The 138,437-nt window shown below is 57.4% G+C and overlaps 4 protein-coding genes and 1 pseudogene across 10 annotated transcripts; 1 reads left to right on the plus strand and 4 right to left on the minus strand.

Annotated features, from left to right (window-relative positions):
* Positions 1 to 4,248: 4,248 nt before the first annotated feature.
* Positions 4,249 to 6,966, minus strand: LOC125078418 (uncharacterized; annotated as a pseudogene).
* Positions 6,967 to 25,446: 18,480 nt separating this feature from the next.
* On the plus strand, positions 25,447 to 37,942 carry CCND1 (cyclin D1). Its single transcript, XM_047691066.1, has 5 exons — positions 25,447 to 25,846; positions 27,391 to 27,606; positions 28,143 to 28,302; positions 31,997 to 32,145; positions 34,704 to 37,942. Exons 1-5 carry the CDS (start codon positions 25,649 to 25,651, stop codon positions 34,866 to 34,868), a joined length of 888 nt encoding a protein of 295 aa, XP_047547022.1. The 5' UTR covers positions 25,447 to 25,648; the 3' UTR covers positions 34,869 to 37,942.
* Positions 37,943 to 43,153: 5,211 nt separating this feature from the next.
* Positions 43,154 to 51,046, minus strand: LTO1 (LTO1 maturation factor of ABCE1). 7 transcript variants are annotated; one of them, XR_007120887.1, is made up of 6 exons: positions 50,905 to 51,046; positions 49,495 to 49,600; positions 48,071 to 48,141; positions 45,171 to 45,288; positions 44,744 to 44,865; positions 43,154 to 44,248 (listed from the first exon to the last, which is right to left on the minus strand). XR_007120887.1 is itself a non-coding variant. In XM_047691071.1 (6 exons), exons 1-5 carry the CDS (start codon positions 50,952 to 50,954, stop codon positions 44,797 to 44,799), a joined length of 414 nt encoding a protein of 137 aa, XP_047547027.1. In that variant the 5' UTR covers positions 50,955 to 51,046; the 3' UTR covers positions 43,154 to 44,248; positions 44,757 to 44,796. The 7 variants fall into 7 exon arrangements, 6 of the variants coding, with proteins under 6 accessions (XP_047547027.1, XP_047547026.1, XP_047547024.1 ...); XM_047691071.1 differs by having other exon boundaries at positions 44,757 to 44,865; XM_047691070.1 differs by having other exon boundaries at positions 43,154 to 44,264; positions 44,757 to 44,865.
* A 13,913-nt stretch (positions 51,047 to 64,959) lies between these two features.
* On the minus strand, positions 64,960 to 69,520 carry FGF19 (fibroblast growth factor 19). The gene is made up of 5 exons (XM_047693621.1): positions 69,511 to 69,520; positions 68,996 to 69,062; positions 68,478 to 68,785; positions 68,016 to 68,119; positions 64,960 to 65,274 (listed from the first exon to the last, which is right to left on the minus strand). The coding sequence occupies exons 1-5, from the start codon at positions 69,518 to 69,520 to the stop codon at positions 64,960 to 64,962; spliced, it is 804 nt and encodes a 267-aa protein (XP_047549577.1).
* Positions 69,521 to 114,520: 45,000 nt separating this feature from the next.
* Positions 114,521 to 116,307, minus strand: FGF4 (fibroblast growth factor 4). The gene is made up of 3 exons (XM_047693778.1): positions 115,968 to 116,307; positions 115,307 to 115,410; positions 114,521 to 114,725 (listed from the first exon to the last, which is right to left on the minus strand). Exons 1-3 carry the CDS (start codon positions 116,305 to 116,307, stop codon positions 114,549 to 114,551), a joined length of 621 nt encoding a protein of 206 aa, XP_047549734.1. The 3' UTR covers positions 114,521 to 114,548.
* Between the last annotated feature and the right edge of the window lie 22,130 nt (positions 116,308 to 138,437).

Below are 138,437 nucleotides of genomic sequence, written 5' to 3' on the forward strand. Positions count from 1 at the left end.
TCTGTCGGCAAAGGGACATCTCCCCACTGTCGAGGGTAGTGAGGAGGTCACTTGCACTGAGGTGGAGGGTTCAGGGGAGTCTGGGGGTGCAGCGTTCCCCAGCTCCCTCCCATCCTGCATCTCGGAGGAGCCCGCCCACCCTGCCATGATGACGGCCAAAACACTGTGTACCTGGGTGTTTTGTGTAAGTGAGGATGAGGAACTAGCATTGTCAGACAAAATGCCACCCATATGACAAAGAACACTGAAGAACACTGCCCACTAGACCATGCCCCAGATTTTGTTCTGAGAATCGGGGACCACCAGCCCACACAGGCCCCAGGGACCTAAAGAATGATTCAGGTAGGGTCAGGGAGGTTCAAGGTGGTTTAAGGGAAGGTGCCCATTAAATCAGGGAATTCAAGAGTCTGAAATCACACACGAGCTCATCAGAAGTGTGCTCTGGCCTCCGTGGCTGGGAAGGTGGCTTTCTGCAAGTGGTTGTTTTCTCGAGTGTAAATACAGCTCCTCCTTCTCCCTCTTTCTCCTCCTCCTCGTCTTCTCCCTCCTCCCCCTCCTCCTTCATTCTCTGGGATTTTCCTCTTTGATGGTACAATTTGCATTCTGTAAGAAATGTATTTAGACATCTGGGGCAGGAGGGAAGTTGTGAATCCTCTGCCCATGTCCTAAGAGGGAATGGAACAAGGGGAGCTGGCTGGCTCTCCGCGCTCTGGGAGCCAAACAGCTCTGTTTGGCTCTGTTCTCCCTCCTGACGCCAGTGTCCTCGGCCTTTCCCAGAGGCAGGCTCCTGGTGTTCCCAGGCCACCAGCCTGCTGGGGAGTTCTCACAGAGGGGCTCCGATCACTCACATGACACACCTGTCCCAAGTCCAGACCTTGAGGCTCACACACCACGGGTCACCAGCCTTTGGCCACTTCCATTGGTGAAGAAGTGGGGCTCAGAGAGGTGGCATTGCATGGAGGGGACAGGGCTCAAGTCCAAAGCCAGCTCTTGGGACCCCAGATACCCTGCCTCGTTTCTGCTCCTTGCTAGCCCGGCAAAAATACTGATCACTAGATGACATGGCTGAGGGCACAGGGAACCCCTGTGTGTGCCCCAGCCCATGGGTGGAAATGGGTCTTCGGCCAGGTCGCTCCTAATAACCTGCCGGGGCAGGGGTCTGGAAGACCTCAGAGGGTTTGGGGGACCCAGGGAGGTCTGGGGGTTCAGGGTTTGTGTCCCAGATTCAGTTCCCAGCGGGACATCCCGTGCTCACTCATAGCCGCAAGGCACTTCACACTCAGACTCAAACCTTAACGGTTTGAGTCCCTTAACAGCTCAGGGATGGGGAGCCAGGTTGGGGCGGTGGCAACACCCCCAAAGAGGGGGTCAGTGGCAGTGCAGCCTGGGAAATGAGCGCCTTTACTTCTCATGCTTGCAGAGTGACTGTTTCCGTCTGTCCTGACTCCTCAGGTTTCCCTGACGACGGGCGAGCTGTTCCTGACCCTATCACTTGGGTGTTCCCACCCGCTTCTGCAGACGGGCGGGCGCCGGGACTCTAAGCAGGAGCCCTTTCTCCAGGGTCCACTGTCCAGGACAGGCCTCGGGGCTCTGGCAGAACCGGCGGCGAAGTCCAGGGAGCCCTGCCTAAGAGATCAGGACCCTTGGCAGCGAGGTGGGTTCCCATGGCCTCAGTGGGTCCAGGCAGCCTTCCTGGAGGAGGTGAGGCCCAGCAGGGCTCTGAAGAACAGGCAACATTTGGATGGACAGGTGATGGTGGGGAGGCGCTGAGGACCCCAGTGGGCCTGTCCCATCAGGTGTATCCTGGAGGTGTGACTGTCCACAATTTCTCCCTGAGGGTTTTCAGCATTGCGTTCATTCTAGTGACCATGTCCTCCACACACGACACCCACAAAGAATCATCTGGAATGTTTCTGATTTCAGGGCTCGGGTGTGCACGTCTTACTCCTTGGGAGTGAAGAGACACCAGGGCAGGGGCTCTGAGCCTTTTTAGTAACGTGGGATTTGGGGCAGAATGTACAATGCTGCGGGAATCTCAAAATAACCCTTATAAATGCAAAACATGACACATACAGGAGCTCAGAGGGAGAGGGGCGGGCTGAGGGAAAGGGGAGGTGCTAGGGAGGGGGAGGAGCTGGGGAGGGAGGAAGGAGAATCCCAAGCAGACTCCCCGCTGAGCACAGAGCCCACCACGGGGCTCGATCTCAGGACCCCAAGATCATGACTTGGGCTGAAACCAAGAGTCGGACACTCAACCAGTGGTACCCCCCCAGGTGTCCCCCAAAACATCCGTGATTTCTATTGGCAGAAAGCCCCTCGTTCCGTTTCCACTGTGGTCCGCTGCCCACCTTCAAAATGCGCCAGTGCAGTCGGAGATGGGTGAAAACAGAGACACCACATTTGTCCCCTCCAAGTTCACAGACCCCAGCTGAGGGACCTCTGACCTGAAGGGAGTGTCGCTCTTCAGGAGCTGGGAGATGAGGGCCCTGATGCCGTTCTGTTCGCAGGTGGAGGTGCCAAGTGGCCGTCATCTCGTGCTTTGGGCTCAGGATGAGCCCCTGGGAAGATGCCCCGAGGTGGAAGTTGCCTGCACAGGACAGAGCTCTAGCGTGGCGTGAGATGGCACTACGTGTGGGAACGTCGGGTCCCTGTAATTGATAATGGCTAACAGAGTCAGCTTGACACACACAGGACATCCGCTCCTAGGTAAGGACACAAAAGTGAATGAGACGCTCCCCTTCTTTTGTTTTTGTTTTGTCTTGTTTTGTTTAAGATTTTATTCAAGGAGGGGGAGAAGAAGAGGGAGAAGCAGACGCCCCACTGAGCAGGGAACCCGATGTGGGGCTCGGTCCCAGGACCCTGAGATCATGACCTGAACTGAAGGCAGACGCTTAACCCAGATGCCCCCAAGACGCTCCTCTTCTTTAAAAAAAAAAAAAAAAAAAAAAGATTTTATTTATTCATTTGAGATAGAGTGAGAGTACAGGCAGGGGGCAGAGGGAGAAGGAGAGGCAGGCTCCCCACTGACCCCGGGATCATGACCTGAACTGAAGGCAGACACTTAACAGACTGAGCCACCTATGTGCCCTGAGAGGCTCCCCTTCTTAAGAAGGTTCTCGTTTTACTATTTGCGGAGAGTGGTCCTTCCATGAGGATCCAAAGAGGCAGCCAACCTGGGCTGGGTGCAGGGTCGGAATCCCTGCCCCCCGGCCCCCAGAATCTCCTGTCTTCAGCCTCATCCCTCCCATAAGCCCTACTCCAGAACCCTGGGCGTCACCTCAGCGTCCCTGAAATAAACGCCAGGCTCCCTGACCTGGGACACCACCTTCTCTGCTCTGGCCCAGCCCATCCCAGAGTCACGTCTCAGCCCCAACTTCCTCCGCCCTCCCTGCTCCCCCGACGCTTGCCCCCATGGCTTCCAAATGCACCCAGGAGACAGCGGGTCCGTACCCCAAAACCGGCCGGCCCTCTCCACTGTGCACCCCCCCCCACCTCTGCCTCGTTGTCTATTGTTTTGTGACGGTTTGTAGAGATGCTTGTCCCCCTCGGGCTGGAAGCACCGGGCAGGGAAAAGGAAGGATGCCCCGCCCCGCCCCGCCCCGCACCGGGATGATGTAGAGGAGCTCTCAGGTGAGCACTTGTCCCCGGGTTGTTGGCCTCGGAGGCACAGAGATGGGAGAAGGGCGGGGGGTCTTAAGAGGGCCCCATGAGCAAGGCGACAGGGCAGCCGACACACAGGCCCCTCTGAGGTCTTGGGCCCAGCAGTAGGGGGTCCCGGAGGCTGGACCCGCCGTTCTCAGGCAAGCCCGCCCTCCCTCGAAACCTCCAAAGCTGGGAAAGCCACAAAGTAGGACAAAGAAGCAGCCTGTGCATCTGTCCTCGGCCCCCCATCACGCACACCCTCGATCAGTTAAACAAAACCCTATTTGGATTGGTGACCACGCCCGGACCAGCCACGGGGAAACTGCCAGGTCTGTTGACCAAAACAAGCCCATTTTCGAGTTGGCAGGTGGAATTTGCCCCGTGCAGATAAAAGGTCTGATTCGGGACCATTTGAAAAAGTTGTTTGGATATTTTTATTGAGTTGCCAAAGCAGGACCGGGGGAAAATGATTAAATTAATAAAATTTTTTACTGAATTTAGTTAGAAACAACGGTAGTGCTAATGACTCCCATTGAAGTTTTTAAAAACGGATTTTTGCAAGTTGTTTTTTTTTTCCTTTTTCATTTCCCACCCGCCCCCTTATTTTAAATCTTGCTCCGTAAAAAGCCTTCTAAATTACTGTTAACCACATTATTTTTGGTTCCTGAACCTTAATTTTGCCATAAGCCTGGGGGATGCTCCACTCCCCGATGTACAGATCAGGGGCCGATTTCCCAGAGGGCGGCTCCGCGATTCTAAGACGCCTTGATGCCCCTCTGAAGAAGCTACTGGATAATAATCAAATCCCCCGAGGGGCCCAGGAGGCATTTGTGGAAAACCTAAGGCTACATCTGGCCCTCGTGATTGCTCAGCGGTCCGTCTGCCTCTCTCCCCATCTCCCCGGCCCAGCACAGAGCCCAAAGGGTGAGGAGGAACCCCGGGGGACCACTGAGCCAGGTGAGCCCAGGGGGGTTGCTGTGGACTGAATGTGTCCCCCCCGGAACCCCTGCGTTGAAACCCACCCCTCATGGGTGGTATCTGGAGCCAGATTTGGGGAGATGCTCAGGGTCAGATGAGGTCATGAGGGTGGGCCCCATGGCGGGATGTGCACCCTTGTGAGAGGCAGACCAGAGCTCGCTCGCTCGCTCTCTCCATCATGTGAGTGCGTGGCAAGAAGGTGGCCAGCGGGTAGACTCTGGAACTTGAAGATCTCCCCCAACCTGATGACCAGCAGGCTCATGGAAGCCCAGCCCAGGGCTCTCCGTGGGCCCCGCCCGGCTTTCCCTCCTCTCCCAACTCCAGGCCCTTGGAAATGCCCCGCTGCTCCCTGGCCATCCCTCCTGGGTCATGTGTTCTTCCCAAACCAAATCTGGTCTCACTCTGTACCTGCCGAGGCGAGACAGACATTCAGTGTCAAGCACAATATTCCCCGCAGGGGTCCTTCTTGAAGCCACACGCAAAATGTGACAGTGAAATGCTCATGCCTCAGTGCTTGGTGCGTCTGTACACCCAACAAGCGGGCCGCGAGCGGTTCCCCTAAGCCAGGCACTCCTCCGGAAGGCAGCGGTGCGGAAGTCCGTCCTGAACAAACCCAGCTCCTGCTCGATGGTGCTCACACCCAAGCAAATACCATAAGTGAGTGAATTGCAGAGCAGGTCAAAAGGCAATACACAAGGGCGTCCTCTCGGCTCAGTCAGTGAAGCAGCTGCCTTCGGCTCGGGGCATGATCTTGGAGTCCTGGGATCAAGTCCCACGTCGGGCTCCCTGATCAGCAAGGAGTCTGTTTCCCCCTCTCCCTCTGCCTGCCTCTCCCCCTGCTTGTGCTCTCTCTCTGTGTGTCAAACAAATAAATATAATCTTAAAAAAAAAAAAAGGCAATACATACTAGAAAAAAACAAAGGGCCAGAGGGTGGCTCAGGCTGAGCGGAGGGGATGCACTGAGTGGGCTGGGCAGGGCAGGCTGCACTGAGAGCAACGCATCTGAAGAGTTCAAGCCCGTGAGAGAGCCGGCTGTGCGGACAGATCAGGGAGACAGCCAGTGCAAAGGCCGTGAGGCAAGAGCGTGTCTGATGTGTTGGGGGACCAGCCAGGAGGCCAGCAAGGCCACAGGAAATCATAGCAGGGAAGGACAGAGCCAGTGGGAAAGGTGACATGGGGCAGGACCTGGGGGCATTGGACAGACTTTGGCTTTTCTCTGAGTGACATGGGGACCCATCTGGAGAGGCTGCAGGGGGACTGGAACCAGCCAGAAATGTTCCAGCTCTGTCTCCTTCCAGGCACATGATAGGACAGCACTGTCTCCCCACTTGAAGGCCAGTGGAATGGCAGCATCCCTGCTGAGCAGACACTTTCAAAGGTAGAGCATGCTTCGTCTGGTACGTGCCCCCTCGTGACTCACCTGGCCTGGAACCGTGATGCCTGGGCCCCTGGGACTGCTTTGGGCCAAGCCCCTTGCTGACCCGCTCGATGAGAATGAACAAGAAGCCCATCTTATCTCTGACACTGAGGCTGGTGATTTTGTCCCCACAGCAGGATGCAGCCTGACCCAGGGATGGAGGGACCATGCAGGAGGCCACGATCCAGGCCAGAGACCACGGCAGCTTGGGCATGAAAACAGCAGGGGAGGTGGGAGGAGTCACCAGTGCCTAGATATATTCGGACAGCGGAGCTAAAAGGCCTCACTGATGGACTGGACGTGGGTGTGAGTGGAACACGGGTCAAGGTTGACAGCAAGGTTTTTGCTTGAACTGGAGGGATGGAATCAGGACCCGCCCCTATGGGCAGGCTGCCAGTGGGGCGTGGTGGTGGGGGTGGGGGGTGGTGTCAGGAGCCTGGACACGTTGGAGACATCTCAGAAATGTTAGGTCTGCAACGTGGACTAGGAGACCTGGGCAGATATCCAATGGCTATGCCATCCATGAATGTGGGGGTCCTGGGCCAAGTCCCAGCTGGACAGGTCCACCTCCGGTGGTCAGGTTACACGATTATGGGGTGGGGGAGGGGCTGCTGGTCTTTGGGCCATCTGGGTCACCTGCGAGCCGCCCTCGCTGGTCATTTGAGGGGGAGCTTCACCCTGCCATGCCAGGTGTGGACGACCTGAGTCCCACCCCAAAGCCCTCATCCATCCCCAACACTGGCCTCCAGGTGCCACCCTGTCAGAAGCCTGCCACTTTCCTGGGTGCTGTAGAGGGACAGGATGAGGATTTTCCCCACTCTCAGAGTGCCCCCCCTTTACATAAAGCCCCAGTCTTGCCGACCAGGTCCAGCCACCTACTACAAACCCTGCTTTAGAGCAACTCCAACCCTTCCCTAAAACCAGAGTGAATGAGCCCTGGCCTGGGAGGGACAGAGGAGCCCCCACCTCCTTGCCTCTAGGACTCGAAGCCCTGTGGAAGGAGAGACGGGGAAGGGAAAGGCAGCTCTCAGTCCTAGACTTTTCTAGAACAGCAAGAACGCAGATTATTTCAAAACATCTTAACCTTCCAGCTATGTTTACCACCTGCCCAAATCAGGGAAGATCATATCCTTCCAAGAATGAATAATTCTTCCATTCCATAAACGATTATTAAAAACAAAACAAAAAAAAAACCACACACACGAAAATGGGGCACGCTGTAGGGGCACGCAAGAGTTTCGGATCAAATGAAAACAACAGTGAAAACGTGTTGACTAGCCTTCATCACAACAGAGACTCAGAAATCCCAGCACAAGCAGGAGGACCAGCCAGAGCCCATGCAGCCTGGGCTTTCGTGAACAAGAGAGTGCTGACGCCAGGTCTCGGCTCTGCTGAGCCCAGCGAGGTGGCATAGGCAATCAACAAGAGGGGAGCCCTCGGGAGGGTGGATGGGAACGCCACACCCTCAAAAGTCATTGCTATAAAAAATGCTTATTTTATTTTTGTTTTGTTTTGTAATTGTATCTATTTATTTGTCTGAGAGAGAGAGAGAGAGAGAGAGACAAAACAGAGAGAGAGGGAGAGGGAGAAGCAGGCTCCGTGCAGAGCAGGGATCCTGACACGGGGCTCTATCCCAGGACCCTGGGATCGTGACCTGAGCCGAAGGCAGACGCTTAAACCCACGGAGCCCCTCAGGCGCCCCTATTTTATTTCATTTCTTAAACTGAATCTCACGTACAATAGTATTTGCTTTCCCGTGTACAACATAGTGACTCAACGGTAAAACGCCATACCAGACGTTTCCCACAGTAAGTCGGGTCACCATCTGACACCATACGTTATCGATGATATCAGAACTGTATTCCCTAAGCTCTGCTTTACAGCCCGGTGGCTTATTTGTTTTTTAACGGGAAGTTTATACCTCTCAGTCCCCCAGTCGGAAGGCCGTTCTTTAGCCCATCCCCCACCCCTCAAAATTAATTTTTAAAAACGCCAAACATGAGCAGGAACTCTCAGCACTTAAAAAAAAGAGAAGTGTCACCAGGAAGCAAGCAAGGTTTATCCCGAGACTGAGAGGCAATAAAGCAGGAACATCTATCATATTAGCATAAGAGGCAGTAAAAGGTCATTTCATTCTCTCAGTAGACGTCAAGGGGGCATTTGAAAAAAAAAAAAGTCGCCGTTTCAAAATCCCTGTGACGGGTCTTATTCTGAACATGAGGACAACTGTGAATTTCAAAGCCAAAAGGCAGTATTCCTGAATTAATAATTCATTAGCACTGAAAATCGAAATTGTCCTGCAGTGCGCCCCATCCAGGGACTGATCCCATTTTAATGTAAAGCCAGAAAGGAGGGTTAGAGCTAACAAGAAAAAGAAAGAACATTTAAATATAGGAATAGAAGGCAGAAAAATGTTGGTTTTGTTGGAATCATGAGTACAAACTTAGGAAAGCCATCAGAGGGGTTCGTAAATTAATTCTGGAAGAAGTGGTACATAAAAAAAAAAAAAATGTGTACCAAATTTGTCTCCCTTAAATACGCCACAACCAGAATACGCATGCACCATAAAAGAGATTTCAAGAGTGATTAAAGTCAAACAACTGAGTATCCATTTATTCGGCCATGATAAGACCCTAATAAGAGGAAAACAAGAAAACAAAAAGCAGAATTTTAAGGTGCTCCTGATGGGGAGCAGAAGCATGGGGACGGTGACGAGGGGATCCTTGCAGACAGGTGGGAGCTGATGACTAAAAATCCAGGAACTTCACAAGCTGTTGGTGACGTCATACAGACCCTGAACGCAGCCCCGTGGGGTTATCTACACCACGGAGATCAGCAGAAGCCACGAATCGGGGCTTCTCTTCCCTAAAAGCTGCTTTCTCTGCACACCATCCAACTGAGTGAAGCCCAGAGCTTTTTTTACTGGTAATTTTAGGAATATGATAAATTCGTGGTGAAATTCTAAAACTGCCCTTGAGATCCCGAAATGCCTCTTGAAGCCATCAGAAGAAAGGACCACAGAGGGCACCGGGTGTGTGCACGCACACGCGTGTGATTGCTTAAAGAATTTAAAGTTCAAAAGGTTGGCAAACGTGAATACAGACACAGAGGAAGATCTGGAAAGAGCCACAAAATATTACCAATGGATCTGGGTGGCGAGACTGCCGTTGGGTTTTATTTTTTCCCTCCTGATTTTTTCTTATTTTTATTTTCCATTAGGAACATGGATTACTTACATGTTGGGAAAACACATGTTTTATTTTTTTAGATTTGCTTTAACAAGCTGGAGGAAAACAGAATAGCATTTTCCCATCCGTGCAAAGGAGAGGAATTATGACCAAAAAAAGACGAGGCGGTGGGTGGGGGAAGCGTCTCATTGGAGACAAGATGAAGAGGCTTGAATACGTTAAAAAAAAAAATTAACTTCTTACATAATCATATGGGTGATGAAATGCGAAAAGAGCAAGAGCGTGTGGAAAGTAATTAACATAAATAAAGACGGTTGACTCTCCAGGTCTACGAAGGAATGACCACTAAGACATATGCGAGGTCAGTATCCTGCTTCAACTTAACAAGGGATCAAGGAAGAGGAAAATACAAGGTCTACACCAGAAAATTCAGAAAACAAATAGGTAACTGGGGAAAATGTGAAGCTTTGTCAATAGCCGTTAAAGAAATTAACACCAAACAAGATGGAAGCCTCATTATTTGGGCTGTTGATTCAGCCAAACAGAAACAAAGTGGTGGGACCCTGTGGCAGAGGGTGGGGAGCGGCGGGAAAGCAGTGCCCCTCCACACGCTGGCGGTGCCTGCCATAATCTGCTTCTGTCTGGCAAGTCCTCCAACTGCCCTTTTTGTCCTACGGAGGAGAAGAGACAAGCTATTTATACTCCTTTATATGACTTTCAAAAATATGATCCGAGGTTATAAACTTTTGGAACTCTGCCCCAGGATGTCAGTAGATGTGACATTAAAAAAGTGTTCTGGTCACAAGCAAGCATGGTCCTGTAGTGCAGGACTTCTCAGTGCCTTTACAGGCAATGTGTACTGAGAACCTCTAAGAGCAGGTAGCCCTTAGCCAATGGATTTGGCCTCGGAATCCTTTTGTGATAACTACCGACACCTCACAGTGCACAGCGTGCTGGGAATCACTGAAAATAAGAGAAGCATAAGAGAATAAGAAACCACCTGAGGTTACCCCAGCCTAGGAAGGCTTACCAAATTCAGCTGTATTTAGTAAGAATCCCGAGGCTGAGTCCTCTCGCGCTGGCCAGGCAGCAAAGCAGGCTTTTTCCATTTCTGTGTGAAGTCACTGAACAGAGTTGAACAGGAGGAGAGCAAGCTGTGGCCACGTGCTGGAGTCCTGTTTCCCCCACTGTCATTGCTCAGGATCCCCGTTTTACTGGGAAAACCAGAGATGTTATCAAAAATCACATGCCCCGCCGAAGTCAAACCGGAACGTATACTTAGCACTAGATGTCTGCCTGTCTTTGTTAACCTTTAGGAAGGGGAAGAAGCAGAGTCTGCTTCCCCATTGATGGTGTCAGCTCCGCTCACATACCGACCCCTGATTAGATCTGACTGTGAGTCGGAACCAGAAATTTGCACCAAATAAACTCATTCATGTCTTTTCCGGTCGCCCATGTTGCTGGCCTGTTTGCCTCCTGTTTTCCAGGAAGCGTTCCTGCTTAAAATTTTTGATCTTCTCCCAGCCCAGTGGAGGGGAGCAGGGAATTCACCCCACATTGGTCCCATCGTAAGGCAGGAGGAGCTGAACCGGAGAAACACAAGAATAAAACCAGAGCCTCGGGCGCCTGGGTGGCTCAGTGGGTTAAACCGCTTCCTTCGGCTCAGGTCATGATCTCAGGGTCCTGGGATCGAGTCCCGCATCGGGCTCTCTGCTCAGCGGAGAGCCTGCTTCCCTCTCTCTCTCTCTGCCTGCCTCTCTGTCTACTTGTGATCTCTCTCTGTCAAATAAATAAATAAAATCTTTAAAAAAAAAAAAAAAACAGAGCCTCAGAGACTACACAGGTGCCAACCGATGACAGACGTTCTCGAAGGCAACGGTGGTGAACGCAGGCCCAGGGGACCCTGCAGGGACAGGGAGAGGGTGGGGACCCACAGCGGATACTGATTCCTCTACCACACCACCACCGTCTCCCTCCCCAACCATTTCCTCCCTCCTCTCAAATCCCCCTGCAACATTGCACACACATGTGTGTGTGCACACACACACGTACACACACATACACACACGCACACGCACACACCCACTCTCAGCAGCCTGACCTTGGTGATTTAGGAAGCAAGAGAAACATATTGAAGGGGTCACTAGCCAGAAAGAGCCCATGTGTTCCCAGTGACATTCAAATGACCCGACCATCAGGAAGATCTCTTGGGGTAACCGTCCAAACCGGACTGGCCTGTGGCCACCATGCTCTCTTCGAGCCAAAAACAGGCCTTCTTCACCCTCAGCTCTGCTGATTCCTTCATCCCTTGGCCCAACATACCTATGTAAAGGCCCTACAGCGTGCAGGACCCCAGGGTGGGGTAGGGAGCCTTCCCATCCTACCTAGGACACACATAATCTCTGACACCAACGTCTAGCACAAATAAACGCTGACAGCCGTGTGCATTCACAACGAGGTGATACACAAGACCAGTGGCTTATATTTCCAGATTTTCGAAGCCAGCCAGGAAAGGGCCCAGCCCCGCTGGCCGTGTGCGGACATGGGAGCAGAGCGTCTGATCCGCCGGCTGGGACGGACGGCTGTCTGGGCGGGCTGCGCTCTACGTCTGGTTGCAGGCGGAGGTTTGCAAGTTTATCACATTAATGGTGCCTGAGCCCTCGAATCCAAATTACAGGCCGAAGCCACAAAACTGCCTCCCCATCAGAGGCCTCTTGCTGAACACCCCCACAAACACCAGCTCCCCTTAATCAGGGTCGAGGGGACGGGCCGGCGCACTCGGCTACGGGGAGCGCGCTCATTTTCCCAATTTTGCAAAGTTCCCGGGCAGTCTCCCTGTAATTTTCCTCTCTCTCGTCTTTTGAGGAGGTTTTGTGCATTGAAAGCCCAAGTCTACAGCAACAAACACCCACGCTGAGAGCACTGGCCGGAGGCTGGCTCTGCCTCCTGGGACGTCGGAGTGGGCTCGCTGGTGGCTCCAGAGCCCCGATGTGGGGCCCCTCGGGAGGGGGAGCCTCTGTGCCCTCCTGACTTCCAAGAACTGCCTTTGCAGACCAACTCCCCCCACCCCCATCCCCGCCCCACAGTCCACCTCCGCATCAGTGCTCAGAGCTGGTTTTCCAAACTCCAAACCTCCCGAAAGAGGTCTTCCCTGGGAGGCCAGCCATGTGTGGTCTCTCCTGCCCCGGAGCTCCTGGGAAGGCTGGGATGGCGATGGGAGGTGACAGGGTGGTCACTCTGTAGGACGTAACTCCCACCCAAAGCAACCAGTGGAGTGAGAGGGGCCCACCATGCGAGCTGATGGCGGGAGCGGAACATGGAGCGGCTTTCCAAAGAGTCTGCCTTGCAGTTGCGTCTTGCTTGGAAGGCCCAGGTGCAATGCACTTGGGGGCAGGGGACACCATTGCACAGGGCAGCTGAAGGTCAAGGGCTGAAATAGAGGAGTGGTAGGCGTGGAACGACGGGAGTGGAGAGACTCTAGGGATGAGTGGGAGGTAGGGGAGAAGCTGACCCGCACGCGGTCTGGGAATGCGGCTGGTGATCGTAGCAGGTGGGCTTGGGGACACACTGAGGGCCCCTGAGCACAGAGTGGCATCGTAAGGGAGAGTCCTCAAGCACGTCAGGCAAGGCGGTGGGGAGAGCAGCAGACACGCACAGAGCCCGGTGACTCTAAGAGTCACGGGGGGCTCTACTCTACCCGGCAGTTCTAGAGCAATCCTGGCGTTGAGTGATGTCAGTGTTCCAGCTCGGTTCTCCTCCGGTTTTGTGCTGGCTGTTCTGGGTCTCGGCTCCACACAAATTATAGAATCAGTCCGTCGACACCGGCAAACAGCTTGCAGGGACTTGGACTGTCACTGCCCTGGACGTGCAGACCACGCTGCAGAGAGCCAACATCTGGTCAGTGCGGCGTCTTCCCATGTGTGGACGTGAACCTCTTGTTCATTCATTTAGTTCTCTCGTTCCATGCATCAGAGTTTGGGACTTTTCCCCATGTAGATCTTCCATGTATCTTGTTAGACATACTCCTAAGTGTTTCGCTTTGGGGGGTGCTACTGTAAGGGGGATTATGTTTTTAATTTCAAATTCCACTTGTTCATTGTCGGTACAGAGAAAAGCAACTGACCTTTGTACGTCAAGCTCACACACAGCCTGCAACTCTGCCACGTGCCCCTGCGTTCTAAGGCCACGACCCAGATGTTTCCCACATCTCTTCCACTCACAGCCCCCGGCTGGGACTTGGTCACAGGGCCACACCCAGCCGCAGGGGAGGCCGGGAAGTGTAGTCGTTGGCTGAGTAGTGAGCGCCCCTGAAAAATTCTATGTCTGCGGGAAGGAAATGAGTATCAGAGGACCCGGCATGGGACCTGCCACATGACCTCCTGTCCGTGGACCTCTCCCACGCGATGCTGTCTAGACACCGCCGCTTCTGGTCCGGGGCTGGGGCATGCTCTAGGCCCGGCCCATCAAGGCGTCCTTATTTGTCCTGACAGCAGTAACGGCAGGATCAGGGAACACACGTGTCTCCCAAGCGCTGCATGAATCCTCGGAGAATTTAGAGGGCTCTGTCTTCCACATTAAGGGAAGACTGATGCTCTTTTCCGCACCAGCCCAGCCAGCCGCAGACGGGAGCGCACTTCCCAGTTTAGGCCGCCTCTGGGGGTTCCCGTTGGCACCTCCTCCTGCTGCCCGTATGCCGTCTTAGGAGGAAGAGCCTGGGCTTCTCCGGCTCCTCCATGGTCACCACCTGGTGCTGGAAGGCCTGGCCTTGCATTTCCAAGCCATTTCCAAGCCGTGTTTACCCGGGGGGCCCGGGAAGCTCTACCTAAGACCCCAGCCTTCCAGTCCTCTGTCCACTAGAAGAGAGGTCGTGTGAGAATTGAGGATAACACTTGGGGGCTGGTGCCTGAGGAACCCCAGGAGTCTGGATCAGGTGTTCCAAGAACAACCACGGGGGCCGGGGGACACTAGAAAACAGCCGGGTGTCCCCAGCATCATTTCTGGTCAGGTTCTTTTTTTGGGTTATAAAATAACACTTGTTCATAAGAGAACACAGCATGTAGACTATAAAACTAGAATATAGAAGAAAGGGGAAAGAAATCATTCCTATCACCCCAGAAGTCCCATCTCCGTCCAACCTGTCCTTTGTCCTGCAAACCAGCAATGTCTGTCCTATGGTTGATGACGTCCATACATGTTTGTAGCTCACCTTTTGCCCTTAATCTTCTTCCATCCTCCGAACATACCATAAGCTACTGTTCCCGGCTAGGAAGCATGAGCATTTCAAGGGCGACTCTTAGAGAAATGGACTTGGCATTGATGGGGTGGGTCTCACTGCTGCTTGTGAGCGAGCTCAGACCTGGGGCCCTCCCCATCGAGTTTTGGTGGCAAGCAAAAAAATCAGCATTGGTGGATTTAAGTAGAAAAGGAAAACCAGAGAAAACAGGCAAAGATTAGGGAGGTAGGACAGCCTGAGTAGCACCCACGCCACACCCCACGCCCTGCCCCAGGAGGCCCCTGGACCGCTCCCACCCTGGACTCTGCGGCATAGCTGACATCGCCCAGACCCCACCACCGGACCCTGTGACCTCAGCTGGAAAGCCCTAACCCAGTGGGACAGGACAGAAACAGGCCCACACTTGCACGCTCACCGGACTTAGGACGAAGTTACCACCATCGAGCTAGAGAAAGGATAGTGCTTCTTAGAAGCGGGGCTGGCTTCGGTGGATATTCACATGGGAAAAAAGAAGCCTTGACCCTCACCTCAGAGCAGGCACACCTCAGCTGCAGTGGACTGTGAGCCTGGAAGTGAGGTGAAGCGACGGGCCTGCTCGCCTCTCCCACTGTGCCCAGGGTCCCCACCTGTGCCTGGAAGCCCCACCCAGGTCCACGAGCCTCCGGGATGGCCTCTTACGTCATTAATATCCTTGTGCAGTCCCCGCGCGCGCGCGCACACACACACACACACACACACACACACTAGGATTGGTCTGTGTGAACAACAGCATGCAGTAGAGTGAGAGCATGTCACTTTCATGCAGACAGCACGGAAGGTGGGCTGTCTCCGTCCCCGGGAGCGGCTCAGATCACCTGTGCGGGAGCACCAGGACCTGCGGTGGACTCTCCCACAGGCACGTGAAGGCGCACCCGCCCGAGCTCCCCAGAGCTGGACGGCTTGACCACGCTTCTCCCGGACCCCTGACCGGCGGACACTGCGTGAGAGTCACTTCGCTTGTTTGATGCCGATGGTCGCACCCGTTTGTTCGGCAGCAGTAAATAACTAATACACCCACCCACAGCCCAGGGCGGGTTCTGGGGCGGGGTGGGGGGTGCTCCTGCTCCCCAGCCACCAGCCACTGCCCTGCTACAGGACTCACCGCTGGGGGTCCGGGGGCCATGTCCATGTGTCCTGCTGGAAGGCAGGCTCCTGGGGAGCAGGGATGGTGCCTGTTCTGGGCAGAAGCCCCAGGAATGGGGAAGACAGAGGCACACGGCAGGTTCACTTGAATCCTCTGCTGGCCCGGGGACGGACCACCTTCTCCAGCTGCCCCCCCTTGACGAAAGAGGAGACTCAGGTCCCCGAGTCGGTAAGATATGCTGGAGAGAAGGGAGGAGATTGGTTTCCTATCTCCACTGAGGTGTGGGAACGTCCCTAGCTTTCCTATGTCACGGTACCTGCTCTTCATACCTGCTCTGGGACAGCCCAGAGCCGGGACGGAGAACATACATCAGGGGACCGACAGGGCCAACACACCCCCAACTCCCTAACCACAGCAGGTCTGCGGCCACAGCGCTCTGTCCCAGGGCAAGTCAGCTTCCCTGGGCTTCCTGCAGGGACAGAGAATGGGAAAAAGTCTGGAAGCATGGCCAAGAGGATTTTCTCCTTTTACAGGCTGAGCCCCGGGTTATGTCTGGGGTGCTAAAACTGTGGGTTGAGTCGGCAGGAGTCAGAGCCGAGGCCCCACAGACGCCTGAGCCAGGGTCAGCGGTAGTGACCCCCTCTCTGCTGTCTTCACACAGCATTGACCCTCAGGTGGTGACTTAGGATGGTGTGCTGTTCTATGGAGGCTCTTACATCGGAGCCAAAAATCTCCCCTTACAAATGCCTGTGGTTCCAGACTTGGTGAGCTCCCTGCTGAAGGAGTAGGAGGAAAGTCCCAAGGACAGACAGGGCGAGGCGGGAGGCGGGAAGAGCTGAGAGATCCTCTCAGAAAGCGGCTGGGTCTGTCCCAGGTCTCCTGGGTCCTGGAGAGCTAAAGCCCCTAGGTCTTCCCCCAGGTGAAGGCGCTCAGAATGGGCCTGGCTACACAGGACGTGGGAAAGCATCCGCACAAAACCTTGCTCACGAGTGCCCACAACAGCGTGATTCCCACGGAGGAGGGGGAGGAGGAAAACCTCCCGACTGCCCTTGGGCATGGGGCTTCGTTCCGGAGCGACGGAAGGGTTCTACAGGTAGATCTGGGCGATGGGTGCGCACCTCTGGGAATACGCTGAAAACCACTGGCTTGTTCCCTCGATGGGTAAACGTCACGCTGTGGAAACTCCATCTCAATAAAGCAGGGTTTTATTTTTATTTTTTTTAAAGATTTTATTTATTTATTTGACAGACAGAGATCACAAGTAGGCAGAGAGGCAGGCAGAGAGAGGAGGAAGCAGGCTCCCTGTGGAGCAGAGAGCCTGATGTGGGGCTCAATCCCAGGACCCTGGGATCATGACCTGAGCCGGAAGCAGAGGCTTTAACCCACTGAGCCACCCAGGCGCCCCTAAAGCCGTTTTTTAAAAGTGAACCTTGCAATCCCCAGGCGCTTTATCATTCCCCTCTTGCCCCCACCCACCCCTGACCTCCCTATTTTAGACCCAGAGCCAACAGGCATCCCAGCCCCACCATGGCCACAGGATCCTGCTGGCCTCGACTTCTCCATCTGTAAAACGGGGATAAAGGGACTGTCCCCAGAGCGGCTGTGAAGATGCAGGTGGGGCACTCCGTCAGCAGCTGTCACAGCCCTGCTGTCCCCAGTCCCGGCCGCCCTCCCCAGCTCTGGGTGCAGCCCAGGCAGGAGAGGGGCTGCTTCCCAGGGTGGGCGCCTCTCTTGCCCAGCTCCTGGTCTTCCCTGCCAGCCCTCCGCACCCTCCGGTCTCCTCACCGTTCATATCTTCTTTCCAAACAGCCTATTTCTAGGACCTTGAAACCCTTGTGGGAATTCTCTGGGGGTGGGGAATCTAGGCGGCCTCACCGGCCAGGAACTCAAGGTGGGTGGGTGGGGTGGGTGAGACCCCGGAAGGGGGATTTGTCTTCTGGGGGCCTCCCACCCCCCTATGGGGGACCTCACACTTGCAGTTGTGAGTCTCACCTGGGAAGCCACAAGGTGATCTGAGACTTGCCGCCTTTCGACAACTCCAAAAATGGCAGAGGGGAGAGGATCCTTGCCCCGTGTGGAGCAAGGACAGGAAAACCTCACATATATATTCCCCTTTGGCTGGAAGAATGTCAACCCTGCTTGTACAAGCCTTTGATTTTTAAAGTAAATGGGAAGGTGAGTTGGTTGGGACCTAATGAAGGAGGTGTGCCTCACGCCCACTCGTGGGTCCTCAGGGTGCTGGATTCAGGGCGGGTCTTTGCTCATGACGACGGCACTCTGGATTCCGCTCCCCTGATTTGTTTCATCTCTGCGGAGACCCTGCCAGTCTCTACCGTCATTCCGTGTGTTTTACAGATGAGGGAACAGAGACTCAAAGGCGGGGAGGTCACACACATGGGCCACGGCGGAGCTAGGACTAGGAAGGGCTGTTTCCAGAGCCCACACTCCACACCCATTTGCCTTCGAGCTAGTCAAACCCTGGCAGAGCTCAGACTCTTAGCTATTGAGGGAAGTGTAGACCCTGCCCTGTCTCCCCTCAGGGTTTTCTCCTGGGCTGTTCAAACATCTGGAACATTCTCTCCTCCCTCTTTGCCTGCTCATTCTCTATGCTTCCGCATTCCTGGGTGAAGCCTTTCTCTTCACCCCCATCAGAAAGCTAGAGGCCATCAGACTGCTCAAACTTCCACTGTCGACCTCTGGAGGGGAGTGAGCAAGACAAGGACGAGAGTAGCTTACAGAAGGCACCTGCCAAATTGGCCATGAACTCCCGTGTAAAGCAGCGTTCCATGCGTTATTTCTCAGGTGTCTGTAGGAAGCCCTGGAGCACAGAGACCATAACTCAGTCATGTTTGGGGCCCGTCTCCCTGCCCCTCAACAGCTCATAAGGCCTGATTCAAACCAAACACAAGGATTTACACACCCCATGTTTCCCCCTCTCCCTGGCCCTAGTGGACTGAACAGTGTCCTCCAAAAAGCTGTGTCCACCTCCTAACCACCAGAGCCTGTGAATTTGACCTTATTTGGGAAAAAGAAAGCCCTCGCAGATGTGATCCAGTGAAGGATCTTGAGATGAAATCATCTTGGGTCATCCGTGTGGGCCCCAAACCCAACAGCAAGTGTCCTCATAAGAGACAGAAGAAGAGAGAACACAGAGAGGAGTGGCCACATGAAGACAGAGGCAGAGGCCAGAGAGCTACGTCCACCAGCCCAGGGAACCCCGAAGCCCCTGAAGCTGGAGGAGCAGGGAGGACCCTCTCCTGGTGCCTCCAGAGGGAGCACAGTCGTGCATCTTGATTTTGGACTCTGACCTCCAGACTGTGACGGAACAAGTATCTGTCATTTTAAGCATCCCCCCGTGTGTGGTCCTTTGTCACAGGGGTCTCCTCGGGGCCAAGAAGGGATTGAGGCTCCAGGTGCAGGGTGAGCACTCGGCTGGCCCACCCCGCCTCACTCCTTCTCTCTGGTATTGGTCAATCTTCAGTGGCTGTCGGGGCTGGATGTAATACTGAGTTCTTTACTTAGGACTCAGCTCTGGGTCCTAATCCCGCTGCCTACTCCAAGGGCTTAGGAGCCCTTCCCTGAAACTCTAGCCTCTCCAGGTCTCCCTACCATCTCCCAAGTCATGTGGCTGCCCAGGCGCCCCCATGAGTCGCCCCCCCCCCCCGCCCCATCGGTACCACCTCCACAATGGCAGGTCCTAAAGCCCTCTCTCCCCATGAAGCTAAATGTTTAAGCGGGGCCTCCCCAACCCTCCCTGCCCTCCTCTCACTGCAGCAAGACGCGGAGGCTCCCAGGGTCAGGTTCAAGGCTTCCCGAGAGTTGCACCTCTCTGCTTCCAGCCCTGTCACTGACCCACACCTTTGGCCAGTTTCCCTTGGGATCGCCCCCCCTTCCCCTCGAGAAGAGAATGGCTCCTTCTGTGTGATAGGATGACAGATACAAGTTCTGGTCATCCAGAGACCCGAGCAGCGCTGTAGGGTAGTGGCCCTCTTTGACCCAGCCAAAACCCCCCTACTTTTATATCTGTCCCTCACCCTTGCATTGACACCTGTGCCCTTAATTAACGTCCTTACCTTTTTTTTTTTTTTTTTTTTTTTTTGGTGAGAGTGCACATGCACGTGCGTGTGAGCAGGTGGAGGGGCGGAGGGAGAGGGAGAATCTGAAGCCGACTCCACGCCTGAACATGGAGCCCAAGGTGGGGCTGGATCTTAAGACCCTGAGATCACGACCTGAGCCCAAATCAAGGCTCTGATGCTCAACCAACCAAGCCACCCCAGGCGCCCCAGTGCACTTACTTTATAAAGAAACCTTTTGGCTTGGGTGGTTCAGTGGGTTAAGCCTCTGCCTTCAGCTCAGGTCATGATCTCAGGGTCCTGGGACTGAACCCCGCATCCGGCTCTCTGCTCAGTGGGGAGCCTGCTTCTCCCTCTCTCTCCGCCTGCCTCCCAGCCTACTTGTGCTCTCTCTCTGTCCAATAAATAAATAAAATCTTTAAAAAAAAAAAGAAAGAAATCTTTTTACTCCTTTTCCAGGTTGAGAAGGAAGAAGGGAAACCTAATGTTCAACTTTTTTTTTTAATTTAAAAATACATTGGATGATTTAAATCTCACGCCCACAGACAGCTCAGGAGAAGCCAGCAAATAAAAGCAAGTTTGTAGACTAGAAAGCCATTTTTTAAAAAATTCTCTTTCTGGTAACAAACTGAAAATGTTTAATCAATTCCACACACACACCGCGCCTCTCATGGCCTTCATTCTGCACAAGAACCAATACATGAATGAACACATCCAGCGGACGTGACATACACCAGGGCTTCCTGCTAACCGCTTCGCAAATACTACCTTAATTACTCTGCTCTGCGGCCTTGGGAAGAGGGCAGTCACAACCCATTTCACAGATGAAGACAAAGATCTACCCCAGAACACAGAGTTCCTGGGAGACGCAGGTCCGGAGGTGATACTCCTGACAGTGCCCTTGAACCCTGAAAGAGGCACAGCCTAAGGGCTTAAACAGCGGACATCACGGTTGCCAGCAGTGTGAGCCCAGATAAGGTGCCTCAGTTTCCCCACCCGCCCAGTGTGTTATTGGGGTTTGTTTAGAAGATTAAATGCATGACAGCGACAGGCTTGGGGCTGGGGTGACTTGCAGGAGGAGTGAGAAACGAGGATGGGTCCGTGAGCAGAGGCTCGCTCTCCAAACCCTGCAGTAGCCCAGATTCTGAGCAAATGGGCAGGGGCCTGTGTCGCTGTCTCGCCGCAGGGCTGTGGGGGGGTCCGGTGCTGGACCATGCTTCCGTGTTCTCACAGAGGTCCTCACGCGCTCCGGAGCGGCGAGTGCGCGCCTTCTCCAAGCCTTACGGTAAGCGTGGCGCGCGGAGCAACCACGTGGCGGCGGAACCGAGGCCGGGCGGGAATGTGCGGAATGCGCCGCGCGGCCCCGCGCTGCTCGGGAGCCAAGACCCAGGTTCCCGCGGCGCGCGCCCTTGGCTCCCGTGTCTCCCTAATCGGACCGCACCCCCAGCCCCTGCCGGATTGCCCGGGACTCGTGGGAGTAGGTCGAGTCCCGCGCAAGCAAGCCCCCTGGCGGGGTTTGGGGACCGAGCGCGGCCCATCGGGTTCCTCGGGCTCCGCACGCCCAGAACTCCCCAGAGGGTCCAAACCCGCGGCCGCTGCCACCAATCCAGAAGGCACGAGGCGAGGGGACCTAAAAGCAGGGGTGTAGGGTGTTAGGTATGCCACCCCTCTCCCTGCACCTGGAAAAGAATTTCCTGTCCTTTTTCCCTCTTGGCAAGTGTCTGGAGCCCCAGAACTCGGAGGTTCCCCATAATAAAGACACTCAACGTCCCTCCGGCCACCCCACCCCCCACCCCAAAGGCCAAAGCGAAGGATGGAAAAGCTCTCGCTTTCGGGCATTCCAAGGGCACAAAAAGCAGGCACGAGGACGTGGTCACATCCCGAACACAGCCTCCGGGAAAGCGCGGGGATTGGGAGCCAGTGACCAATCCTCCAGGCGAATGAGGGGGCGTCGAGCCCTAACCCGGGGGAGGGGGGGCGGGGAACATTGCGGGAGCCCAAAGGGTCTTAGTACGGGTCCTTCTTGGGGAAAGTCCGGCTTCAGCGAGCCAGCGGGCTGGGTACCGAGCCCCCCCCCACCCACGCGAGTCTCTGCAGGGGTGCTCCGCGCGCTCGCCGGGGGCGGGGTCTGGTCCTCCTAGGGTAGGCCGCAGCCCAGCTTGGTCCAGGAAGACACGGATGGGACTTGGCCTCCTAGGTCATTACCCCTCCCACCCAACCAATTTCTTTGCTTCGGTTGGGGGTGGTTATCGGCTCAGTCCGGGCGCCCATTCCACGGCACTTGGCTAGAGACGGGCCAGGGGCCTGAGCCAAGAGGCCAGGGAATTCCTAGCGAATTGGGGGATTTCATATTGCTCAGGGCACCAGGCCATGCTTTTTGAGGGACGAAGGTCAAGGAGTTAGATGTTTTCACCCCTAAAAGTGCACCTTCTCCCTAGGGAAACCAGAGGCGTTGTGAGCCGCCGCCCCCCTCGCCCCCGGCATCACCTGTTGGGGTTTGCTATTTAACTCCGGGCACACCTTGCCCACGGCCCTCCGAGCTCGGGGAGGAGGGTCCCGTCCCCGCATCCTGCCAGGCCGACGTCTGGGGCTCGGGTAGGGAGTTGATCTGTGCGTGGCTGAAATTAACTGATCAGGGGCGGAAACAAGTCCGTGGCTTGGGACGGTGGGAGGTGCGGCTCCCCCTGTTCCCAGCGTGTGGCTGTCCCAGGTGGGCGCGGGATCCAGAGCTCGTCCCGACGCTCCCCGCAGCTTTGGAGCGCCAGAAGCCCGCCCCGTGCAGCCCTGGCGGAGATACTCAGCGCGTGCACCCCCAGGAGGCGAGCAGGGTGAGGGAAGAGGAGGGGACCCCAGCGCCCCGGGACCCCGCGGCCCGCATTCGGAAGTTTTCCTGAGCGACTTAATGGCTGTCCTTTCAAGTCGCCGCCAGGTATGCGGCTGCAGGTGACTCCACCTGGGTGCGCCCCCTCTGGTCCCGTGTGGGGTGGGCGGCTGCGGGAGGTCGATGTCTGTAGATCATCTCCACTGGGGCCTGCGCCCCCTCCCCAAAGCCCCCCGAGGGGCGGGCCGCAGCCGCAGTGCGCGCAGGGGTCGGCGCCGCGGCGGGCCGGTTCCTGAATGAACGCGCTCCCTTCCCCCGCCTGAATGAAGGTTCCCACAGCCAGGGACGGTGGCAAACGCGCTTGCCGCGGAATTCGCCCTCTCGGGGCCGGAGATCCGCCCTGGCCGGCCGCGGTCTCCCCTGGGGACGGGTGGGCGGCAAGGAAAGCGGGAAGGTGATTTAAGTCACTTTCGGATTTCCTTTCCAACCAACGCAGCGCCTTCCCGATCGGGTCGCTGGCCCTTTGTCTCCATATAGTCACCGAGAAATAAGCGCGGAGCACTTTAAACGAGCCCAGAACTCGCAGTTCCTGCCTCGTGGTAGGTTTTTAAAAGGCAGTGCAAAATTAAAACTGCTGCAGAAAAGTTTTTAAGAGTTGCTTTTCTCTTTGGAAAAAAAATAAAATAAAATAAAAACGCGTCCTCGGCACTCCTAGAAGCAGCCGCCCTCAAGGGCCCAGGGCCGGCGGCTCCCTCTGCAGCTCCAGGGACGCGTATCTGGGCTCCCCGGGGTGGGGGCTGGGCCGCTGGCGCTCCCCGCCAGGCCCCAAATTCCTGCGCCTCCCCCGCGGGTTCCTGGACGGCTCTTCACGCTCGCCCGCCGGGCTTGCACTTTTGCGCCCGTCCCTGAGCGGGGAAATCAACGAAGTTCCTAGTCGAGATCTGCCCGGTCCGCCTAGTAACAGCGCCGCGCCCCCATTGGCTCATGCTAATTCCAGTTTCCTCTGTCTTTCTCCGGGTTAGGGGGGAGCTCCCTCCCGGACCCGGAGCCCGTTTGGCCGTAGTGGGCGAGCCTCTTTATGACCCGCCGCCCCTCGCCGTCGCCGGCCGCCTCGGGCCCGGCGGGGCCGGGGGCGCCCGCGGGGCTCGGGTCCCTTGCCCCGCGGAGCAGCGGCCGCCGGGCGATAGCGCGCAGTCCCATAAATCATCGGGGCAGCCGCCCGGTCGGGATTTTATGAATGAAAAAGCAGCCGGGCTGCCCTCGTGCGCGGGCTGCTGCTGCCGCGAGGCGCTCGCGTGGGTGCCCAGGGAGGGGGACACGGCGGTGGGCGCTCCCGCTCGGGCCACCCACCGCTTCCGAGGCGTGAGCCGGAGTAATTGCCCTGCTGGACCCGGAATTTCAGTAACCCTAATTCCCGGCGGGGGAGGGGAGCGCGAAGAATCAGCCCTGCGAGGGGGTTGTCTGGTCTCGCTGCGCGCACCCTTGCGAAGGGGAGGGGGCTTTTTCCTGCGTTTTCTTTGAGCCTTTACTGTTAGGGGATACGGCGGTTTGATGACCCTAAACTGTATTCGGAGGGAAATAAATGAATGGTCTTCTTAATTGGGGGCAAGCAATGTAAAAACTCAAAAAAAGTTAAGATTGGGCAAAATATCTTTTTATTAAAAAAAAAAAGAAGAAGGCACCAAAGACACTAAATCTGAACAAAAAATTTTAAAAACCCACTTTTCTGTATTCTTTTATTTGCCTCTTAAGGTAGCGATAACATTGGGTTCCCTCTCTTATAACCACTAATTTATATAGATTTTGCTTAAAACCTGATCAATACACCCATTTCTTTAACTTACAATTGTTCTAATTTTTGCCGGCCCCTGCCTTCCCCCCACAGGCTCACGAATGCAGCCCCGGGCTAATTGTAAAGGTGCAGAGATGTCCACACCCCCCGACAAAACCAATTAGGAAGCTTCCGGTGGTCTTGTCAAAGGCAAGAGAAGCGACTAATATTTCCAGCGATTTAATTTATTTTTTTTTAATTAAAAAATAAGTCAGGACAGAGACCACTACTTTGCAGTCTTCCATTCAAGGAGTTTTCCTAGCTCTTAAATTGCCGGGATGGGGGGTCGAGGGCTGGGGGCGATCGGAGACCCCTGGAAGGTTGTATTGGCCAAGGTAGGAAGGCGACCCGCAGATCCCCCAGGCGAGGAGGACGGGATGAAGGAAAGGCTGGCCACCATCTTGGGCTGCTGCTGGAATTTTCGGGCATTTATTTTATTTATTTTATTTTTTGAGCGAGCACATGCTAGGCTGAAACCCCTTTTGGCTTAGGGATACCCCCTCCGGCATTTGCAACGACCACCCCCACCTCCGGCGCGGGAAAGGAGCCTCCAGCAGGGTCACGGACTCCGCTCCGCGTCCCTGAGTGCTAAGTGGTTCCTGAAATTTACACGTGTTAATGAAAATGAAAGAAGATGTAGACTTGAGGTCCCTTGGCCGCCTCTCCGCCCGTGGGTGCCCTCGTGGCGTTTTCGGAAATGCGCCCATTCTCCCGGCTCGGATATAGGGTGTCTCCGAACCCCAGAGTGCCCCCTCCATGTGGTCTCCCCCGGCTGCGTGTGGCCTGGCCGCCCCCCCACCCCACTTGTCCCCCCTGCAGAGCCACCTCTACCCACCCCCCCCCGAATCCCGGGGGACCCACTCGGGGAGGGCAGACACCCCTGCACCCCTCTTCCCCGGCGGGGAGAAAGGCAGCCTCGGGCGATTTGCATTTCTATGAAAACCAGGCTTCGGGGCAACTCCGCCGCGGGGCAGGCGCGGCGCCTCCGGGATGGCTTTTGGGCTCTGCCCCTCTCCGCTCCCCGGCTCTCGGAGCCCGCGCCCCCTCCCCCTGCGCCCGCCTGCCGCCCCCCCCCCCCCCGCCCGCTCCCATTCTCTGCCGGGCTTTGATCTCTGCTTAACAACAGTAACGTCACACGGACTACAGGGGAGTTTTGTTGGAAGTTGCAAAGTCCTGGAGCCTCCAGAGGGCTGTCGGCGCAGTAGCAGCGAGCAGCAGCGTCCGCGCGCTCCGGCGAGGGGCAGACGAGCTCGAGGGAGCGCGGGGCAGCTGGAGCCAGAGCTGAGCGCGGAGCGACCCGGGACCCACCGCCGTCCCCAGGCCCCCCAGTAGAGCCCCAGCCATGGCACACCAACTCTTATGCTGCGAGGTGGAGACCATCCGCCGGGCGTACCCCGATGCCAACCTCCTCAACGACCGGGTGCTGCGGGCCATGCTTAAGGCGGAGGAGACCTGCGCACCCTCCGTGTCCTACTTCAAATGTGTGCAGAAGGAGATACTGCCGTCCATGCGGAAGATCGTGGCCACCTGGATGCTGGAGGTGCGGGGCTTCGGGCGGCTCTTTAGGACTTTTCCTGCAACTTGTTGCCCAAACCCCATTTCTTTGCCGCTCGTCTCCCTCCCTCCTCTCCCACCCCAACTTTGAAGTTTGCCCGGGGGTTGCTAGGAATCGCGTTTTCAAAATATATAGATATTGTGGGTATTTTTTTGATCGAAAATGCGGTGGGGGGTGGGGTCGTTTGAAATTCCCTATCCTGGCGGGGGTAGTCTGGGAGAGCGGCCGGGGAGGGGACCCTTCGGGGAAAACCAGTTGCCGGGGGCACCCCAATTGACTCGAGGGTGCGGGCCGGCGTCCTGGGCGCCCTTTGTGGCCCCCGCCTGAGCCCGAGCCCCCGCTGCGCCTCCTCTACGGCTACACTGCCGCGGGCCGCCTGCTCCAGGGGGAGGGGGCATAGATTTGATTTTTAAATTAATATCCATGGACACGTATGCAAGGGCCGCTCGTGCCAGTATTATGCGCCATCTTTGTTCTTTTATTGCAAAGCAAAAGTGTTTATTAATAATTGGGGGCAGGGTGGGGGCGGGGAGCGCCCGGCGAGGCGCTGGGGCCGCCGCGAGGGGCCGCGCGGCCGCGGCGAACCGGAGGGAGGGGCGCGGGGACCGAGCGCGGGCAGCTTGGGGGGGACCCCGCTCGGGAAGAGGGGCCCCTTTGTTCAAGCTGCAAGTCCCGGGGCGCCCCGCACGGCCAGCCTGGGCCGGAGAGCACGCCGAGCTACAAGGTCGCGTGGCCCCCAAGACGCTGGGGATTGACCCTGGCCTGCAGGGGTCTCAGCTTGGGGGACCTGTCTGGAGCGAGCCGGCGGCCCGGGGCACACTTTCAGGCCTTCAGCGGGCGCCCGGGGGACCCGCAGATATTTTAAAATAATTTTTGAAAGTGCGGCGTGGTGCCCTTGCGAGAGGGAAAAGGCGCCCGCGCCCAGGGGGAAGGGGGGGCCCCCGAGTTTGAATTCCTGGGGCTCTCCCCGGAGCCTCCAACGAGCTCTCGACCCCCGGCCTAGGTAAAGGGCCGCCCGAGGGTCATTTTCAGGGGTTTTTTATGTACCCAGTTATTTTTTTTATATTTTTAAATATTTTTTGAAAAGATGACGTCTGGGGAAATGCGGCGCGGCGGCCTGGGACGCCACCTTTGTGTCTCGCAGGCGCTCTGAGCGCGGCGCCCAGCCCCGCGGCCCGCCCCGCGGCCCCGCACCCCATTTGGGGCGAGCCCCGGCCCGGCGGGCCCCAGAGCACCCACGCAGGCCGGGGTCTCCGGGGCGGGCCGCCCGCGCGCGGCGCACGCCGCCAGCCGTGCCCACTCCCGCCCCCACCGTGCCAGCCTCTTGGGGACTTTCCCTTTCAGTTTCGGGCTGGGTGGGCACTGGGGACACGCGGGGGAGGGGGTGCGGCAGCGGCGGCTTCAGCCGCCCCCCACGACCGACCCGCTGCGCGCTCGGGACCCGCCGCCCGGGCACGAGCTGGGGTGGGGGGCGCGGGGTCCCCGCGGAGGGGCCCAGCGGCGGCGGTCACCACGCCCGTGCCCCCCAGGTCTGCGAGGAGCAGAAGTGCGAGGAGGAGGTCTTCCCGCTGGCCATGAACTACCTGGACCGCTTCCTGTCGCTGGAGCCCGTGAAAAAGAGCCGCCTGCAGCTGCTGGGGGCCACCTGCATGTTCGTGGCCTCGAAGATGAAGGAGACCATCCCCCTGACGGCCGAGAAGCTGTGCATCTACACTGACAACTCCATCCGGCCTGACGAGCTGCTGGTAACCTGGGAACCCCCCCGCGGCCCACCCACGCCCCTTGAGCCCCAGGACCCCCCCGGGTGGGGGAGGTGCAGAGGGCGGGAGGCCCCCCGCAGGCCGCTGCCGCACCCTACGCCCCGAGGGCTGGGGGCCACACCGGTGGGGCTCCTTGGGCGGAGCGGGAGGGACCCCCCCTGCCCCCATCCCCAGCGCGCCCCACCACACACGGTCGCTCCGACTCCCACCTCTGCTGCGCCCCTTAGCGCTGCCGAAAAGTGGGCGGCGCGCGCCCTCTAGCGACGGCGGCACGGGCAGCCCGCGCGGCTCCCAAGGGCTTGCGTTCCAGGTGTGGCTCTTTTTGGTCCCCGCTTGGGCACAGTTGGCTTTTTCTACGGCACCCTCTCTTTTTGGACCTCTGTTGGGGTGGCGTGCTGTCCTCCACTTCCCGGACCCCCAGCGTGCCCCGTGCCTTCGCTCCTGGGCCGTGCCCCACGGAGTGGGAGAGGGGGGACCCAGCCCCGCCCCTCTTTTTATGCCGGTTCACCCCACTTCCATAGCAAATGGAGCTGCTCCTGGTGAACAAGCTCAAGTGGAACCTGGCCGCGATGACCCCGCATGACTTCATTGAACACTTCCTGTCCAAGATGCCCGTGGCCGAGGAGAACAGACAGATCATTCGCAAGCACGCGCAGACCTTCGTCGCCCTCTGTGCCACAGGTAGGGCAGCTGGGTCCCGCTGCTCCCCCGCCTCCCTGGGGGCCCTCGCCCCTGCCGGAGGAGCTTCTTGCCCTCTGCTCCGTTTCCCCGTCTGAAGAGCTGGTCCCCAGACCCCTCCTGCTCTCGGAGGTGCTCCTCTTCCCTTGGCTGAGTGCTGGGCTAGGTGAGGGGCAGTGGGGGGTCCCTTCCTGAGTCAGGCCGCTGAGGCTGGCCGCAGCCACCAGCAGTGCCTTCGGGATGGGGGTGGGTGGTCCGCCAGGCTGTGGTCACTCCGTCCTGGAAAGGGTTTCCCTTGGCTGCCCAGCCTGCCTCCCCCATCACTAGTCCTTCCCTGTGTCCTCAAGGGGCCCCCTTCTGGCCTCTCCTGGGCTGGGCCACCTGCCAGGGGCGCCTACAGGGGTGGGGAGTCGGCCCACAGTGCCTGCACCAACCACGTCCTACGGGCGGCCCTTGTGCGGGGGCGGCCCGCAAAGGAACTTGGCTGCCTGAGGCCCCGCCAAGGGGTGCCTCCGGCCTGCGCAGCTCAGCTGAGTACTGGGAGGGGCTTCAGAGCAGCCTGGGGCTGGGCTGCGGCAGTTGGCAGCAGGGGCCAGCCGTCCCTCCCCCTGGCGGGGCTCTGGATGGTCCCTGGCGGCCCCTCCCTGACCCGGCCCTGGCCCCAGCCCCTGGGCAGCCATGGATTCAGCACTGGGGCGAACTCCCACGGACACACGCTGGCTTTGCCTCTCATTTCCCCCAGCCCTTACCCTAACACCCTTTCTCTCTCCCTCATTCTCCCTCTTTGTGACCTCTTTCTCTCTCCCTCTGATCACATGAGGTGGGCAACCCTGCCTGGGGACCCAGGCCCCCATCCCAGCCAGCTCTGCAGTGGGCCACCTCTGCCCCCGGTCAGGCCTCTGCTGTCACCAGTGTTTGGGGCTCACCGTGGGCAACCGGAGGGCCACAGGGCATCCAAGGGGGAAGTTGGCATCTATCACTCCCTCTTCACAAGCCGCAGAAGCCCTAGTCTGGCACCTCCTGGCACCCTCTTGATGTCAGGGTGCTATTTCTGGCTCAGGCAAGAGTCAGGAAGACTCTGCTGGCCTCCCATCCTCCGCCTCCTGCTCAAAGCGTGAACCCCCTCCTCCGAGCCCTTCCAAGTGAGAGGAGTGCGGGACACTGTCGTCCGGATGGATCTGAGGAGTGGCAGCTCTGGCCCTGGGGCAGGGCCGGGGAGCCTCCCGCTGGCCATCCCCCCGGCCTCCAGGGGCCAGCCCCGCAAGCAGGCAGGGAGGCGTTCTCTGGCTGGGCCGCCTCGGAAGAGAGAGGCCTCTGGAGACGTCCAGGCAGCCTTTTATGGAGCTGAAAGTGGTTCAGAGAAACGGCAGAGTTTCCTGGAGATAATGTAAGGAAGTTCTTGTACACCCTTCCCTACCCCACCCCCAGGACGGCGGGGGCAGCCTGGAGCTCCCCCTCTCCCAGAACCCTGGGCGAGCGGGGTGTGTAGCCCATGTGCAGGGCTTGGCCGTGCAGGGAGCTGCCCTGGCGCAGAGGCTAAGCGGGCTTCAGTGCGGACCCCCAGCTGGCCCTCGTCGGTGTGTGCGCACGCGGCCAGCCTCTAAGACTGGGCCCAAAAAGCACCCCCGGCCTGTAGGGTGCAGCCTGGGCCCAAAGCCCTGGGCCTCCCCTGAGGGAAAGTGGGGGGAGGACCCAGCTTCTCCTAAGTATTAACTCCGGGGGGGGATCAGGCAGGCCAGGAGGACAGGGTCACCCGCCCACCCATGTCCAGGGACAGATTCTCCCGGTCCATATGTTCGCCTGTGCGGTTCGAACGTAACAGAGATGCAACGTTGTCCTTGGTCACAAGGGGACCTCTCACTTTTGAGTGGCTGCTCCGAAACAGGTTGGCAGAGACGGAGGCCTGAGCAAAAGCCCCAGAAGATATTTTTGTCCTCCACGGAGCAAGGGTCCCGCTTGATGGTGCCGTGAGGGGAGGGGCTCTGTTCTTGCTCTGGAGACCCGCAGACTGGGGCTCCCACACGAGTGCACACGTCCCCCACACCTGGTGAACATGTATATTCATCTGTGTGTCCTGGAGTTTTCCGGGCGCTGCAGTGGGTTAGGTAAGCAAACGACCAGGGCTGACAACTCATCAGGACTGACGAGTAGGTCTTAGCGAGAGTCCACAACGCCTCTGGGGGTCGCTCTGGCCACAGGCCCCCCTGCCCTGCTCTGCACCCGGCAGAGTGGAGACAAGTGTCAGAGCTTTGGGCATGCAGTTGGGTTCCTCCTCATCTCCACACGTAAGCCCTGTAGTGTGCACACACACGCACACACACTCATCTGCCCCGTGCCGTGCATGCACACACTCATCTACACGTGTGAGCCCTGCACCATGTGCACACACATCTACCCTGTACCATTCGCGCACGCACATACTCATCTCCACACGTAAGCCCTGCGCTGCACACACACATACACCCATCTACCCTGCGCTGTGCACACGTACATGCTCACACTTGTGCACACATGCACACCCTTCTGTGGGGAGGCGGGCTCCAAAAGCGAGCCTGTCCCCAGCTCATCGTCCCTTGTGGACGGGAGTCTCAAGGTCCAGCCAAACTAGTTGGGACATGGCAATTTCTGTCCCCGCCTGATGGGCCTCAGTGAAAAGCTTTTCATTCGTGGCTCCGGGCTCCCAGACTTGGGGCCACTGCTCCAATGTCAAGTGGGAAGGAGGTGGCTGCCTCTTAAGAAATTTCTTTTTCGTGGTACCCAGTGGTGGGCTCTGTGGCCCCCCCAACCTGGCCACGTTCCTTTGGCCAGGCCTGCTCTCTGCTCCCCGGAGGAGGGAGCAGACCCTCAGGCCCACCAGGCCCTGGCACTCCGTGCATGCAAAAGAGGATCAAGGGTTTGACAAAGACGCTACGATGGTCCCTCCCTCCCCCCAACCCCCTGATCCCACCAAAAATTCTTCACTGCGTGCCCCAGAATGGCAGCCCATTGGCCCCACATGGCCATTTACACATCCTTACCACTTTCCCACCTTTTCATGATAAGGGTGAGAGGTGCTGGGGCTCAGCCTAGGGGCAAAGGCAGGGGTCTCCCCCATACATCACTGAGCCGTGCCTCGGGCCAGGGGAGGGAGTGCTGGCAACTGGCAGGTGAGATAGTGAAAGGACGCTACCTCCGCTGGGTCCCAGGAGGAAGGTCTGGTGAGGACGGGCACCCCATGCCACCATGGGGACCGATGCCCCCCACCCCTGCACACTCCTGGGGGACGGTGAGACCCGTGTGCCCCTCCCAGAGTGTAGACCTGACAAGCCACCCCCCTGTCCCTGGGGCCCAGCAGCACATCTTGTCCCTTGTAGTCTGTCACCTTTTTAAATTTTTGTGGATGAGCAACATGGTTCTCAAGGCTCAAGTACAGTGATGTTCCTTGTCCCTTCCCCAGAGGCTTTGCAGTTTGCTTTTGCCAATGGTGGCTTCCTCCGTTTGCTTTTCCGTTTTCAAGGGAACGTGACAAGCTCGTCGGGTGACTCCCAGGCCTGGCTTCTGTCCAGCGCTGGGTCGTGCGCTGCAGAATCAGCCCAGGCCAGCCGTTGGCGGGGACACGCCCTGATGCAGAGCTGGGGCTGGGGACTGCCGGGACCACCGAGTCCTGTGGAGGGTCCCCAGCTCACGGCCCCCTCGCCTCTCTCCCTCTCTCCTGCAGACGTGAAGTTCATTTCCAACCCACCGTCCATGGTGGCAGCCGGGAGCGTGGTGGCCGCCGTGCAAGGCCTGCACCTGGGAGGTTCCAATAGCTTCCTGTCCTGCCATCGCCTTACTCGGTTCCTCTCCAAAGTGATCAAGTGTGACGCGGTAAGTGACTGAGGGCACTGCTCCCGTGCCAGCTTGGCAGGGCCCATCCGGCACCAGGTACTAGAAATTTCTAGCACATGGGGGCCCAAAGCTGCAAGTTCACTGATAGGAAATGCCATGCTCGCGCCAAGGGCCCAGAAGTGATGGAGGTGGGGACCATGTGTGGGATGGGACAGGTGCCGGATTCAGAGGCATGGGACCTGGCCCGAGGCTGACGGCTGCCGGCCTCTCCCCGCTCTCCTGCAGCTCCTTTGGAAGGAGAAGCATTTCCCAGAACTTGCGGGCAGGCCAGGAGGGTCCTCGGGCTTCTGGGGCTCCCAGGGCTCCCAGGGCTCCCAGGGGCAGGCGGGAGCCATACAGCCCTCCCGGGGAGCCGTCCAGGAAGAGGGGCCACAAGGCAGGCCTGGCAATGATCCGTGTCCTAATGGCATGTGAAGTTGGGGCCCAGTGGGGCTTTGTCTGAGCCACAGTGCGGATGGCTCGTAAAAGGGAGCCTGAAAGGGCTTCTGTGAGGTCTGCAGATGCAACAATGGCCCGTGGAGACGACCGCGTGTTTTATGGCCCCCTTTGAGCGGCTGCTGCCGTTGGCGCCCCGAGCCAGAGCCGATTGTGTCGTCCTTCTTCGAGATGCCAGCGTTTGATTGCCGCTTCCTTTCTTGTCTTAGAGAAAGAATGGAAATCCCAGTTACGGGGCTTTGTGGCCTTTACTAGAGGAGACCAGCGAGGTTGGCGGGTCAGCCCTCAGCCTCCGCTGGTCTGCCGAGTGGGAGCGAGTGACCGCCCTGACCCCAGTCCAGGTCTGGCTCGGACTCGGGCTGCCTTCTGGGGGTCCACTCTCAAGGGCCCCGGAGGCCCTACGGGCCCTAGCGGCCGCCACCCCACCACACCATTCAGGGAAGGAAAGCCGGGCTGTGGGGAGAAGCCTGCCCATCCCTGCCTGGAGGGGACCACATTCTTGCTTCTGTCCTTGCTGGGAGCAGGTGGTTCCCGGAGGGGGTGGGGAGGCTCCCCTCTCAGCCTCCGTGCTTACTGGGCCTCCTAGAGGGATGGGGTGTCCTGGCCGGCTGCTGGGGGCCAGCGCCGCCCTGCAGCTCACCCTCGGTGAGGGAGACACCATAGACAGCCTGGGCACGGACAGCTGCAGATCGGAACCGCGATCACAGCTGGACTGAAATTCGCTGGTCTGGTTACCTGGCGACCAGCGCAGGGGAGCCCAGGCTCGGGAAGCCTGAGCCTCGGAGCCCTACGTGTCCTTGGGCTGGGAGCTGCGTCTGCCCCTCCCCAGAGCTGGGCCCTGGTCACCCGCGTGGCTCTTCCCAGGCCGAAGCTGCAGGTCTCCAGCCGCGAGGAGGAAGTTAGGGCCATGTGGCAAAGGGGAGACCCTTCCTGCATCCCCGGCCTTCCCTCCGCCACACAGTCCCCCGAATCCCCAGCGGTATGTAAACCATTGCCCATAAGAGCTGTCTGCAGAGAGCCACTGCGGGCGGGCGCGGAAGAGCCATCTGGCCTTGGGGCTGGGACTGGGGGGCTGTGCTGGGGGTTGGGGTCGGAGCCCGAGGAAGTTATTAGGAGTCCCGTGCCCTCACCAGGCCTTCTGGGCCTCTGAATCCTCATCTGTAAAACGCTGTTTGCACCTACCCCGCCTTGCTCACTCGCCGTGACAAGTGCAGAAGGAGTGGGGTAGGAAAGCCCTCCATGTGAAAACGTGGAGCTCCATTAGTGTGACCGAGCCCCAGGGAGGGGTTCACTCAGAACCCTTGCTGGCCTGGAGCCACTGCTTTTGGGCAGGAAACACCTGTTTCCAGCCCCACCTGGTTGGGAGCTCAGCGGCACCTTCCCCAGGCACGTCCATGGTTCCCCGGTTCCTGGGGGAAAGGTGCAGGTCTGTTTTCCAGGCTGGGCTGGAGACTCTCTGTTCTAGGATAGAAGCCCAATGGGGCATGCCTGGAGTTGGGACAGCAGCCCGCCACCTGCACCTCAGCTCCTGGGAGAGCCTCCTGGGCGTGGAGACCTTGAGGAGGGCACCAGGCCAGACCAGTGCGTTCTCCCAGGGTGCAGGCCAAGGGGGCAAGGACGGAGGAAGATAAAGGGTCCAGGCACCCCCCGCCCTGGGCCACCCAGTGTTCATCCTCGGTCATGCATGGCCTAACGCTTTTGACGGCCATTCATCATGGAAGGCTGGGTTCACTTCGAGGGCTGATGTGGCAGAGGTTAAGTCCGAAAAGCAGGGTTCAGGGGGCCTCTCCAGCCTGATCGAACAGCATCGAATCGGCCAAGGGCAGCGACTGGGCCGGCAGAACAGCAAGCAGGGATCAGGCTGGCCGGGGAGACGCCAGGTGGGTGGGCAAGGGCATCCTCGTGCGCGGAAGATGGCCAGTGGCGCTGTGGCCAAGCGGGGGACCCATGCTGGTCGGTTCTGGAGTTTGGGCAATGGCCCCAAGTTCTTCACCCGATTTGGGGGAGGCAGTGCTTTACCCCAAATGGACGAAGTGCTGGCGTTTGGGAGGGGACTGGCCCACAGGCCTCCATCTGAGGACCCCTGTCTCCCATCTGGCCAGGACTGTCTCCGCGCGTGCCAGGAGCAGATCGAAGCTCTGTTGGAGTCCAGCCTGCGCCAGGCCCAGCAGCAGAGCCTGGACCCCAAGGCGGCGGAGGAAGAGGAGGAAGAGGAGGAGGCCGACCTGGCCTGCACACCCACCGACGTGCGAGATGTGAACATTTGAGGGGGCGCACGGCATGGGAGGGGCCGACCCCAGGTGCTGCCCTGACAGGACCGTGCTCCTTGTCAGGACCGGTTACCACCAGAAGGGAAAAAGCTTCCTTCTCCTTTCCTGTCGTTTTTTTTTTCCTTTGCTCTTTTACTCTCTTCCATCTCTGACTTAAACAAAAGAAAAAAAAGTACCCAAAAAATACTGTCTTAAAAAAAAAAAAAAAAAGAAAGAAAAAGAGAGGCAAAAAAAAAAATAGTATTTGCATAACCCTGAGCTGGGGGGTGGGGGGAGGTTTGCTACAAAATAGAGGCTCTTACACCCCTAACGGACTAGATTTTATACGGATGTGTTCACGTCTCTGTGTCGTAAGGATAGGCATTAACACAAGGAACGAGTCTGCGGGGGAGGACTAGATCTGATGCTTTCTGTGTTTCAAACAAAACAAAAAAAAAAAGCATAAAAACATTTTTAAAAAACTAGAAAAAAGCCAACCAGCCGTTTTTGGAGTAGAAGAGGATTTTAGGTAGCAGCCATGTTCCTTAGCGTGGCTTCGTGGTGGTCCTAGGTCCCCCGCCCCTCGCTTGCTCGTGCATGTAGTCACTTTATAAGCCCTTTGCGCGTGTTTTATTGTATTCCGTAGGTAGGTGTGTAAACTCTTCACCTGTCCGTGGCTGATGGAACCTCAGTTAGCATAGCGTAGAGCTCGGTGAGGTCGCATGCTGGCCTGACCCGGAGTGGGTGGGTGGCTGGGCCCGGGGCCAGCGGCGCAGCGGTCCCGCGCTGCTGAGAACAGATCCCGCCCTAGCGACGTAATATATTCTATTTTTATAATCGTCCTATTTTTGTAGTTGCCTGTTGATGAGATGCTGGTTTTTCACCCCAACAGACCCACAAGCCTGCTCACATCCAGGTGAAACCCACAGCTCCTTTTTTTTTTTTTTCCTTTTCTTTCCTTCTCAATATTCTAGAACCATTCCATTTCAAAGCACTTTCGATCCAGTGGTTATAGGGAATCTCTCGTGTCTGTTGTGTGTGGAGGGGTGGGGGCGCGTTTTCTTCATGGAATGGTTTGGGAATATTCGCGCCCTTGTGTGCGGACGGGACGGTGATGAGGCAAGTGAGGTCACTTATGGAGTTAGCGGGAGGGGATGTTCCTGAAGGCGAGCTTCCGGTCAAGAAGTACATTCTTACGTTGCCAGGGTGATGTGTTCCTTTCTCTGTAGAGCAGTGGAAGTTCGGGAGTCCTTGGTGCCAACTGGTGTTTGAAAGCGTAGGGGGCCTTTCAAGGTTGACCTAGAGAACGCGTAGTTTAAGGCTTAGGAAGGTTTTTAAACACTAAAATATATAATTTATAGTTAAGGCTAAAAAAAATATTTATTGCAGAGGATGTTCGTAAGGCCAGTATGATTTATAAAGTAATGCAATCTCCCTTTGATTCACACACACACACACGCACGCGTGCACGCGCCTTTGACGTTGTAGGTTTCATACAGTTTGTCCAAGTTAGGTCCTTTCTCATAGGAGAGAGAAAAAGATCCTGAGGAATAACACAGAGAAGCACGGATTTGGCTAATTCGGCCTATCCTGGCAGTTCCCCAGATGGGAACCCCACTGGAGAGGCCTCGGAGTTCCTCAGAAAATGAGGGTACTTGAAAACACGTTCAGCCCCAACATATTCTTGTCCCCTGCCCTCCTCCTTTTGAAAAAAAGTTTAGCAACCAATAGACAATTTGCACATCTTGGCTATGTACCTTTTCGTGATGACTATGTAGGGGGAGTCGAAGGCGGCAAGGGCACAGGGCTGGTGCTCGGCGAGGGCGTAGGGGGCACGGGTGGGGGGCGAGCAGAGGGCCGACGGTGAAACCATGCGGCGGCCAGGCGGTGGCTCGGTCTCCTGATTCGATGCTACCGATGACTTCCCAGCACAGTTTGGAAACCCATTCACATCGCTTCTCTGTATCTCTTTCACATTGTTTTGCTGCTATTGGAAGATCAGTTTTTGTTTCTGTTTTACAATGTCATATACTGCCATTTTCTAGTTTTAATTTTCTCATAGAAAAATGTATTAAGGATGCTCTTTTTTTTGTAGATTTTTTTTTTTATGTGATCAATTTTGACTTAATGTGATTACTGCTCTATTCCAAAAAGGTTCCTGTTTCACGATACCTCATGCTTCTCTTAGCCATGTGTAGACCCGGCGGTCCGGCTCCGTCAGGCAGACACGCGGACCTGGATCCCGAAATGGGCCTGGCGGGGGTGGGCTCGGGGCCGTGACTGCCTCCTTCTCCCTGCGCCTGTAATGCTGGGCTGTCCCCCACCCCCGGCCTGGGACGGGCCACCTCCCGAGTCTCTACAGCCGTATTGTTCTTCCCGTGAAGCTATGGAAGTCGCACTATTATATTATTATTATGGTTAACAGGTGCCGTCACGTGCCACTGCGGGGTTGTGCGGCGTGACTCAGTCACTCGGGATGAGCGGACTCGTTTCTGGACTTGGTGAACGTTCCGGGTGTCGCGTCTGTTAAGTACCAGTGTTCTGTGTGTTCTCCGCATTACAGCAAGATGCGGATTTAAAAACAAAAAGACTCCAGATCTCAGTGAAGCCGGCTGACCGTGCTGCGTGCCCGAGTCGCCCGGCACGCTGCCGAACCAAAAGGATTTGCACCCCAGGGTGGCCCCTGTCCCGGCTGGGTCAGCCTTGGGTGCTCCCTGGCCATTGGCAGGCCCTGGCCCCACCCCGCCCCGCCCCGCCCCTGCAGGAACACTGCCTCTGCTTACCTCAACCGTTCTGGTGCGGCATCTCTGTGTCTGAACCAAACGGGGTCCTTGAGGGACGGTCTGTCCTCGTGGGGGGAGGGGTTGAACGTTATGTGCGCTCAAAGGCCAAAGGCCAGCGGCAGGTCTGGGGAGCACAGCGGAGTCTGTCCTGTGACCAGCAAGTCTGTGAGGGTCTCTGGTGGGCGGGTACTTTTGGTCTGGGGGGTGCTCGGCTTGCACACTGTGGCGCAGACATGTAACCGGCACGTTTCCAGCAGAAAACAAAAGACAAACGTGAAAAGTCTAGAAATAAAATTGGTTAAAACCCCAGTGCGGGGCCTGCCTGTTTCCTGGGGCCGGTGGGGAGCTAGGGGCACAGGGCTCAGGAACAGGGTCCGAGCTGCCTGGTCCTAGGCTGGGGGGATGGCAGGCGGGCGGGGGTTCCCGCCCCGGCACTGCCGATGTTTGGGGCCAAATGCTCCTGGGTCTCGGGGAGCTGTCCTGTGTACTGTGGGGTGTTTAGCCGCACCCCTGGCTCCCACCCGCCAGACGACAGGACAGTCTCTGGTTGTCACAGCCCAGAATGACTCCTGACACGGCCAGAGGTCCCCTGGTGATGCAGAGGGAGTCCGTGATGCTCTTGGTGGGAAGGACATGTGGAGGAGGGGGCTGGAAAGAGGTCAGGACACCTCTACAAGGCAGCTCCCACCACCTGAGCGGAGTTCTGACCCCAGTGGCAAGGCCCTGCCTGCTGCTGAGGACCGGCTCCAGCTCACGTCTCCCCAGCAGCACACCCCCCAACCCCCAGGATATTTGCAGATGGGAAAATAAACAAGCCAGCTTTCGCTAACCTTCCTCTGGCGTAAACTTGCTGTTTGTTCTTGGTGAATCATGGTCCAGGTCCCAAGGCACCCCCACCCAGCTCGGGGACGACAGCAAAGTGCATGTTTGGGCTTCAGTCCGGTGGCCTTTCACACGGACCCGTGACCTGGGAGGCCTCGTGGACACCTGTGACGCTTGCCTCGGCTTCAGATGCACTTGGCCGACCTCATTTCCAGCCCGAGGTGGGGAGCGGACAGGAAAGGCAGCAGCAGGCCTCACGGCCAGTTCCATGGGACCTGGGCCTCTTCCTGGAGTCTGGGGTCCCCAAAGTGTCCTCACCCCCCTACCCCTGGGGCTGTTGGGTGGTGAGTGCTCAGGAGGGAAGCCGGGTCATGTGCCAAGGATATCACTCCTTGGCAGGTCAGCTTGCTGTGGCCTTTATGAGGCTCCTGCTGTATACCAGCCCTGCCCCATGGGGTGACCCTCCTCCCAGCGGGAAGCCTCCAGATGGATGTCTGCGAGCAGGGGCTGTGGTGGCACTGGGACTGCCGCCTCCCCTACCGCAGCCCCACATCCGGTAGGTGCATGCTTGGAGCTCTGAAAGGGCCTCTGACACGGCAGACCGAGGGGCCGTCAGAGCCGGGGTAGTCCTCTAGCCCCAGGGGCAGGCCAGAGGTATCCTGAGGAGTGGTTCTGGGGGAGCAGAGGTAACAATCTCAGCGCATCAGGTTCAATCAGAAATGAGTGTGACCAAGTGGGGAGCCTGCACAGCTGGTCCTTGGGCTCAGTGCAAGGGCAGTAAGGCGCGGAGGGGGAGCTGGAGCCCTTGCAGGGCAGAGGGCAGTGGGGAGAAGGGCTCTGGAGGTTCCCCATGCCCCGCCTTGGGTCTTGGAAGACCCTAGGAAAGGACTCTGTAGGCCTTACCTGGCAAACCACCCACCCCGTCCCCTGGTGGGAGGTCTGGCTGCCCCTCGAATCTGTATGGGATAACAGATGGCCTTTGAAGGACTTCTGAGACAAGTTGCCCCCTGCTGCCCCTCTCCCAAGCCCAAAGGCCTGTCCTCGCTGGGCCCCACCTCCCAACCACCTGAGGGGCCTCTCGCTCCTTCCAGCTCCATCCAAGGTCCTGAGACCTGAGCCAGCTCTCCCCTTCACCCCTGTCTATCCCCTACCCATCATCCCCCCCACCTCTCCCCACTCACCCATGTTCCTCCAGTGTCCACCCACAGGACTACAGGTACTACAAACTACTTCCTGCCTCCCTGCCCCTGAGGGGGCGCTCCCTGCAGGCGCTCCCACCCCTGGTTCTGGAATCATGATCCCTGGGTGTCCCCCACTCCTTGAGGACAGGTGCTCACTGTTCCTTCTCCGTGGCCCCATTCCCAGCCTGGCAGGTGCTCGGAAGTGGGAACGCGAGCACAATGGAGAGGGCAGTAGGCCAGGGCCCACGGGCTAGGCCCAGCTTTGTGAGCTGCAGGGTGGCAGACATCACCTGACCCAGGGGGCGGCGGGCAGACCCCTGCATCATGAGGACTCAGCACTGAGCTGGAAGGCGAGTCAGGTCTGCAGAGGTAGGCACTGCCAGGCTCCTAGGGGCCACAGCCCCAGCCCCGGCATCAGGCTCCCAGAACTCATCTGAGCCCGGGGCCCCAGGGGCTCCTGGAAGCCTCACTGCCTGCACATCTTGGCTCTGCAGTTTGCTGGGGAGGACGGTCCCACCATGGGCCACTCCCAGCGGCGGCCAGGGCAGCACTGGCTCCAGAGGGCATACCTGTGCCCGGGGGTGCCGGGGGCCACATGCCGGCAGGCCTCTGCAGCGCACAGGGCTCTGTCATCCCAGGAATGCCTTTGATCAGGAGTTTACGCAGAGAGGCTTCTAATCCGTTTCCCACAGCCCCCTGGCCCGCCCAGGGCCCCCAGCCCTGAGCCACACTGAGGCCCAGGGCAGACAATAGCCCGCGCAGGGTGGGCGGGCAGCTCTGGCCTGGGCCTTGGGGCCCGCATCCCGGGGCATCGTCACTGCCACCGCCACGCAGGGTCGGGGAGAAGAATGCGGAGCCCTCCTGAGGGGGCCTCAGTGAGCCTTGAGCCTCAGAGGAGGCGGGGGCCAGGAACCCTTAACATTTTCAGCTACATCTAGTGGAGACGGGCCAATGTCTCCACACACGGCCTCCCTGCGAGCTGTGCATCCCAGTCCCCAGCCCCCGGCCCCCCGGAGCGTGGCCAGCCCAGCGCTCCTTGCCCTCGTCCCCAGGAGAGTCCCAGCTCACACTCACGGAGCACAAACGCCGGACCCGGCCTTGTGCTCAGGGGCCCACGCAGTGTCTCCCTAAATCCTAAAACCACCTGGTGAGTGGCCCTAGGTTCTCGCGGCTAAAGTCTCCCTCTTCTAGGCCGAGGGCAGCCAACTCTACAGAACGGGGCCGAGCAAGAGGCCACAGCTGGGCTGGCTACAAGGTCTCCGCCCCGCTCAGCCACACCCTGGGGTGAGAAAGACGGTGGAAGGACATGGAGGAGCACAGCCGAGGGCCAGCAAAGCAGGAAGGTGGAGGGTACCTCCTCTAGAAAGCCCTCCCTGCCCACCTTCCCCTTCCCTCATTCTGAACAACCCCTTACATGCTCCCCAAGTGCCTTCAAATCCTTTTCTGACCCCGAGTGGAGAAAAAGCGTGTGAATATGAAATGAAATGTAAACCATTGCCCTCTGCTAGGACAGTTCGGCTTGTACACAGACACTGCCCTTGGTCCCAATGACTCACATTCCAGAACTCGATGACACAGCTCCAGGTGAAACGTTTTCTCTCCTCTAAGTCCTCGGTCAACATTCTTTCCCCGCAGCTGCTCAGGGTGGCTGCTATAGGCTAAACTGCGTCCCCCAAATTCCAACGCTGAATTCCTGAGCCCCGGCACCTCAGGACATCACTGTATCTGGAGACGGGGGTCTTTAGTTTTTGTTTTTTAAAGATTTTATTTGTTTATTTGACAGACAAGAGATCACAAGTAGGCAGAGCAGCAGGCAGTGGGGAGGGGGGGGAAGCAGGCCCCCTGCTGAGCAGGGAGCCCCATGCTTCAGGGCTTGATCCCAGGACCCTGAGACCATGACCTGAGCCAAAGGCAGGGGCTTAACCCACTGAGCCCCCCAGGTGCTCCTGGGGACGGGGTCTTTAAAGAGGTGATCGAGATAACATGAGGTCATCAAGGTGGGCCCTGATCCAGCATGACCAGGATCCTTACAGGACACAGACATGCACGGAGGGATGACCCCGTGAGGACCCAGGGAGAGCTCAGCCATCCTCACACGAGCAGAGAGGCCTCAGGAGGACCCCGCCCTGCCCACGCCTGGACCTCAGGCTTCAGCCTCCAGGACCAGGGGACGGTACGTTACCTGTTGGGGGACCCTCATCTGTGGTGTCTGTTATGGGGCCCGGGTAGACTAACAGTGGCACAGGATATGCTGGGAATTTCCAACAGGAAGGAGGGAGCAGGCCAAAGCTTTGGGAAACCAGTGTTTTGTTCCATCAGAAAAGAACAAAACCCACGCCGGAGAGCTCCTAAACTCAAGGCCGATCTGGACAAAGGTCAACATCCAAGAGAAGCAGGTGCACAGGATGGGAGCAGGTGTGATGGGGGTGCGGGACGAGCAGGACACCTTGCCTGCGAAGGACGGAAACCCCCAGAACAGCCGTGAGCTAGTGGGACGATCGTCAGCTCACGCAACGTGAAGTCTGAAAGCAGAGCAGCCCACGGGCTGGCTGTCAGCGGCTCAAGCACACCGGGGCCAGGTGCTCTCCAGCACTCCACGACACATGCCCCGCTGCAGCTTCAGCCAGAGCTGGCGGTCAGCTGCCTGTAGTGAGCCCGGGTGTCACCGCCACGGGACAATTTCCACAACAGATCCGCTCTCTCCATAGTGACAGCAGCTTTCCCAGAGGCCCCCAGAAGACTTCTGCCACCATATCCTCAGCTGAGAGCGCCTTGCTCACGCCTGACCCATCCCTGCAGGGGGCATCACCCGGGACAGAACGAAGGAAGTGTCACGATGGCCTTGTGTGCTGTCCCTGGGGTCTGCTGGTGTGACCAAAGGTTCCCAGATGCCGCGTCCAGGCGGGCCCAGGCCAAGTCTGATGTCCAGGGGAGAGCTCTGAAGATCAGCTCCACCCGCCCCCTGCCAGAGGCTGCCCCGAGGCTCACACAAAGCCCTGGAACAGGAGAGGCCGAACTGTGGAGGACAGAGGAGGAGTCTGGGGCAGTTACAGCTGCTGACCGTGGCTGAGCCAGGGTCCTCAAGGAGGAATGAAACCCCCCCGAACGTTCATCACGGGGGACCACCTTCTCACAGCAATCAGGTCTACATGGTTTAATGAGACGCGTGGGGAGAAATGCAACCGGAAGCAACATCCTGGCCCACTCAACGCGCACCTGCCCTCAGACCTGGACCCCAGATACCATGGGAGTAAGAAATGAATTTGCTGGGGCGCCTGGGTGGCTCAGTGGGTTAAAGCCTCTGCCTTCAGCTCAGGTCGTGATCCAGGGTCCTGGGATCGAGCCCCGCATCGGGCTCTCTGCTCAGCAGGGACCCTGCTTCCTCCTCTCTTCTCTGCCTGCCTCTCTGCCTACTTGTCATCTCTGTCTGTCAAATAAATAAATAAAATCTTTAAAAAAAAAAAAAAGAAAGAAATGAATTTGCTGGATGTCACGTTATTAAATGCTCCCAGACAGATTTTTGCTTTAAAATGGGCTATTTATTTTTCTCTCCACTTATCACCACAACAGAGAACTTAGAAAACACAACCACCCACCAAGGAAAACCACCACAGTTGCCCCACCCCACCCCCTGGCCCATCCCACTGGCGAGGGACACCCGCAGCTGGCCTTTGTGGCCACAGGACCCGGCCAGGGGTCAGGCACTGTCTACAGCCGTAAGCACACCAGCTCTCAGGAACTCAGCGGGGACCGAGTCGAGGGCCATGGCCAGGGACGCACATGCCAGCATGGCAGGATCAAGCCCCAGTCTCTTCCTCGGCGCACTGGCCAGGGGAACCGAAGGAGAGGGAAACAAACACCCACCCCCGCTCCTGCGGGGGCCCCAGCCTGGAGTCTCCGGCACATGCTCAGGACCACCAGCTTGTCCGGCAAAGCAGCAATCGCTGGAATGTTCCAGAATGATGTTAAAAACTGGAACAGATTCATGGTTACCCCTTTATTCACCTCATGCCTGACTTTCAGACACGCTGCCTCAGAGAGAAGCAGGCGGACCTGCCAGCAATGTTGAGGGCGTCCCCCGGAGGGCATGGGCCGGGGAGAGGGACACCCCAGAACCACTGACGGAACCCCCGTCCCCCCCCCACCCATACCTCCCCTGGATACAGATGCTTGCGAAGTGCGGGCAGAGACGAGAGAAGTTGCGTCACAGGGGAAACGCAGTGTTCTCAACGCAAGGCTCCCCCAGTCTGCAGAGACCACAGCAGCCCAACCTTCCGTCGTGAGCCTACAGTACAGCCCCCTTAACTGTCTTAATGCTGCAGACACCGGCCCCATCTGGAGACAGTGCAAAGAGCGTGTCTGGGCTCCCTCTGAAGCCCCTCTCGGCCAGAGGCCGTGTCAGCGGGCCACAGGGACTCCCCGTGGCTCCATGGACCGCAGTGGGGACCCGCACACCCTGGGCCTGGGAGCAGCCGCCCACTCCATGGCTGTGACCGTGCGTTCCAGAGCAGGCAGAGCAAGCTGCGGTGACAGGCGGGCGCGGGATCGGAGTCCGAGCTCTGCTGCCGATGCCCTTGCACCGGGCGGTCCCCGCGGGTCTCGGTTTCCTCATCTGTAAAGTGGGAACACTGGAGGGATTACACAGAACAGGGAAGCCCATCACCCAGCGCCGGCACATCCTCGGGGTCCACCAATGTCAGTCCCAGCACACTGCCCACCACCTCGCCTCACATCAAGCCCACGTTCTCAGTTCCTAAAAAACTGTTCTTCTGAGCTCCGAGTCCAGGCTCGGGGCAGGGGAAATCCTAGCCAGAGCTGCCCCCACTCTAGAACCGGCCAGGCCTGTCCAGCCGAAAGGACCCCGGGCCAGTGACCCTGGAGCGGGAGCGAGTGGCCTCACGAGGGCCCTGGCGGGCGTGCACTCACACTGCACAGCAGACAGGGCCCAACAAAGGCCAGGCCTGTGTGGAGGGGCCGCGGGGGGCACCCAGGCGACACAGGCAGCCCCCAGGGAGGAGGAAGCCCTTTCACCGACCAAACTGGAACCCTCCCCGCAGAACAATGACTACTCCATCATTGTTTTGCCTTGAATCACATTTTTACACACTTAACATACGGACATCTGTTCCTTGAGGTTTCGTCTTTGTTCATCTGTCATCCTCAAAACGAAAGTCCAGAACCTTCCACACTAATTTTAAAGTCTGGCTGAACGTTTAGTAATGAACAAAGCTGAAAACACAGAAGAAAAAAACGTGTACTCTTGTGAAATCTTACTTGTTTCTACTCACAAATTAGAACAAAACCTTCTCTACCTGCAGCTTTCCGTGTCTACACCACCCCCGAAAGTTCTGACGACTGTTCGTTCTCTAGACCGTCTTCAGTTTTCTCACACAGAAACCCAAAAACAACGTGCTTCTGTGGACCATGCGCGGGGACACGCGGCCCCGAGACCACGAGCGACGTGAGTGCCCGGGGCTGCGCGGCGGGCGAGGAGAGAGGCAGGCCGAGCCGAGAGACACATGCAGCGGACAAACCTGTTTAAATTTCCCTCTAATTTTGTCTAAGTCCTCGTGAAGTTTATCGTAAGTGGGGTCATCGTAAGGGAACTTCTGAATCATCCCAAGCAACGACTCTAAGGCCTTCATCTTTTTGCTGTAAAGCACAGAAATAAAAGCTTTTAGTCCTTCGCACACAGCGGGCTCGGCTTACGGGCCGACGACGCTGATCACGTACTTGGAGCAACGATGGGAGAACGGGCTCCTCACTCAGTAATATTTACTCACCCAGCAACGTGCTCCCGCCCACAGCCCGCACTCCGCTGCCCGTACAGAGCTTGCGGCTGTGCTGCGCCCCAGCCAGGGAGCAAGCGACTGAGGCACCCCGCCACGACCTCCTCTAGGTCACGGACGTGGGAAGAGACAAAACCAGGCAAGGAGAGAGCGCTGGGTGGGACACGATCTAGCCCGCTATGGGCCTGGGGCGTTCCGGGACCCAGAAACATCACGCTCACAGCCTTGGGGAGTTCCGCGGCAGGTAGACCAGCAAGCCCCTCCCTCCAAAGGGCAGGACTCAGCGTCCGGTGTCTGGGTCCGGTTCCCTTTCCCAGGAAGGCCAAGCTCTGCGGGGTGGCGAGGTGGCTCCCAGCCCTCCGGCATTTCACTTCTCTGTGACATGCAGACTCAACAGCCACCTCACAGCTCTCGAGAGGAGAAGTGACCTCCGCCAAGCCCAAAACCTAGCCCAGGGCAGGTGTTTAGTGATCGTAAGGTCTCCTCGCTTCCACCGGACCCTGGAGACCGGGGCTCACACCCGGGGCTGGGCGAGACCATTCCCAGATGTGCGCACCTGGGAGATGCATGGCGATCCTGACGGGCACCCCCCCCCCCCGACCACCCGGATGACCGAGATGGGCCACCCGAGCGTCAGAAGGACACCAGGTGTCTGACTAAAGGAAATTCGACAGAACTCTTCCGCAGGATGAATCAAAAGCAACCACCACCTCCTAAGTACCGGCTCGGAACTGCTGTTCTCAGTCACATGCAGAGTCTGCGACGGCAAGTCAGTGAACGGGAATGGCGATGGCCGCCTCTCTAAGCCAACACAAACTGTAAAAGGTCGGAAGGAGTCAATTAAAGCAACGAAGCACTCAGTCTCCGGGGCGATGGAAGGCGGATGCCAGCATGCGGGAAACGGCTGTATTCCAGCGTGATAAAAATACACCCACTTTAAGTCGGCAAGTAGCAACTCCGTCTTCTCTGGTCCGTGAAGCTACTTCGAAACACACCCGGCCCATCCCACCGTCAAAGTCAATGCCCGTCAGCAGGGCGTGCCCGCTCCCGGCTGATCCAACGGCACGGCCGGCGCCAGACCTCAAGCTCAGCCCTGGCCAAGCGCTGGCCCGCACACGGCCCCCACCACCCTGCTGGGGGGCCAGGGGTGGGGAGACAGAGGAGCACCTCCAAGTCCATCAAAAACCCGCAGTCATCTGATGTAAAGCACCACCGCTTAGTCTGAGACACCGTCTGCCATGGCTTCTCCGGCGTTAAAGGCCCCTTATGTCACTGGATGGCGACGCAGATAGGGGTTTTCCCTTCCTCGGAACATAAGGAAGCGGAAGGTCCTCTATGAACCTCTATCGTCACTTAAAAAGCAGCAGTGACACCGAATGCACAACACCGGGGCCCACAGCTCCAGGCGACGGGCTTCTAGGTTGGGTTTCAAGGAGACCCTCGGGCTGCGCTGGTGGGGAGGGGGCGGCAGCAAGGTGCACCGGACAGCCTCCGCCAGTCCCTACCCGCACGGCGCAGGTCCTCCTCCAGCCGAGACAGACGGGTGTGCGGCTTTAAGAAATCAGTGGCCCCGGCTCGGAGGCTGGAGTGAAGCGCCAAGCTCAGCTTCACCTGCCACCCAGTGGCGCCCCAACTTGCCAAACGTGACCTCGACCGCTCTCGCAGTCCTCAGAGGACCATCCCCGCCCCAGGTGCACCTCGACTCCTGTACACGTCTGGTCCACTGCCAGCGACTCGGGCCACCAGAGCGGCCCAGGGGCTCCATCAGGGTAGGGCAGGCCATCCCAGCATCACCCAGTCAGCCACGAGCACCCTCGTCCTCACATTCGAATACGGAAGTGCCCCAATTTGAGAAATTCAAAATATTTCAAGTAAGACAAGTCACTCGGACAGGGGAATGCGACCTTCCCTGCCGTCCTCCACTGTCCTTGGGCCCCTCCAGGGCCAGAAGGCAGCAGGCATCAGAACGAGGCACGGCATTAGCTGAAGCCAACTTTGGGCTCCCAGGAGCGGCGGGACCGCTGAGCCACGCGTGCCTTTGACTTCAGGGCTCGTTCCCAGATTAAGACTGAAGACAGATGTGCAGCAGGGTCCCTGGGGCTTCAGCAGGTGGCGTACAGCGAGAACAGTTTCCAAAGATTAGAAATGACCCAAAAAATAGCTACCACTTACTCAGCACCACCAGGACCCAGACACGTGTCAAACACGCTGCCGTACCTCACTGGCACACCTAGTCGGCCGCGCTAACCCAGCCACAACAGAGTCCCCACTTCCGACCCTGGTACCGAGGCTACCGTACTGTGTTTGTTAGACGCTCCGGGAAAGACGAACGAGAAGACAGAATCCACTTCAACAACCTTCACCAGCAGGGGATCTAAAATCCACTGGTGCTAGGATGCCTGCAGGGAACCGGCAGGCGGCTCCACGAAGGCTTGACAAGTAATAACGCGTGTTCGCCGGACACCGAAAACGAGATCTGCGCAAGGCACAATTTCCTGCAAATATCGGGACCACATTCACGTCTGGTCTATTTTCTCCACGTGACAGATGAGGACACGGAGACACGAACTGCCCGAAGTCAGGGGAAGCTATGGAGCCACACTCCTGCTCCACACAATGAAAAAGGACGCGGTCTTAGACCCTACCTGTCTTTCTCTGCGGCACAGTCGTGCAAGAGGCATCTCCAAGCGAAAGCGAAGCCTTGATAGCACCCAATCTGTGAATTCACAAAAAAGTGAAGACGGAAATTAATAAGCAAGAAGCTACATTCTATCTAACTGTCGCACTCTCCAAACTAAAGGTGGGGGCCCAGGGCAGTGGTGCTTCTCATGCTGCGGTTCTGGAAGCACGTGCTGGGCATCACACCCCGGAAGTCAGGTGGCCAAGCCTTCAGTGGGGCGATGGCCTCCCTGAAGGTCCCCTGGCTCCGCCCCCGGGTCTCATGCCCCGTGGGGTCCCCTCTAACCGCAGCTGTAGCCAGCAGAACACAGAAGAGGCACAGCTTCTGAATTTAGGAGTAGCAAACATCACCCCTGCCATCGCTGGCCTGTGTCACGGCCGCTCCAGCAGCCCTGCGGGGGTGCACGCGGCAAGAGCAGTGGTGAGAGTGAACGGTGTCCGGAGTGGCTCTCCCAGCCGCAGGCGAGCCTTCGCATGGCCGCAGGCCTGCCTCCTGCCCTGGCGGTGCGGAGCCAGAAGCACCCAGTCCAGTGTCTACTGTCAGAGTCGCCCGCAGCAGACATCTACCGCAGTCCTGAGGGCCCCCCAGGCTCTGCCGTTCAGAGCCGGTCTTCCGGAGTGAGGGCCCATCGAGAGGGAAGGGAAGAACGACCACGGACTCCGGAGGACTTCGGTGGGAAGGGGTGACCCAGGGCAAGGATTCAGGAAGCGGAAGCACCGTGATCCGCCGGCGCGAGCTGAGATGGCCGAGGACCAGCTCTCTCGTCCCCCAGACCACACCACCTTCTCTGTAGCAGGCACACCTCAGAGAGGCGGGTGCGGTTCCAGACCGACTGCCAACAGATGCACTGCTTGGCTTCCCGGCGCACGGGAAAGTTACGGTTGCGCCACACTGTACTCTACTCGGCGAGACGGCCCTGGGTCTGCAGAACACTGCGCGTACCTTCAGCAGAAAATACTTTATGGCTAAAAAGCACGGACCATCATCCGACGCTCAGCAAGCCGTCACCACGGGTCCCACATCACAGAAACAAATATAATAATCCTAACGAGAAGGTCTGGAGCAACACAAGAGTCAGCGAGGTGTGACACAGAGACGAGTGAGCAAATGCTGCTGGAAACACGGTGCCGACGGGCCTGCCTGGCAGAGGCGCACAGACTTTCCACCTGACAACCTCAGGCTACCTGCGGAGCTGGGGCGAGCTGTGCGGGCGCAGCAACACGCCCTGTCCGTCTGGGTGAAGGACGCTGCCCCAGCTACACTGTCCAGTCCGCGGCCGTTCCGAGAGGCCGGAACGCCTGGCTCTGCCACACTGACCGTCGCCGGAAATTATAAACTATGAGTGAAGAAGATTCATTTCTAAAAATTGGGGGGGAGGGTCCCACTTACCTCAGATCCAATTCTGGCTCCATGCAACGTGCCATACTGTCTTCCTTCGATTATACCCAAACTGTTGCCTTCTTCGTAGCCTTCCTGGTAGCCTTCCCCGTGAAACCTGTGATGGAGAGGCAAACAGGAGAAAGACTGTTTTTCCTGGAAGAAATTTTCTCTCCCACAGATCCCAGACTCAGCAAGACGAGACACAGTATAGAAGAAACCGCACTGAATGTAAGTCAGAAAACGGAGGTCACGACCCCAGCTCTACCCGCTGGAAGCCCGATCTGCCTCTTCTACAGCGAGGGGGCGGGGGGGGGGGGGGGAGTGGGAGCCAAATTCATGAATCCCACACCTGGGAGGACACCAGAAACACAGGGAAGTTTTAGAGACACAAATTCGAGGGCTGGGCCCCCGACACCCAGTGAGGAGGAAGGCCCGGGAGCACTTTCTGAAACCTCCTAGGAGAGTCCCGTGTGCAGCCAGGCCAGGGAGCCAGCGCTCTGTGAGTGCGACCTGCACAACAAGAAGTGCTTCCCAACACGGTGCCACCCACGCGGCCTTCCATCTCAGCTCTGTACCCGGGAAGGGAGAAACGCCACCGGATCACGACAAAGTACACGCAGGCAGCGGTGCCCGGCATACAGGAACGGCTCGGGCTCTGCGGGCCCAACAGGGGACGTGGGACCATCTTAACCTGAAGTCACCACAAACAGAAGAAGTGGGACGGCGCCCCGCGCGCAGTGAGGCCGTGTGCGCTCCCACTCACTGGCGATGCGCCCCGGGGAGTGATCCTGCCTCCCCGTCTGTACAACACGCTGCATCACAGACCCTGACTCACAGCGCTAGCACCGTCTACCGAGCTCGCTGATGGGCTCACACAAAGCTCGAAATAAATGTCAGCGGCTGGCGGTTAAACGCTCGCTCTCTTCCACGACTGAGACCTATTGATGTGTCAAGTGGGCCGGGCACTGGAGGGGGGGTCCCCACCGTCACAGCCCCGGGCACTCCCCAGGGGCCCCGGAGGCAGGGGGATGGCGTCTGACACATTTATCAGCATGTCCGTGAATGCGGCCGTATGTCCCGCCACGAAGGAACAAGGAAAAGGGGCAGCGCCCAGATGGCAAAGGTCCGTCCCACCCAAGTACGGGGCGTCCCCGGAGGAAGGCGGGCATCAGGCCGAGCAGATGCTCGGGGCCGCCCTGGACCGGGAGGCGGGTCTGGGGGAAGCAGCTGGGCACGTGCCGCGCCGCCGAGGAGGAGGAGGAGGAGAAGAAAGCAGCGGCTCCGGCACTTCGGCCCCACACGCGTCCGTGCCCGCCGGCGGCCCAGGGCGCCCCCCACCCGACGCCCGCTCCCGCGTCGCACCAGGTCCGCGCTGCCTCCGCAACCGAAGAAAGACGCCGGCCCGGCCCCGCCACCCACCTTTCGTCCGCCATCACGATGGCGTCGAACATGTCTTGACTCCCCGCCATGGCGGCTCCCGGCCCGGCTCGGCCCGGCTCGCCCTGCCCCTCGGGCTCCGCCGCCCCGCACGGCCGCCGCCCCCCGCGAGGCCGGAGCTCCCACTCACCGCTTCTGCGGAGGCGAGGCCACTTCCGGGGGGCGGCGGCGCGGGGCAGGCCGGGTAAAGACGGCGCGCCGGAGGGCCCAGCCGGCGCCGCGGAGGCCCGGACGCATGCGCGCCGGGGGCGGGGCCCGCGAAGTCGAGACATCTTTGCCCAAAAAAAGGGTTGAAATTCTAGGTGGGACGTCCAGGTGAGCGTGCAGGAGCCGTCCTTTCACAGGAAGAGCCCGGAGGAAATCAGGAAGGGAAAACCGATATATTTCACTAAGTGCAAATGTAAACTCGCGCATGCCCAAAGTGGGGATAACATTAAAAGGCCAGGAACAATCTGGAGGTGTGTTTGTCCTAAATATCACAACTAAGGCAATAATGTGTGTGGTTTATAGAGAACTTGCTAAAAAGGATAAGCAATGAGTGCATCCTAACAGGGGCGAAGAGATGGGCCAAAGTTTGGAGTGCGGAATTCACGGTCAGGCGGGCAGAGTGGAGAAAGGGGTGTGTGTGCCGGTGACCTTGGAACTTCACCTCCGGGACGTCCTCCCACGTTCGCTGCAGCACCCACTGCACGTACGCCCCGCGGACTCCAGCAGCGCCCAACACGATGTAGGAGGCGAAAGGAAGGTCATGGAAAATGCTCCTGGTGTTCAAGGGAAGAAAGTCTATGTATCCTCCCAGTCCAACCGCATCACACAATTACTCTTTTAAAAAGAATGAAAGTACCCCAAAATGTCCACAGTGACTAGATCTAGATTTTGGAATTACATTAATTTTTAAATGTCCTCTTTTATATGTTTTCTGAGTGGTCCATGTTTTATGATCCTTAGGAGCATAAAAAAGCCCCAGAAGACATTTTTTTCCCCCCACAAGATGAAATTAAATAGACTTTGTATATTTTGTTCGTTAAATATCTTTTCGTTTTTAGGTCGGGTTTTTTTTTTTTTTCTTTTTTCATCAGCAGATGAAATCACAAAGCATTTGGGATGTAGGCAAACGGGAAAACAAGCAAACAAATCCACTTTCCCACCCTCTGGCCACCAATTAATTTTTTTTAAAGATCTGGTATATTTCTTTTAAAAAAGATTATTTATTAGAGAGAGAGTGCATGAGAGAGCACATGCATGCAGGGGTGGGGCAGAGGGAGAAGGAGAGAATCCCAAGCCGACTCAGTGCTCAGCACAGAGCGGATGTAGGGCTCCATCCCAGGACCCCCAGACTATGACATGAGCTGAAACCAAGAGAGCCCAATGCTTAACACTGCACACCCAGGTGTCTGCCACCAGTTAATTTTTGCTAATCTTGTTACATTTTTTCCCTTTGCATTTTCTCACAAAAATAATCATATATGTACAATTTTATACCCTTACCCCCACCTACTAATGAGTTAATGAAAGTTAACATTATATTACAAAAATGTCCCAAGTAAGGGAATGGTTCTCTCGTTATTACATATATAAAATAGATTTTTTTTAACATAAACCTCATCGGTTGAAAGAAAATGAAACAAGCTATTTCTTTCGGCATGGGAGTTAGTATGTGGTGGATAAACAGGACAGTACAGGATAAAACCCTTGGATATAAAGATATATACAGGGGCGCCTGGGTGGCTCAGTTGGTTAAGTATCTGCCTTCACTCAGGTCATGATCCCAGGGTCCTAGAATGAGCCCTGAGTCTGGTTCCCTGCTCAGCAGGGAGACTGTTCCTCCCTCCCACTTGTGCTCTCACTCTATCAAATAAATAAATAAAATCTTAAAAAAAAATAAAGATGTATATAGAAGAGTAGAGTCTTAATTTCAAACCTTAAATAGCTGCAGAATTTTGAAAGATTACATGTGCTACAAAAACCAACAGTATTGATTCAAACTATTGTGTCAAAAATAAAGCTTTGGTGAGATCTTCCCCCAATGTGTTCCATGGTTATGTTCCTAAAATACTACCTTGAACCCAGATTGTTTTAACATTGAAGGGTAAAAGATTCGCTGCGTTATCTTGGATTTTTCAATACTTGTTCACAAATTGCTTCCTTTTCAAATAGGCATCAGACTTTTAAAAAGAGGGACTCCAAGGTAGGAAAAAGGAATTTCAACAAACAAATATAATTTATTTCAAAAATCCTTAAATAAGTTTCAAATTCTGTGTCCTTTTTAGCAAATGAATACATTGAAAAGTAGGTAGAAAAGCTCTGAATTAGTATTTCTCCTTATTATCTTAGTTTTTTGAGAAAATGTTCTGATATTTGCTTGTGTAGAGATCTAAGGAACTGGAATTCCGGCATTTAATTGAGTAGAATTAAGAAATGATAAATATGTATAGGTATAATGAAGCCAAAAAGGTTTTTCAAAGGTATAGAGCTTTCTACGTTTCCATGTTTAGGATCTCTGAAGGCTGCCTTAATTGTACTTACTCTAATGACTTCAATACACTATTAAATATTTAATTGATAAAAAAGGTAAAAAGGGGATGATAGAATCAGCTCCTGGAAATCAACCATATCAAATAGAATACACTTCAAAAACATGTAATGTTTCATGTATTCTTGTTCAAGTTCAAAGAGAACCAAATTGACATAACTCAAGTGAAAAACAAAATTCCTCAAAGTTCATTGGGAAATATTCACTTATGGAATTGATCTTTTTCTTTTTTTAATTTTACATGCATCTGCCGCCAAATACTCAGCAGCCTGCAAAACGAAACAAACCTGAACCTGTCGATCTACACTGCCAACCCAGAATCACACCATTTTATTAGCGAGATAAAACCAAAATGTGCCGTTTGTTCCTGTGGTGGTTAAAGAAAACTGCGGGTCTCTCAAAATTTAAACATATTCAATATATGTTTAAAAATAATCTGCAAGGGGGGCGCCTGGGTGGCTCAGTGGGTTAAAGCCTCTGCCTTCTGCTCAGGTCATGATCCCAGGGTCCTGGGATCCAGCCCCGCATCGGGCTCTCTGCTCGACGGGGAGCCTGCTTCCTCCTCCCTCTCTGCCTACTTGTGATCTCCATCTGTCAAATAAATAGATAAAATCTTTAAAAAATAGTAATAATAATCTGCAAGGGTAGGGCCCTATCCTGTCACAGATTAATTCTGTCCTTAGCTACAGAGCTGGAGGGCTCATTTCTGGCTAATGGACTGATGAGATTATAAGTAATCTTTCTTCTCCTGTAGGTGTTTCTGTGTTTGATTTTTTCCTTTAATCATGGAGGAAAAATGCCTTTCATAATCAGAAGGGGAAAAAAAAGAAGTGATTTCAAATTCTTAAAAGGAAGTCATTAGATGACAACTTACTTCCAGGAAATAACTCTTCCTCTTAGTCTGTATTCACCAAAAATAAATGACAACACAACTGGGGGAAAAAAAAAAAAAGAGGCATCTGGGGGCTTTAACATCCCAGTGTGACTCCCTGGGAAGGGAGAGAATCCAAGGATTGGGTCCCTTGCAGACTCTGAGGCTAATTCCCCTCCATTCCCTCCCCAAAGTGGAGCTCTGGGAGCCTGCAAAGAAGGGCTACTTTCTTTTTTTTCTCTTCCTTTTTAATCCACCATTTTAATTAAGTTTTCTTTATTTCCAATATAGTTAACATACGGTATAATATTAGTTTCAGGTGCACCATATAGAAATTCAACACTTGCCTACATCATCCCACACCATGTCCCATGCTCATCACAACAGGTGCTCTCCTTCGTCCCCATGACCTACTGCCTGCCTCCCCCCACCCACCTCCCCTCTGGTTACTGTCAGTGTGTTCTCTGTGGTTAAGATTCAGTTTCTTTGTCTCTCTTCTTCTTCTTCTTCTTTTTTTTTTTTTCTCATTTGTTTTGTTTCTTAAATTCCACATATGAGGGGCTCCTGGGTGGCTCAGTGGGTTGAAGCCTCTGCCTTCGGCTCAGGTCATGATCCCAGGGTCCTGGGTTCGAGCCCCGCATCGGGCTCTCTGCTCAGCGGGGAGACTGCTTCCCCCTCTCTCTGCCTGCCTCTCTGCCTACTTGTGATCTGTCTGTCAAATAAATAAATAAAATCTTAAAAAAAAAAAAGAAAGAAAAGAAAACACTTAAAAAAAAATTCCACATATGAGTGACGTCCTATATGGGGCACCTGCGTGGCTCCTGTCGTGATCTCAGGGTCCTGGGTTGGACCCCTGCATGGGGCTCTCTGCTCGGCGGGCAATCTGCTTCTCCCTCTCCCGCTGTGCTCTCTCTTTCTCTCTCTCTCAAATAAGTAAATAAAACCTTTTTTAAAAATGAGTGAGATCCTATAGTACTCGTCTGTCTCTGACTTACTTCACTTTGCCTAATACTCTCTAGCTCCATCCTCATCGTTGCAAAAGGGAAGGTCTCTTTTTAATATTTTATTTCATTTTTGTTTATTAATTTGAGAGAAAGAGTGAGTGAGTGAGAGAGCACGGGAGCAGGGGCGGAGGGAGAGGGAGAAGCAGATTCCCTGCTGAGCGGGGAGCTCTACATGAGCTCAGTGAGGATCCCAGGATCATGGCCTGAGCCAAAGGCCAACGCTTAACTGACCGAGCCCCCCACGGCCCTGCAAACGGCAATAGTTCGTTCTTTCTTATGGCTCAGTAATATTCCTTTGCGTATATACACCACCTCTTCTTTATCCATTCATCAATCAGCGGACACTGGGGCTGCTTCCGTAGCTTGGCTGTTGTAGATAGCGGGGCTATAAGCGTTGGGTTGCATACGTCCCTTTGAATTGGCATTTTCCTATTTGGGGGTAAACACCCAGGAGTGCGATTGCTGGATCACAGGGCAGTTGTATTTGTAGCTTCTGGAGCAGGAAGCTCCGGATGTTAACAGGATGTTATCCAGTGCTCCTTCCTGGGGGGGCCACTTTCTACCTGCCCACTCGGGAATCTCTTGGAGCCAAATGACGGGAGACCTGCAGTGGGGACTGGGGGTCTGGCGTTGTGACCAGTGACCAAGAGACCTCTCAGAGCCCTCACACCCACAGAAGGGCCCCGGCCAACAGGGACCAGCCTCCAACCCTGGGACAGCTCTGAGATTTGGGTCAGAACTGGTGACCCCTAGTTCCTCCCCCGCCCCACCCAAGCTTTTAATCACGCCAGCATCCCGACGGCCCTGGGACCCACAGGGACACAGCCAGGGCTTCCAAGTGCAAGAAGGAGAAAAGAGGAGTCTGGGCAGGGAGGCCGCACCAGAATTCCTTAAAGCTGCGTGGGTCTCAGGGGAGTTCTATGCTTATGCAGAAGCAGAGACTATGGTGAGGGGGGTAGCACAGAGACCTGGTAATGGTCCTTTCACCAAGAGGGGACCAACTGCTCCCGCACACCCTTGTGCTCCCTTGGGCTTGGCTGTACTGCAGTCCCAAACACACAACCCAACGTCTTCGTGGCCTCTGCCAGGAAGGGCTCATTCCCACTAACACAGAGTCCAGTATGGGCTGGGAGGGTTCGGCGTGGCGGGGGGGGGGGTCTCCAAAACCGTGAGTTTCAAGGTAAATACAGTTCTAAAAGAAACTATGAAAGTTTGAAGAGGAGCAGACGACACACTTGCAAAGCTCACTTTGCAAAGGCCCCATAACAGAGTGGACGCCCTGTGGATGGTGGCAGGTGGCTGGGAAGGGGCGCCCAGGGCCAGAGGAGGGAGGAAGGGCCAGAGCCCAGCGGGGCTGTTTGCCTGGCATGTTTGATCACGGTGTGTGGGGTCATCCCCGTAGAGGGTGGCCTTCCACGGTGGCCCCTCGGAGAGGGAGTGGTCCTGTTGAGGCTGCGTGAGGCGGTGAAGGCAGGACCCAGCCCTGACCCCCCCCCCCAACCTGCTGTCACTGGAGAGGACCCGTGAGGGCTCATGAACCCCTAGCAGAGGCTGTAGAGGGTCTCTGCGGTGTGACACACCCCTTCCTTTCTTCAGAGGGGCCCCAGCTCTGGTCTTCCAGTGTCTGTCTTCCCAGGGCTGTGGCCTTTTCTGGCCCCAGCACCCCTCTCTGGGCTTTCCCTCCCCTCTGCCCCTCCTGGCGTCCCCCATTCTTCCCCTGCCTGGGAGAGATCCCTCATTTCCCACCTCTGTGGAACAGATATTCCTGCTTTGACACTTCCTTCTCCTGGCCTGACTACCGGCCTCCCAGCAGGGCGGTGACATCAGAAGGCAAGGCTGGGGCTCCCTGTAAGCCTTGGGTGGGGGAGGGGAGACACCTAGTGTAGGGTCTGCAACAGGAAAGGCCAACCTCCTTTTCCCATTTCTCCTCTGCTCAGCGTGTGGTGCTGCCAGAGGAAACCAGCTTTTCTGGGCCTCAGTGGAATTCACCTCCCCCCACCCCGGGGCTCAGTGTGCTCATCTGTAATATGGGAGGAATACAGGTACGCACCGGCAGGGTTGGTAAGAGAATGTGTGCCTGGCCGCCGGAGGTGCACAAACATGTTAGTAACTATTGGCAACACGATAACTTCCTGGTGTATATCTAATGGTGGGGCGCGGAAGGGGAGGAGCCTTCCCCTCCCTTCGGAGGGCTCCTGCGGTCCAGCATCCGAGGTGACTCCGGCCGGGGGTCGGCAGGAGGCGGAGACCGTGCCAGGGCACCCGCCACTGGGAGGCGCCGTTGCGCCTCCGGCCGCTCCTCCCAGCGCGCTCCTGACCACCTGCCGCCAGGGCCGGGGCGGGGGGGGGGGCGGGGGGGGGGATCCCTCCTCGCGGCGGGACCTTTCTTATCCCGGACGGACTTCCATTCCCCCAGCCAGGCTGCAATAACGATAAGGACCCGCTCATCTGTGTGTCAGACCCCTTCTCAGGTGATCACCTGTAATTCTCTTTTTTAAAATTTTTTTATATATTCATTTTATTTACCTATTTATTTGACAGACAGAGATCACAAGTAGGCAGAGATGCAGGCAGAGAGAGAGGGGGAAGCAGGCTCCGCGCTGAGCAGAGAGCCCGATGTGGGGCTCGATCCCAGGACCCTGGGATCATGACCTGAGCCGAAGGCAGAGGCTTGACTCACTGAGCCACCCAGGCACCCCTATCACCTGTAATTCTTAAAAACGCCCCTTGGAGCCAGATGTTATCAGTGATACTCAGGGGGGACGCTGAGACTGGGGGTGGGGGGCTACTTGGCTTCTGACAGACCGATGTTAAAGCCCTCCCAGGGTTGGCCACCCCAGATCACAGGCCTCCCTCCATTACCACCTGCCCCAGCCTCTACCCACCCAGCCCCCATGAGAGCAGGCAGGGCCTGGCCCACTGCCCGTGTCCAGCTCTGAGGCCACAGATCGCATATGGAGGACACATGCCCAGGGCCAACCGACATCACCAGCTCTGATGGAGGACCACGATCATGGAACCTGCGTCCCAGGTCTCCCAGGAAGGGTTTTCCCCCATCCGCCTGCTTTGGTCTGGGCCCAGCCACCCAAAGCTCTCAGACTCCTCACGGAGGACTGGTGTTGGATCCAGGCTTCACCTGGGCCTGGGCTCCTCCCCTCTCACTCCACCTGGGGCCCAAGAGCCAGAGGGCAGGGCAGCTGACAAGAAAAGAGGTGACCCCCAGCCTCCCTTGGGGCTCTCCCACACCCACCTGCCAGGGCCCCAGCAGTGCCGGCCCGGTGTCAGTGGGGGAGGGGGGTGAAACCCCAGCCTGGCGCCCTCCCCATCAGCTCCCAGTCTTCCCTACAGTAAACTCAGTTAAGGTGGTTTTGAGGCCTGACTGCTCTAGTGTGCGTTAAAGTTAGTCCCTGGATAATTGACTGTGCAATCCAGAAGCGTCTGGAAAGATTTGTAGAGTGCATACTCTTTCCAACAAAGCAACCCTACTCATGTCTTCCCTCTGTCGTGGGTTGAATGGTGCCCCCCAAAAGATGTGTCCAAGTCTTCACCCCCAGAACCAGAGAACGTGACCTTGGTTGGGAAACGTATCTTTGCAGAAGTAAAGCTCTCGAGACGAGATCATCCCGCATTACCTACCTGGGCCCTCCAACCAGTGACCTGTGTCATGTTATAAAACAGAAAAGCAGACACACAGAGGGGCCACATGAAGATGGAGGCGGACACTGGAGGGGCGCAGCCACAGCCCAGGGATGCCTAGGCCCCCCAGAAGCTGGAGGAGGCAGGAAGGACCCTTCCCCAGTGCCTCCGGAGGGAGTGAGACCCACTCACACCTTGATTTTGGACTTCTGGCCTCCAGACGGAGAGAATAAATTTTTCTTGTTCTAAGCTTCCTGCTTCTTTGTAATTTGTGATGGGAGCTTTAGGAAATGAATGCAGGATGTTTGAGGAGTGCTGCTGGGAAGAGGGGACTGAGCGGCGACCCAGAGCCTCGGCCAGGCCAGGCCAGGCCAGGCCAAGGTGCAGAGCACCCTGTCCTCTGCGGCTGGGATTCTGTGCCAGTCGAGGCAGGCTAGCTTAGCCGGAGTGGCTGGGAAAGACTGGATCAAAGAGACAGGCAGGACAGGCAGAATGGATCCCGGCCGTGGGGACTGAAGATTCCACAGTGAGTGGTCGACATGGAGAAGCTGGAAGGAGGCCAGAGAGTGGAGCGGAGGCCGGAAGATCGATAAGGGAGGCAGGAGACAAGGACAGTGAGGGCAGAGGGGTGCAGAGGGGAGTGTGGGGTGCCTGGAACCACAGAGGCACGCAAGTGTGTGGCAATACACAAGCAGCCCTGACAGGGGACAGGGACGGGGACAGGGATGGGGTGGGCAGGAGGGACTTCATCTCTGCCCATAGCTGGCTTTTTCACAAGGAGAGTAACTCAAGCATAGTCTGATTAAATACACACCCCTTGAAAAGGAACCTCACGCAGAACCCAAGGACGCCCATTCAGCAGGCCGGAAGGTGGAGGCCCCCAGAGGGCCAAGGGTTCTGCGGCTGGTGTGAGAGCTGGGGCCGGCAGGGACTCCTCCCGGGCTGCCCCTTGCCCCAGGTGCCCATGAACCCCTCCTGCCACAGGGAGTGCACCCCACCCACGTGGCCTGGGGGACTCCGGCGATGTGTCTCCCATTCCATGCTACACCCCACGGCAGATGGAGCTTCCCAGCGACCGGCATCCCTGTGCTGGGCAACCCCCATGACCCCCGTGGCCTGCGGAATGAAGCCCATCTTCTCCATCTGGCCAGAAGGAGCCTGCCTTGCCGGGGTGCCCCCCGCCCCTGCTCCGCCAGCGAACGGAGCCCTCCGGGAGACAGGGACACGGAGCCAGCTCCCCAGGGCACTCACGCTCCCCTGGGGACTTGCAACTCTCCTGCCAACAAACCAGGCAGGGCACCCACTCTTTCCACAGCCTTCCATGAGCCCAAGGGGATGCAGGCTCAAACTCTCTCTTCTCGTCACCAGCAGACCATCTGGAGACAGACAGGAGTTTGCTGAGAGGCCGTGCCTGAAGTCCCAACACACATCTGTCGTCTCAGGTCCGGAGGCTGGAAGTCCGCAGTCTGGCTGCCCCGAAGGGAGGCCTCTCTCCTTGGCTTGTAGCAGATGGGTCTTGTCTGGGTGTCCCGGTCCTTCCTCCCTTCTTAAGAGGACATGTGTCCTGGTGAACTCATGGTACCTTCATCACCCCTTGAAAGGCCCCATCTCCAAAGATGGTCATGTTCTGGGGTGCTGGGGGATGAAGGGAGGGAAGAGGAAGGAGAAAGCGGTTGAACTCTGTCTCCGTCCACAGACCAGACCCGCCCGAAGGAAGGAGAAACAGCTGTTCTCAGGTGGAGGGAGAGCGAGGAGAACGTGTTGCCGCCACCCTGCCTCTCAAGAATGGGAACCAAAGTTCTCCGAAGAGGAAGAAATTACAACAGGGAAGGGCTTGGAACCTTGGGAAGGAACGAACAGCACCGGACTGGGAAAACCCAGGGCAAATCTGTTAGACGACATTTCTCATGAGCGTTTTCAAGTCATATTTGACCGTTGAGGCAAAATTGTCCTATGTGATGGGATGTTTAATATAGCTGTCTGTCGCTCCGTCTTTCTCCCTCTGTTCCCAGTTGCAAAAGATTCCCCTTCTCTCCTCTCCCCATCCACAGCTGAGACTCCCTTCCCATCACCTTGACGGTGCCCCGAACCCCAGGCAGCGGCCACGGCTCTCCTGCCCTCTGTAAATGGATGACCAGTTTCTGGGTCCAGGGAGGCCTTGTGCCCACCACCCCCTTCTACTTCTCCATCTTTTGGATCATTTCCAGGTAGCGTTTCCTGATCCAGAGGAGGGAAACTCGCCCAGTTTAGCGCACTGGATGGTGAATCCACAGACGTAGGCATTTCGGGAGAATTCTGTCCCTTGGGGCTTTCCTCTGGGGAAGCACCCTTGCTCTCAACCCCTGGGCTTCCCTGGGCTGACTCCTGCCAGAATGGAGGGGGTGACCCCAGGCTGGCCAATCAGAGCAACTCGGCCCCTGGCTGCGCAGATCCGGTGGAGCATTAACTCGAGGCAGGGGAGGGTTCTGGGACACCTGTAGGAGTTGTGGGTGGGAAAGGACCGTCTGCCGCCCCCGCCAAGGCTGCAAGAGGATGGCAGAGAAGCCGCAGCTGCTGGGGACCATGTGTCATTTCGAGGGGAGAAGATGCAAAGAGAGACACTGGGGCTGTCCTGCCACCCCCAGCCCCACAGCATGCCCGAAGCCAGGCACACCTGGCCTTGTAGGAAGGTGAACCAATCCCCCCACACTCCCACCCCCGCACACAGGGTAACAGCCTTGAGGCAGCGTAAGGATTCTCAGTCACAGATGGATAAACAGCCCAAAGAAAGAATTCTTTTGCATTTTGCTTCTGGGACTCTCCCCTGGACAGGCTTAACCAAATGAGTCTCTTCCTGCCCCTGGTACTTTCTCCTTATTTGACCCCACGTCGGTGCTGTGGATCTAAAGCCAGGGCAGCCAGACAAAATAGAGGACACCCGGTTAAGTCTGATGTTCAGATGAATAATAAATAATTTCCGGAGCATAAGTATATCTCATATTTCATGGGATATACTTCTACTAAAAAGTGTGCTGCTTCTCCTAAATTCTAATGTAACGTGGCTGTCGTGTTTCTATTTGCTAGACTTGACAACCTTCGAAGGCGCGGGGGGAGATCCAGCAAGAGGGCAAGCCCACCTTCCTGTGAGGAGTAGAGGCCAGTCAATGGGGTGAATGCAAGGTCCAGCCTTGAAGACTCTTCCCCGTCTCCTGCCAGAGGACCCACGTCAGCCACAGAAACGGCCATCCCAGCTTTTTGGCTGCCAGGTCAAATGAAAACATGACCTAGAGTGAAAAAGAATTAGCCATCAACACTCTAGTGTGAATTAGTTCACAAAGATGTGCATCTACTCATTACTATGGGCTGTGCTGTGGGGAGGACACTCCACTTCATTTTCCCCTGAAGTGTTTGTCTCCAGGGCACAGAAGATCACATGTAAACAGGCGTCCCATGGCTGTCGACCTGGGCTCCACGTGTGAGTCACTGGGGAGTGTCACAAAATCTTCGATGTCCAGGCCGCATCCAGTCCAATTAGATCTCATCTCCCGGGACCGCATTTTTCCCTAGGTGTCTCCACCGTGCAACCAAATGTAAGAACCAGTGGAAATAACTATTCCCAGCCACAAGTTCTAGTGCTGGTGAGGGCTGCCTTCTGGGAGCCCACTCTGTCCCAACCATCTGGCAGACAGAATTCCATGCGACTCTCCCCACAGTCGCTCAGTGCACACCTTGTTCAGCTCACCATCCGCACGAGGACACAGACTCACAGAGTGACTCACTTACTCAAGGCAGCACAGTTAACAGGGGTGGGGGGATCCACTGCCTGACCCCACAGCCCTCCCGCCATACTGCTTCCACGCTACGCACCTTGGGGTATGTGCCTTCCTTCTGCGGTCCTGGAGTCCCTCACCTGGGCAAGGGCTAGAGGACGCCAGTCAGCATGTGTCGCTCACCCCGCACTGCCACCTGGGGTGGGAGTAGGGGGGAGGGGTCAGCTCTGGGCACGTCTGCGGCAGTGGGGGTGCGTGCCGTATAGAGTGGGGAGTCCTTGTGGGGGGGGGCGTGGGAGGCACCTCACGAAATGGCCTCGAGAGACTAACTTTGATCTTTGGCGGACTACCAGCCAAACAGAGCACCCAGTAACTCCCAGCCGAGGGGTGAACTGGACCCTTGCCCACACCAGGTACAGAGCGGTGGCTCCACGCCTCACCGCCCTCTCCATCCTGCCCCCATTTTACAGGTGAGGACACGGAGGCTCGAGAGGTCGATGATTTCCTCCAGAACGAACGGCTGGCAAGGCAATTTTGTCCTAAGAAGTGCAGCAACTTCTTCACGATTTTTAGTAGTCGTGACCACTGGTTACCACTGGCGTCTAGTGGACGGAGCAGGGGGGTCACTGTTGATCATCCCAGCTCCCTCGGCAACACCTGCAACGCCCACCCCGCCCCCGCCCTCACCACGCAGATCCTAGCAGAGCCAAGGAAGCCGGCACCCAGGCCCTCGAAGCCTCCACTGCTGGGTTAACCTAACCTAGTATTTGACCCACCCGAGCCCCGGCCTCCAGGGAGGCTTCGATGACCAGGAGCTTCTGTAGAAAGTGCGGTTTTAAACACAGCAAACACACCAGCGTCTCCTCTGAGCTTAACGCCAGGCTCTGCTTCCCTTCCCTCCCCCCTTCCCTTCTCGCTCTCCCTCGCAGGCATCCCAGCTGGATAAGGAAAGGCGACTTTTGGTACAAATTGTGCTTTAATGTAGAAAACAAAGCTCATGTACATCATAAATACAACATGGGGGTATAAATAAAGTAAGAAAATAGAGAGATGTACATATCAAACAAAATAAATTACGCATAAATACCACGTTGGCAACTAAGTGCTGGGGAAGGGCCCCTCTCCCCGCTGCTTCTGCAAGTTACTGGCAAGACCGGGGGCTTCCAAACCCAACCTCTCCTGGCTTCTGAACGGGATGTGCAGGTCTCCCTAAGGGGGAAGGCTGCCAAGTCCCACCACCTGGCAAGAAGACTGGCAATGGGGAAACAGCCCCACAGGCTGTGTCTGCTCCTCTCTCATCCGTATCCACGGCTGCAGAGGAAGGAGGGAGCACGCCAGGGGCAGAGGCCCACGGGGCTCTGTCCAGAGGGGCGCTTGTGGGAAACCCACATGCCCAGAGCTGATGGGATCCCAGGGAAGGAGGGCTGCTGCGTTTGTCCTTGTGTCCTATCCCTCCGAGCAGGTGGTCGTTCACTCAGGGGACCAGACCGAGCCCTGCAAGTGTTAGGGCTATGTGCAGGGTGCTGAAGGTCAAGGGGAGGGGCAAGTGAATTCCCCGATGTGCCCTGGGCAGACTTTCAAGTAGTCCGGTGAAGGTTATCCCTCCCAGAAGCAGCCGTAGTGGGGAGTTCTTAAGGGTTACCCAGGCTGGAGAAGGCTTCTGGGCTCCCCTTGCTCCCGAAGCCTGGTTGGCCATGCCTGTACCAGGTCAATTCTGTCCTGGAAGGGTTAGGGGAGAGCCAGCGCTGCTCTCTGCAGTGGAAAGCTCGATCAATTCTCCTGTGGTAGAGTTGAATTTACCTAGGGTTTCACAAAGCTGATTGCCTGTACGTGAGTTTAAACTGACCACTTTTCTTCTGGCTGCCCCTGCTGGAAATGATGGGAGAGAGACCTGTAGAACACTTCAGCTTGGCCTAACAATCTTCCCAAAGGTGAGCTCCCGGTCAGTGGAGGTATTCAAGCAGGATCAGGGCAGCACAGCAACTGTCCAGCAACGGCAAAGGAGTGGGGTGGGGGCTTACGATTTCACGAGCATACAAGTCTATCCGCTAGGAACTGGGACAGCCAATGTCCGACTCTGTGTATGTACAAGTTCTAGATGTTTCTTCCTAAAGCTAACTGGAGCACGAGCCCAGGATTGTACTTGTAGAAGCACAGCCAGAACCCGCTTTGCAAGCGCCACAGGTCTGCCACGGTCCTGGCCTCTAAGGGTGGTGTGGGCGCAGGGGGAGGCCACAGCCCCGCTCATTTTTGGAAGCTGGGACTCTTCACTAGTCCCATTTTGGTGGCAATCCCAAAAGGGTCCATGCTGTCTGTTTCTAGGGGGGCAGAAAACCCATCAGCCTCCACATGGTCCTGGAGGTCCCTGGGCTCTGCCAGGCTCCCGGGCAGCATGGGCAAGAAATGGGACAAGGGCAGAAAGCCCCGGTCCTTGTACAGCTGCCTTTGTTTCGCACTGCTCAGGGAGACGGGGAGATGGTGCTTCTTGGACCGGTACACGTTGTAGCCATCGGGGCGGATCTCCTCCTCGAAAGCACAATCTCCGGGGGAGTACTGAGGCTAGGGAGAAAAGGGGAGGGCCGTGAGTACCAGTGGGAGCCCCGTGGGGTGACATCACCAGAAGCAGCAGAGAGGCTGGGCACAGGGGACCATCTGAGCTATAGACTCCCATGTGGGTCCACGTGATCGGTCCTACAAATGCGTGTGTGTAGTTACACTTAAAGTACGTGCTTATGCGTGTAAATTCATGCTTATGGAAAGTATGCATTACATTAATACACACACCAAGCCTATACGGATATAAACACGATAAATTATCATATGAAACGTGAAGTATGACATATTAAATATACTCCAATATAAACTTGTACTGCTTTATAAACTTTATATAAAACTTTACGTAAACTTTATAAACTTGCTTTATATACCTTTATAATCTTTGTACACACGCACTAAGTTCAGGTGTGTGATTCACGTGTGGTTTACGTATGGGCCCAGTATCTGTATATACAGATTATCTGTGTATCTTTCCTCTCTCTCTCCCTAAATCACGCCTCTTCTTCAATTTAGTAGTGTTCTGAGCAACAGAGGCATAAAATCAGCCATGCAACACAAGTGTCTGCGTCCCTGATCCCCACCCTTACGGGAAACACAGGACTAGTGAGTGACATGGAAAAGTCCCTGGCGGCCACCGACACTTGGGGAGACCCCGCTGAACTAGGTAGGCTCTCCGATCCCATCTGGGAACCAGATTAAAGCACCTATTCCCCATTCAGACCTGCGTTCAGTGAGCGGTGGGCCATTCTGAGGCCTTTTTTCTGGTGCCCATATAGGCAACCTAGGCCCCCACGGGGTCCTTCCTTCTAGGGCCCAGAGCTTTCCGGGCAACTTGCCAGGATTATCAAGATAAAGCCGGCCCCTCCCCCCAGGCCCAGGACAGAGCCTGCACCCAGCGGGGTGGCGGGAAATGCAAGCCAAAGGGCAGAAAAGCAGCCCCTGGGGTCCCAGAACGCTGGTAGCTGGACAGGTACCCGTGGGCCAAGTCCTGTGCCAAACGGAGGAAGGTCATTACCCTGTGGGGGACACAGAGGGCGAGGAGCCAGGGAGGGCTGGGCGGTAAACAACCCCAGGAGGCACCCAGTCGCATTTGTGCCCAAGCCTACAAAGGTCGCTGAACTGCAGGTGGGTGAGCGCTGTGCTGATAAGGCTCTGATAAGGCTCAGGTCTCAGGAAGCAACGGCCAGCCCTGCTCCCGACACGGGGACACGGCCACCAGACCGCGGGGGAAAGGCAAACCCATAAACACACAAGGGAAGAGAAAGCAAACGGTGGCACCATCTCACTCTCCCGGTCCTTTGGGAGAAACTAGCACCCCCATTCTCTCTCCAACAGGAAAGCAACTGATTTCCATCCAGTTGCTTGGAAAAGTGGAATTTATTTAAAAAAAAAAACAAAAAAAAAACAAAAAACAAAAAACAAAGCAAAACAAAACAAAAAACCCCTCCGTCTTGGCTAAGCCATACCCAAGGGATCAAGAAGCAAAGCAGGATTTTAGGGGAAGGGACACCCCTCCACCCCAAAATCTGGACGAGAATGCTGGATTGGACCCATCTGCGCCGGCGGGTCCTCCAGACCTTCCTTCCCTCCGCCCCAAGTAAATGTCACAACAAAAGTTGCAACTGCGGGTTTGGGGCGGCCTTGGGTGTCGGCTTTCAGCAAGCCGACCACCTCCTTTCTTTCCCTCCGTTCTGGTCCTTTCACGCGGGACTCCGCCATAAAACCTGAAACAGACCCCTCTGCATAAATGCGCTAAACCGGCTCCAGAGACACAAAACAACTGGGACACTAAAAAGATGCGCGCTGCGGGGGGGAGGCCCGGCATCTGCATCTTTTCTGGGGGGGGGGGCATCCCGGTCTCCCCCCGCCCCGCCCCTGCCCGCCCGGCTCCTCCTGCCGCGCCCCCGACCCAGCGGGGCTGCATTGAGGCCCCTGCGCGGGGGCCGGGACCTCACACAGCCTCTTCTGTGCGCCCGGGGGCGCGGGAGGGGCGCGGGCTCCCTTTGAACTCCCAGTCTTTGTTCCCAGAGACCGAGACCCGATATCCGCACACTTCCTTCCCCGAGACCTAGATGGTTACCTGGGCCTTCCCAGCCCGCCCCCCCCGCCCCCTCCCCCCAAAGCATCTACAGTACAGGTGAGCACGACACGAGGACGAACACGCCCCCGGAGTATTCTTCCAACTCGTCAGCAAAAACCACACTGCTTTTCCAGTAAATATACATTAAGAAGAAGAAGAAGAAGAAGAAAAAAAAAAAAAAAACCGTCCCAAATGTAATTTTTCCTGACTTGTTTGAAGGCTGGCTTTTTAAAAATGATCCAAGTTGTGAATATCCTTTCTCGTGCCTTCCTTTTACTTTATACGGCAGGGAGGGAAACGGGGGCGAGGACCACACACGCGCACGCCCAGACTGAAAAGGCCCGAGGTGGGTTTCACTGTTTAATGTCAAAGGAAGCCGAGTACAGCGCTTCCTCTGTCCCACTGGGCCGGCCTTCGGCGCGGCTGGAGATGCAAAGGCAGCTCTCACCCATTCTCTGGCTACCAGCCGGGACTCCCCGTAAACTTGCGTAGAAAAAAATTCGCACATCAGCTTAATCTGGCCCTTTGCCGTCCTCCCTTCCGAGCCCCATGCCGGACCCGGGACAGAAAGCGAGGAGAGCCTGGATTCGATCCAGCACGCCCAGCTCCCCTGCGGGGCCCCGCCTGGGGACGGGCGTACGTATCCCCCGGCGGAGACACCTACCAGCCCTTGCATCCTGCCGTCCGCACCCATGCAGAGATAGCGGTCGCTGTACACGCCCTTGATGGCCACCGTCCGCAGAGCGACTGCCCGGATCTCCACCAAACCTGGGCGCCAGAGAAGCAGAAGGCTGCAGCCGGGACCCGCGGGGCCCGATGCGGTGGGCGCGCAGGCCCAGGCCCTCCCCCACTCCCCTGTCTTCTCGTGCTGCCTAGGACCCTGGGGAGGGACTGGGACTCCCAAGTGCCAAGATCTGGAGTTCCTGGGAGTGGGGGGTTCGCGGGAACTGAAGGGGGCAAGCGAACGATAAGGCGTGGGTGCAGTGGGTCCACGTGCCGGCAACCCCCTCTCTCAGCTCCCCGCGCTGTCAGGGGCCGCGGGCAGGGAGCAGAACGCAGTGGGGCCAAAACGTGGGCTTCCCGAAAGAGGGAAAGGGAAGGGACACCGGGGCGAGTGGGCACTCACTGTGCGCGCTCTGGCCCCGCGCGCAGTCAACCCCGCCGTCGGCACGGATGCGCAGGAAGCAGCTGGAGAGGCCGTGGGGGCCGGCGGTGTACAGGTGCCGTAGGCGGATGGGCTCACCCCAGCCGTAGTGCACGTGCGGCCCCGCGTCCGAGAAGGCTAGGGGGCGCCCGGCTGCGGCCAGCCAAAGGCCGGCTAGGACCAGCGCGCGGGCTACCGCGCACCGACTCGGCGCGCTCCGCATGGCACCTCCCTCGGGCTCGGCACGCAGTTCAGGCGGCGAGGGTGCGGGAGGCTGGGCGGCAGCAAGACTGCGGGTGCAGCGGCGGGGTGGGTCCCTCCAGCCAGCAGTGCCCTCCGGGCGCCTGGGCGCTCAGCGGTCCTGCTCTCACGGCACGACGGCCGAGGCCAGCGCCTTATATGCACAGTCTTACCCTCGCGGCGGGTGGGTGCCCGCGACACACCGCAGCATTTCTTATCAGGATTGCATCAGCCCTCCGCCCCCCGCACACACCACTCACCACCCCGCCTCCCGCCCCAGCCCCTCCCCGGACCCCGCCCGGGTGACCCCGCCCAGGCCTCCCAGATCTGGGGGAGGAGAGGCCCCGTTTCACCGGAGGGTTCGGGGAAGTTCCCCCCAGCAGCGCAGGGGCCCGGGACCAGGTCTCCTTGGCTGGGAGAGTCTGATTTTATAAAGCAATAAAGGAGACAACCGGTCCCCGCCCCCCCGCCCCCGGCCCCCCCCAGGGAATGCGCTCGTGGCGAGGCGCTAGCAGGGGCAGGGAGCAGGAACCCCGTGACCAGAGAACCGGGCACCGACCTTTGCATCTCTCACCCCCTATACGGAGAAGCTTCGCCTTGGCTTTGGGGCGCCCTCCCCTTAAAAGCCCGCATCCGCTCCCTCCCACGATGGCCCTAACCGTCATATCTCCAGATGCCAAGCCGTCCATTAGAATTTCCCCCTGCAGCTCGGACTAGCTCACGTTTTCCTGGTCTTATGTTCTCGCGATCCCGGCCCCCCTCCCGCCCCTTTTACCCCCGTCCATTGCCCCCCGACGGGGGGCCGGGCTCGAGGCCCTGGAGGAACAATGGAGGAGTGGCGCGCGGCGGGCGCTAGATGGCGCTTCCGCCCCGGTTTCGGCCTCGGTGCCGGCCAGAGCGCGCGGCGGGGCCGCAGCCGGAGCCGGGACGGGCGGTCACCCTGCAGGCGCCTTTCGCGGGGGCGAGGTGGGCTTGCTTCTGCGCACGGGGAAGCTCTGGCTTCCCAGCTCGAGCCACGCAGCGCAGGGAGCCCCCTCTCTGAGTGCCTTTGTCGTTGGTCCGGTCCCTGGGTCCCTGAGCTCTTTTCTCGGGCCGGGGCGCGATGTCCTGGGAGACTGCGGGAGGAGAGGTCGGGGAGGGCCAGAGCGGCAGTGAGGGGCGCTGCTGGGCGGGGGACGGCGCCAGGCCGGGAAACTGGGGCCCCTTGGTGAAGTGGCTCCCGCAAACCAGACTTTCTCTGGTGATGTTCAGAAAAGGGGGAAAGGCATCCAGACAATGCCCCCCTGGGAAGGAGAGGATCCTCCCAGGGACCTTCGGCTGGACCCTGATTCTTTCTCATTTCTTCTTCAACCCCCCGAACTCCTGGGTGTGGGGCCCCAGGAGGCCAGTTCTGGGGGAAAGTCATGCTGTCTCAGCGCAAAGGCGATGGGCGGGCAAGCAGTCCAGACACAGAGAGAGAAATCAGTGCCAGGCCTAATGAATTTCAATGAGTAAAGGCCATGTTCATACCCGAGTCCGTGACTGGCGTTAATGACCGAGCGTGCAGAAAATGTCACCAGGAAAGGCTTTACAGAAAGACATCATCTCAAAGCATTTATAGACCAGGACCCCCACGCTGCGTGTCTCGGTTCAGAAAGCCACCGCTTCTGTTAAATCTAATTACTTCCCCCCTGTGGCTTTAAATCGACAGGGCTCCTATTAAACTTAATTACCCTCCCCTGCAGCTTTCATTTTAAAGATCCTGGATAAATGTGGGGGACTGAGGAGGATGGCAGGAGCTGCCTTGGGGGACCCACCGGAATGGGTCTGGGGGTGGGGAACACCGGCCTCTGGCCCCACCCCTGCTCCTTTGCTACCCCTCCCATGACCACAGTGGGAGGAGAGCGTCCACTGTGATCACCCAGCTCTGGAAGGTGGTAAAGGCAGCAGCAGCTTCCTATGCCCAGGCCCTGTTCTGAGCACATCATGGGTGTGCTCAGCTTAAACCCCTATAAGAACCTCCATGGGGGTTCTGTCCCCTGCCTCCTTGAAGAGATAGGAAACAAGGGCCCCAGCACAGTGGGACGCAGCCTGCAAGTGGTGACCAGAACATCGGAACCTAGGCCATCAAGCTTGTAAATCCAGGCTGTGCCTCCGCTCTGAGAGGTGGTGTGGCCACCAAGCAGGGGTGCAGGCTCTGTGGTCGGAGTCCCTCTGCCACAGACCCATGCCTGGCCAATGCCTATGCAGATCGTGGACCTGCTGGGCCTGTTGTGTCCTCATTCCTGTTTTGAGCCTTGTCCTGGGGTCACATGGGAGAGCGGACATGAGGTCCCAGATACGGTTCATGAAGAGCGACGGCCATCCACTAAGCGTCACCACCCGGGTACTACGCACTTCGTAGTCGCAGGGTGCTCTGAAAGTCTGGGTGATTAATCCATGCTGCAGATCAGGAAACGGATGTGTACAGAGCTGTCCAGATAGGCCGCAAGTGTTTGCACCCAGCTCAGCTGAGCTGGGGGCCTGGGCAGATCTGCTGGTACCCTGGGTCTCTGTGCTGGAGGAAGACCACAGAGGGGCCGAGGAAAGGCGGCGCTGGCCAGCAGGGGGCGCTGTAGTTAAGGCTCCAGGTAAGCTTGCCCAGAAGGAGGAACCCAGTGCAGACTCCCACCCCTGCAGCCACCAGGTACGGGGCGGGGGGATGACCGGCATTCTTCTGGTGGTGACCGACCTAGGTGGCCTACCCCGGTGTGGAGGGGCGATTGGAGCCAGACTGCACGTCACCCCTGCTGCCCCGCTCAGCACCCCCAGGGGTCACAGGCCCAGGTGACCAGAAAGACCTTGCTTGGCAGCTTGGCTCTGGATTTTATTTTCCCGGGGTCACCCTCTCTCAACCAAGCTTGTCTGAGTTAGTCCTGATGTGGCAAATGAGAGCCACACTAAGGGATTTTCATGGTTTCTAGACCCACCTCCCAGCACCCAAGAAAATCTGGTTCCCGTTCACTTCCAGTCTTCGCATTACGAAAGTAGTTGTTTTTCTTTTCACTTTACGGCTAGAAATTTACGTTACAATGTCAAACAAGCCTTCCTAAGTACAGAAGCACCTCCTCACGCCCATCCCAGATCCCCCGCCTCCGCCTCACAGTTGAGAAGTCCTATGTCATTACAGAAACTTCTGGATGCTGGTAAAAATCTTCATCAAAAAGTAAAAACTGCCAAAATGAGCCTGGGACAGAAAGGACTGTGAATACTTGGGTTGGGGAAGCCACTTGTTCCTGACCGAGCCCAGAATGGAACTCGAGCATGCCTGAGTCAGTCCAGGACTTCTGCTAGAATCTGCTAGAACCTGCATCATTTCCCCCAAGGCATTCTGTGTCATCAAAATCCATTTTTCCCCTTCTAGGATCATTATTCTAAAAAAGCAGCACTGTGGTAGCCCAGAAATTGGCAGAGACCATATAGAGCAGAAAAGGGGAGACTTTTCTCAGCCTCTTTATTTGTAAGACAGCAAAAGTCATGCTTTTAACCTCCAGATGAGTTAAAGGGAGAATTAGCAAAGGTAACTCCATTGATGGAGAGAGAAATGTTTACACAGAGACGGCCTGGCATACGTGGGCACATAATAGGAGGGGTAGTTATTATTTACTTAGAGACTACTCTGGCTCTCTTTGCCATGTTTAGTACTTATTTTAAAACGTAGTTGCAACCCTAAAAAAAAAAAAAAAGACAAACCTAGTCTATAGGGACAAAAAGCTCCATCAGTAGTTGCCTGAGGCGGAAGATGGGGGTGGGGAAGCCTTCTGGGATGGTGGGAATGCCCCTTTTCTTGATTGAGGTGCTGAATAACAGACAATGACTTTGGTCAAAACTCAGTGAATGGTACCCTTAAAATTAGGGCGCATTTTAAGTTGTGCCTCAATGAAGTGGAGTTGGAACATTTCCATTGTGAAAGCTGTACTTGTTTGTGGATGAAAATTTGGAAGATACAGAAAACCACAACGGGGACAAGTCTAAAACCCGGACGCTGACTGCACTGTGAGCTCCTGCTTCTATTTGGGTGAATTTCTTCCTCAGACTTTTAAAAAAATATACATATGTACCTTGGGAAAAAAAAAAAAAAAAACAAAACAAAAAACAGCCAACATCTGAATTGTATCCTCCTTTCCTCCACTTACTGTGAACATCTCTGAGGACATTAAACCCATTTTACAGCCCCCACGGACACTGAGAGATTTGTGGGGGCTGCCATGTTCCTTGTGGCTGGACATTAGGTTGTTTCCAGTCTCCTCTCCCAGGTCACATAGGGGAGGAAATCCGTGGAGACGCAGGTCACACCTATCCACTGTCAAGAGGGGAACTGCCAGCCCCGTGGTCTCTTCTCCCAGCTAAGTCCCAGTCCCCGTACAAACACTGGATTGAGGGGGGAATGCGGCAGCTTTCCCCTGGAATTTGGGAAACTACTCTTCTCCATCCACACTAAGGGAGGCACAACTTCCTCCAGACTTTGTTAGGTGGGTCTGAGACTATGTTTAAGTCACAGCCACCAGCAGCCAACCAAGTGACAGAGGACCTGGGACTAGAAGCTCCTTTAGGGGCCAGCTCAGTATCCCACCCCACCCAGGACCTGATACCCACCTGCTGGCCGAGTCCCCCGCCACCAGCACAGCGCCTGGGTGTGGTTGTGCCTCACTCTGTCATGTGCGATACGGGGGCTGCCTGTTTTCCCTGGGACAGAGGGATTCCTCCCAGCATGCCTATAAAACTGATTTCTGTAGGCGAATTCTAATCATGAAGGCAGATGCGTGTTCCAGTGAAAAACATTTGGACCTGTCCCAGTGTGTCAATATCCAAGAATGCAGGAACACGGGAAATGTCACCTCAAGAAAAAAAAAAAAATTGCTGAATGAGAAAACACGAACTGTGCTCACAGTGATGTCTCTCAAAGCTATAGTATTAAAATATTGATACTGGGCAGGGCGCCCGGGTGGCTCAGTTGGTGAAGTGTCGGCCTTCGGCTCAGGTCATGATCCTGGGGTCCTGGAATGGAGTCCTGCGTCCGGCTCCCCACTCAGTAAGGGGTCTGCTTCTCCCTCTCCCTAGGCTGCTCCCCTGCTTGTGCTTTCTCTCAAATAAATAAAATCTTAAAAAAAAAAGTTTAGGGGCGCCTGGGTGGCTCAGTGGGTTGAGCCGCTGCCTTCGGCTCAGGTCATGATCCCAGGTCCTGGGTTCGAGCCCCACATCGGGCTTTCTGCTCAGCAGGGAGCCTGCTTCCTCCTCCCTCTCTGCCTGCCTCTCTGCCTACTTGTGATTTCTCTCTGTCAAATAAATAAAAATATTAAAAAAAAAAAAAGTTTAAAAATATTGATATTGGAAAGTCCCAGAGGGACTGAGTGGGAGCACTCGTGACTCGGTGGCCCCTGACCAGCGAGACAGCAAGAGCGCTCCCCCTCGGAGCACCGCGGGGGCTGGGGGCTGCGCTCCAGTGCTCTGCCATCTGTCTCCTCCCGGACATGTGTCCGTGGAGGTGGCAAATGCGTCTGCTCGGTGTGCAGCCGTGTCCGCAGTGCCTTGAGCACAACCTGACACGTAGCCAGTGGCCAAGAAATAGCTCACGCATCATTGAAAGGAAACCGCGAGGTGTCCACGTGGCTGTGAACGCACCGGGCTCTTCCGTTTATCTGTCCTTGCCTTGCGCATTCTGTCCATCCTTCCTTCCACCTCGCCCTGACTTCCCTGGCTGGATACTCACTGTTCACTGATCCGCCAACACTTTCCGAGCACCTCTGATGGGTCAGAGCTCATGCATCGGACCTTTTCTTGCCCTGTGGTACCCCACAGGCAGCGCTCCCGACCCAACCGGAGCACCCCCGGGGACGCCCCGGCACCCCGAGCATACTTCAGGAGCACTTCCAGACAGGCTATCTCACTCATTTTCACCATGATGCCGGGAAGGCTGGCACTCCTCTTGGAGACAAGTCTGCGGCAGAGAGGAGCCCGCCGGCGCCCGAGGAGAAGGGCAGCGACACTCACCCTGGACCAGAGCCAGCGTACCCGCACTGCTCACATCTAAGACCTCACCTCTGGAGAAGGGTCTGTTAGCAAAACCCTTCCTTGCAGAGTTTCGGTGGCAGCGCTGGGCACCGGCTGTGGACCCATCTCGCAGATGAGACCCCAAGGCACACGCACCCTGGCAGAGACCGCCGGGCAGAGACAGACAGTCCCAGAGGCTAAGCTTATGTGGACGTGGAATCAGTGATTCCGGGTCATTTTACTCATTCTAGGGTGGGACGGGACCTTGAAGATGAGTTCTTAGAAGCCCCGAATCAGCAAAGGAACACAGTAAGAACCAGAGAGGGGGAAAGATTTGCCCAAAGACATTCAGCCTGTGGGCAGCAGAGAAGAGACCAGAACACACCCTGTAGACACAGCAACATCCCCTTCCCTCCCCGAACACCAGAGTCGAGCGCAACATCTGATTTGTTATAAAGTCTTTTCAAAAAGAAAAACTCCACATGCTGGGGATTCCTTATTAAAAACACCTGCTCGAGCAGACTGGCTATTTCAGGGGATTGGGGAGGGGGTGCCTGGGGACTGGCCAAACTGGCTGACGGTAAGGAGTGTCCTTTTAGGGCAGCTTTGAAGGCATTAAGTGCTACGCTGAATTTTACGCTTTAAAACGGCTGACACCAGGGGCGTCTGGCTGGCTCAGCTGGTGGAGTGTGACTCTTGATCTCAGGGTTGTGAGTTCGAGCCCCACACTGGGTGTCAAGATTACTTAAAAATTTTTTAAAAAGTGGGGGGCACCTGGGTGTGTCCAACTCTTGATTTCAGCTCAGGTTGTGGTCTCAAGGTCATGAGATCGAGCGCACAGTGTGCTCTACGCTCAGCGGCGAGTCTACTTGAGATTCTCTCTCTCCCTCTCCCACCGCCACTGCCTGCCCCCATGCACACTCGCTCTCTCTCTCAAATAGATCTTTTCTAAAAAATACAAAAATAATTCTAAAAAAATCTTTACATAAATAAAATGCTTGACGCTGTATTATGTGAATTTTGGCTCAATTTTTAACAGTAACAGGGACATAAACTGCTCCAAGGGATATCGCTGGGACCCTCAGGGACATCTGAATATGGACTGTCATCGGTCAGTTAACAGGTGTGTGGTTAAGTTTCTGGGCTGGATGCTGGCGTCACAGTTACATAGCGTGGTCCTCGTGATGCAAGCAGAGTTCCCAGCCACGGTCCAGGGGAAGCTCCACGAGAGGGCCATGAACGCGTGCGGTCACTGTCATCAGTCCCATTTTCCAGAGCCGGAAACCGAGGCTTGGGATGCGACGTGGCCCACCCACAGTGGCAGCCCCAAGTAGGATGTGGAGAAGAAGTCTGGCTATTTTGGGTCTTTTGGGGCGTGTCTCCTAGATATACGGGAGTCATGTTGCATCCCTGATGTCACAGGCAGGGGACATATTTTCCGAGGCAGCCATTCCCTGGAGAATGGCCCCAAAGGCTTGTCATTCCCTTGGGAATGTTCCCCACCGCCCCCCCACCCTAGTCTGTGCAAGTAGATAGTGACAGTGTTTTGTCAGTTGGTAGCTTCCTTTGGGTTACATGCAATGCCTTTTTTTTTTTTTTAATGGGAAATGATTTTTTTTTAAAGATTTGATTTATTTATTTGATAGAGATCACAAGTAGGTGAAGAGGCAGGCAGAGAGAGAGGCAGAAGCAGGCTTCCTGCTGAGCAGAGAGCCCTATATGGGGCTCAATCCCAGGACCCTGAGATCATGACCTGAGCCGAAGACAGAGGCTTCACTCACTGAGCCACCCAGGCGCCCCTGGGAAATGATTTTTACGGACTCAGTAGGTGGGTCTTGTCCTGCACTGGGAATTCAGCACCGAGTGTGAAGTGTGGCTCTTGTGTGGGACTAAGGAGCAAACCTGCACCCGGTCCCTGGGAACAGCCCTTTTAGGAACAAAGATCTAGAGAAGTCCAGCTCCAGCCTGACATGCCAAATGTTCTGCACTGTTTTACAGTCACCACCGATGATGTCACCATTTGGCTGAATGTGCCCGCTCTGAGTCAGTTCCCCGTGTGCTGTGTGCGTGTGTGCACATACGTGTGTGTGCACCCGTGAGTGTGGCATGGGGGCGTGTGCGTGTGAGCAACCCTCACAGCCATGTGAGTTAAGAGCGTGCTCGAGTGTATGCGTGGGATGAGTGTGTACACACCTCAGAGGGTGTGCACGAGGTGCATGCTGTGTGACCTGTGGTGTCACAGCAGCCGTTGCAACGACCCTGTCCTCCATGATACAGATGAGGAAAGGAAAGCTCAGAAAAGACCCTCGTCCTCAGCAGCACTTACAGGACAGTCAGAATGACGTACGCAGCTTGCTTGGCACTTGCCTCTGCCCGGTGTCCGTGCACTCGGTGGCAGGGAGTGTGCCCAGCCCCGGCAAGGGGACTGCTCAGTTCCTGTGGGTTAACGAAGGAGGAGAGAAGGAAGGGAGGAAGGGCAGAAGGCCTGGAGAGTAGTGACTTCAGCCCCGCAGGCTCCCAGCCCTGCCTTTCTAGCAGGTCAGCGGAGACCAGAGGTATTTCTGTTTTGAGGCATTTAGACAGATGCTCGGAGGCTCAGTTCCGGCTAGGGGTTTTCTGGCCGCACATACCACAGACTGAGGGGGTTGGAGATTCCTTCCAAAGGCTCCTGCTGTGGGCCTTGGGACAAGCTCTTGCCCCAGCTTCCCCATCCAGGAAATGGGACGAGACTCTGCAGAGAAGGAGAAGCTCGGGGAGCACCCCAGGCTCCCGGGGCCCCGAGGTGAGCCAGGCCCACAGGATCTGGACCCGACACCCTGTACCCCTGGAGGGCGGATCCCTCAGCCCCAACCCAGACCTCTCGTGCTTAAGCTGTGACAAGAAGGAACCTCTTCCCAAAGCCCTGTCTGGGGCTGGTCCAGACTCTGATGCCGCCAGCCAGCTCCTCTTGGCTCTGGGTCCCTGCCCAACCCCCAGGGTTGTCGTGGCCCCGTCCTCCATTCTGGGATGACCTATCCTCTCTCAGGTGACACTCCTCTCCCTGCCCCTTTGTCCCCCATCTGATTCCTGTTCCCCCACCCCGGGCCCCGCGCTATAGGAGGTGACATGCGTACGGGGCCTGACCTAGGCTGTGTGCCACATCTCCCCAGCCCCGTTCTACAGACACGGAAACTGAGGCCCAAGGACAGCCAGCTGGTCCTCACCAGTGGAGGTTGGGGGCTCCCAACCCATGCCCCCTCCTCTCCTTCACTTCAACCCCCCCCGTGTCCCCTTTGGTCCATGCACCTGCTCCCACTCTTGCCCTTTCTCTCAAATATCCGCTCCTAGGCCCCGTTCAAGTCTCAAAGCCCCCCGTGTTAATTCAGGTCCGTGAGCTCCTGATATCTCATGTCAAGGTTTCTGGGCCCTACAGACAGTTCTCAACACATTCTCCAGGATGCTCATGACCCCAGGAGGCCAGGAGGCAGCCCTGTGGATGGACTGGCTCCTCTGAGCCCGAGGCCGGGCCTGGAGGCTGTTGGACATCACGTTCCCCACGCACAGGCCTCTCCTCGCTGCGTGAAACTCATCGCCTGCCTTGCTCTGTGCTCAGTGGTCCTTGGACAGGACTTCCAGTGGCTGACCCTGGAGGCGGCCACCGCAGGGGTCCGGCAAGATGGCTGCACCTTGAGCTGCCAGCAGAGCCGTGGGCTCACTCTCCAGGGTCCGTGGCTAGGGCAGGAGTGAACTTGACTTCTGTCCACCCCTTGGCAGTCTGCGGCTCAGCTAGCCGGGCGGGCCTGCGTCCCTGAGGGGATCCGTAACGGGGGTGGGGTGTGCACTTCAGAGACACTGACCAGGCAATGATGGGGACAGGTCACTCGGTGTAGAAAACCTGGCCTCTCATGGGCAGACCTTCCTCTCCCATCATTGGCATCTCATTGCCATGATTTTTTTTTTTAAGATTTTATTTATTTATTTGACAGACAGAGATCACAAGTAGGCAGAGAGGCAGACAGAGAGAGGGGGAAGCAGGCTCCTCGCTGAACAGAGAGCCTGATGCGGGGCTCAATCCCAGGACCCTGGGATCATGACCTGAGCTGAAGGTGGAGGCTTAACCCACTGATTTTGTTTTAAGGGCTCCTTCTAGAAGCTTCCTCATGAGACAGCTGGTGTCTTGGTATCCATCTTACACTTGGGACCAATGACCCAGAATGTGTTCATGTGATGTCCTTGGTGAAACGTGGCCAGCTCCCTCCAGCTCCTCTGCCCCTCTCTGGTATGGAGTGTGTTGCCAGGCAGGGGCACAGCTGAGGCCCCAGAGACCGCCCACGTCCTGGCACCACTACCACCTACCTCCCACCAGGTCACATGGGACTTTTCCAAGGGAGAGGGATGTGGCATCCCATGCTCTTTGACTTGAAATGGCCCCAGCCCACCAACGGTCAGCATCTTTGAGAACAGTTATGGCCATTTCCTGAACACCTACTATGTGCCTGTGTGACCTAAAGTCCTCCCATCTCCCGACTGAGAGGGCATGGCTCTTCCCGCCCCAGTCCACACAGCCCACACGCATCAGGGCTGGGATTCGAAGTTAGGACCCTTGCACCCCACATTAGCATCCTGGGGCTGGTCTAACAGAGGGCCACTCACTGGGCCGCTCAAACAACAGAAGCCAACTCCGTCTTCCTTCTGGAGGCTGGAGGTCACAGATCAGGATGTGAGCAGGGCTGGTTCCTTCCAGATACTCTGAGGGACCGTTCTCCTTGCTCCTCCAGCTGCGGGGTTCTCCCGGCTCCCCTGGGCTTGCGGCCGCACCCCTGCAGCCTCCACTCTGCCTCCACACAGCCTCCTCTTCCCTCGCTGTCTCAGATCTCCGTCCCCGGGTCTTACAGGGACTCTTGTCGCTGGGTATAGCCCCCCACCCACCCACTCCAATAAGCCAGAATGACCTCATCGTGAGATCCTTCACTTAACTACATAAGCAAAGACCCCTTCTCCGAATAAGGTCACAGCCGTTGGGTTCAGGTGGACACGCCCCTTGGGGACACATTGCCATCTCCATCAGTCAGCACCCAACAGAAATGCTCCTTCTTTGCCTGGGCGGCTGGTGCCCAAGAGTCCTCCCGCAGAGACGGGGGAGCACAGTCGTGGGTAGCAGGGTGGCAGAATGGGAGTCCCCTGGGCTGCCGGAGGGGAGGGCTAGCAGGCCCAGAAGCCCCTGAGGCTGGCTTCGGGCGGTCACCCCGGCAGAGGGCCAGGAACACTGCCTGGCTTTTGGTTCTCTAAGGCACCCCTCCAGGCACCCTGGGGCCAAATGGGGCTCTTCAGCCTTGGTTTCCCACCAGCCTGGCAGGATTGCAAAGTGCCCCCCCCAGTCCCCTGTGCCCCCCCACTCCCCTCCAACCTGGGCCCTGGCACCCCACTGGTACCTTCCCACCAGGAAAGACCCCGTGCGAGGAAGCGGGGCCTTGGCTTCCCACAGCGGGCGAGGCCTCAGGAGAGAGTCCATGAGTCTGAAACAGGGAAAAAGGCAAAGCATCAATGATAAGGAACCAATGGGTCAAAGGAGGCGGGGGTGGGGGGCTGAGGGGGGCAGGGATCTACCCAAGCACTTGTGCCCCCCGCCTCAAATTGTCACCATCTAAAGCTGAGTGAAAAACAAACAAACAAACAAACAAAAACAAACAAAAAAAAAAACAGGGCACCAGCACCAAACCAAATATAGAATAAAATGTGATTGTGTAAAAGAAAGAAAAAAAAAAAACGCAAAAACATACACACAGGTACATTTTTAAAAAGTAAGGGCATTCACCTATTTCTTCTTTTATACTTCTCTGCTTTTCCCTACATTCCCTGCACTGGAAATGGGTCCCCTCTTATAATTGCAACACAGGTCACTAAGCTGGCAACAGTATCGTTTAGACTCCCCCCCAGGGGCCACAGACAGAGGATGCCTCCGGCGTGGCTGGGTGACTCTGCTCGGTTGCTGAAACACCGCGTTGACAGTGAGTGACCACACACAGGGACGTCCGTGCGGCTCCAGCGGTCAAAGGTGCACAGACGGCACTGACAGGTCCCCGAGGGTCACCTTCCACCCCAACATATCCCTGGAGCCCTGCACAGTGGCCTTCCACGCAGGCTTCTCCAGCCAGAACCTTCCCCGAGTTCCCGGAGGGGGTCAGAGGCGCTGGCCTCCGGGCACTTGGCCGGCCAGCCCCCCAAGGCTGGGACCCCCCTCACCGAGCCAGACTCTCTGGGCCACTCTGTGCAAGCCAAGAAGGCTTTTAACTTTTTCAAATGCTTTCGCAGCTCCCAGTGGTGCCTTCTCCAAAGGGCTCCATGAAATTCTCAGAGACCCGTCAAACCCAGCGAGTCTGTGAGCGCTTTGATTTACGGGACAGATGTTTGCCAGCTGACACTTGGAGGGACTGAGGGAGGCGGGGTGGAATTAAATAAGAATAGGGGTGTCAGCTCCCAAAAGGTGGCATATCTCTGCTCTAATTCCTTGACGCCCAGTATGGTTCAGAGGTCAGGGTTGTTAATGGGCAGGGAACAAATTGGGGTTTGCCACCTGTGGTCCCCCCGGGGGAGGGGGAGAATCCCGAGGGTCAGGGCCAGGCCCACGCTGCGTGCTCCCGGGCCTGACGACCTGCTCTGTGATACTCCCGGGCCCTGAGCCTCGGTTTCCTCTACCGGGAAACAGGCCTTCTCCGAAGAGTTGCACGCCCCGCGCCATGCTCTGCGCACAGTAGGCCCGCCCCAAATACCACTGTTTCTCCAGCACCTGCTACCACACTCCGCACGTCTGTCCTTGCTTCTCAGTAAATATTTTCTGCATCATTTGAGTTAGGGGCCACGCAGGGAATGATGTCAGAGAAAGAGAAACTTCGCCAAGCTCGGGGTAGCCCGGGGTTCCCAAGGAGAAGCAGTGGACAGACCGCCTTTGCTGCGTGCACCCCCCTCCGGCTCTGCCACCTGTGATGGAGAAAGGCAGGCAGGTGGGGGGCGGGAGAGGCAAGGGGATACAGGCCCTGCTCGGGCGCACAGTCAGAGATGAGGCACGGCTGGCCTGTCTCTAACCAGGGGAAGGACTGAGATGATTGTCTTGGTTTCCAGAACCCCTCCGTGCCTGGGTTCTGAGCAGCCAAGGGAAGACCGTGGGGCTCAAAACATGGACCCCCAATGCAGAAGCGTGGGTGGGGGGTGCTTCCCACTCAGGGTGAGTATGAGGAGGAGGGCGCTGGGGGGTGGGGGGGTTCACATGCCATAATGGGAAGGGGGGCTCACAGGAGGCTCTGCCAGGCTTCTTCTTCTTCCTTTTCTTCCTACTTCCCAAATATTCTCCAGAGACCTTGCACTAGTTTTATCCTGGTTTTAATCAAACGCGGCTGGAAGGAAGGGAACGATCACATAAGCACGTAAACACGCGCACACAGGCAACTTGGTCCCACTTCTGCTTATCCTAGTGAACCATGGAAACCCCCCTCAGTGTCCAAACTGTCCGCCAGGGGTTGGCACCCAAGCCACGGGCAGCCGTGCCAGGGCGCAGAGGCGAGGCTGTGTTTACAGAACGTCTCTGCGCTCTGTAAGACCAGGCTTCCGAGCGACACCTGCGTAGGGGCCCACCCGAACGAGAGAGGAAGACACAAGATACAACGCAAGCAAGCAGCCCCCCCCTTCCCAGCAGTCCCCCTGCTGACAGATTGGGGCGTACGCCGTCTCCTTTCTGAAACGTTCTCTGCATGCTAAGCCCTTACGGGAAAGCCTTCTGGTGTTACGTCTGTGTGGGCACAGAGGGACCTCCTCTGGCTTTTCAAAGGGCCACACACAGATGCCGGCTTATGACCACGCAGCATCATTTGGTAAAGCGGAAACTCTCGGGGAGCAGCAGCCTCACGCCACGGCAGGCCCCGATTTCCCTCCCAACCCATCACTCCCGAGCAGCCACGTTCCTACAGCAGCCACCCAAACAGTCTGGATGTCCCCCGCTGGGGGGCGTGGGCGCGTGAACTGTGGTGCGGTCACACAGTAGAATATCACGCAGCAAAGCACAGCGCACACCACAAGCTTGTGCAGCTGCGTGAACACGGTTCCCGGAGGCACAGGGGAACAATGACTTTCAGAGGCCTGTCCATGTCCATGCAAGAAAACCATCTGCAGGAGTCGGGACAGTCAAGGACAGGGGCCGGGCTGGGGCCGGGGAGCGGGAGGGAGGCTCTGGACGCCAAGCCCGTCTGCCTCTGGCCCGGCTGCTGGTTCGGGGCGTCATGGCTTTGAAATTCTTCACAAAGCTGTGCTGTGGGTTTCGTGCCCTTTTCAGCCCGTGTACTGTGTCCCGCCGTGGAAAGAGGCAAAGGCTTCTGCGAGGAGCTGCAGAGAGCAGCTGCGCTGACCCCCGGAAGGTGGCATGGGGGTCATTCCCACCATCGTGCCGATAAACTCACGACCACTCGAGGGCCTGATATCTGTCAGCGGGTTTCAGCCTCACAAGAGTTCTGAAGAGGAGCTTTTGTGACCCACCTGCCACACCTACGGAGCCCAGAGCAGAGAGGTCTGACGGGGTTACCTGGAAGGGGGGTTCACGCGCCTCTCCTGGAGAGCCGAGCACCTGGGGGCTTTACTTCAAGAACGACCATAGGTGACCCAGAAAGCAGTGTAGACGGGCTCAGGGCTCCAGGTGGCAGGACCTGGCCTTCCCTGCCTGTCCCCAGCCTGGGTGCCAAACGGCAGGGCCACCGGGGGCCCGAGGCTCTCCGGGGGGCCCCCTCCTCGGAGCTACAAGCAGGTTGTAAAGCACGTTGGGAGCCCGTTTACACCCGGGCAGCGGATTGCACCCTCGAGGCGGTTCGTGACCCCGTGAATTGCCCTGAGGTGGGAGGCAGCTGGGAGGCCCAAGAACAATGCTGGCTGGTTCATGGGGGGCTATTACCCTCCAGAGGTGCAGCATCCCACAGCGCTATGGCCCCTGGGGGCTTCCCCGAGGGAGGACCTGCCCAGGAGAGTGGGCGGTTGTAGGGCCCCCCCAAGGGCTGCAGGACGCTGAGGGGTGCATGACTGGGAGCCTCATGGGGGGCAGGGCTCCTTCCCGGGGCTCGCGCTGATGCTCTGCAGGCCCCCAGCAAAGGGCACACACATCAGACGGGCCACATCAAGCACCAACACCTTCCAGCTGTCGCGGGCACTGGCCTCTGAGTGTTTGAGAGGCTGAGGTAGCCGCGCAGGCACCGGTTTCCACCTGCTCCGCCTCCAGCAGACCCACCTCCAGCAGCGTCCCGATGCCACAGGCGGCCGCAGCAGCCAACCTCATGCTATGGGGCACCTACTGCGTGCGCCCTGGCGGTCCTGGCATCTACGGAATGGAGGGAGCTTCGAAATGCGTGTTTCCAAGGGGGAAACTGACGCCCAGAGCGTGAGCCTGGATCCCCCCACCCTACCCCGGGGCCATTATCTATGTTGCCGCTGAAAAGGACTTGGGACCAAGCCCCCTCCTCTCACCAGGGCTGGCTGGTCCCGGAGCTTAGAAAGCATTTTAGTGCCACTGAGAAGTCTCAAGTTTCCCCCTTGCTCTGAGCAGATACAACCCTGCATCCTGGCACACGGCTTGGTGAGCAAGCTAGACTTTAGTCAGGAGGAGCCCTTGTGTAGGCCACAACCTGCACAACTGTCCAAGGCAGACCTTCCCAGACCCATGCATGAGATGCACCCTCACACGTGTGTGTGCCCTTCTCCGAGCAGCCTGATATCACTTTCATCAGATTCTCAAAGGGGTCTATGACTTCCTCAAGGGGGAAGGAAGCCGGAACAGTGGGGTCTGCGTGTGGGGCTGGGCTGGGGGTTGGGGAGATACCACAGTGCAGACCCCCGGAGCGGGGATGCTCTCCCTCCCACCTGTAGAAACATCATGGTCCCGTGTCAGGGCACCCTCAGGGCAGCACAGCAGAATCACAGACACTGGGGTCTCCCGCCGTCTGGGGACCTGGGTGTGCACACCTGCCAGGTCCAACAGCAAGGAAGACAGGTGGAATCCAGCAGTGGCACCTGCCTCCTGCCAGCTGAGCCTCGCAGCCAGGAGGCCACTGTGGTCCTGGCTGAGCGGGTCTGCACGGGTCTGTGGACACCAGGAGCCAACGAGGAAACGGTGACCAGCAGAACGCTGGCCCCGGCAGGACGTTCTGGAAGCCCCAGGCATGTGAAGGCCCTCTCTCCGCACGGCGCTGGGTAGCTCCTGAGGGCCTTGGCTCTGAATCGCCACAGTCCAGTTTAAGAGCTGAAGGTCAGAGGCTGCCCAGGCACCCATGCTGGCACAGAGGGCTGACCTCTAGGTGACCAAGTCAAAGGATCCAGGGACCCCAAGGAGGGGCTTCAGACCTCCAGCCGCCATCTGAAATGCTGCTTGGGGGCTGATCCTAATCACCCCTAATTTAGGGGCCAAATGGCCAATTAAGAGGCCGTTTGAGAGTCAGAGAAGCAGAAGATGAACAGAGGAGACAGATGAGATTGTCGCGCTGGTCACGGGGCTCAGCAGGGGTGGGCGGGGCCTCCTCTCCTGGCATCGGGGAGCCTGGAGGCCTGTTATGCCCCTACCTGCAGCTGCTGAGGGTGACTGTAGGCCCCCCGCACCCCAATTCCCTGGGGCTCACGGTGCCCCGAATGCCTGCAGGGGCATTCTTCCCAAGTCTCTGTAGGGCCATGTCATCCGGACACCCGCAAGGGCCCTCTAGGACGCGCCCGCCGGCCTGAGGCTCCCCTCGCTCACAGGGAACAAAGCAGAGGCCTTTGGAACGTAGCTTCAACTCTAGCGTGTGCCGGTGTGTGCTGGAGTGCGAGTCCACACCCACGTGCCCACGTGTGACTGCACATGTGTGCGGGAGTGGGAGTCCGTGCCCGTGTGCCCACGTGTGACTGCGCCAGGGTGCGGGTATGTGTGGGAGTGCCCGTGGGCCTGCGTATGACCGCACGTGTGTGCGAGTCCACAACCGTGTGCCCGTGTGTGACTGCGCCGGGGTGCGGGTGTATGTGGGAGTACGCATCCACGCCCGTGTGTCTGCGTGCGTGTGCCCTCATGTAACTTTGCTGGGGTATGAGTGTGTGCAGGAGTGCGAGTCCACGCCCGTGTGTCTGTGTGCATGCACCTGTGTGAGACATGGAGTGTGATGGGTGTGAGTGTGAGACTGGCCTGGGTAAGACTGAGTGTGAATGTACACACACACTCATGTGTTGTAGAACCAGAAGACACAAACAATACACAGTACGTGCCACACACAGACGGGGCCACCCCCCACGCCTAGCGCCTCCCAACAACCGTGTTGCCACCGGACACCCTGTGCCTGGGACTCAGGGACTTGGCTGGCAGGGGCTCACGGGGCCACTGGGCTCCCCGAGGTGGCTCGCACATACAGGTGGCCAGGGCTGCAGCTGGGTCCTCCTCACCAGGAGGCCTCCTCCACCTGGGCACTAATACGCACAAGGGAGTTGCTCCCTCTCCACCGGAGTCCTGCGGGCCCCCAGCTGGGAAACACTGGGTAGAAAGCGGCAGAAAAGGAGGGAGGTGCCCTGGGGCCCTCGTGCAGTGGGCTCCAGGGAAGCCCAGAAGTCCAGGGGTGGGAAGGAGCCAGGGGAGAGGATGTAGGGGAGGTGGGACAGTGTGGGTGGGGGGCAGACCTCATGCAGTCTTGAAGGCAACGAAAGAGAAAGAGTAGAAAGGGTGCTGGTTTTTGCTCTGAGGTCCCCAGAGGGTCCAGCCCAAGAGGCATTGGGGTGCTGAGAGAGGGGATCCACAGGGAGGAGGTGCATGTACCGGGGCCGATGGACACTGAGGCTCTGATGGTGGGCGGATGGGGAGGGTCTCTCAAGCTAAGGGCTGGGAAGGGGCAGCACACAGGCTCGGGGTCCTGGGGAGGCGCTGGCCTGGGCTGGGGGGATCCACAGAGACCCCAGCCTCGTGGCACTGCTGTGAAGGACCAGCTGGAGGACTGAGGTCAGGAGCTAAGTGGTGTCTGACGTGGGCACCTCGGAGCACGTCTGCTGCTTGCAGGGCTAGACCAGGGGAGAGGGGCAGGACCGGAGCATGTCCTGCAGTCCATGGTCGGGGATGACGGGATGGCACGAGGGGGGATTGTTCCCAGGGAACTCAGGGCCTGGGTGGGCTGGGGCACACAGTGAGCCAGCACTGGGTGCTTCCTGACCGGATGAACGGAGGGACGGGAGAGGGAGGTGGGCGCAGGGCAGAGGATAAGGGATGAGCCCCAGCTCTGCCGCTCTGCAGCCGTCACTCCGGTCACCCACTAAGGGGCTCCCTGGGACATGGGACTTCCACGCTGAGACCAGGGCGAGTCGGTCAGCCTCTCGGTGTGCTAAGCAGTGAGCCCGGGTGCTCTCTGGCTGCAAGGCAGGGATCAGAGCACCTGCTGTCCAGGGCTGCGCGTGTGACCCCCCCGGCAAACACCATGCCCGCAGGGAAAGGTCCCCGTCTGTCTCCACGCACAGAGAGGATGCCCCAGGCAGAGCTGACAAGATGAGTGGCCAGTGGACGCAGCTGGCATCCCTATGCGCGCATCCACACCCTTGGGACCCTTGAGCCCCAGAGGAAGGCCTCTCTCTTCCGCTGGAGTAGGACAGGGTCTCCCCAACCCACCTTGCTGCTGGGGGGGTCTCAAGGCAAAGGCAGCCTGGCCACTGGGTGGCCTGTGATCAGCCCACATCCCACAGACTTAGGGACCAGTTGGGGTCCCCCTGTCCCAGCCTCTTCCCTGAGCCTTTAGTGGCTTTGTGGTCTTGGGGTGCTCTGTGATTGAAAGTGATTTGTTTTGGCTGAAAGTGATTTGTTTTCCAGGTTAAATTTGATTACATCCTGGGTGGGGGGGCTTCACTTATCCATTACCACGATTACCATAAAGACTCTTCAAAGGGCAGGACCCTCCCCCCGAGACCAGCCCATCAGGGCAGAGCAGAGCCCCTGGGATTACAATAAACTTTCTGATGTTAAGTGGCAGCCGAAGTGTCAGACACATGTGAAGGGGGAGCTGGGGTGGCCTCTGAGGCTCACCGGGGCAGGACGCCTACAAATGGGGGGAACCCAGGTCTCTGCGGGGTTTTCCACCCAGCCACCCCCAGCAGACCCTGGAGGCACCACCTAGGAATGGCAGATCACTGACCACTGTTCCCTGGTATCAGGTCCCCCAAGCAGGCAGGCCCTTTGAAACAGGCTCCTGAATTTTCTCAACAACTCACTAGACAGGGATAAGCTGTGCCCATTTCACAGATCAGGAAGCTGAGGCTCAGAGGGGTTTGAGGACCTGCCCAGGCCCCCGGGAGAGGAAGTGCAAGACAAAGGGACTGAGATCTGTGCCCGGGTGTCTCCCGCTTCCCTGGAGACCGTGATAGGGATCCCCAGTGTGTGTGAGGGGTGCGGCGGGGGGCAGCTCCCGGGGGCGCTGGGCAGCCGAGTGTGAGAAGAGCCTCTGAAGCCACTGGGCCTCCGTTGACCAGATGTCTCTGGAGCGGCCAGGGTCCCCGGGAGGAAGGACAGCCACACCAGGCACAGCCTGGACATTCTCTGCCAGCCAGTCCCCACCCTCCCCACGGCTCCGAGGCCCTGACCATGCCCCTGTGAGTGCTCCCGTTCCTCCTGTGGGGGCCAGCGGAGGTTCCGGGACGTACTGCAGAGGTCCGCAGCCCTGGCCTCGGGGCCCCGATTAACTGCCCAAACACCAAAAACGCATCAGGAGACGGGGAGGAAAGGCAAGCCGGACCCCTTCCTCCGCCGCACCCGGAGTCCACCCTGTGGCACAGCGCGACAGCCTGGGTGGTGCCAAGAGAAGAATAAGGACCTTTCAGAGGGCTGCCGGCGGGTGCGGACACGGTGAAGGAATGCAGAAGACCAGTGACCTTTTGCAGAAGAAATTCTCCCTTCTCGCCCGCCCAAGGCTCTGCTGGCCTCTCCCGCGGCCTTTCCAGGGCTTTCCTTAGAACCACTTCCTTCTCCTCCAAATGGAATGTGGGCGAGGGAAAGGCCTCTCTCTGGGAAGCCCTGACGTCTCGGGACGCCCGGGAACCCTCTCGGGGCTCCCCGCTCGAAGATGAGCTACACCAGCCTCCTGCATCAGCGTCCTGCCCGAGGGGGGAGGTTTGCTCTGTCCAGTGAGGACCTGGTTCTGCGCTCAGCAAACTGCCTTCCCGCCATAAGGATTGTCTACAGGGAGGGGTGCGGATGGCCTTGGCAACGGGACCGGGGAGGGGCCAGACATACTCAGCGGTGGTGTCCGAGGCCGGACAAAATCACCGTCTCTTCGACTTCCTGCCCGAACGTCTGGGGGTATTTGGGACGGCTGGTGTTTCTGCGATCTCACTCTGACAAAGCATCCCACAGCCCAGCGTCTACGTGTTCCCCTTGGTGCAGTCCCCACGGGGCTCAGAGGGCCGGCTCATTTCCACTCTGCGCCGTGGGCTGGGCCACTCCCGGGGGTGCCTCTCCGGAGGAGCACCACTGGGGCTGGAACGCTCGGGATGGCTTCACCTACATGGCGGGTGCTTCCCCTGAGCAGGCAGGGGCTGCCTGGGTGCCACTCTCTTGCCGAATGATCCTCCCAGCTGGGCAGCTGGGTCTCGACCTGGTGGCTCTGGGCCCCAAGAGAAGGGCAGTGGAAGCTGGCAGGTTGCGAAGGCCCAGGCCTGGAAGCGGCCTCGGGTCACTTCTACCACACTGTCTTCTTGGTCTGAGCAAGTCCAGGCCAGCCCAGGTTCAAGGTGGGAGGAGGGGAGCTCTGGTTCTTGGTGAGAGCCGCCCCAGATCGTCTGTGCTTTGGGACTTGTTTCCAAGAAACTTCCATCCTCATGGCTAGTGGCTTATGCTTTTGGCGGGGTTCCCACCTTGCCAGTAGGGCACCACTCCTGGGTGCCGGGGAGGCCTCAGAGGGCATGGCCCCACCCACCCTGCCCCGAGCAAGGGCGTCGGCTGGAGACTTCCCTGGAGGAGCCCGCTACTGTCTGTTCCTGGCCTCCAATGGAAGGTCCAAAGGCCAGAGCAAGTGGAGCTTGGGAGAATGAAGAGAGCTTTAGCCGCAGAGAAGAGGGCAAGCAGGTGGGGTCCAGCCCCGTCCCAGCATCACCCGTTTTCCGAAAGGGGGGTTGGGCCCCTGTCTGAGCCTCTGCACTGAATGGCCTTCAGTTCTGTTTTGGTTTTGCTCTTTTAAGTCTCCAAAATGAGCAAGACTTAATTTCAGAAGTGTGTTTCTGTCTCACGAAAGCATTGGTCAGGGGGCGGTGGCTTAGCCCCGAGGGACCCCCAGAGGCCTGGCTCCTTCCACCTGGTCCGCACCCCCCCACCCCCGGCATTTCGTCCTCAGTTGTACGTGACAAGACGGAGCAGCCGCACAACCGTGGGTCAAACAGTGGGGGGCACACATGGGCGCCAGCCCACACCAAGGACCCCTGTTTCTCCTCGGATCACATCGCGCAGGTCTCTCTGCTTCTGCCCTGGCTGTGTGGCTCCCTGGGAGGCTGAGCTGGGGGATGGGGAGGGGTCGTCCTAACCCAGAGGCCACAGGCCCAGCTCAAGGTTGAGAATTCCAGTCCCATAGGGCAGAGCAGGACGACCCAGATTGGGCGAGGACGCGTTCTCTGAATGACAGGAGTCAGTGTTTAAAGTTAAGGTACGTCCGCTGACGGGGGTCACCAATTAGACCAAAATGCAGCCATCAAAATGTATTTGAAAAGTGAATTGGGAGAACCCGTGCTTCTTTATAGATACTGTAGAAAGCAAGACGCCTGGCAGGTCCAACCACCACCATCATTCAGAAGTGACGTTGGGGGAAATCGGCCTTTCAAGAGCATAGAGCCGTGGGATGATACAAACATCCCCGCGGGTCCTCGGGGCAACATGGCCCATGGTGTCGTCGTCGACGCATTGCGTGTCAGAAATGAAGGAACTGGGGAATTTAATCAATCTGTCGTGTCTTTCTCTTCCTAGTTCATAAGCCCCATGAATTCCACCCAGGGGTCCCCCAGGGGAGATCGGATACTGGAGGATGAGACTCACAGTCTCTTCGGGTGGGTCCTTCCCAGAGGGACATTATGAACGAGGACCCGTCAACCCTGCTCAGCTCTGGGGCCGTGGAGTCCCAGATTTTTCTATGGGCCACAAAATTTGGGTCCCGGGATGGCTGTAACCAGTGACCGCAAACTTAAGATAATGGAAATGTATTCTCTGGCAGTCCTAGAGGCCAGAAGTTCAAAGTCAAGGTATTGGCTGGGCCATGCTCTCTCTCGGAAGGCTGCAGGGGGGACCTTCCTGCCTCTCCCAGCTTCTGGGGGTTGCTGGCAATCCTAGGCATTTCTTAGCTTGTAGCTGTGTCCCCCCATCTCCCTCCTCGTCTTCACGTGTGTCTGTGTGTCTCTGTGTCCCTGTTTTCTCATATAAGGACACTGGTCATTAGACGATGCCCCCTCCCTGATCCAGTGTGACTCCATCTTAATGTACCCATTCGATCTGCAAAGACCCTGTTTCTGAATAAGTTGATCTTTCAAGGTACGGGGTTAGGACTTGAGTATGTCTTTTTGGGGGGCACAAGTCAATCCACAGTCCCTGCTTTGGACAATCACAGAGGAAAACAACGTGGCATTATCTGGTACAGGCGAAGGTGTGCGGAGCCCTCCAGCAGGTGATTCCACTCCCAGGGCAGATGCCCTGGGAGAACTGTGAGCTGAGACAGGGCTGTTGGGGACAGCGGCTGCATCAGGAGGAAACGTTCTGAGCATCCGGAATGGCGATCTGTCACATGACGGATCCTGGGACAGTCATGGGACGCAGCCGTGAAAAGCTGACCTTCCAGCCATCGACAGGCAGGAGGAAAGCCAGTGCGCAAGTTCTGGACAGCGGTTACCTCTAGGAGAGAGAGCGCAGAGTGTCCCCAACCACTGGTGCCATGTGGCTTGTTAAGGTTGGAGGTGGGAAGCCGTGTGCTTGCTTTCCGCTGGTCTTCACACCCGTGCACGTGTCAAGGGCAATGTCTAGCCTACACGTTCATGATGGAACGGATTCCGGTGGTGTTTGTGCGCAGGCTTGTGTGTGAATCCAAGTGCAGACGCCTTCACATGCACGCCTGTGTACACCACGCCCTCGCTCAGGCACGCTCACAGGGACAGGCCAGTGAAGCTGCTGTGGGGCCCCTGGGGAGTGTTCGAGGTGCTGCCGCAGGCCTTCAGTCCTGCCAGTTACACGCCCCCTGCCCCCTGCCCCCCAGAATGGGTGCGTCTCCCGGCTAACACTGATACACCTTTTTATGCTGGGCCCCAGGAGAAAGGGCAGGGCCTCTGGGTGGGTGCTGACTCGGGTTCTGGGCCAGCAGTCCCATGAGCTTTATGACCCCACTGTTTGGAGACGACAGAGCTGGCCCAGTGTGTCTGCATGAGGGAGACACAGTCGGGACGCCTGGGTGGTTCAGTGGGTTAAAGCCTCTGCCTTTGGCTCAGTCATGATCCCAGAGTCCTGGGATCAAGCCCCGCATCGGGCTCTCTGCTCAGCATGGAGCCTGCTTCCCTTCCTCTCTCTCTGCCTGCTTGTGATCTGTCTGTCAAATAAATAAATAAAATATATAAAAAAAAATTACAGCCCAGCTGCCAGGCATGTGGCCAGATTAGCCTTCCAGCTCCTGGGAGGCTGGTCCCAAGTCTAGAGAAGAGAGCCCACCGGTTGTTGTGGGCCTCTGTCCTCCAGGCCTCTCCAGAACATCTTGGTTTTCTTAGACACCATGGCAGCCAGCCTCCAAGAAGGCCTCCACTGATCCTGGCTCCCGGATCCGTGCCCTTGGACGGCCCCGTCTCACACTAGACAGGGTTGCTTCGCGTGACCAGCAGAATGGCAGAAATGACAGACTGTGGATGACTTCCAACGTATTACCGCTCCCACCTTGTTCTCCCCTGGATCACGTGCTCTGGGAAGACAACCGCCATCTTTTGAGGTCATTGGAGCAGCCGTCCGGGAAGGCCCACGTGTTGAAGAACCGGACCTCCCCACAACAGCCGCGCGGGTGAGCCATCCTGGAGGGGCGTCCTTCAGTCCCTGGGCAGCCCTCAGGAGAGACTGCAGCCCGGCCAACTGCTCGACCCCAGCATGGTGGGAGACCGTGAGCCAGAAGCACCCAGCTGAGCTTCTAGCACACGCCGACGCTCAGCTACGACATGAGGTAGGAAGTCTTCATCGTGGTTTCTACCCCTAGCTGTTGGGGCAGTTTGCTACGCGAGAGTAGACAACTAGCGCAGACACTCTTCCCATGGATCGAACACTTGCTACATGCAGAATACTGTACATCCCAGTCTGGTTTCCTTAGTGGACGGAATGGTCCCCACATCATAGATGACGAGACTCAGGTTCAGAGAGGAACCGTGACTTATCAAAGTCCCACAGCCAGGCGGGGGTCAGAGCCATGCTTCAAGCCCAGATATGTCCCCCACAAACCTCTCTCCCTTGCACTCTGCTCAACTTCACTCGTGTTGACGGCAAAGGGTGCTGCTGGTCTAGAGAAGCCACCGTGGGACGTCAGGCCCAGGTTTCTGTTGAGACGTCTCAGCTACACAGAGAACTCCTTAGAGTGACAACTACAAGAACAACTTGCATTTTTTTAAGTTGTTTCCCAGAGGTACTGTAAGAAACAGCTGCAAACTTAGAGGTTTGGAGGAATAGAAATGTGTTCTCTCCCAGTCTGCGGGCCAGAGTCCGGGGGTCCTGGGGAACGGTCCTTCCCACCTCTTCCAGCTCCCGGGGATCCAGGCACCCCTGCGCTGTGGCTGCATCCCCCCATCTGTCCTCTCCTCCAACGTGTGGCCTTGTTTTATGTACCTTCTCCTCTTCTGCCTCTTTTAAGGACAGCGGGCATTGAATTTAGCTCCCCCCCAACCCTCCAAGCCAGAAAGATCTCCTCTCCATCCTTACCTGAACGGCCTCTGTGAAGATCCTTATTCCAAATAAGGTCGCATTCTGAGGCTCTGAATGGAGCGGACTCTATTCAACCCACTACACATTTGTTCTGTGGTTTGTTGTTTGTAAAATGCCTGTATTTCCCAGCACACCTGCAAGATATGTTCTGTTATGATTATTTGTAACCAACACTCCTCAGACCAAGGCTCCAAGAGGCTCTGGGAGGTGGCCCAGGTCTCCCAGTCAGGCTTCTTGCCCCGGAGTCTGACATCACGGCCACTCAGGTGAATTCAGGAGGCTTCCACCCTCCTAGTCCACGCCGTGGCCAGACAGGGGTCGTGGCCAGACAGGGGTCCTAGCCGTCCCCGGAGCTGTAGGAGCTCACGAGGCAGGTGGCTGTGGGTGGGCCTCTCCAGGTGGGCTCCAAGGCCATCAGAACCTGGTAATGATCGGGAGCTCCCCTTGCAGCGTTCCCTAATGGTCCATGAAAGGCAAGTTGGGACCTAATGATTACAGGGAAAGTTCAACTGGCTTCCCTTTGAAATACACAAAGTCTGCTCAGGTAATGGGCTGGGGCCTGAGTGTTTGAAGTGGCGGTCCTCCCAGGGAACATCTGGCAGGCTGCGCCACCCCAACTACAAACACGCCAGGCACAGCTGGCCCTCAAAGGCGGCCTGGGCCAAACATCGGGGCCAGGTTCTGCTTTTTTCTTTGGTTTTGACTCGCCCCAAACTCTAGGATGCTTGCTTGTGCCTTTCTTTGGTGGGTGGGTGGATGGAGGGGGGGGGGTCTTTCTTTTAATTTTTTTCCTGAGCCGAACTTCAGAGAATATGAACACCAAAGAACGAGGGCTGCCTCACTAATTCAGGATTAGCACCGAGCCAGCAATTACTGTGGATTCTCACAACAGTTAAAAGCAAGTACCAGAGCCCTGTTGCGGGAGTCTGGGCAGAATTTGGGGGATCAGCAACCCCCCATTTTTTCTAGTCACCCATGCATTCAACAAACACTTATCAAGCACCTACTATGTTCCAAGTCATGTTTAACAGCAAGAGCCAAGGCCCTGGGGTAGAAAGAGCTTGGAGCATCAGATCTGTCCAAAAGGGCAGTAGGGCTGGAGGGTGGTGAGCAGGGGAAGCAGATGAGACAGAGAGTCAGAGAACCCAGCAAGAGCCAGTCCTACAGGATGTGTGTGGACCTTTTGTGGAGTGCCGCTGGAGTTTTGGGGTAGGGGAGTAACTTAGATTTTAAATATCTAGTTTCTCAGCTGGCTTTCCCAGAAAACACCATCAGATAGAGGCCCACCCTGCCCCGTGTCTGAGTCTTGTCTGCAACCCCAGCACCCTGCCCCGGGCCGCACACACAGTGGGCCTCGTCACTTGTCCGCTGACCAGACTCAAGTCAAGTCCACTGCAAGGAAGCAAGGCACCAAGTACACTTGGTTATTTGGGGGACAGGATAGGGCTGGTTTGCGGAAGATGGGCCCTCTCCGGGAGAGCACTTGCGGCTCCCCGCCGCAGCATCCCCTCTCAGCCCCGGTGGGAGGTCCAGTGCTCTGGTGGCCCCGAGGACACCCAGCACTGCAGGGAAGCCAGGGCTGGTGTGAGGGCTGAGGCCGGCCTGCCGTCCTCCCTTCTGTCCGTGCGTGCTTCCTGCCCCCACCCGCCTCCTAAGCAGGCAGGTACCGGGCCAGCAGAGGCGCGAGTACATGCATGCTCTACTGCTGGTCCTCAGAGCAAAGTCGTTGGTCTTCCCTGGGATACCTTCCCCCACTATCCAAAGGGGCCCTCCTCAGCTTCTGGGCCCTTGGGCAGGAAGGGACAGTGGCCGGGAGACGCGCAGGCCCCTCAGACAGGGGAGGGGACTCCCTACTACCCACGGAGCCTGGAAAGAGCGGCGAATGCTGAACTGCCCGCCCCTCCGTTCCCCCGGGGAAGGGCTGGTAGGACTTTAGAGAGATCCAGACGCTTCCTCCTCTGTGTGTATCTGAAACATTCTCTGGTTACAAAAGTCGGATGTGGACATTTTAGAAATAACCTAGAATGCACGTGCTCTCTCTCTCTCTCTCTCTCACACACACACACGCGCGCGCGCGCCCCTTCCTTAATCCCGTCACTGAGATCATCAGCATGAGAAGTTTGGTGAGGACCCTTCCAGAATTTCCACCCATAGTCACACACATTTAAATGTCTCCAGCACTGTGTATTCAAACCGTCGCCAACCTGCCTTTCCACATCATGTTTCGTATCCCAGGATGTGAACTGTTCTTTAACGGTCCTTCTCGTGGGTACTGGCGGGTCTCCTGTGTCACATGTGACGGGTGCTATTGTGGGAAATGCCCGTAACATAAGATTTCCCACTTTTAACCGTTTTAACGCGCACAGTTCGGAAGAGTTAGCACGCTCTGTGTTGCTCGGCCTTCACCGCCGTCTAAGTCCAGGACATGTCCATCCCCCAAGGGAAGGACAGCCCTGCCCCATCCGCAGCGGCCCCCGCGCCCCCGGCTGTCTGTGCGTTGGGCTGACTGAGTCCGGACGCGTCCTGTGAATGGAGTCGCCCGGAGTGTGGCCTTCCGTGTGGTCCCTCTGGCTGCGTGGGTGTCTTTGGGGCCGCTCCGTGGTGTAGCAGGTATCGAGCCCCCATTCTTGTGGATGGCTGAGCGATGGGCCATTGTGTGGACGGCCCCCACGGCCCCCGTTACTCACTGCTCGTTGCCTGGGCGTCCAGGCTGTGTCCGGCCCTGGACTACTGTGCCTCCTGCCACTCTGAACATCGTGTACAGGTTTCTGCGAGCACATTGGTCGCCAGCCTTGTGGGCACATCTCCGGAGTGGAATTGCTGGGGTCTGTGGAGACCCCCCATGTCGGCTCCTGAGGGACGGCCTCTCCCCGCAGCAGCTGCGGGTGCACCGTCCCACCAGCACAGGCACCCGCTTTGGGCACACGGCCCTCCGGCGAAAGGCCAGGAGGCTGAACGTGGGCTCGTGGTGCGGCGCCAACACAGCCCCATGGGCCACCACAGGGGCTGTTCCCTCTTCCGCTCAGTGCCTGTTGGGCCCTCGCGGGGTGATGGGCACCTGCGGGGTGAGGAGGACACTCCGGGCGCTGGGCACATCCTGCGCGTCTCGGGGACTTGGTCTCAGCCCGTGGGGCAGAAGCGGGCCCTGGTGCCTCCGGAGGCCATTTTCAGAGTCAGTGCTAGTTTGGGGAGAACTTGGTGGCTCGAGGGTGCAGGCCTGAGGGCTGGAGGCCAGGAGGCTGGCTTTGGCAGAGTCCCCCCAAGAAAGGGGGTGAAGGTAGGAGTCGGGCAGGGCTCTCAGTGCACAGACTCGGGTTGTGCAAAGCCTGGTCACGCCCAGAGCCGCCCAGAGCTGTCCTTCCTTCTAAAGTGTGGACGCTGAGAGCTGGGAAGGGTCCCCAGCCCTCTGCGTGGCTGAGTGAGGGCTGAGGCAAGCCATGGGAGCCAAGGGCTGGGAGCAAGAGGCAGAGAGACAAAGAAGGGGAGTTTGAGGTGTTCCAGACCGAGGGACTGGGCTCCTTCTGGGTAGAAGGATGCTTCGAGAAGGCTAGCATCTCCACCTTGATGGGACGGGGCAGGTCCCGGGTCTGAGGTTGGGGGGGCCCAAGGGACACAACTTCGGAGGAACCGGGGTGAGAGGACACGTGTGCCGGAGGGCCCGTCGGGGGTTCCTGAGCACCTGGAGACCAGGCTACGGAGGCCGGAGGTCACCCTCTGTGTGGGGCAAGGAAGGCTCCTCAGAGGTGGGCCTTGCGGGATAAGCAGGGATAGGAGAGAGGAGAGAAGGGGGACATCTGGGCCAGAGAAGAGAGGGCAGAGGCATGGAGGTGGCCCTGGGTGGGGACACAGAGGGCCCTGAGAACACAGATCCAAGGCAGGTTTCCAGACGCACCTGCCCCCGAGCTGTGCCTTGTTCTGCCCTGAGAGCAGCCGCCGGGGAAGGCTACCTGCCCACGGTGTGGCCCAGTGAGGCCCAGTAAGGGAACGAGACAGAGAGACCCTGCCCCGGCCCAGCCCTGGGGACTACGGGGGCCCAGCGTGGCCCCAGAGCAGGCCAGGTGGGTGCTAGGGGCCACACAACCTTGGCCCCCTCCTCCCTCTGGCTCGAACTGCTCTGTACTCACGCTTGGGCCGAGAGGGTTCCTGGCAGACACACTTTGTACTCCGGGGGAAGCTTTTATCTGCAGCCCTGGGAGGCCCTCGCCAGCACAGCTTAATTCAGGCTCCTGGCCTCCTAAGTGCTGTTTTGAAGCTGGACGGCGTACAGAACAGAGGGATTAAGTGATTCGTCTAAGATTGCACAGCGGAGCTGGGCAGACCCCCTCCCCGGGGTCAGGGACGTTCCTGGTCTCTGACTACTTCCTTCTCTCTCCTCTTGTTGGGGCTTGTCCTGCTGGGCCCCGAGTGGTCAGCTGATGGCCTGAGGTCCTTGGAAATCCACGCTGGGCTCTGCTTGCCAGCAGCCGGCCCACGGGCAAGCCAGGCAGGGGACCTTTCCGGGATGTGGTGGCCGAAGGCGAGGGTGGATCTTTGGGTCTGGAATCTGCACCCACAGGGCCTGTGGGGCCCCGCAGGGTGGCTGCCGGCTTAGGACCTCTGAGCGCTGGGCCCTGGCGGGGCTGAGGGGGCCGGGCAGAGATGCCTGACTGTGGGGAGGGGGTGAGATTGGCACCGGTGCTACTGGGAAATTCCTTACGTTCTTTCTTTGGGTCCATGAGCTCATGAGCAAGGCGGGTGGGTGCATTTCATAAACCGGAAAATAAGTCATTCATTGAGAAGGAGAAAAACAAACGGGTTTCCGATCTGAAGGCTCAGTGGTCATCAAAGTCAAGGACAGGGAGGCGGCCTTGCTCTCCCCATGAGCTGGGACAACATGGTGTTTGCAGAGAACTCACTCCCCACGCTGCCCGCCCACCTCTCCCTTCTCCCTGCTCTCCTCCGGTCCCAGGCACCAGCCCCGCTGCCGGGTGATTTCAGGACCCCCCACTGGCCTCTCCTTCTTGTCCCACCACAGCCCGTTCTCAGCCCAACAAACCAGGGTGACCTCTTCTTGCAAGCATCTCGGGCTCCTCCTGGGCTCCGACTGACCCGCGGCTCCCACCCCCCTCCCATGAAAAGCCTGTGCCTGCCTGGCCCGTCTGCGGTCTCACCTGCCACTTTAGCCTCTGGCCTCCGTCCCACCATGCCCTCTGCCTGGCCCCGACCCGAGGTCCACCTGCTGGTGGTAGTGCCTGGCACAGCGTGGGCACTGAGAAATGTTTGCTCAATCTTGAGTGCCCCACAGTCCCTCTGGGCTGAGAGCTAAGTGGCACCTGAAGGAAGACTGGACAGTGCCCGGGGTCGGGGGTGGGGGTGGGAATGGGCTTTCCTCAATGTGTCCCGTCTCCAGAGTCTGATTTGGGACAGTTTGCTCAGAATCACGAACCAGCAACGTCCCAAGGGAAGAAACCAAGAGCCCGGGTTTGAGCCAGACCCCGAACACACCCCAGGGCAGACAGGATAGGGCAGAACCTGGTCCTCGGGGCAAGAGTGGGTGAACGGCTGACCTGCCCCCTCCGCTCCTCGCTGTGGGGACTGGAGGCTGGTGGCCCAGCCAGAAAGATGAAGAGCCCAGAAGAGGAGGGGCAGGGAGCAGGAGCTGGCCAGGCTTTTGAGCAAAGTTGCCCTATGGCTGTTCCTGGCGGGTCCCGGGGGAAGGGGAGGAGAGAGATGGAGGCTGGCCCCAAAAGCACCTCTGCTCTTCCCACAGCACCAGACGTCTGGGGTTCCAGGGGACCCACGGTGCGGCATCTCAAGAATCGTGAGTTTTTCTCATGGCACAGGGAGCGGTAATACCGTTTCTGCAGTGTCTGGGTCAGGAACCCCCCAAAACGGGACTCCAATAGGTAGGTTGAACCCCAAAACCCAAAGCCTACCTGGGCCTCACCCTTCTGTCCTGACCTTTTTTTTTTTTAATTTATTTGACAGAAAGAGACACACAGAGAGAGGGGACACAAGCCTAGGGAGCGGGAGAGGGAGAAGCAGGCTTCCCACCGAGCAGGGAGCCCAATGCGGGGCTCAATCCCAGGACCCCAGGACCATGACCCTAGCTGAAGGCAGACACTCAACTACTAAGCCACCCAGGTGCCCCCCATCCTGGACTTGAGGGTCATGGTCCTTCCATAAGACCTGTCTTGAGTGTGGAAGGGTCCCCAAGGCTCCAGGGAAAAGAGCTGGGAATTAAGGGTCGCCCGACGTAGCAAGTAAAAACAAGATGCCCGATTAAATTTGAATTTCGGACAAATATGGAAGAATTTACTATAAGTATGTCCCAAGTTCAGTAAGCTGTGCAATCTTTGGGATATACTTATGCTAAAAAAGGTATTTGTTGTTTATTTGAAACTCAAGTTTAGCTGGGCATCCTGGATGTTATCTGATAATTCTTGAGGATTTGGTACCCGAGCCTCCTGGGGACACCTGTGTGTGTCCCTGGAGAGGACCTGTTATACAACCCAGGCCATGAGCGAGCATCAGGCCAAGTCCATCCGGGCTCAAGAATGAGCAGCCCATCCCTGGGAGTGTTCAAGGTGTGGACCAAGATCTAGTGTGGCCCGGAGTGGAGGCAGGGACTGTAGCAGCCTGGGGACCCAGTGGCCCACTGAGCAGGAGCCCCAGGGGAGAGGGGCCATCGCCCCAGACCCACGAGCCCAGCATCTCCCCTCTCTCTCTCCCTCAGTGGCTTCAGTTCCCTCTGTTCCCCCCTGCTCCTTCTGACCTTCCCAGTGGAACCCCAGCCCTGGAGACCAGATGGATGTTTGCACATGAATAGACGGAGATTTCCTGAGGCCATGTTGCTCCCAAAAATGCACATTTCTCACCAAAAGGCTCCAAGTGGGGCACCACAGACTCCAGCCAGCAGCCAGGATGACCCTGCCTGCCAGGTGTGAAGGCAGCTGGGCCCTCCTGGGGACCCCCCAGCTCTGACCTGGATGGACCAAGCCATCCCAGGGTGCAGGGGCCCTGCTGGGAGCCTGGACCAGAATGTCCCCAAGGTCACCAGAGGCTGCACCATAGCAAACAGAGCCACTATCCCAGACTAGAGTTGCCTGCGAGCAGATCTGCAGGGATGTGGGAGGCCTCTCTGTGCTCACTCCTTCACTCAACATTGTCCCCTGCCGCTAGATGCTCTTCCAGATACCAGGACTGTGGTGGTGAAGGAGACGCAGGAGGTGGGCCCAGACCTCTTCTCATGGGGCTCCAAGTCTTGGGGGGGACCCACAATAGACATGAGTTCGATGGTTTGGGTTGCTGAGGGCTTGGGAAGGTGCTAAGGCTGGGGCGGTGGGAATGAGCTTTAGCTGGGATCAGGGAGGAGGCTTTTGGTGGCAGGGGAACCCATCTGTGAAGATCTGGGGCCAGAACGCTCCAGGCTGCGTGAGCAGGTGCAAAGGTCCTGGGGCTGGTTGGTACAGCCTGGTGTAAGGCAAGGACAGGCAGGGTGGGAGGCGTTCCGCAGCAGGGACCTGGTGGGCTAGATGAAGAGAGCTGTGGTTTTTACCCCCAATCTCCCTCACCCCCACCCCGACCAGCTTACATCTCTGCTCTGATCGCATACAGTGCCCATGCCTGGTCTTGCCCCTCTCCGTCTGCCATGTCTCCATGTCCAGGGCCACGGCACTGGATGGGGCCAGCCATCTCTCCCCGTCTTCCATCAGGAGCCCAGGAGGCTGGCTGAGGTGGGGATGGGCTTCTCCTTCTGTCTGTGCCCCCCAGGAGATGTGTCCAAGTTCTAACCCCCGCAAGGTCCCTGTGTATGTGAACTTATTTGGAAAAAAGGTCTGTGCAGATGTACTTACAGTACGGATCTTGAGGTGAGATATCTTGGGTTAGAGGGGGCCCCGAATCTAATGGCAGGTGTCCTCGTGATAGAAGAGAAGGAGAAGCAGAAGCAGAGATGGAACAGGGAAGGCCAGAGAAGACGGCGGCAGAGGAAGGCAGCGGCTGGAAGGGCACAGCCACCCCTAGAAGCTGGAGGAGCAGGAAGGAGCCTCCCCCAGAGCCTCCGGAAGGAGCACAGCCCTTCCCACACCTTGATCTCAGACTTCTGGCCTCCAGGTGGGGAGAGAATCACCTTCTATTGTTTTAGGTCACCGAGCGTGTGGTCATTTGTCACAGCTGCCCCAGGACACTTGTACAAAACACCCTTTGACTTCTTTGACTCACTTCGTGGAGAGGAGGCCGAGACACCTGTGAACCTCCTTATCTTTCCAGCCTGGAGAGTCTCTTATGCCTCTCAGTGGGGAGAAGGGGTTTAAGGAGAACCCGGGGTTAAAGCAATTTGGTGCCCCTCCACACACCGGCCAGGCAAACTCTCGCCTTTATCCTGAATTTCCTCACCTGTGAAATGAGGCAACCACCTCATGGGGCTTTAGGGCCTTACTGTAAGACCCAAGAGCAAGGATCCCAGCAAAAGGGGGGCCCCAGGCCTAGCCCAGGTTCTGCCCAGAGCTCCCCAGAGCCCTCCAGGGCCTCCTAGAGCTTCCTAGAGCCCCTCAGAGCCTCCTACAGCCCCTCAGAGCCCCACTAGAGCCCCTTAGAGTTCCCTAGAACCCTTCAGAGTCCCCCAGGCCCCTCAGAGCTTCTTAGAGCACCCTAAGAGCCTCCTAGAATCCCCCAAAGTCTCCAGAGCCTCCTAGAGCTCTCTAGAGCCTGCAAGAGCCTCCTAGAGCTCCCCAGAGTCCCCAGAGCTCCTAGAACTCTCTAGAGACCCCCAGAACCTACTAGAACTCTCTAGAGCCCCCTAGAGCCCTCCAGAGCCCCCCAGAGCTCCCTAGAGCCCCTCAGAGTCCCCAGAGCCCCGTTAGAGCCTCCTGGAGCTTCCTAGAGACCTTCAGAGCTCCCTACAGCCCCACAGAGGCCTCAGAGCTCCCTGGAGCCCCTTAGAGCCTCCTGGAGTCCCTCAGAGTTCCCCAGAGCCCCTGGAGCCCCCTAGACCCTCCTAGAGTTCCCTAGAGCTCCTCAGAACCTTCTACAGTCCCCAGAGCGCCCTAGAGACCCTCAAAGCCTCCTAGAGCTCCCGAGAGCCCCTTGGAGCCTCCTAGAGTCCTCCAGAGACCCCCCAGATGTCTAGAACCCCCCCAGAGCTCTGGAGACACCGGGCTCCAGAAAGTGACTGGGGCCCCGCTTGAAGTCATTAACATATGCTGGTGACAATCTCATCTCTAATCACATTAGCTCTGAAGTACAAATCAGGCCAGCCCTGGGGCTGGTTTCAAAGGGTCAGGGGGGCTTGGCAGGCTCTGGGCTTTTCTCCAGGTACTGTTTGCTCCCCTCTGGAAACCCCCAACTCCAGGGGCTGGTGTCAAAGAGCTGGGAAGAGGCCAGGGGCCTCCCTGGGAGGTGTGAGTGTGTCTGGGGAGGTAGGGACCAGCAGGGTCCATCCCCACACCTTGCTCTGGGCTCACCTTGCCCTCTGTACGGTAGCCTGTGCCTTCCTCCTCCCCCAGGGCCCGCACGATGACTGTCAGACACGGCCTCGCTCACGGGCTGGCTGTGGGGAGAGGGGCAGGGATGACGGGCCACGCGGCCCAGCCCCCACCGGCCAGCCTGGGCTCCTTCGGGTGAGGGCCACGGGGGTCCCCGCGCCTCTGCTCCCGTGCTGTCCTACTGATGGCAGCAGGCCATCCGGTCGAGCCCAGATTCTAGCACGGGGCAGCTGGACTCGGAGGCGCCCCTGCAGGAACAGGAAGGGCCTGGGGCTAATTTAGCAGCCAACAGTCTTTTTCTTTTTCTTTTTTGTTCCCCAAAGGTAGAAGTTGAGAAATTCATCATTGCTCACCTATCCCCTTATTACACCATAATTTTCCTGAGGGGCGGGGGGGTAACGGAGCTTTCTTCGTGGCCAGGTCCGCGGTCCACCCCTGAGAACACTCTGGGGAAGCAGGGCCATCTGCTACAGCCTGTGTCCGGAGCACGGCGGCGTCTCGGAGTCCCGTCCTTTACGTCTTTGCTGAGTTTGGGGTCCACTTCCGCGTCTCCCAAAGTGCGGGCCACACACACCTGCCGGTTTCGGAAATGGTTGCAGGTGAGTCACGGACACTGAGCGGAGTCATGCCGAGGAAGACCGGGGTGTGGAGTCTGCCCGTCCTTTTGGACCGGAGAACACCCCGCACGCCCTTCCAGGACCGCCAGTCTGCACCATTTGACTCGGGGCGAGACCAAGACAGGCCCATCCAGCCCTTAATCAGGATCTCAGGTAATCTGATCTGCGTCTCTGTCCCACTTATCAATGTGAAGGGACAGCGGTGCTGCGGTTGTAGACTGGAAACGGGGTTTCCTTTACATCAGACAAGTTGGGTCCGTACAAAAAGCAACAAGCGTCAGTCGAGTGATTCCTTGTGTCTCCTTAAAGCACATTTCTTCTGCTTCCAAGAGCCGTCCTGAGCCACATGCGACAACTTCCAGTCCAGTCATCGCTAGACGTTCAGATGTCGTGTTTTCGTTGTTATTTATGCAACAAGCACCCACTGAGGGTCCTTGTGTGCCCTGCCCGCCCCCCGGGGTGCAGCACTGTCCCAGACAGGCAAGGCCTGAGCCACGGAGCAACACGCTTAGCTAAGAGGGGAGAGACCCTAAATATGCAAAAAGAAATGAATACAGTCATTTCAGACTACGCAGTGGCCCCAAGGGGAGAGGGACAGGGAGGGCCAGCTTACCCTGTGAGGTCTGTGAAGGAGCTGGAGCCCAGAGCGAGCTCATGGGAAGAGGAGCTGGCCCCCAGAGGGCGGACAGGGGAGTGTGCAAAGGCCCGGGGGCAGGACCCAAGGAAGGCAGGGAAATGGACTAGCTGGAGGAAATTTCTTCTGGGTGGTCCTGCAGACGGAAGACTCAGCCATCATCCTTAAAAAAAAAAAAAAAAAAAAAAAAATCCATCTGCTGAACATTTAAAACTCACTGAAGGGTGGAGGGTCACTGACAGCCCAGCAGCACCTGCCTGAGGGAAGGGGCCATCCATCCCCTCTTCAGACTCCAGGGACAGTCTCTGGGCTTCTTGGAACTCGGAATAATTCATCCTGCATGCAGGCCCCCCCGCCCCCCGGTCCTGAGGGCTTAGAATGAACCGTGTGCCGTGTGCCATCTGGGAGACCCTCAGAGGATATGCTGGCTTTTGAGGCTGGAGTTCCATCAGGGCACAAGGAAAGCCTGGATTCTGCCCAAAGCCTCCCGGAGAAGCCAGCCCTGCTCTCCACCAGGGGTCCGTGCTCCCCTCCCAACAGTGAGGAGACACACGCCCGCCCGTCCAGCGTGCCTTGCACGGCCCGTGGCCCCTGGGAACGAGTGGGCTGTGGAGAGAGCCTGGGGTATGACCCACCGGATCTGCTCCCCCACATCCCCTGCCCTATAACTGACTCCCCCGAAACTTCGTGCGGAAGGCAACAACCATCCTCCTGGGCTAACAGAGTCTGTTGTTGGATGGACACAACAGGGTAGCTCGTTCTCCTGCAAGATATTCGGAGTCTCGGTTAGAGGAAGACAAAGGGCTGGAGGTTTCTTTCCTTGTCCTCGGCCTGGGCTGGGATGGCGGGAACTCCAAGCACAGCAAGACCATCGCTGGACAGTGGGGAGGAAGGGCCCTGACACGGTAGCCCCAGGCTGCAGGCACAAGGGGTCCCGTGACCAAGACAGAGGCTGGGCGGCCTCTCACGACCCAGGCTTGGAAGGCATCCAGGGCACTTGTGCTGGGGCTTGGGGGAGCAGTCAGAAGGGGAGGGACACTCAATGGAAGGACAGTCACAGCCATTCAAAAACCTACAGAGGCCTACATCTACCATTTTCTATTTTATCCAAGAGTCTGGCCACTTGCACCGAAGGAGCCACAGGCCAGCAGGATGCCCTGGGGTTCAGCTCCCTGTCCACCCAGAGACCCCGCTGTCTGTCTTTGCCCTTTGTGTGTATTAAGAGGGTAGGATCCAAGGGCAGAGCGTCCTGCTGGCCCCCAGCAGGGAAGCTGATTTTAGGTGGGACCTGAGTGGCATTAAATCACAGGGAATGTCACAGCGAGATGCTCCCTTGAGGCCAGGCTCATTAGGAGGAGAAAGTTTCTGTTTGGTGATAGTGAGCCCTTAACACATCTCTAACACTTGCAAATCTCCCTTTACAAAAAAAAAAGGGGGGGGGGAGCGAGCCCCAGGCTCTGGGCCTCCAGCCGCTGCTGAAGCTGGCATTTTGTGTCTGTTTTCCTGCGCGACCTCCAGTGCCTGGCAAGGGGCCCCGTTTTTCCATGTAAGCTGGTGCTGTTGGGTTTAAAAACGAAATCATTTAAATAAGGAAGGGATTGGCGGTGACGATAATGAGGTAAACGAAAAGGATATGTGATATGTAGTAGGTAGGGGTTAAAGTCAGGCCGGTGGAACCCAGAGGCCCGATGAAACAGCGCCCCGTGGGGCTGGGAGCCCAGAGCCCCTGGTGGCCTTGGGGCACGTGAGGTTTGGGGAGCACTACCTCCTCTCACCTAGTCCCCCAACAACCCGCGGCAAGGGCTTACAAGTACGATTTCCATCCTGCGGTTGAAGGAACGGGGACTCGGCAGGGTTCAGTCTCAAAACTCATCCCAGACCCAGGCCTTCCCCCCAGCAGCTGCCAGCCTAGAGCCCCCCAGCTGGACAGTCCAGCGGCTGACAACACAGAGGGACATTTCAGGAGTCATGTGGGGGAGCCCCCGGGAGCTACTGCCCAGGCCAGAGGGGCAAAGATGAGATCGGGATTAGGATCCAGAGTGCTGACCTGACCACTGCGGTCCGGGCTGACCCCACGGTACAATCCTGAAACTCACCAGGTTATCTGGTCAACCCCATGTTTGTGCACGTGCATGTGAGTGTGCGTCGGGGGGCAGGGAGGAGAGGTTGCAGATCACCTCCGGCAGAGAAGTTCCCAAGGCACCCTGGCCTCTGCCCAGGGGCATCAAGGAGTCACCCACACGGGGGACAAGACTGGCGAGAAGCACCTCCGCCTCATCCCAGGGGACATTTCAGTCTGTCCCCACCTCCAGGAGAACGCAGCTCACTACGAAACCCGTGGACTGCAGAGAAACAGAGGCCTGGGAGTGAGCAAACCACCTGCCTTTTAAAAAACAAGGGCCCTAATTCAGCACCACGTACAGAATTAAATTCAGAATGGGTCAAACGGAGACTTCAATGTAAGGCCTGAAACGGTAAAGCCCTTGCAGGAGAACGTAGGGCAGAAGCTTCACGATGTTGCACTTGGCAAGGATTTCTTGGATACGGCACCAAAGGCACAGACCACAAAAGAGAAGAGACAAAGTGACCATCGTGAGAAGTTTAAAATTCCATGCGTGAAAAGACAGAATGGGAGAAAATGTTTGCACGTCGTGTATCTAGTAAGAGATCAGTACCCAGAACACACAGAGAATGGAAACCCTAAGACAAGCTAGTTAAAAACCAGGCAAAGGACCTGAACAGACACTTCTCTGAAGAAGACAGAGAAATAAAAGGTCCATAAGCAAATGAAAAGGCGCGCCACATGGCTAATCCTCAGGGAAACGCAAATCAACACCACAATGAGATCCCACACCCATCGGCATGGGGGCTGCGGTGGTGGTCAAGGAGACGGAAAGAACCCGGGAGGATGTGGGGACGTTGGAGCCCTTGCGCCCCGTCGGTGGGAAGGGAAGATGGAGCCGCGCCGGGGAGAAGATATAGGACAGTTCTGCAAAAGTTACAACTAGGATTACGCGGGGATCCCGCAACTCTGCTCCTGGGGCTTATCCCCAGAAGGATTAAAAGGATCCCGAGGAGATGTGTGCACACCCGTGTTCACGGCAGCCTTGTTCACAATTGCTAGAAGGTAGAAGCCACCCGCCTGTCCCTTGGTGTTGGAATGTGTAAGCCGAATGTGCTTGGTCCCCACGACAGGACGTCATCCCGCCTTCGGAAGGAAGGCTGCTGTGGTGAGAACCTGCCGAACACGGAGGGACCTTGACGTTGTACTGAGTGCCATGCGCTGGACAGCACCAAAGGACCAACCCTTGTGGGATTCCCCAGAGTAGTCAGGTTCATAGAGACAGAAAGAAGGGCGGTGGGTGTCAGGGGCTGGGGGAGGGGGACAGAGTTTCGGTTTAAAAGATGAGATAAAGTGGTGCAGATGGATGCTGGTGACCGTGGCACAACGGAGAGCAAGTGTTAACAATAGCGCCGAACTCTTCTGCTTAAAAATGGTTCAGGTTGGGGGGGGCGCCTGGGGGGCTCAGCCGGTTCAGCGTCTGCCTTTGGCTCGGGTCATGATCTCTTGGGGTCCTGGGATGGAGCCCTACATCGGGCTCCCTGCTGAGCAGGGAGTCTGCTTCTCCCTCTGTCTCTGCCCGCTGCTCCCCCAGCTCGTGCATGGTTGCTCTCTCAAATAAAACAAATGAAATATTAAAAAAAAAAAAAGAAGAAGATGGTAGGCTTTTAAAAAAGTTTTATTTATTTATTTGAAAGCGAGCACAAACGAGGTGTGGGGGGCTGGGGGGAGAGGCAGAGAGAGAAGGAGACGCAGACTCCCTGACGCGGGGACCTGGAGACCTCGACTGAGCCGAAGACTGAGCTGCCCAGAACTGGTAGACTTATGTTTTCTTTTACAATAAAAATGAAGGGGAGGGGCTCACGGCAAGCAGGTGAGTGAGGAAGCTGGTTCTGAATACGATCTTTGTTCTTTACTCTGATTGGCTTTATTAGCGATTCTCGGATCCCGCAGCAACCCGCCCCGCGTGTAGAGGGGCACTCCCTGGGTGCGGTCTACACGGGCAGACACTGACTCCGGCAAGTTCTCCTTCCAGGACTCCTTGACCGGCGGGTTCCTGCTCCTGCTTGGGTCAGTGGGGGCTAGTGTGTGACGACCCTTGGAGAACACGCAGTGAACTTGGCACGCCGCGATGGCAGGACAGGCTCCTCAGCTATGCCTGCGTGAGCACCTGGTAGGACCCAGGCCAGTGCTGGGTCCTGGGGATCCGGGAACCCTGCGCAAACCCTGCCGGCTCCAAGCAAGGAATGACTAACTCATGACTCCTTGGATAACCCTGGAGAGTTAAGAAGAACTGCTGGGTGTGGTGGATGCCGGTGGCCTCCACCCAGATCCCCCAGCCAGGGGCCTTCGTCCCCCTGCGGCTAGTGGCCAGGTCCCCATGCTCTCCCCCCTCACCTTTCCTGGAAAGAAGCCGCCTGGCCTGCAGACAGGGCCTGACGGGTAAAGCCGTACAAAAGCAGGGACCCCAGGCTTTCAGGTGGGACGGCCCTAGCATCCCGCTCACACCCCAGACCCAGCTGCAATCACATCTGTTTCCCTTTCTCCAGGCCCTGCTCTGATGCCCTCACTTTTTTTTTTTTACAGTTTTTTTCCCCCCAAAAGCTCTTCCCTTGGTAACCTTCTTGCTTAGGAATTCCCATCTCAGGCTTGGCATCTGGGAAAGTTGACCAAAGGCACCAGGGAGCCTGTGATGGGAAGACGAGGCTGTTTGGGATCGGGCAGGGTACGGGGGGCGGTGACCAGAACAGTGTCTGCTGAATGACCAGACTAGCTAACCTGAGTCAGGGCCTCGGATACCCCAGGCTCTCGACCTTCCAAAAAATCGACACGGGTTCATTCTTTGGTCCTTATGGCCGATGACCCTTGAGTTGTGATTTCAACCTGGTGTCCTGGGTGGATTAGTGCACTCTCGCCCCTCCCCCCAAACTCATGTTCCCCCAGAATCTGGGAATGGCGCAGTTTTGAAATAGGGTCTTTGCAAACGTAATTATCAGGTCCTAGCAGCTTAGGGTGGGCCCTAAACCTAGTACCATGGTCCCTGTAAGATGAGGGAACTTCAGAGACACGGGGAGGCCATGGGATGTAGAGACAGAAAAACAGATTCTAGAGCCAATGAGCGGAGACCCACTCCACGCAGGGAGGGACCTTGGGCGGTGGGAGCAGGGGAGGGCGACCCTGGGGTCCGCCTGTGTTTCGGGACAGGAGGATGGATTTGGATATTCTAGGGGGTGGACATGTGGAGGCTGAGGCTCCCAGCGGGGAGGGGGCATCCCAGCATCCAGGAAGCGTGTCTGAGATCCTGGGTCTTTGGTGACCTAGTCGCTCCCCCATGCAGGCCAGTGCGGGGCCTTGGCCCTGGGAAGCTGCTCTCCCCGCCCCTGCCCACGGCAGGCCCCATGTGGCCCCATGCTTTTTCTTTTTTTTAAAAGATTTTATTTATTTGACAGATCATGAGTAGGCAGAGAGGCAGGCAGAGAGAGGGGGGGAAGCAGGCTCCACGCCAAGGAGAGAGCCCAATGTGGGGCTCGATCCCAGGACCTTGAGATCATGACCTGAGCCGAAGGCAGAGGCTTTAACCCACTGAGCCACCCAGGCGCCCCGGCCCCACACTTTTTGTTTGGTTTGTTTTGTTTTGTTTTAAGCAGCACATAGGACTCACATTACGAACTAAGAACAATTAGAAAGTACTGCTCACGAGGATGAGTCGGGAGCAGGGGAGGCCCGACCCCTCCCACTTCAGGCAGGCGTGAACCGGCGCGGGCTGCTCGGAGGAGGAGGAGGAGGAATCCCGGAGGAGGAGGAATCCCCGAGCGTGGCCCAGCCTTTGGAGGGGCCCGGCACGCCCGCGGGAGGGCCCCTGCTCGCAGGACTCCCGCACACAGTAAAACGGATTGGGATTGGGACGTTAAGACTATAACGACCGTCTCTCTCTGGAGATTAAGGGTAACAAAAGGGGCAGTTAGTGTTCGTTGTGCTCAGAGCAGTCACGGGGCTGGTCCAAGGTCACCCAGCTGGGAGGCAGTGGGCCTGAGGCTGGGTCCCTGAGGAGGACAGGTGTGAGCGACACAGGCCAGAGAAGGTACCCCAGAGCCTTCCTTTGTCTTCAGCGCCTTTGCTTGTGGTCACAGGGCCCCCGTCCCACAGCCCCTCCTGCCACCCCACCATCGACTCTCCCACTGGGCCGTGTCCTACTCGGTCCCCAAGACCGGCCTCTCTGGCCTCCCCACCCCTCCCAGCGCTCCAGCCACAGGGGACTCCCACATCCTGGCACTGCCCACCCTCCCACCCCCGCCCCCCAACTGCCTCTCTGTACTTTGGCGCCGGCTGTCCCCTCTGTGGGGAATGCTTTCCCCAGAATGGCTTCCTCCCTCCGAGCCTTAGAGTCGTGGCTCAAAACCACTTCGAAGCGAGGCCACGGTGGGCCCCCTGCCTCCCCACCTGACCCTCTTTCCCTTTACCTTGCCAGGTGCCTCCCGGCCTCCCGTGTGGGACCACCTCCCTCATTGTGAGGGGCGCCCTGTGGGGACCAGACCTTCCCTTTCCTCACTGGAGTACCCCGAGCTCTAGGCACAGTGCCCGGCACGTAGCCGGCGCGCAGCAGGTACGTGTTCCGCGAGCAAGCCCTCTTCGTCTGCCTCCGGTCCCATCTGCACTCTGAAAGCCCAGTCCAGCTGTGGGAGTCCGCCCAGGCCTGGCAGGCTTTCGTCCCAACAGCTGGATGAAGCCTTCCGTGTTGGGCCAGGGACCTTCTGGGAACCACGGGAGACAGAGAAGACCAGCCAAGCCCAGACGTCTGTCGGCGCTCCAGTCCTCACCGCCCCTGCACCCCGCCCCCGACAAGAAATATAAGCGCCCTTATTAGCTTCTCTCGGGCTGCAGGGACAGAGGCACAGTGGGCGCCTTGACACAACGGAAACGTAGGTGTCCCCTTTCTGGAGGCCGGGAAGCCCCAAATCCTCTGAGGCCATGAGGGTGAACCTGCTCTGGGCCGTCCTCCTGGTGACTGATGGTTTTCAGTGTTCTCTAGCGTTCCTCCGCTCGTGGGGACAGCACCCCAGCCTCCTCCTTCTCAGGACCTTCTCCCTGTACGTGAACTTTCTAGAAGTACCCCAGCCCATGGATTGGAGGCCACCCTAATGACCTCACTCTAACACAGTTACCTCTTATTTAAAGACTCTATTTCCAAACAAACTCCTATTCTGGGGACTAGGGGCTCCAAAATTTTAACCGGAAACACAGCGTGCCCATTTGTTGGGCACATCTCAGTCATGGGCATCGAAAAGAAGGGAAGGAGAAGGTGATGTCTTGGACAGCAGAATAGGTACAATTAAAGATCCTGAAGCCCTTTTTGGGGTCTGTCATGTGATGGACCTGTTCTGTTGGGGGCAGAGAAATCCACATTCTAGACCCCTTAGGGTTAGGCGTTTTTTTTGTTTTGTTTTTTGTTTTTTTTTTTTTTAACTGCAGTCCACACCATCTCTATCACATCCCAGGAGAGACTAGTTACACACCCGTGTTCACGAACTCATCCATGCCCTTCCTGGGACTGGCACGCTCTGGCGATTCCTGGGCAGCCCACCCCGAGCTTTGGTGGGGGTGCTGTGCATTGGTCCCACCACGAGAACAAACTGCAGGATTCCGAGTCCTCGTGAATTCTGTGACGCTCACACCCCACTAGGCTCCTGTCCTCAAAGCCACATTTGTGCAGACACAGCTGGCGAAAATTCGTCTCCCCCACCCAAAGCCAGGCAAGGCCGAGGCCTCAAATAGACACTGGGAGGCTGGAGAGAGCCAGAGCTCGGCATTTCCAGGCAGATTTTAATCGTTTTCAGTACCTTCCCCGGTTCTTTACATCAAGTCCAACAGGGTTCTTTTTGAACATGACAAGTGTTTCCATTTATTTGGGTGAGGTCTGTGTGCACAGCACATACATCGCACAGGGGTCAGTACCTGTATAAAACTACAGATTCTGCAAACGGTGGGAAGTACAGAAACCTGAGATCCCATCACAGCAACACAAACACTTTGCAGTATTTCAAGAGGTCCGATGACATCGCTATACGCTTCCCACGTGACTCGCTGACAAGCCGCAAGCGGCCCAGGGCGACCACATTCTGCACTTAAGACATCCTAATACCGACCATCGGACAGGGCTCTGAGACGAGACTCCGTGCCATCGTCCTGGGCAGCTAAGACTTAAATACAGGGTGAGTTCTCGATACCCCGAAAGGCCACACGTTCCAGCCCCGCCCCCCACGATCAGAGCGGAGACCGGAGCCTCCCCATCTCTGCGAGGCTCCTGGACTCCAGGACGCAAACGTTTAACACTGAAAACGTTTTTATTTCACTGCACGGACGTCAGGTTACGATGTACAGAGCCCAGCCCTCCGGCTTCACAAGCGGCTTCCTTCCTCCTCTTGGCCTCGGTTAGAGGACAGTGTCTGAAGCCGATATTCGCATCCGAACAAAGCGTTTTTAAGAAAGGAATGTGAAAGACACGAACTCCAATCAGCCTTTTCCAGTCTTGCTGTCTGGAGACTCCCATAAAGTTAATTCGGGAGGCAGTTCAGAAACATCCTAGGAGAGCATTAAAGTCTTGACAAAACATTCGGAGCATGTCTGGTAGTGAGCTAAGGTCATTTTGTATAAACGCCAGAAAGTCATTCATTAAAATTAAACGTTTGCCATCACCTCAGGACTTTTTTTAAACATCACCGGTCCTGCCCCTTTCCACCTCGGCTGCGGCGACAGGGGTTCCATTTGTAAAATATATAAAGAAAAAATATAAGGTTACTTGATGACCATACAGTGCACTCTAACAGCTGTCTGCAAATATTTTCACCATGATTATCCTTACTAAAAGTAAATCACGGGGTAAAGATAGCTCAAACGTGACAAGGTTTCAATGGGGCGCACCGACGCTATCTGCAATCCTCTTTGGCCACATTTGGAAAAAGGGCCACTTGCGACGGCCCACGCCTGCCCCGGGTCTGAGCTTTTCTGCAGATCTTGCTGGGTGAGTGGGTTAAGGGCTTTCGAGGTAGATGTGAAACCCACTTCATTGGGGAATGCGATGGAGAGAAGCAGCACCTTCCCCAAACACTGCATTCAGTGTTTTTGCACAATGACAAGGACATTTCACCGAAAATGAACAGCTAGTTCTAAAGTTCTAGTCCAAATCTTCCCCAAGAACAGGGAAGCACATTTAAAACAAAACAAAACAACAGAAAACAAAAAAGCCAAAAACCTATATTCTATTACTTATCAGAAATACCAGCTACCGCACGCTTGTATTTTATCACTAGGGTTTTGGTTGTGGTCGGCAAACACACCCATGGGTCCGTGACCGGCTTTCTGGCGGGCTGTCCGTGCCTTTCCGTCAGATTTACGAAATTGCTTTGTTTTTGCCTCTTCCCCAGTGGCCACAGAGAACCACAGGCTGCGGCTGATCCAAAAAAGGAAAACAGGAGTTTATAAAGTTGTCTAAGAGTCTCTCCCCCATTGGGGAGATGGAGGAAGATTGACTACAGCGAAGTTCAAAGGTCAGTCTTGGCAGATCTAAAAACAGAGGGGCAGCGGGGCACTCCCACGGTGCATTTTCGGTACCCGAAGTAAGGCGATATGTCCCATGAACAGCAGCGGGGCACAAAGGAGCAGGGCGCTGGGGGATGCTAGGAGCAGAGCCGGGGCAGAGAGGGTCCCTTTACTGCCTCCAAAGCCCTGGGGAAGGCCTCTCCAGACACGGAGATGCTCACCACCACCGTGCGGGGAACCCTGCAAAGCCCGGCTGAGACTGGGGTCTGATGTCACCATTTTTAAACACAGAGTAGCAGCACACTTGTGACAACTTTTTGACAAGTTAAATACATCCAGTGGAAAGGTCTTCACCGTCTTACCCAGAAAACTCAGGGTTGGGGGTTTGGGGGTCATTTTTTGTCTTTTTTTCCCCCAGAAAAATACAAAACACACCCACAGAACCATAAATAATTTGGTGGCGATATATACACATTTAAATAATTAATTTAAATATTTTACAACTACTCTTGCATTAGACCGTCCATCTGAAGAAAGTCTCCGGACTGTCCGGAAACTTTGAGGCAGGACGCGGGGAGTCACAGCCTGGGGAGAAAGTGGGTGACCTTCATGGTAGGGGACACCCGGCTCCCTTTCTTGGTCTTGCCATTCTTGCTCAAGGCGATGAACATGCCCGGGTATCTGTAGCACTCGTAGGCATTGTAGTTGTTGGGGAGGAGGGTCTCTTTGAACTTGCACTCCTCTGTGAAGAAGGGCTGGGAGGGAGAAGGGACAGTGTCAGGTGGGGACCCTCCTGGCCTTTAAGAAACCCTGAGGGCCACCTGTCAGGGGCTCCTTTCTGACCCAGCCCTGCTCTGGCTGAGAGGTCCCTCCTGGGAAGCTGGGGTGCCAAGACCCCCACAGGCGTCTAAGTGGCCAGTTCATGGCCGCTGAGGCTCTAGCCCCCTGCCTGGCACCTGGGGGGCCAGAGAATCTCATCTACACGTGAGGCCCCTACAGTCTGCAGTCCTGCCTTCTGGAACCCACCAGAGAGACGCCACAGGGAAGGGCTGCCAATGGCCCCTCTTCCTGGACTAGAAAGTGCCGTTCAGGGATGGCAGAAAGTTCACTGTTCCGGTCCTGGCTCTCTGCCCCTTGTTGGGACAGGCCCCGGGTGGCCGGCACTGCCCCCGGGTACTTGTGTACTGGGGGGAGGCGGAGCCACTCCCCTGACCCACCCCAGCGGCGGGATGCAGGCATGGGCCGTCCTGGAAGGGTGTTGCGGTCCTGCCGGCGCTTTCCCAGCCGGGGCGGCGGCGGCGGGGGAGGCGGCTGTCCCGGCCCCGGATGTACTCACCGAGCCGTACAGCTTGCCCTTGCTGCTCATGGCCACGAAGAACCGGCTGGCCACGCCGAAGATGCTGACCACGCCCCGCTCCACCGGCGAGAGCTCCAGCAGGCCTGGGGGCGCAGCGCGGGTCACTACCGGGCAGGGGACCCTGGCCCATCCCACCTGTCCCGGACCCCGTCCTCCTCCTGCGAACGACCGGGACCCCCGTTTCTAGTGTGGAGGTGGACGTAAAGGGGCCCCAGAACCCAGCGTGCGCGGGCGCAGAGTGGCTAGCCTCCCGTCCCGCCCCGCGGTGGCGGCGCCCAGTCCCGCACAAGAGGAGCCGGGTGGCCCCGCGGGCCCCCCGACCCCTGCGGGTGCCGGTTGGCCGCGCCGTTTGCCTTGTGCCCACGGGCGCAGGCGCTGGAATTCCGCACCCAGAGCCCGGGCTTCCGAAGGCGGGGAGGCGGGGCCCGTTCGCCCGGGTGCGCAAAGGCCGTTCCCCGCCCCAGGGACTCCCGGGGCCGAGAGTGTTTGTGTCCCTGCGCCGGAGGGACCCGAACCCGAGTCCGTTCCAGTTCCCACGGCAGCCAGCAGGTGCGAGCTGGGACCTCCGTCCGTGTGCGGGGCGGAAAGGGCGGCCGCTGCCCGGGGCCCCCCGACCCCTCCGCCGGCCCGCCCCACTCACTGTCGCTCGTGTCCGCGTGCACGCCGCCGATGCGGCCGTCGGGGAGCACCTGGAGGTGGAAGCCGATGCCCACGTTGCAGTAGAGTCGCCGCAGGCGCTTGATGCCCAGGAGATAGTCGCCCGCGCCGCTCTGGACGGCCGCCTCTTTGGGTTGCGCGGCCACCGGCAGGCGCGCCAGCGAGCGCGCCACCAGGCTCTCCCAGCGGCGCTCCAGCTCGGCCCCCAGCGTGCCGTTGGGTGCGGCGGGTGCGGCGGCGCCCCCTCGGCCGGCCCAGGGCGCCAGCACCGCCAACAGGACCGCCGGGAGCAGCGCCGCCGCGGCCGCCCCGGGCCCCGCCATCCCCGCCCTCGGGCGGTGCGCGCGGGAAGCCGCGGGGCCGAGCTGCGCCTGTGGCGGCTCGCGGGAGCGCACGGCCGGGACCGGGGCCGGGGCAGGGAGTGCGCGGCCGATGGAGGAGCGGGAGGCAAGGGACGGGGCCCGCAGGCTCCAGCAGCTACCCGGGCTGCATGGAGGGCGGGCGGCGGGGCAGGACGCGCGACCCGGGATGGGACCCCGCGGAGCTGTGCGCGCCTCCCTGCGCGCTGGGCTGGCCGGGACCGAGCCGCTATATATAGCCGGGCGCCCCCTCCTACTCCCGCGGGGGGCCGTTCACGTTCGCCTGGGCGCCCGGGGCGCTGTGGCGCTCGCGGCTGGTCGCAGGCCGCCTGCCAATCAGGGCTGGCTGGGGGAGGGGAGGCGGCCGGACGAGCGCCGCTAGTGCCACCTGGAGGGTCCCCGGCCCCCACCCCGGGCTTCACCGGCCTACCGACCTGTTGGTCCCGCCCCTCGCGTCTTCTCCATTCCTGCCTCCCAGCCAAAGTTTTGCCTCCCGCACTTTGTCCCTGCCTGTCCCTTTCTCTGCCTCTGCGCGAGCAGCTGGAGTGCGGCCCTAACCAGGCACCCTCGGATCCGGCAGCCGCTCCCAGCGCCAGGCCTCGCAGGCACTCCGGGAACCTGGTTCCTTTGCTGGGACCATGCAGACCCGCCAGGGTTTTGCGGGGTAGGTTAGAGCAATCAGCCAAGTGAGCACCTGCCAGGGAAGGAAGAACCCAGCGCCAGAGGCTGGGGGAGGCAGGTCCCCCCTCCCCCAACCCGCACTCTGGTTTGGCCCCTTGCAGGCTACATGGAATTCTGGAAGCCAGGTAGAGAGGCATCGCCTGGGCAGGGTGCCTCCAGTGGGTGCTGCTAAGGGAATGCAGGGGGTGGGGTGGCGGGGTGCACCCAGGAGAGGCCACAGCCCTGCACCTTCTACACACATTGTCCTCCAGGTAAGCGTAGGTGGCAGGGCTCAGGGCCCGGCCGGATATTTGCAGCCCCTTCCCCGCCGACTTGCAGGAGGGCCATACCGGAGCCCCCTACCTGGTGGGGACCCAGGCCAAGCCTCTGGAGCACTCCACCCTGTACACCTGCCGTCACCACTCCCCTCTGCGCCCATGATGGCCTGATGGGGGCAGGACTCACCAGAGGCCCAGCTAGGTGCTGGCTCACCTAGGAGGGGAAGTCCCTGTTTTCTGTGGTGCCTGAGGGGCCTTGCTGCCACCTGCCAGCAGGTCCTGCCCAGGGGTCCCAGACCCCCCACTGCTGCCCCTGCACTTGTGGCTAGAGACATCCCCAGGCCATTTCAGCCTCTCCCACCACCCACCCATTCCTGCCTGAGGAGTCCTTGGACCCAACCTCTGAACCCTACTGGGGCTCATTCACCCCACTAGAGGGGACCTGGGAGATTTGAGGTGTCTTGTCCTGAAGCCCAGGCAGGGGAGCCTTGGCAGGATGGGAACCCGGTCTCCAGCCTCCTCCATGAGGCTCTTTGCTCCCCTCTGGGCCTGCAGCCTACCAGAGCAGTGCCCACCCAGGCCAGGGCCTTCCAGAGCTGTGGTGGGGACCCGGGGCCCTCCAGATGAGACTTCAGATAGGGGCCCCCCAGATGAGACTTCGGATCTGGGCCCAAGAAGATGATTCTGGCCAGGGCACCCATGCAGGGGACTGAGAGACAAGTCCCAAGTCTTTTTGGTCTCCCTCTGGGCCCAGGAGGTGCCTCCTGGCCGGGTCTTGACAAGGTGTGGTCCCTCTTCCCAGGACCCCCCCGCAGGGAACGTCCTTCCCTCTTCTTTCTATTTGCTGGCGAGTTCCGTGCAGGAATTCAGCTGCTGGCTCTTCTGGTCCCTCTCCCGGAACTCCGGCCCACCTACACACAGTGGGTGCTCTTGGCGACTGTCCTGAGAGGGACTGACAGCCAGCAGGGGTGTCGGGAGCTGGGAGCTCACTGTGGGTCCCTGAGCCCGTCCTTGCCTTTGCAGGCCCCCTCAAGGGTCCAGCGGAGCTAGCTGAAGCGCAGCGAGGACCCGTCAGCCGTCAGGTGAGGGGTGTGGCAGGAGCCCTCTCGGGGTCCTCCCCCCACCAACCCCCATCTCCCACAGACATTTTTCCCTTGAACCTGAAGGAATCGTTGGACCAAGGTGACTAATGTTTCCAGATCCAGCTTCCTTGAGGACTTCAAACGGGCCCTGTTCATGTGGCCAGGGACCCCCATTCACCAAGGACCTGGGGTCCGAGGAAGCATGGGGGGCCCGATGGACAGTCTGGACTCTCAGCCTCCTGCTTCAGGGTTGAACCCAGGCCCCCTCCCTGTCGGCCCTGGAATGTTGGCTGTTGCACTTCTGATGGTGCTCAGTGTCTCCATCTGTAAAATGGGCACAACAGTGGTGCCTCCTGGGCGGGACAGTCGGGTTGGATGTCAGCCTTACCAGGACAGTTGGTGCTTCGGCAGCAAGCCCTGTGAAGTTCCAACAGGGCCTGGCTCCAAATAATGGGTCAGAATTTGCGTGTCTTTATCCTGGGGGGGGGGGGCGCTCACCTCGCATCATCGCCAGGGACCAGAGGGAGGGAAGGAAGGCTCCTCACTGAGCCCTCCTGCCCATGACCTTCTCTAACCTCCAGAACCCCCACCCCCCACCAGCCAATGTTGTATCTTCACACGGGTCTGGTCTTCTAGGAGTGACAGGGCTTCTCAGAACTACCCACTCAGCTGTTAAGAATTCACTTGGCTTAATACTACTCCCGATAGGGGCGCCTGCGTGGCTCAGTGGGTTAAAGCCTCTGCCTTCAGCTTAGGTCACGATCCCAGGGTCCTGGGATCGAGCCCCGCGTCAGGCTCTCTGCTCCTCTGGGAGCCTGCTCCCCTGCCCCCTCTCTCTCTGCCTGCCTCTCTGCCTACTTGTGATCTCTCTCTCCCTGTCAAATAAATAAAGTCTTGAAAAAAAAAATACTACTCCCGATAAAGAAATGCAGGGTATAAATTTGATCCCCGTCCTGGGGTGGGACAGGGAGGGCCCAGGAGCTGGGGGAGATTGGCAAACTCCTTCACTGCTTTCCCTGCCCGGCCTCCTTCCCTCCACGCGGCCCTCACAATAGATCCTCTCTGCAAACGTCAAGAAGAAGGGTAAGGCCGTTGGTATAAACGCATCTACACCAATCCAAAACACCCCAAGAAACGGGGGATGCTTGCTTTCTTTCAGACGTCCAAAGACAGGGGAGATCCTCCCCATTCCTTGTAGCTTTTTGTTTTTTGTTTTCTACTGTGGTGAAATGCACATAACATTTTCCATCTTGATCATTTCTAGGCGCCCAGCTCAGTGGAGTTAAGCACGTCCAGCACTCTCGTTCATCTCTGGAACTCTGTCCTTTTCCCAAACCGAATCCCGACCCCCATGAACACTAACCCCATCCCTGCCCCGACCTGCCCACCCCCCAACCCCGGTTCCTTACTCCCTACGAAACACCACCATTCTCTCCTTTCCATCTCGGAATCTGATGGCTCTAGGGGAACTCATGGGACCTGTCCCTCGTTATTCTCCTGGCGTCTCTTTTACGTGGTTGCTGACCCAGCCTGGGCAGAGTGACAGGTGCCGATCAGCAAAACAGTCTGCCCTAGGGATACACGGGTAGGGACATCTGTGTACATATTAGATACTCAAGTCGGGGAGAATCGGAGAGCCATGCCTCAGTTTCCCTATCTGCAAACGGAGGACTCGGAGTGCTCATGCCCAACAGCTCTGGGGGATTATAGGGAGACGATGCGTGTTTAGCACTTAGACCAGGCAGGCCCGGCCCGTGACCTCACTGCCCTCCCACACCGTGTCGCCACGGGCGTTCTGCTCGCCTCTCCGTGCTCAGGATCCACCTTCACACGGTTCTGGGGAGAATGAGGATTAGATGCATAACCAGACCTCAAGCCCCAGCACCTTTCCATAAGGTAGCCAGGAAATTTATTGGGTGCTGTCGGGGGTCAGGCTTGGTGGGTCAGGTCCCCGTCTCTCCTCCTGCAGCAGGGAAGCTGGGCTGTGCCCGTCAGCGTCACTCGGCAACCCATGCGAGGTCATGAAGCTAACAGAGGGCAGACCCAGGACCCAAGCCCTTTGGCCATTGGATCAAAGCCCAAACTCCCAGGCACACTGCTCCCTGCCTCAGTTTCCCCTGTCGTGAGACAGAGCTCATGGTCCCCACCTTGTCTGCCACAGGCGGGTGTTAGGGATCGAACCGTGTAGGTGAAATTCTTTGGTGAGCTCCAAGGCGGGGATCAAGCTCCAGGACCCGTTATCACAACCCTTGTAGCTTTCCACTTGGAAAATCATAAAAAGCACCACCCGCCCCCCCCGGCACCCTACCAATCCCTTCTCGTGTCGCAAATCAAAGACAGCTAGAGCCAGAGGGGACCCACCCAGGTGTGCTGAACACCATCCCCTGTTTCATGGTGCACGGTGGGAGGCCAGAGAGGGAAAGGAGCCCATCAAGGGAAGGCTGGGGTGCTCCAGGCAGAGGGGACAGCAGGGCAAAGGCCCAGAGGTAGAGACTCCTGAGTATTCGAGAAGAGAGAAGTCGGTGCTGGGGGTGGTGGGCAGGCCTGTGGACGTGGTTGGGGTCCTAGTTCACCCCACAGTGCCTACCCTATTGGTCTGGGGGCTGACCACCAGGAAGACGAGGGGTATCCTTGGCGGTGTGGTGGGGAGTGGCTCCCCTGGCCCCAAGTTCAGCGGGTCCTAGCATCTCCGACACTGAGGCCAAGGCCACCCTCTCCCCAGTAACTCTGGGGGTCTTTCTTGTTTCTGTGGGCATGAGAATCGGCCAGACTCTATGCAGGTGGACGGGAAATACTGGTGTGGGGGGAGCTGGACCCCCATCCGTGTCACCCCCAGCCTGCAGGGCCCTCGGAGGGACCACCTTGGGTCAGGTGGGGCGAAAGAAATGTCCTTCCAAAGGTCAGCGTCAACCCGGGCAACGGGGCTCCTCTCCTCCTTCCTTTCTTCTCCCCTCACACCCCATGCCCTAGGACGGACTCTCTGGGCCTAGGAAAAGTTCTGGACAACTTGCTGAGGCTGTGCGTGGGATCTGTGCCCCACATGGGTCTTTTCTCTTTCCCATTCTCTGGTGCCGGGACCGCAAAGCCAGAAACGATCCAAAAACTATCACTGGGCTCACTTCATGCATCTCACAGAATAATCAATCACAGACCCCAAATCAAGGTACAGGGACGTCCCAGTGGGGCCAACGGCAGGACGAGAACCGGACAGGCTGCGTCCCTCCAGATACCAACCCCTTCCCCTGACGTGCTGCGTGGCTTTGGACAAGTCGCTCACCCTCTCTGAGCCTCTGTCGACGGTTCTGCGACGTCCCCACGATGGTGCTCACCTGGGAGGAGCGAATGAACTGGGACCCTCCCTACCAAATGGGAGACCCAAGAGAACTTCAGGGAGGGGAAGAGAGTGGCCCTGTGCTCTCTGAGCAGGTAGGTCCCACCTCCATGCCGGGGCTTCCCAGGGCTGAAATGAACAGCCCCATCCTGGCGCGTTTGCAGAGCTCCCAGCTCTCTTCCCTGCTGGCCTCCGCTCACCTGGAGGCTGACAGGGCTGGGACTCCTCTCCCTCCTCCTGCTCCCATCCCACTCCGGATCTGGGGGGAGCGAGAGGACAGGTGTCTGCATGGGCCTGGGACAGGACGGTCCCGTGGAGGCTGCCCGTTTTGCTGCTGGGGATCTTGGGGCAAAGTTAGACCTCGGTTTGGGGGCTGCCCTGCCCTCAGTTGTGTTCAGGCAGAAGTCAGGTGTCCTTTACTCCCGGGCAGTTCTGAACTTTGTCTTGTCACCTACATAGGACAAATCCGTCTACTTAGGAGCCCTAGACGCCCCACCCTGAAGGACCCAATAAATTCAGCCCCCACCCCAATTTTAGATTTCCATTGACCTTGGTTGGAAAACTGCCATTTTCTCTGGGGAGCTTAGTTTCTTGGTCCACGGGGACAGGGGGTCAGGGGAGGGGCACTCAGGGGGGAGGGGACCAGGAAAGCCCAGCCCCCTTTCTAATCTGCACCCCACCTCCTGGCTGCCTCACACCCTGGCTGGTGAGGGAGCTGCCTCCTTGTGGTTTGTTATGTTGAAATCCAAAATGTATCAAAAAGAGTGTAGCTTAAGAAATTGACTTTAAAAAAAAATTTTTTTTAAAGATTTTATTTATTTATTTGACAGACAGAGATCACAAGTAGACAGAGAGGCAGGCAGAGAGAGAGAGGGGGAAGCAGGCTCCCTGCTGAGCAGAGAGCCTGATGCGGGGCTCGATCCCAGGACCCTGAGATCATGATCTGAGCTGAAGGCAGAGGCTTAACCCACTGAGCCCCCAGGCGCCCCCCAAAATTGACATTTTTAAATAAAGTACTTCGGTTACTCTTTTATTTATTTATTTATTTTTTTAAGATTTTATTTATTTATTTGACAGAGAGAAATCACAAGTAGGCAGAGAGGCAGGCAGAGAGAGAGGAGGAAGCAGCCTCCCTGCTGAGCAGAGAGCCCGACGTGGGGCTCAAACCCAGGACCTGGGATCATGACCTGAGCCGAAGGCAGCGGCTTAACCCACTGAGCCACCCAGGCGCCCCTCGGTTACTCTTTTAAAGACACATCCAGTAGAGTCTAAAACCCGCAATAATTTGATAGCGGCCGTCTTTTATTTTGAAATAAACGTGAACAACTCGACTCCAAAAGCCAAAGATTATAATTTTTTTCTTTGCATTCATGTTTCCACTCTATTCCCCACCAATTTTACCCCGGTTTAGGACGATTTTATCCTTGAAAATCTTTTTGATCACCCGATCAAGATTGCCTGGAACCAAATGATTTCTATGGATTGAAATGTTTTAGAAATAAATTTTCGTGAGCTCTTTTGTTCTGGCTTTTGTTTTCATCACAAATATTATTAATACATTGTTGGTCTAGGGACACCTGGGTGGCTCGGTTGGTTAAGCTGTTGCCTTCGGCTCAGGTCATGATCCTGGTGTCCTGGGATCGAGTCCCACATGGGGCTCCTTGCTCAGCAGGGAGCCTGCCTCTCTCTCCGTCTGCCTCTCCCACTGCTTGTGCGCGCTCTCTCTCTCTTTCTCTCTGACAAATAAATAAATAAAATATTTTTTAAAAAATTAGGGGCGCCTGGGTGGCTCAGTGGGTTAAGCCGCTGCCTTCGGCTCAGGTCATGATCCCAGGTCCTGGGTTCAAGCCCCACATCGGGCTCTCTGCTCAGCAGGGAGCCTGCTTCCTCCTCTCTCTGCCTGCCTCTCTGCTTACTTGTGATTTCTCTCTGTCAAATAAATCAAATAAATAAATAAAATCTTAAAAAATTAAAATACATTGTTGGTCTAAACTATGAATATAATGCCAGGTGATGGATAAGTAAAGAGCCCAAATAAGGGGCGCCTAGGTGGCTCAGTGGGTTAAAGCCTTTGCCTTCAGCTCAGGTCATGATCTCAGGGTCCTGGGATCGAGCCCCGCATCGGGCTCTCTGCTCAGCAGGAAGCCTGCTTCTCCCTTTTGCTCTGCCCCTGCTCCTCTCAAATAAATGAATAAAATCTTAAAAAAAAAAAAGCACAGATAGAATCCCATCAGAAATGGATTTTTAATTTGAGGGGGGAAAGGGTTTTGTTTTTTTTTTGTTTTCTATGATTTCACACGATCCTTATTACTTACTGCTGGGGTGGTGTGGGGCTTGGCCTCCAGTCCCATCCCATCTTCCAGCCCTGCTGGTGGAAAACCCAAGGAGCCTGGTTCACAGAAGCCAGTGGATGGTGGCTCTGTTCCCGTGAAGTCACTCGGGGACTTAAGCCCCTGCTGAAGCGTAAGTTCAAAATCACATGCATTTAGCTTCAGAAGGTTTTTCCCACTGCCCACCGACACCACAACTAGATCCTTTTTAACCTTTGTTGATGGCAAAAAAATGAAATAAAATGAAGTAAAATTGTTGACAACAAGGATACAGAAGACTGCGGAGTCAGCAAAGGGTTTATTACCAGTCCCGGGAGCTGGACTTTCTCAGCTTCTAGACAGACTCTCCAAAGGCTTTTTCATCAAGACCTTGAAATGAGGATGAATTATGCCCATTAGTCTTTTCCTGGGAGGCCCAGGGTTAGACCCTATACAGTGGGGGAAGCAGAAGGAGGGGAGGACTCAGGGTTAACTTCCGTCCGGCTTGGCTGCGCACAGGGGTGAAAGTCTTCTAACATGCTGTGTGTTTTACACACAATTCCTTCCAAACCTGGGACCTACCTCCTTGGTTCCTTGGATATACAGAAACCACCACCGTGTAACGGCCCGGCCAGGCGGTACTCGGGGTGGGAAGACCCTGCCGACCGTAGTTGGGAGACATTGGACTGCATTTTCCAGTCCCCACAGGCAGGTACGATGTGTCCCTGCAGGACACTCTCTAGTTCTGACTTCCGGCTCTGAGAGAGGGGCCAGATGAATGAGCCCATCCTCGAGCAGGTAGAAGGGGCCCAAGCCCTCCAAGGAGCTCGTGCCTGCTGACCTTGGGGGCTGCCACCACCTTTGCTCGCCGTCCCGGACCTCTCTTGAGGGAGAAATGCATCTCTGTCAACTGTGTGGGATTCGGGGGACAGGTCACAGCATGACAGTAGCCTGCCTGCCACCCTGCGCTCCCCAGATGGCTGCGTCCCCACCTCCCTAGTGCCCACTGTCCCTGCAGTTGCCCTGGACCCTGGCAGGGGCTGCTCCCAGGTGTGGGAGAGCTGGAACAAGTGTCACCAGTCTTCACCTTGTCCCTTTGTTTCGGGCCCTGAGGTGTGGTCTGGGAGGGGTACCCAGTAGCCTGGCTTTTGTGAAGTGGGAGAGACACTGGGAGGGAGGTGACCTGCTGCCTTCGGTGGGCAGGGTCTGTCCTAGGAGAACCGCTCATTTGGAGCAGGTCGTCTTTATTCACGGGACCAGAGGACACAGGAGCTTGGGTCGAAGGTGTGGCTCAGGGAGGGAGCCCAGCTGGTCACCTTTCTGACCTCAGTGCAACCTTGACCTTTCCGGGAAGCTTTGCCTACCCTCTCCAGTCCAACCCCATCACGGTTGTAGGACAGCTCAGCCCCAGCCTTTTGGGACAGAGACGAGAATCTCACAGAGAGCCCGAGTGGCTCCTCGGTTGAGCCTCTGACTTGATTTCCGCTCGGGTGGTGATCTCAGGGTCCAGAGAGAGTCTTGGTCTCTGTGCTCAGCACAGAGTCTGGTTGTCCCTCTCCCTCTGCTCTTCCCCTGCCCTCTCCCTTTCAAATAAATAAATAAATAAAATATTTTTTAAAATAAAGAAGAAGAAAGGAGCAGCTCGTGACTGTGGCACTGGGACAAAAGGTGCCCAGCCGGAGGGCTCCGGGCAAGTGGGGCTTGTGGTCCCCTCCCTGGGCCCGCCCTCACCCACCACGCGCTGAGGCCCTGGGAGCACCCTGGCTGCTGGCTTGTGGGTATTATCAAACCCATTTACCAACAAGGGACCCGAGGCCCGGAGGGGACACTGAGTTGTGCCTCCCATGGAGGGGGTACCTGTTCTGCCATCAGTGTGGGCGAAGGACACCTGCTCGGAGTCACGTGTGTCTTGGAAAAGCCCTTCCAGGGCGCCTGGGTGGCTCAGTGGGTTAAGCCGCTGCCTTCGGCTCAGGTCATGATCTCAGGGTCCTGGGATCGAGACCCGCATCGGGCTCTCTGCTCGGCAGGGAGCCTGCTTCTCCCTCTCTCTCTCTCTCTGCCTGCCTCTCCGTCTACTTGTGATCTCTCTCTGTCAAATAAATAAATAAAAAAAATCTTTAAAAAAAAAAAGAAAAGCCCTTCCAGAGGCCACCTCTTGTCAGATGCCCGAGGCAGCTTTCCTGCGGGTCGGCCTCACTGGCTGTGTCCCCCACGCCCTCCCTGGCGTCCTCCCGGGCTCAGGGACGGCAAGGGGCAGCATCTGCAGGAGGTAAGTGAGGGTTTCCGCTCCCATCGTCACTGTCACGACTGCTGCCCCTGATGGCGGAGCCCAGAGGGCTCAGGTGCGTCCTGGGAGGCTGTGCGCACTGCCCAGCTCCAGCCGTGCCTCCAGCTGTCGGAACCTGCGCAGGTTCCTACCCTTGTCCTCCCATCTGTGAAATGGGTCACAGTGGGACAACGACCCAGGTGAACTCCTAAAGCAGCAGGTGGTGCTGAGCCACGCCCCCATCTGATGTCACCCGGCGGGGGGGCCTTCCAGCCGCTGCTGTGAGCCCAGGGGCGCTGGCCCTCCGCGCGGCTCGAAGGCCATTCCTGAGCCCCCGGCCTTGGTGGCGAGAGGCCCTTTCCTGCCGCTGCCGCTTGCTTGCTGGCGTCCCACACGCCTGCCTGTAAGCCCGAGATGCGGCTTCTAAGCCGGGGCAGACCCGGCCTGCTATTCTGGGGTCTCCTTTCAACTATTTTGGCAAAGACCAAATGGCAGCCTCCTTTAAAATAGATGCTCCCAGCCAGAGGTCATTCCCTGAGAACCAGGTCAGGGGGGCCGGGACTTCTCCCCAGCAGCTCATTCAAGTAAAACCAGACCCCGGCTCGAGGGCCCGAAATGCCGCTGGCAGGCATGCGGCTGGAACCAAAATAAAACCTGGCCGGCGCTCTGAGGTGTCTCGGCTTCACACACGCACTGCTTCCTTCGTGCAATCACAGAGGCCAGCGCAGGAGGCGGCGCGAGAGCCCGGGTGCAGGGGGAGCCGTGGCCGTGGCAGCCCAGCCGACTCCCATGCACGGTCACCCCAGGGACGGACTTCCAGGGAGAAGAGTCTCCTACCCTGAAATGTGTCTGAGAAACGCCCTGAGTTCGGGGAGCCCCCCTGAGCCCAGTTCCCAGATTGCAGCCCCGATAGATAAGCCCTTTTCCCTTTCTTCCTGCAGCTAGTGGCGTGACGTGTTTGCGCACTCAAACGTTCTTGGTCCGTTCATGTCATATGCAACCACTAACTGGGGGACCTTTGGGGAAAGAAACCAGAAAGGAATTCCAACAATAAACGGGCGCTACTTCCCATTTTACTAAAGGTAGGGCACCGGCCGTCAGAGATGGCAGGTTGCACAGTGGCTCAGGTATGTGTCCTGCCACCTGGTACCCCAAACGCCAGCCGGCCAAGTGCATCTCCTCCCTTCTGCTCAAGCACTAACTCCCCCCACCCCCACTGCCAGGGCATTGAACCTGGTGGCAGGCCTGGGTGCAGGCCTGGGTGCAAATAAATAAAATATATTTTTAAAAGATTTTATTTATTTATTTGACACAGAGAGAGAGAAATCACAAGTAGGCAGAGAGACAGGAGGGGGAGGGGGGGTAAGGAGGCTCCTGGCTGAGCAGAGAGCCCGATGCAGGGCTTGATCCCAGGACCCTGAGACCATGACCTGAACTGAAGGCAGAGGCTTAAACCACTGAGCCACCCAGGGGTCCCTAAATAAAATACTTTTTTAAAAAGGGGGCTCTCTGGCAAAGGTGGGAGTCCCAGCTCCTAGCACAAGGCCAAGTGTGGGGGCTGCAGGGAAGGCCTCATCCAGACTCACATTGGTTTCTCAGCCTCAGATGGTGGCCAGCCCTGTCTCCTCCCTCCCATGCTGGGTCTGCCCCAGGTCTGAATGGGCTGCCGGGACCCCCAGGCTCAGGCCTGGCCTTGGCATTTGTCCTTGACCGGCTCAACCCAAAGGCTGGCCTGGGGCCTGCCTCCACCCTGGGGGAGCTGAAGGGTGGTGGTGTGGCTGCTGAGGAGGAGATGAGGCCTTGGGACCTGGGAGGTGGGTGATAGGGTCTCACGATCCTGGGAGTCCTCTGTCTGTCCCGAAGCTCGCTGCGATGGGCCGAGCTGGGTGCACAGTCCTGGAAGGAGCCCAGGGCAAGTACCTCAGGGCTGGGGGCTATCGGCCTCCATCCCGGGCCCTCCCCTCTGCCAGGGGAGCTCGGGACCACCCCAGACAGCAGGCCAGCGTGCCAGTGTGGCCACGACCCTGGAAGACTCACAGGTGGGGGGCTGGCTGGGGCCCCTCGATGGGGGCAGGGCCAGTGGAGAGGTCGGGGTTGCAGGGCAGGCGTACTGTCTGCACAGCTCCCACGGCTGCCCTCAAGGAAAATGCACCATCTCTGTCCTCAGAAACTTCCAGAACTCAGGAACACTAAGTCCATGCAACCATCATGAGAGCTGTGCCCGATAACTGAGCACAGGCCGCAGGCATTTTGCTCACCGCAAGCAGGTCGCCCAGGAGCAGTTCTGGAGGGCACAGGAGGCAATGGAGGCAACGGGGTCAGCACAGGCAAGCCCCCATGATTCATTTCCCGGCTGCCCTTGTGAGGACAGCAGGCCCCGGCCAGCTTGGGGACAACCCAGCCGGTGTTGATGGGGAGACCTCTGTGGAGCTCTGCCCTCTAATCCCCTGCTGTGTGACTGTGGGCAAGTCACTCACCTTCTCAGAGCCTCAGCCCCCTCCTACCCTCATGGTGGGGATTCCACAAGGATCCAGGTGAGGAGGGTGAGAGCCCCATGCGAGGCTGGACAGTGGCCTGTCTCTCATCCCTGGCTGGCATGGGTGTGTGCTGGCAGCAGGTGCCACACCGGGACAGAGGGGGGCCTGGGGGGCTTCCTCTTTTAAACAGATGCTCTGGGCAAATCAGGCTCCTTGCTGTCCTCAGTCACGCCCTGGGCTCCTGACTGTGTGACTATGCGCTTCCCAGGACCCAGATGATGGCCGTTAAGTCAGCCCCGGGATGTTTGGTTTCTCACGGGCCATTGTGGTCCCAGGGGGCAGGGGGTGTGGACACACCAGGAGCAGTGACCGTGGCGCTCAGAAGGGACCCAGCCTCTGTCCATCCCGATCACCCAGGTCAGGAATGTGACAGCGGAAAGGCCCCATGAGATGCAGGCCCTGATAGGTCTGGGTGGGGGGTGGGGCACTTCCTGTGGCCCAGGGCGCAGGTCACGGTGCGTGGGTCCATCACAATGCAGGCGGGGCGGCGAGGGCCCAGAGCTCAGGCAGTGGCTCCCCAGAGACGCTCGTAAAGCAATCTGATCTGGTCACTGCCTCTTGGCCCCTCCAGAGCTCCCTATGCTGATGGACAAGGCCCGGTGGCCTCAGCTGTACCTCCAGACCTCAGCTCCCTGCACGGTGGCTGCCCGGTGGGATGACCAGCCACTCTCACTGGACTGTATCCTCTCTGTGCTTGCTCCACATCTGTGAGGCTGACCGCCTGCTTCAAAGGCAGCTCGTCTTCCAAACCCTGCATGATTAGAGACCCACTCCCCGACCCCAGGTCCAGCACGGTCCCAGCACGGTCACCTGCGTGGGTGCCCTCGGCCCAGGAGGTGATAATGGCTGGCTTGGCGGTCTGCTTCTCCCACGACACCCAAGCTCTCATGGGTAGGGCCCTCTAGCACCATCAGGGCCTCAATAAATATTTATTTGCTCAACGAACAGATGAATGAATGAATCATCCTGCAAATACGATTTGTTTTCACTTAATAAATATATCCCACTGTTTTCCCACACCACGATCTGATCTTCGTAAACTTGCTGACTTTTGTGGACAGACTGTGGTTGACTCAACCATTCTGCCCTGTTTCTAATATTAGGTGGTTTCTGAGGGTTTGGTTTTTTTTTTTTTCCTTTTCTATTATAAACAATACTGCAGTGGACATCTTTGTGCATAAACATTTTTGCTCTGTGTTTGGGATGCGATCTCCAGAAATCAAATCTCTGGATTCAGGCTGAGAATTTGGGGCTTTCAGTTTACTGTCCTTGAAAGTAGGGGTCTGTGCGCGCGTGGCATTAGAGGGCGACTGTCCCTTTGGCCATATCCTCAGTAGGACTGGGTGGGTTTTTTTTTTTTTTCCCTGTTCTTGTTTTTGTTTTTCCTTACCCCCTTGACAAGTAAGCATTGAAACTGGATTTTTCTTTGATTTGTTTTAAACTTTTAATTTTATAATAGCTTTAGGTTTGGGGAAAAGTTACGCAATGTCCCTGTGGACCCGGACCTGGGCTCCTCTGTCAGCATCTGGCCTCTGTGTGGTAACTTTGTGACAATTAGCAAACCAGTAATGATACACTGTTGCCAACTGATGTGGGCTTTCCTCCCATTTCCTCCGTTCTTCCCTCATGTCCTCTTCCGACCCAGGATCCCAAGGACCCCACAGCATGGTTGCTCACCGTGTCTCCTTCCGTTCCTCTTGGCCACGACGGTTTCTCAGACTTACTTTGTTTCAGTGACCTTGACAGTTTTGCAGGGTCTTTGAGGATGGCCAGGGCTGACAACGAGTCCAGGAGCTGCATTCCTCAATGCTCTCTTGTCTCCTGGGGTCTTGATAGTTTTCCTAGAAATCTGAGTGACTTTAGCAATCGTGAGCATGAACCCTTTCCTATCATGACCACCCCCATCGAAACACCTCTGGGTTTTTATTTTGTTTTGTTTTCCATGTGGGTCAGTTACTTTGAAGTACTTGGTGAGGAGCTTTCCAGAAGGTGGGTGCTGGGGGGGGGGGAGGTTGGCAGCGTTAATGGGCAAAGCCTGTATTGATTCTTATATCGCTCAGCAATGTGGGGGTTCAAGGAAGGGTCTGAGCTGGGGGGTCACATACCTTGGGGGCAGGAGTGGCACAGGCTGTCCTTTGGGAGTGGCAGTGTCTCTTCTTCAGGGTGAGCCAAGGGCAAAGCCCCCGGGCAGGCAGAGAGGGGCCTCTGCCCCGCCTCAGAGCCAGAGCCCCAGACTTAGCCCCTGACCACACTTAGAAACGAAATACAGAGCCTGCCAGCACCTGTCTGGTGACCTCCACCCAGGCCACACGTGGCCTCTCAGGGGGCGTGGTTGATGGGGGTCTGGGCCAGGCCTCTCTGCACCACAGGGCCTTTGTACTTGCTGGCCACCCTCTCTGCAGGGCGTCTCCTCATCACTCAGGTCTCTGCTTGCGCGTCACCTCCCCAGATGGATCTTCTCCGTCAAGTGTCCCCTGCTCCCCCACACCCCTCTCTAGCCCGCCCCGCAGCTTGCTTTGTGAAACGGGCAGTGCTCACACCATTGGAAAGTAGCCATTTGTCCCTCATACATGGTAAGAGGGCTTTCCCAGGGTAGGCTGCGCCGGCCCAGCCGTGGGACTGGCCCACTCTCCAGTCTCGGCCAGGGCCAGCACAGGACTGGCATTTCGGGGAGGTTAGTGGGGTCTATAAACGCAGAGAGAGAGGGGCGGCTGGGAGCGTTGGTGGCACCAAGCAGGTCCTCCCCACGCTCAATGAGACAGCACCATCTGCTGCTGGAGGCGGCCACAGCGCATGGGCCCTGCGGCCCCGGCCTAGAGGACCAAACTCTGTCCACAAGGACAGAGAAAGGGAGAGGGCTCAGTGAGGGGGCCCTGGCACTGCACCGTGGTGTTTCTCCCAAGGACAGGGGGTCACCTCTCTGACCAGGACTGGAGTTCCCGCCTCATCCTCCTCAACAGCCTCCTGCAGGACCCCAGGTGCTTAGCGTGGCCTCCCTCTCCAGGAGCCTCCCTGGCCCCTCCCGGGCCGTCACATGGGGGAGGCCACTGGAGCCCGGACCTCCACAGCTGGCCCGCCTTAGTGACCCGAGGACCCCACCTGAGCTCTTCACACTACTTGGGTTACAGGGTTCTCTGCGAGGGACTGGGGTGCGGATGGGCCCCCCTATTTTACAGGGAGAGCCAGGCTCAGAGGAGCGTAGCCACTGCCCCACCCATGCAGAGGTGTCAGATGGAGTCTGATTTGAACTCGGGCCTGTCTGACTGCGGGGCCCTTGCTCTGACCAGTAGGACGCTCTGCTGTGTGACCTTAGCGGATGGCTTCACCTCTCTGAGCTGTTTCCTCACCAGCAAATTGGGTCCCTCTGAGGACAACCATGAGGCCTGAGCAAGAGAGCACGTGTGGGGGTCATCCCTTGGGGCCATGAGCCTCCGCCGGCAGGACTCAAACCCCATTCCCAGCCCACCCTAGCCCCTCCTCTCCCTACGCCCACCCCAGCCCCTCCAGAGTCATAGCGCAGTTATGTCCGGGGTTGGGGAGGAGGAGGGCTGCCTGCCTCCCTCTGCAGGGGGAGAAGCCACTGGACGGCAGAGAAAGCCCAAATGGGGCCTGGCTTGGGTCAAACCCAGCTGTGTGTGTCCAGCACCGGCCCCTGGCTCACCGAGGGCTGTCCAGAGACCAGTCTCTGGACGGGTCTCTGGACCTCTGCCTTGTGGCCGCCATGCCAGCGTCATCTCAGGCACTGCTGAAAGCCCAGCTCCAGAGGAGACCTGTCACCTGTCTCACTGGAGGATGGGGCTGCTGATCAGAACTTCCAGCCCAAGTGGCTGGGGCAGAGACCCCACCTGGCTCCTCCGTTGGGGTTGTGATTTTGAGGAGGGTGCTGCCCTGGCTGGCCTCCCTCTAAAAGGCCCCACCCCTGGGGGAGGGTGGGAGTGACAGGTGAGGGCACCAGCCCTTGCCCTGCCCTGCCCCTGCCCGGGGAGGGGCCCCTGACAACAGCCGCTCAAGGTCCCATTGGAAAAGCCTCCACGCATCTCTTGGGCCCTGGTTAGGGACGCTCCCATGTGAGGCAAGCAGGGCCTCTGACCTCTAGCAGGTGGCCTCAGGCAGGGCTGGCAATAAATCTTAATGCCATTCTCCCCGCAGGGAGGACATCCAAAGGGCCAAGCATTCTCCTCTTGTGTTCTGACATTTGAAGAAGCCGCCAGGGGAGGAAGGACTTGGGTGCAGGAGAAATCACGGTGTCCGCTCTAAAGAGGCAGACGCCCCAAATGTCCTTTCTCCTTTTTCCCTTCTCCTCATCTCTCTCTTTGCCTGTTGTGTCACTGCTTGGAGACCCCATGTGACTGAAGTCTGGCCAGTAGGAGGTAAGCTGTGCTAGTGGGTGTGGCTTCTGGGAGATGTCTTGTGAGATGGGGATGTACCTGTCTTCTCTGCGGTTGTTGAGTGGAATGTGGATGGAATGGCTGGAACCCAAGCAGCCATTTTGTACCATGAGGTCAAACTCGTATAATGAAAGTGAAGGGGGAGAAATGGAAGAAGCGGAGTTCCTGATGAATGTGGAGCAGCCTCATCACCCTGGACCTCTCTTATGTGGGAAATATACACATTTATCTACTTGCTTAGAGTACCGTTATCTTGAGTTTTCTGACCTGTATAGCTGGGTGAATACTCAGAGTGAACACAGATACTCTAGCAGCTCCAACTGGGGAAAGATGAGCTATAAAGTCCGAATCTATTTGATTCCAAAAGCAACCTCAAGGTAGGCGAGGGGTGGGGAGAGATGAGCACTGGAGGACTCAAGCTGCTGCTGACAGGGCCAGGGATGCCCCAGATGAGGTGTTGGTAAGTTTTGCTGAGCTGTGACCCCCCCCCCCCATTCCAGGCTGTCTTCTTCTAGCAGGAGGCCTCAGGAGGCCCTAGACAATGATGCCTACATTTCAGTGGTGGTGACTCTCCCCAGACTCACACACCTGGGTGGGAGTAGCCCTTCTTTGCCCAGCTCTCCACCTGCCCTCTAGGCCACAGAGAAAGGATGTGTGCTGTGTCAGGCAGAGGGAAGTCGTGCCTCCCAGGGCCATTATCTGTTCCCAGGGCAGCAGGCACGGCGACCGCTCAGACCCAGCTTCCGGGTCTAAACTCGTGCCTTGTCATGAGGGACTTGGGGCTTTACTCCTGAGCCTCAGTCTCCCCACCTGTAAAATGGGGATCATAATGGCCAGCCGCGTAGAGTGGCTGGCAAGATTCAGTATGATGATGGGTGAGACACACCCAGCCCATAGCAAAGTGCTTTATGTGCTAACATCCTGAGTGTGAGCAACTGTAGGGTTACCCCTGCAAATCAGGACTCATAAATACCAGCGTATCACCAGGAGGGCTGTTCGCACACAGATCGCCGGGCCTGTCCCCTGGGGCTCTGATTCAGCAAGTCTGGAGTGGGGCCCGGGAAGGCATTTCAAGCCGAATCCCAGGTCGGGAGGCCACATTTTGAGAACCACCAGTTTAGACAAAGCTGTGAAATCGAGCCCTTCCTTAAGACCACCTGAGCCAGGTGGCTGGGTTTGAATGTAGGCTCCAACCCTTGGAAGCTGTATGACCTTGGGCAGGTAGCTGCCCTCCTCTGAGCCTTTGGCTCCTCATCTGTCACCTGTGAAGAATTAGAACCCCGCTCCATGGAGATCAATCAAAGTGACAGGCACATTTCTCTTCCTCCTCCTCCCCCTCCCGCTCCTGTTATCATCCCTGTCCTCACTAGGTGCCCAGGAGGGGGAGCGGCTTTCTGTCTCCCATCCAGTCTGCAGGAGTGGGTGCCTGCTGTGTGCTCTGCTCCAGGACTCAGGCCCGCCACCTGCCCCTTGCCATGCCCTGGCCCTTGTGCCTGGGGAGGGGGCCCTCTGCCCTCCAAGGAGCAGCCTCCCTGGCCACGCACGCGGGGACGGGCAGGCATGGCTAGGGTCGTCTCCCCAGGGTTAGTCCTGAACTGACGACCAACTCCTCCCCAACTGCCTGACCATGGTAACCCAGTAGGTGTTGCCAACAGGTCACCCCCAGAGCCAGGACAGTGGTGGTCCAGGCTTGGGCAGATCATGGGGTCAGTCCTCAGCTGGGCCCACCTGGGGCTCCTTGCTGAAGCTACTGCCATCTGCTGGCGGGCTGCCGCACTGCGGGCAGGGTACCCTCCCCAGACCACTTCAGACAACCCAGTGGCCCTGTCTCCAGCTTGTCCCCAACGCTGGGGAGGGCCCGACCAGCCCAACTGTCACGGGAGGGCTTGCAGAGGTGGCTGTGACAATCAAACGTGTCGGGATATAGTCTGCGTGCCGTACAATTCACCCACATAAGGGGCGCAATTCGGTGGGTTTGGCTTCACGGCGGTGGGGGCCATCGCTACCAAGTGTTAGATATCTCCATGCCCCAAAAAGAAACCCTGTACCCATTGTCCATTTTCCTGTTTTTCTCAACTCCCCTCAGCCCTGGCCACCATCTGCCTACTTCCTGTCTCCATGGATTTGCCAGTTCTGGACATTTCACATAAATGGATCCCAAGTATGTGGCCTTTGGGTCTGACTTCCTTTGCTCAGCATACGGTGCGTTCCGGTGCGTCCCGAGGTCATTCATCTTGTAGCGTGTGTCGGTACATCTTAAGGCCAAGTCCCATTTCCTCGTGTGGCAATAGCACATTCTTTTTATGCATTCACCACCAGATGGATACTTGGGTTCTTTTCATTCTCGGGCTCCTAGGAATAGAGCTACTGTAAACGTGTGTGCAGGTTTTCATGGGGGCCAGAGTTTCAGGGGGTGACTGTCTTTGTGAGCGGCCCTTGACCGGAGACAAACTCGAGTTGGTGGATAAATGGGCCAGGTGCCTCCCCACTCGGGTGATCGGTGGCACCTGCAGTGAGTGTACAATTAACCAGACAATTACAGATGGTGTCCGATTCAGCAAGCAGAGATAACAAGGTGCTGTGAGAAAAAATGAGGGGGCGCCCAGCTTCAGATAGGGGAGTCACAGAAGGTCTCTGAGGCCGTGACATCCTGGTCAGTGAAGATGCAGAAAGAGCCAGTCAGGTGAAGGGGCAGCATATGCAAAGGTCCTGCAGCAGAGAAGAGTTTGGATAGGCAGAGCAGAGGAGCTGGGGTGAGGAAAGGGAGAAAGAGGGCACAGGAGGTAGGAGGCAGGGGTGGCTTGAGGGATACCCTGGTGAAGAGATGACTGTTGACAAAGCCACTAACCCTTGCTGTGCCAGGGAGTTCAGCCTGCTCTCCAGAGACAAGAAGTTTTAGCTTTCAGGTAGACTTGTTTGTGCCTGGTAAGAGTTCATGAAGTGGGGGAGGTCAGAGAGAAATGTCTTGTAATGAAGAAGGAGCTAGTCCTAAGCATCTAATGAGCAGGGCAGGCTTCCCAGCTGGTACCCCCCTCACACATCCCTCCTGGGCTGGAGGGAGGAAGCAGGGGCTCCAGGGGAGGGGGCCCACCCTCCTTGGAGAACCTCAGAGGTCCACCCTACTTGGTCCGGGCCGCCTGGCCCAGCCAGGGTCTCTCTGAGACTGCTGAGCAAGGTGAGTGAGGGCGTAGGCTCCAGTGTCCACCGCCAGGGCGGATGCCCAAGTCTGGCCTGACCAGCCTCGCCATCTTACCTATGTCTTGGATGCATTCTGGGGGTCAGGCTCCTCACTGAGAAGGTAGAGAAAGTAACCTCTGCCTCTCAGGGTTGTCTGAGGGCTGCCTGTGCTGTTAGATGAGTTTGGAGAACATGTAAAACACCTAGAATGGTCTGGCACTGAGTCTGTGCTTAACAGAAGGGAGCTCTGACTCACTCTTGCCATGACTGTCTGACCCATGCCGGACCCAAGTGGGGACATCACAGTGGACATAGGCCTTGCTAACTGCGTGCCGGGCACCCTCACTCTTTCACTGCACTGACTCTTCAGGACAACCTTGTGATATTGGTGTCTTTATTGTCCCTATTTCAGAGGTAGAAACAAGCTCAGATGAGTAGAACACCCTTCCTGGCCTCACAAGTCATGAACAGAGCCCTGAGACTAGGTCAGCCTCAGTGGAGACCCAGGTTGGCCCAACTTCAAGGGCTGTGATCCCAAACTGGCCTTGCCATGAAACCAGTGCTTTCTCTGTCCCATCCCCTCCAACCATGCCCTTAACTCTTCATTCTGGACCTTTCCACTCCCCAGGGCAGCTCTAAAGGTGGGAGGTGTGTGAGGATGTTGTCATGCTAGATGGTGGCTGGCTGGTCACAGGTTCTTGAAAACGGGGCTCTGACTGATGGTGTCTCATTGTCCTCACTAACAGGGAACTGCCCCAGTTTTCCCCAAATTTCTCCAGGTCACTGCCCCTCCCTGCCGCTTTAGAGCTGTGCCTCTGTCTTCCACAAGGCTGGGTGGGTGGAAGGATGGATGGATGGATGGATGGATGGATGGATGGATGGATGGATGGATGGTTCATGGGTGAATGGATGGATATATGTGTGGGTGGATGGATAAGTGGGTAGATGGATGGATGGTGGATATAAGGATGGGTGGATGGATGGATGATGGGTCGGTTGATTGGTGGATGGACAGATGGATGGGTTAAGTGGATGGATGGAGAATTACGGTGCCATTCTCGCAAACATACAAAAGGTAGAATTTTATAAGCGATAATAAATAAAGGCATGAAATTTCTATCCCGAACCCAGCCTGCCCAAGGCGTGAGGTCTCCCGGGAATTCCCACCTTTGCTGTCAGTCCTCCCTGTGTGCACCCCACGAAACTTTCCATCCATTCTTCACCTTTGAGCCCCTCAGACGAGAACACGACAGAACAGGCACCTGCTGAGGCACTGGTCTTGGCACCTCTTACAGCCCCCGCCGGAGAGCGGTGCCCGCCCTCCCCGCCGTCCGCGCAGGGCTGTGTGGCTCTTTGGACCAACCGTCCACCGTGTCTCTTCAGTGGGTCCCGATGGCGGTTGTGGGAGCCCATTCGGCAGGCGGGGACACCAAGGCTGGGGAGAGGCAGGGGCCAATCCTGGGTTCCAACGATCAATCGTGAGACAAGGGAAGTGGCCAAGGCAGTGGTGGAACCAGCGGGTCCAAATCCAACACCGGCGCGATCTCTTTTCTCACCCAAACGCTGCCCTCCCCGAAGCCCCAGAGGGAGGCACACACACATGCAGCCCAGCCCGGGGGGCTCAGGCACGAGTCTGGGTCACCCTGGCATTCCAGTTGCTGCCGTCTGAGAAGGATGGGGTCGGCCCTGGACTGTGGCCCGGGCGAGGTCACCTCCAATGGGTGGGCACGAATTACAGACATGCTTGTTCACCTTTCTGAGTCCTTCAAGCCCTGGGGACGCAGGTGGTTTCCGAACCTGCTGAGGGGTTCAAAGGCCCACCCTGAGCAGCTGAAGCTCCGTCGAAGCTCTCTCCCCGAGAGAACCACCCAGGGCCGGGACTCGGGGGGCCAGGCCGTGGGTCCTTGGTCTATTGGCTTCCCACGGCAGGGCCGCCTTCGTCCCGGGCAGGGGCCACCTGCCGCCTGTCCTGTCAGCTCCGCGCAGGTGCAGGTGACCGGCTGGCCGCTCCCCAGTTTATCCAGCACCTTCGAGGCTGCCAACTACGGACCTCTGGCAATCTGGGT

The sequence above is a fragment of the Lutra lutra genome, chromosome 10 (assembly GCF_902655055.1).
Source record: "Lutra lutra chromosome 10, mLutLut1.2, whole genome shotgun sequence".
In the NCBI taxonomy this organism is placed as follows: Eukaryota; Metazoa; Chordata; class Mammalia; order Carnivora; family Mustelidae; genus Lutra; species Lutra lutra.

Bases quoted from the DNA above. Each gene is read 5' to 3' on its own strand.
- CCND1 (XM_047691066.1), top strand. From the start codon at position 25,649: ATGGCACACCAACTCTTATGCTGCGAGGTGGAGACCATCCGCCGGGCG. The intron at 28,303-31,996 runs GTAGGGCAGCTG...TCTCTCCTGCAG, and splicing joins CGTCGCCCTCTGTGCCACAG to ACGTGAAGTTCATTTCCAAC. The intron at 32,146-34,703 runs GTAAGTGACTGA...CCATCTGGCCAG, and splicing joins AAGTGATCAAGTGTGACGCG to GACTGTCTCCGCGCGTGCCA.
- LTO1 (XM_047691071.1), bottom strand. From the start codon at position 50,954: ATGGCGGGGAGTCAAGACATGTTCGACGCCATCGTGATGGCGGACGAA. The intron at 49,601-50,904 runs GTGGGTGGCGGG...TCTCCATCACAG, and splicing joins ATCGTGATGGCGGACGAAAG to GTTTCACGGGGAAGGCTACC. The intron at 45,289-48,070 runs GTAGGGTCTAAG...TGTGCTTTACAG, and splicing joins TGTGCCGCAGAGAAAGACAG to CAAAAAGATGAAGGCCTTAG.
- FGF19 (XM_047693621.1), bottom strand. The intron at 68,120-68,477 runs GTGAGTGCCCAC...TCTGGCGCCCAG, and splicing joins GCGGGGCCAGAGCGCGCACA to GTTTGGTGGAGATCCGGGCA. The intron at 65,275-68,015 runs GTAGGTGTCTCC...TTTTCTCCCTAG, and splicing joins ACGGCAGGATGCAAGGGCTG to CCTCAGTACTCCCCCGGAGA.
- FGF4 (XM_047693778.1), bottom strand. From the start codon at position 116,307: ATGGCGGGGCCCGGGGCGGCCGCGGCGGCGCTGCTCCCGGCGGTCCTG. The intron at 115,411-115,967 runs GTGAGTGGGGCG...CTGCGCCCCCAG, and splicing joins GCACGCGGACACGAGCGACA to GCCTGCTGGAGCTCTCGCCG. The intron at 114,726-115,306 runs GTGAGTACATCC...TCTCCCTCCCAG, and splicing joins AGGGCAAGCTGTACGGCTCG to CCCTTCTTCACAGAGGAGTG.